Raw genomic sequence first — 144179 nt, 5'->3', positions numbered from 1 at the left:
TGCACTAAACACACCTTTTTACCCAAGCACCACCTTAATGCTCTCCCAGTTCTACTGCTCAGGTAGAAAATTGTACCAGTGAACCAATACATCCTCCCCAGCAAGGCAGTGGGGCAGGGGGTGGCTACCCTCTGGGTTCCAGGTGGAAGATACTCAGAAGCCAGTTAGGAAGCAATAAGGACTTAATCATCCAATGCCCTGCCTACAAGTCCCCTAGAAAGACAGGTAATTTTCCACCTAATTAATAAGCACTATATGTGTGTCTGGGGTTGTAGGAACTGCTTTCATAGGCACGAAGGCTGGGTAGTCAGGTCAGGGTTTGCAGTGAGTATGTTTATTGCCACTGTTCTGTTTCTGAGGTTTCTGGGTATCTGTGCTAATGCTGGATGCAGATTTCTGCAAGAGACACTAACCTCTTTCTAAAGCTTCTGTTCTCTGGGAGCATATGACTTTATTTTTTAATTTAAACAATAGTTGAGGTATTTTGTGAAGAAAATATTAAAAATAATAATAAAACCCCCCACCCTACATTTACCAGTAAATAACTGAAACTAATAACTTGGAGTGGCAGCCAACCTCTTCTGGCACTTTGTGAGGTAAACCTTTTCCAAACAAGGAAAAAAAGATCATAGAGGAACCCATTAGAGCATCCTTTATCTCCATACTGCCTTGCCAAAGTAAAGTTAAAATTTTCCAGAAGTGGTAAAAGGGAAATGAAATTATGTTTCCTGAGAATGAGTGGGATGTTTTAACAAGACTGTTTAAATTTAACTTTAATTACACTGAGAAAGATGGTGATAAAGCTTCTGGCAAAATGCATTGCTAAGAAATGTTACTAAAAGTATAGCAAAACATGGGGATAACTTGTCTGGTTGTTGTGGTGTGCCTGTTACCAATAGCTTTTAATGACACATCAGAGTTAGATAAATGTCTGTCATTTTTGTGGTAGTTCAATAAATCTTGCCTTCTTGTGTGCCTATATAACAAGTGGTACAGTGGGGACATGAAGACTCTTTCTGCCTTGCTACTTTTACCCTGGCAAAACCAGTGCAAACCTGCCCCCAGCAGTAGTCTGAGCCTCTGTTGTGGTGTGGAGTGAAAACTCTTGGCAACTCCTCAACAGGCAAGGGAGCTGGGAAGGCAGGAGTTTTGTGGGACACCTGTAGAAGCAGTTTCACAATGTTTGTTCTGTGGAAGAAAGCCACAGACTTGGGAGAATACATCTGCAGGTGTTACATCCTGCTGCACTACCTATTTATTTGGCTGGCAACACAGAAGTGTTCAGAGATTTAATTTATGTTTTAATTCATGGTGGAGTTGCCAGAAGGTCCAAGGAAATCTGTTCCTTTTCTTTTTTTTTTTTTTTTAAATCATTATCTGTGAAATATAAAACCATTGGAAAGAAAAGAATCCTTTAAATATTTAAAATGTTAACTAAGTTAGGTTTTCATAGGATGTTATTTTTTTTCCTATTCTAAATTTACTGATTTTTTCATTCACTATACATGTTGGATAGGCATATTAAAAGCTTCCTAAGCATATAAAATGTTTTACCTATATAATTTCTGAAATGAGGAATGGATAGATGCTGTTAACAGCTTATAAAGAAAATCGCACTTAAGATTCATTTCTGTTGTTTGGATCATCCCAACAAATTGCTTGGCATTTGCTTTAGAATTTGTACCAGAAGTAAAGCTAAGTACAAGTGTAGCAGTAATGGAAAATTGTTTTACTCTTGCATAAAACTTTGCATGACAAGGAATGTACAGCTGGATGGGCTCAAACTAGAAATTTCTTCATATGATTCTTTAAAATGGAACTTACTGCTGAAAGAAGTTGAATGAAACAAAAAAATCATCTTAAAAGTTGTGGGGTTTTTTAGTCTTTAAGATAAAATTCTAGGGTTCAAGATGATTTACCACATAAATAATCTGATTTAGCAAAAATTATATTAATTCCTTACATTTACATAGGGTTATTCATCTGGAAAAACATCCTATGCTGATTTACATCATATTCACTTTGCATATATACCAAACTCCTAATCTAAATAGCAGATCAAATGCTTTTCAGCACTGCAGGAGAGGATTAGAAAGGCAAAGAACTACCAGGAAAATAATTATAAGTACATGAAATTATCAGTGAAAATGTTTTCTTTAGTAGTCACTTAGTGTCTCGTTGTGCCCACTGCTTGAGGAGAGGTTAATCTCCCATTCCCCCTGCTGTTTAACTCTTGGACAGCTGCTCCAGTCAGTCTGGGACTCTCCATAGTGTACAAAGGACCAGGCATGTATTTGTGAAGTGATGCCCCTCAGCTGTTTGGGTTGCTGTCACAGGATGAGACATATTCCAGGAGAGCCACTTTTCCCTCCCCACAGATGGTCATTTATGACTAACTGAGACCAGACAACCAAGCTCTCCGAAACAGAGAGCTAAAACTTAGCTCTACCTGGACTGGTTCACAGGTAAATAAAACTTGTCCCTTTCTACACTCTTGTTCTCAACTCACAACTGGACAGGCTTTATCAAAGTGGGGTAAATCAGAGTGCGTGGAGTTCATGGAAGTATCTCCCAGAAGCTCATTCCAGGAGTAAGCACCAGAGGTTTACTAAAACCACAGGTATAGCATCCAGTCCCAATGGGCCAATTTTGAACAAGAAGGCTTTAGAGACAAAACTTTCTTTAGTGTTGGTCTTGGTTTAACTCTAAAAGTCTGCTACCAGACTCTGTCAGAAAAAGAATATTAAGGTATATTGCCTGATATGTGTGTATTTCCTGCTGATGTGGGTGAACCAAGCACAACCACAGCCAGCTATGCTGGCTCCTTTTCTGCCTTACAGAAACAGTCTCTGAAACCAGTCATTTGCTAGAATAGAAAAACAAGGAAATGATTGAGCTTTGAAGTCTCTGTCTGCTCTGCTTCCTTTTCTCTTTACCATTCTGCTACCTGCACATGTTGGAGAGTTCATACCCCCCGCAAAGAAATCCAGGAAGTATATTGATAACACTGGTGAGATAGCATCTCCAGGGGCATGAGGACCAGTGGAGGAGTGGAATCAACCACAAAGTGATGATAGAGAAGATAGGCTTTCTCTCTTTAAATTTTATTTTACTAGGTGCTGTAGCAAACATTGAACTTAAAGTATGAAATATCTCATTGAAACCAATGTAGAATCCCAAAATGGGACCTTTGTCAACAGAGCTATTTATGTGAGAAAGCTTTCCAGACAGTGCAAGTGAGATACCACATGCAATAAAACACATGAGCGCTGGTAGCCTCTGGCCCTCAGAGGGCAATAACTTACAATCACTGCATGAATCATGGAGACAGGCAGACACAAATATTCTTGTTAGCTCAAAGGAAAAAAAAGGGTTCTGCTCTGGGAGATCAGCATTCCCATCAGACCACCACCCTGCCACATCTTGTACACATTCTTAGCTCAAAGCAGATGAACAGGTCATTTGGGAAAAATGGACTCCAAAGAACTACAAAACTTCAGGAAAGGACATGCACTGCCACACTATTAATTTTTGTCATTACTTTCAAAGATACTGTTCAGAAGTTTGAGTCTAGATTTAAATATACTGTGTCTCTTTCAAAGCAGCAGGTAATATAATTGCAATCTAGTGAGGGGTTGCAGATCCTTCCACGGACAGCTGAGTGTAGAGAGCCATTCAGGAGAAGAATTGCTGGTCTTTTTTTGTTGTTCTCTGAAAGGAAGTCTTTTTGACTTCTCAGAGTGAAATCCAACATTCCTGCCAGGGTAGAGAAGGAATGGGGAAAGGCTGATAGAATATTCTTTTGTGAATTTGTCTCATTGTTTCTGCAATCTGCATGTACCTTTGACCTCATGAGCTTCCAAAGGCAGAGATTCCTACAATGCACTAGGAAGTTCTTCCTTTTTTGTGTTACCAAGAAAGAAAATTTCTTTTTAAGGTCTGTGTATATGTGTTTGCTTATGGTAATGTTCATGAAACTCTCCTGTTTCATGACTGTTGTTTAATGACGGATGGATTCAGCCATTTGGACATGGCAAATGATGAAGTATGACTCATTCTAGCTGTTTACCTGAGTTATGTATCTGTGAACAGTGGAAATATAATACACACAAAGAAGAGAAACTGATGTAAAGTGCAACAAGCAGGGGAATAGGAGAGAGAAATCAATAAAACAAAAGGAGTTATTTCTCCAGAGTTTTAGTTCCCAGAATTGTTTGTCCAAGTCTGGTTTAAAAACTGCTCAGAGGTTATTCCTGCTTGGTTTGACTGTCAGCAGAACTAGCCGGATGCTCCCACCTCCGCTCTGTTTGCAGGTTACAGGAGCACAGGGAAATGCTCCAGGCTAAAATCAGAAACATGGCAACAATAATAATAATCCCAGCACATACCTTCCAGGTGACTTTTATGGGAACCAGTAGTTCATGAATGAGAGTAGCACTCAAAATCTTTCCTTCCTTCACCTCTGCTTCTTCTGCCCCAGGACACACAGCTACTTTTTCCTGTTTAATGTAAAGGAATCACACCAACACCTCTTCTAAGATGAGAGATATAAGGCCACATTGAAGTAGCCACCATGGTGTCACCAGAGCTATAGGCTTGCTTGGAAGAAGTATCTGGCTCAGGTCACCGAAATACCTATTTACCACTTAATTTTTTATACACAGAATTCACATGCACACGTATGGCTTGTGAGATACTGCAGCACTTTTAAGTCAAGTTAAGAAGTACAAAAGAAATACTTCATAGTTTATTCTCTGAAGTTTGGTCTGACTACTTTGCAATTGCTGTAAGTAAAACTGTACAAATTACTAACAAGTTAAAGAAGGAACTTGAACTGAGATGTTGTCTTGCTCTTTTCAAGTTTCTCTTTTTCTTTGGTTGTTCACCTTTCTAGAACCTACAGATGGAAAATGATCTCTCTTTCAAGAAAAGCAGAGTGCTACCTCTTTTTTTCCAATTCCTCTGCTCTTCTGGGGCAGTAAACTGACTCTGCAATCAGTCAATACCTAACAAAATTAAAGTAGAGTAACATAATAGCAACAGTCTCTTGTGCTGTGCAATTTACTATTAAATCCCTCGAGTACCATGAAGAATATCTCAGATAGGTTGGCTTCCATTCCCACTCTTCCCATATATCATATTTGCCCTAGAAATGTTGTTCTGAGATTTACTGCTATAGCACTGATGATGAGAAATGAGCTTGACTTTTGCAGACTTAATATTGTTGATATTTTTCCCCTCTCTTCATAAAATTTATTTCTTTAAGGGATCTGCTTGACTTTTCACACTCCTCAGAAAATGTGTGGCTATTTTCTGAATGAAATAACCAGGGCTTCTGTGCCTAGTAATGGCAAAATCAAATTAAATAAAACAAAGCCTGGACTTCTAGCCATTCTCAATGAAAGCTTTATCTGTACCATTTTCATGTGTTATTCATGGAATGTAGTAGAGAAGTGGCAGTCAAAACCCACAGCATCCTTAAAAATCCTTGACTGCAGTTAAACTCCAGGGAAAGTTTCTCACTGACTTTCTCTGGACCAATAATCTTCCAATCTCATCAATGTTCATTTGTCTTTGCTGAACTGGCTGTAAGGAGGGGTGAATTTTCCACACTTGCCTCAGCCTGAGCCAGGCAGAAGTTACTGTCTCTTTGAAATACCTTCTGACAGACAGGAATTCTAATCAGGCATGGATGATTTTTCATTCATTGAAGACTTGAACCAAAAAGCAAAAGGTGACAAAGCTCAATCTTCTTAATCTTCTTTCCTCACTTTGCTAAACTTAATCAGCAATTGCTGGCACTGACATTTTTTTCCTTGATATCAAGAAGAGGATGCTCCTACTGCATTAATAATTTCCAGCCTGATGAGAAGGTCTACACTTCTAGTCAAGTGTAGGATGCAGATAAGGACATGAATTCCCTCTAAAGATCAAACATAGGTGACCCCATTGACACCATTTGTGAGGTGGACAAAAACAAGCAATTGAAAGGCTGAAGTAGAAAAAGTGATTTTTATACTTGTGTAGATCTTCTCTGCACCTCAGGGAAAGGGGAAAAAACTTTGCAGATGGATACAGGATGAAATTACATTCTGGACATTATGGGACTTCAATTTCTCAGGCACTTTTTAAAGCCTGAGTGGAATGTGTGCGTTTTTACAAATTGACTAATGCAGAGTTTGGCCCTTTCAAGTGTGATATAATGAATCCAGAAGAGCAGTGTACACTAACACATCACATGCTGGCGATATAAAGCCCTTCTGATCTGCAACCAGGAACTGCTGGTGATGGAAGAAAACTCTTGTGATGCATAGTTTGAAAATCTTATAATCTTATAACTGAAATTAGTGAATTCATTTGTGAAAATGAATTAGAACAACATATGACACCTGACATTTAGATATCCTCCTTTATTCACAAGAGATTCACTCTCAAATAAACATGAAGATACCTCATTACTCTTGCCTTGGATACTGGCAGCTTCCTAAAATACCACAAAATCTTATGATTAGGGAAGTTATAAGGGGAGAAAGAGTGCTGAAACACCTTTGAAATACATTTGCAATCAAAAGGAAGTGAAGAGCCCCTCAAAGGTGGAACTCTGACACTGGGATAGTATCTCTTTGAGGTGGTAACCTGGTCTCTTGCATGGACGTTGTATGTGAGTTCAGCACAGCTGCTCTCTCCATGCTCCTGCTCCATAAAAGATATAAAAACAAGCTGAAACAAGAGATTTAGCTATATTCTGAGTATGAGTTTTAGGTTTGTTTTCCTCCTTTAAATGTGTCTTAAGCTCTGCAGAGAAGAACGCTGATATTTTGACTTCATGGTGACAGCAGATCTAAATACAGGCTTGTTGCAGGGAAAAAGAAAAAAGATTTGAGAAGCTTAGCAAGCCAAGACATTTTTTCTTTTTATTATTATTCTAGCAATTAGAAGGCATTGCTCGTTAAACTCCAGCTTTTATTTTGGTAGCTGTTGTTGCTAGGATCCAAGAAAAGTCTTTCTGCAAAGTACTACTTGTAACCATGCCACCTAGAAGCAGGGGAGACAGTGCTGCCAATGACTGCAGGAGTAATCCTTATCAATGCATCATGTTTCTATCAGGCCCAGACATCTTTTGTGGGATTTCATTTAAGTTATTTACAGCATAGGCACTTATATCTGGGCTCTTTATCTAACCACCCTGTGAGGTTGAGAGAGAGAAAAAGACACTGACTAATTCACTTAAACTCAAGGGGACACTTAAGGAGATCAAGACTATCTGCCTGCTGAAAATATCAATTTCTGTCCAGCAAGCATAAAAAGAGTCCAGAGTGACTACATGGCAAGCATTTAGACCCAAGCAAAATTAATCCCACCCTTCACTTCAGCAGGTGTTGCATAAATTAATAGATCACAGACATGGGAATATCCAGGTCATGTCCCCCATATGCCTCCAAATATGCTCGTGTGACAAAACAGCAAAAAATATTATTCCATAGTTCTAGTAGCTCTCTACATTTATGCCCAAAAGCCTCCACCTGCTGATGCATCCATAAAACATACTGCTGCTGCAGAAGAGGAGGTCAACAGTTGCTGGATGTTTGCTGGCTGCTGTATTCTTTCTTTGTGGCAGCAAACCAAATGGAACACAGAAACCCAACAGGCTTTTTTGGCTTGAAGTCAGTCTGTGAAATGGTCCTATAAACTGGGCTGTAGCCAACACTGCTTCTCATGTCAGGTATCCAGGGAAGAAATCAGGCAGGCCTGCAATTTCTGTCTTACCTATTCCCATCCTCTCAGACTAAACCAGGCATTTTGCTTTCATCACTCTCCTTAGCTACCTTTCCTGCCCTGCTTGTGGTTTTTTTCCTCCTTGTCAAACATAGCAATCTGAGTATTATTACCATAGAAATTATATATGAAAAAGCCATTTCCCTTACCCTCTCCTTGTAATTATGGTCTAACTGCTTCAATAAACAAAATCATTCCTTGCACACATCATTACTATTGAAAAAGATTAAAATAGTTTGGCTATCATAAAGAAAGAAAAATAGCAACCCAGGCACAGAGGAGCAACTTCTGCATGTACCCATCCAACCTAAATTCCAGCACATGGTCCCTCCTTGCTAAGAAATGTCTCAGGATGCAGTTTCCCTCCCTCTATCCCAGCAGCCCTGGAGGTGCTGAAGAAAGAGGAAGGAAATGCAAAAAGAGGTCATTAAAAACGAACCAAACAAACAGCAGAGGGAAAGCATGCAACCTGCCTGTAGCCCAGGAAAATCAAGCAATCTCTAAACTGATTTCCAGAACAAGTGAAGAAGCTGGGAAGGGCAAATACTTCAGTGTCTGAGCCATTTTTTAGTTCAACTGTCCCTGTATTATTGCACATAAGAATCTGTTATGATTCACTCGAGAGTGCTTGTTTATTATCCCAAAGAATGTATTGGACAGCTTCATTACACAGACAATAGAGTCATTTAGCTGGTGTCTCCTTTTTGTGAGGTAAGTTTTAAGAGTAGTCTATTGCTTCCTGTACATTTGATGAAAATACATTTAGGCTGTTTTCTCTAAACACAGGTTTATTTGCTAGGTGCTATGTCCTAATTATAACATTTCACTGCACATAAAATTGAACTCAAGGAAGAGCTATTAGGAATGTTGCATTGTAACAATCCCTGGATTGTTCAGTGCCTGGTGCAGTCTGGTCACTTTTCTGATTGACGCCTCAGTACTCTATGACAATGCAAATTATGTTAGAATGAAAATAGGAAAAGTGTTTCTCATTGATTATGAAGTTTAAACTGTTTTATAAGCAATACACAATAGTTTGCATTGTGCCTTATGCAGCTATACAGTGTGCAGTTGCAACAGTACCAATCTTATCCATAACGCTATACATGAGGCACGTTGTTTTTCTTGAGGCTGTTGCATCTTTGTGTGCATCCACATTGCATTGGAAACACTCATTTGCTAAAATAATCCTAGGTGTGTCATCCAGAGCTATGTCCTTGGCAATCTCATATTACTGCTGAAAGCCTGGAGTCTGTTCTGGCCGTCTTTGATTTCGCTCTGTGTGTTCCTCGACTTGCAGGGAGGTTGCTGGCAAACCAGCTCCATCAGCACCAGCCAGAAACCCCAGGCTACACACAGAGGGCTCTTCAATTCTGCACATCAGACCTTTGCTGGCCAAAGTCAAAGCCACACAGTCCCCAGCTGTTGGGAGCCCTATGGTGTCTCCTTTTCTTCATTTCTTAAAAGCAGCACGATAATGCAAAGAGATGGAAATTTTCCCCTGACCTCATTTGGATATCAAGGCCAGCCCTCATATCCTCAGGGAATAGACAAGTATGTGGGCTGAATGTGCTGCTTGACACAATTTGTCTTCACAAAAACACTTGTCAAAAGTAAACACTTGCAAGAAACTGTGCTGGCTATAATTCCATCACTCAACTGGCCCTATTAAGTGCTTAATTTAAAAAAAATGTCTCCCATTATTGCACACAGCTTTGTTTTTATAACTTTTTTTCTTTCTTATGCTACTGTCCTAGTGTAGTCACAAAACCTGCAGTATCAGGAAACCCAACTCTTACTGTCTTGGGAAAGGCTAGGCAACATTAGGTGAGGCTGGAAGGGAAGTTACAAGGCCACTTGAATTAGTTTGTAGCTTCTTTTGACTTGAAGGTTTGAGAGCTTCTATTTTCAGCATGTTGTTAACTTGACACCTTTTTTTCTATTTCAAATGGTTTTGAGAAATGAAGATGAGCCACGAAGCTGAAGTTGGAGGCTTGGTTTCTCTGCCTAACTATTATGACCAGATTTGTTTACTCCCCTGTGATTACAGAGTCTCTTATTACGGGTGAGGTTGTGTATGTCAGGAAGGATGCGATTTAAATTTTATATCCCAGGGTAAATAGGGATTACTTCAAAGACAATAACTCCACAAACTCATGTTTTCATCGCTCTGCAAGTGTAATTATGTCAGACTGATATGACAAACAGGCACAAGAAATGGATCATTCAGAATGTAAGGTGATTGTTCATCACTAAAGTGGTGATAAACACCACTGACTATTATAAAAGAGGTTCAATATTTGTGCTTCCAGAGGAGATGAATATATTTTCCAAGAAGCTATTTCTGGGGCAGGGACAAATTTTCCCTCAATAATGCTTTTAATAATAGTACTTCTTTCTATACAGTTCTTTGTGTTAAAATTGTTTAAACTTCTTACCTTATATTTCTATATGAAAATTTGTTAACTTTTAAAATACAGCTTACATGCTGAACTTCTTGTGTCTAAAGAGAATGACAACAATAATACAATGATTTATTTCTCAGCTCTTGGGTACCAGCCTACATATTCAGTTCTAAATGAAATGTTCTTCCTTTACTTTTCTAAAAATCAAATGTCCATATTTGAGCACTTCCAAAAGCCTGGCAAGATGCATTTTATTTCTTAAATATGACAGACACCTGTCAGTATTTCTAAGGATTTTCTAATACTTAGGTTAATTTAGAAATCTCTCTTCTAAGAGAGGAAGCCCCTTTTTTGGGCAAAGTCAGTGGTATGTCGTGGCCAGTGAAGGTGAGTTCTGAGCAGCATTCCAGCATGTGAGGAGCACAGAGTGGTAATTTGCAGTTGCTTTATTGTCTGGGTAGGGTATGTGGTGAGGTGTGATAACAGTCATTTCAGGAGTAGCTGCAGAGCTGTGACTCCACCTGTATAATCTCCACATGAAGTTTCCTTCTCCTTCACAAAGAAGGTCTGTCTCTAATCTAATTCACTGCAGAGTCATTTGGGTTATGGCTTGTCCTTGCTAAGAATCTACCTGATATTACTCTGAAATGGAATAGGAGTCCTTGTGTGATCCTTCACAACATCTCATAATCTCCAGCCTTGTGATGCCTTAGACCATTCTATCTAGAACCAGAAAAACTCCATTAGTTAAGACTACTCTTTGTAAAGGAGGTCAAAAGAGCCCACATGCCAGAAAACTGTGCTTTAAAACCTTCCCTGTTCCTGCTATAGCTCTGACAGTTCTACCTTATGCAACCAAACACCAGTTACATGAAAAATTGTGATAATGTTGCAAAAGCTGCCAGAGCTCTGAGAAGAGCCTTTGTACCAGCAACAATGAACAACACTGACAATGAGCAACACTTTTTTTTTTCTGTTAGGGAAAAAACCAGCAACTCAGCATGGACAATTTTGGAAAGAACAAGCCTCCACTGCACTTCTCTCTTGGAGCAATTAAAGGTGCTTATGAGTTCTCTCTGTCCTAGTCTAGGAGATACATGCATCAAAGAAGTTAATGGTTCTCTCCTCCTACTTTCTTAGGGCCTCCCTGATTCTGTTCCACTTAGAAGACAGAGGGGAGACATGAGTACAAGTGGCTCTTTCCACCAGTTCCCTCTTCCCATTGGTCCCATGCAAGCATTTTGCTTCTGGGAAGTTGGGAATTTTCAGGGTGGAGAAAAGAATGAGTAAAGGCAAAGGAGAGTTGGAAGTCTCCTGGAGCTTCTCATCTTCCTGCTCTCCAATGCCCAGGATGAATCTTGAGCTGCTCTTCCTTTAGATCTCATGTGCCTACTTGCTGACCTTACCATATTGTTCCAGTCACCCAGACCCCTAAACACTTCCAATCTCTTTATAGGGAGTCTGACTGTCCCTCCAGTTTTCCCTCCACCTGCTGTCCCACTCCTCTGACATGCATTTTTTTGGACCCTGGGCCCTGCTACAAACTGGAGGTGAAAAGAAAAAAAAACAGTGAAAGAAGCATTAAAATAACAGAGTTTTGAACTCCTTCAAACTGTTTAACATGCAGAGGCCTCCCATTGTACAACTGACTCACAAGATAAATTCTGCAGAAATCCACTCAGGCTGCATCTCAGCAGACCAACCCAGTGCAGCACAGACTATGGCAGAGAGTATCACTGCATGCACAAGGCTGTCTGGATTTCTCTGCAGCTGCTCAATCCAGCAGACTCTGGTTTTGTTTACTGCAGAGTAGGATGACTGGACAGATTGCTGGACTGAAATGTATGACTGAGAAATGAATTAGCATCTCCTGACTACTCTTCTTCAAGGAGCAGGTATTGTACCTAACAGTGAGATATCCCTTTGGTGTTAAAATACACTCATGGTCTTCACTCTTTGTAAAAGAGGGAGTTTCCTTAAGCAGGCTTGGAAATGGGAAGTGCAATAAGGCAGTACTCTTTCACCCCCCAAAAGTAAGAAACAGAGAAAGACAGAGTTTTGATTGTACATCCTTCCCTTCTAATTTAAGCCCACTTTGTAAAATTGCCATAATGGCTTGGATATGCTGAGCTGTGTCTGCCAATTGTTCTCAATTCTACTGCCTTTAAGTAACTGTGCATTGGTCTGTGGCTCATCTGTGTGTACCTTTAGGTGTTTTGTTAGATCTGTGGAACAATTCATACCTACGTCAGCCTGTTCACAATTTTCTCTGTGTTTCTCAGAGCTGCCAGTATCATCTTCAGTTAATATTGATGCAGTAATGATTGCTGCAGCTCAAAGTCCTGTACACTTTTTCTCCTCTGTCAGTCAGTCTGTCACTCATTTTTTAGTCAAGACAGTAGCAGAGGTTAGAATCAAATTATTTTTAATGCGTACTGACAAGAGCCAGGTTGGATCCTATCTCCTTTTGGTAGTGGAAGCATAAAGGTTATACAATGAAATACTCCAGAAATATACAGAAAAACTCTTCCTTTGCTTTTGTAGTCCTAGTTCTGTGATTTCACCTACAAAATCTCAGCTCCATGACATGGGAACCTCCTCTGCTACACTGACTGAGATCTCACTGAAGCTATTCATTCTCATTTGTGGCTCTGCAGGGAGACATCACTCTCAGAGTCAGAAATCCTTATCTTTGTGAATAACAACATGTCAAGTAACTTGCATTTGATTTTCCTGCTGTCACTTTGCTGCAGGTCCTCATCCCAGCTTCTGCTTCTGCTTGTACTTCCTTGCAGTTCACTAGTTTGTCTCCACCAGTTCAGAGCTTGTACTTCACAGTCGGGCCAAGATGGAAAGCTTTGAGTAATCATTTCACAGCACCCTTAAATAATTTCAAATCATGTCAAATGGTGAAAAATAGTTTCAGATCATGCCAGACTTCTTCCAGTGCTTTCTTTCTGCAAGTAGTCTACCTAGCAAATTTTCTTGTAGAAGTATTTCTAGTCTCAACAGATTTTATGCATTTTTACATCATTTTCATCAGGGACAAACACAAATATTTTTCCTATGAGATATTTAAGTTATGTAAAATCAGTTCTGTCTGCAGATACCATTTCTATTAGCAGATGAATGTTGATAGTTGGTAGGGAAAAATGTAGTTTAAGCCAACCTACTAATTTCTGCAGTAATTATACATTGACTTATCTTCACCTTAACTTTTATCTCACGCTGCTTCCCACAGACTAGATTAGAAGGTTGTCTGGGCTTTGTTTTCTTCTCCTTCCTCCTGAAAAATAAGACCTTCCATTCTCTTTCTAGACTTATCTGAAGCCATTCAGTAGGTCGAAAGCAAAGTTAGAGGTTATTCTTCTTGATTTCCTCTGGATTATCCACCAGAATTGCTCAAAGCATGCAGAAACAGGAAGCCCCTCCTTTAAAAAGATCTTAATATAACCTGCTGGCAGTCAGCAAAGTGTCCTGTCAGCCTACACACTGTGAAGACGTGAATCTCGAATTCTTCAAATGCAGATTTTCTTACCTAGATTAACATTAATGAGTAAATATTTATACTGACTGAGCATCCAGGACCACCTAGCAGGATGCAGTGCTTTCACTATCTGCTGTGACAACAGATGCAATTCAGTTGCCTACACATGTTGCCATTTGAGGCTCCACAGGATGCCAGATGGCCTCCAGTGACACCTCCATAAGGGCACAGGTTTGTGCTCCCATGTCATACCTGCCACCCTCAGGAGGGTGTCTCCAGTACCCCAGAGCATCAAGAGCACACGTCTATTCTTAATGCCCGGATTTCCAACAAGCTTTCTGGGAAGCAGATCAGAAACTGCGCAAATAATCCATGCTTTCCAAAACCATAGAGCAAGTTGTATGTGCTAGAGAGTGATCAAGCCATCACTTGGTGGTACATGGCCTCCCTAATTCCTGAAACCGCAGTGACTGCTCTTTCATACAGTGCTCCCAGGCACTGCACTTGCTTCCCACTCTCTTCCCCTTCTATTTGCTTCCCTGGCACTCTTTTCTGAAGGCTTTTTCTGACTCCAAAAGAGCAGATGTTTCATGTGCAGAAGCAACATGCTTATTTCATGGAAATGGTGTCCATGCTGGAGGTAATGACTCCACTTAATGATTTTGCCAGATCAAGACTAAAATACTCAACACCTTTGAAATTGTCATTGTCCTTGTGTAACACATATGATTGCTGATTAAATCAAGGATATATTGCAATTATAATACAGAATAAAATCACTGATTTTGCACAAGGAAAGGTGGGAGCTGAGCAGGTATATAATAAGCAATGAGGAGTCAGGCATTTCCCCTGGGACTAATTGCTCAGTTCTAAGTATATCCTTGAAAATTCTGACTTTCAGTTCCAGATTATACATCTCCAAGACGTGTAAGTGTTGCCTGTCAACACCACAGAGCCAGGAGAAATCCTGTTTTCTCTCCTATCCTGTTACTCAGCACAGGGTTAGTCATAACTGCCCAAAATAAATGTAACTTAAGGCCTTCACTATGCCTTGCTATCCATCTCTCTGGATTATTTAATTATTTCCTTTTCTACCTTACTTGTCCTTCTTTCAGCTTACTGATTTTAAGGGAGTGTCTAGGGCTACATGCTTATGTAAATTAAAAAAATAAAACAAAGAAAAAGCAAACAAACAAACAAATCAAAAGCAAAGCAACAGAAAAACCCACTTCAGCTTCTTTTATTTTTTTTAAGTGAATCAGGAAATGCACAATTATCAAATTTAAAACAATCATCGGAAGAAAAAATCCTTACCAAGGCATAAACAAAAAAAACCCCACCCAAACTCAAACACTGCTAATTATCTCCTACTAACATTGCCATCAGTAATCTTTGACCATATTGGCAGAGGAAAGTAAGTGGTACAAAGCCTCATCAAGGAAACAGAACAGGAAAAATACAGTCCTGGAGGTTAAACCTTGACTTTTCAAGAAGGATGTCAAAGGCCCACTGCAGTAGCCAGTCTCTGCTCTAGTGTGTGCTCTGCAAGAGCGCACAGGGCTTGACTTCAATTCCATTTCAAAACAAACAAAAAACATTATTATTTCTCTGGAATTTAAAAGATGTTTCCTTTTCCAGAGGAAATATCATGATGTATTTCTTTTCATATGCAATTTAGTATGCTCAAAATTTTAAAATTATCATGAAAGAGAAATACATATTTTTACCATTATTAGTCATGAAAATGAAAGGGGTTTCATTCACAGACACAGAACAGACCTGAGTTTCAGAAATGAGAAATTTGAAGGTAGGACACTGATAGATTTTCCTATCCCACCTTACAGCAGCAGAGAGAGACAAATTGCTGCATTGTCTGTATATTTCTAACATAAAAAAGCACAAAGAGCAATAATTTAAAAGCCCAGAGAACTCTACCTTTTTCAGCACACGAGATATTCCCACTTTGATGAGATTTTCACCATAGTTTCTGTAATATTGCTAAAGTTTCCCCACTGGGACAGTACAAGTCTGGATTAGCATTTGGGCTGAGGTCTAGGCTACTACATTAGGGATGTTTCAATGCAAAGTATTTTCAGGTAAACTAACTCCCCCACCCTTTTTTTTCTTTCTTTTTGACTGGCTTGGTTCTAGAAAGGTAACTTGATAAAAAAAGCCAACAAAAACCCACAGATGTAATGTATTCTTGAATGTAAATTTAATTTAGTTTCACTATAATCCTGGTTAGAGCAGTTCTCAGAGTAAGCATCTGATGGGAACAATAAGAAGCTATATGGCAATGCATATTCCTCAGTCTATAGAGGGAAAGAAAAATCAGAGATATGTACTCTTTAAAGGTAAAATCCACAGAGACAAGTATTATCATTTACATTGCTTGAGTGCCCTTTAGTTGAGATCCAAATTTACCTTACTAAATTACCATCTTTAGGCAATCTATTCTCTCTGCAAATCTGAAAGTGCTGTTTTGTATGCCCAATACAAAGTTGTTTAGCCATTATTATTCACGACAATGTCAAAAAGGGATGACACAGTTACTATCTGACACAATTTTAGTCTTCTTCACAAAGTTGGAGTCACACACTGGAAAAATCAAAATGTCACTTGTGTGTGGTTTGTTTCACTCAGTATCCAAATGCCAAATAATAAATTTCGTATAATATCAACTTTAGGCAAGTCAGCTGAGCACAATTGGCTTTTGCAAAAATTTCTTGAAGGTACCAACACACTTTCCTTCAAGATCAACATAGCATTAATCATATTTAGCAACTATCAATGATGTAATATAGTGCTCTAAATGTGGATCAACATTTCAGTGCTACAATGACTTTTGATTTGCCTTTAAGTTGATATCATGGAACCAGAGCTCCTCCCTTGGGACCAGGGTTCCTGTGCTATCACCCATCCACTGCATCCATTCATCTTTTGCTACAGCATTGCCCAAGTATGCCTACAAATAATTTGTCTGAGTGAATGGTGCCTGCTCTGGAAAACTCAGATAAAATGAGGTTATCCAGTGAGGTCTTCCCAGTTGTAAAATGAAGTCATTAATTTAGTCACCACATTAGACGATGTTTTGCACTCTCTGAAATAGGGTTTCATACTCTTTTCTGCCTCAAATGTATTTAATTTAGTACTCTGGATGGTCTACCAAGTTGACAGTGCCAATGCATCATTCATGCTCCAGGACCTTCACTTGGGACTGCCTTATTTCCCCCGCTTGGTAAAGTCTAGTTGCTTCATTAAGTGCCTTTCAGATCTCAGCATAGACCTAATTCTCCATCCTGCAAACTGGCCTGAGGTCAAGAAACTGATCACTCTTCTTTGTATTTAAGCATTTTGTCTGTAAAATCCTATCACAAAGGGATTTCCTTATTGTGTTATTAAAAGCAGCAGGGTGATCTGGAGGTTGGCTTCCCCCAGCTGCAGGGAAATTACCAGGTCCAATGTCATAGATACAATTGATGGCTGCAAGAATTGAAGCCCCTGAACCCAACTACACTGTGTAGGATGAAAACCTACGACTCTATGTTTGGCATCCCTGAGGACAGATGTTAGTGGTTGCCCCTCCTCTGGAACTCTTTGGCTCTTTTATCCCATGGCTTCTCCCTCCCAGTGGAGCTGGCATCAGTGATTTGCTCCTAGTCCTGGTGGGAACCAGCCCAGGGAGCTGACACAGCCTTTTGGGTGGGGCTGAGGGGCTGCCTCTCAAAGTCACCCTGGATGGCCCAGGCTTCACAAGTAATGAGGGAAAAGGTGCTACAGAAAAGCATGTTTCTTCACAGCAATGAGTGCTGCCTACTGCAAAGTCTAGTCTTGCTGCTGGCCCTCCTGTAGTGTCATCTGTGTCCTACACAGTCTTTCTTTCCTTGGACTTGGATAGGTGCAGAAGGAAATGTGAAAGGAGACTGCAGTGCAGCAGCATGAGGAAATGACAAGGACTAGCATTGTGTGCAACACTGGAGTACAGGGGTTATGCAACACAGGGGCTTTCAATGTGCCTCACAAGTCCCTCATGAAAGAAAATCAAATTTTTCCTTATCCTTCCCCACCCTGAAAAGAATAACCTTGCTCAGGAGGAAACTCGCTGCTTGTGCTTGAGACACAGGAGACACGATATTGCAATCACATTCATTCTTTTATCTCTCCATGACTTGAATACATTTAAATCCCAAGTGATTAGAATGAAGAAGAACAGGAGGGAAAGATTGTTTAAGGTGACATAAAAAAGCCCCAAACCCAACAACCTCTCTTAAATTCTGACTTAAAAATTGTGTCTTATCTTTTCAACAGCCACTGTTCTTCTCAAGAGCTTGCTGGGAAAAATCATGTAGTAGCAGAAAGGTAACCAGTTGTGGTGGGTTTACCCTGTCTGTATGCCAGGTGCCCACCAAAGCCACTCTATCCCCTCCTCAAATGTACCTGGGTGGGGGAATATAATGAAAGGCTCGTGGGTTGACATAAGGATCACAGCCTGTAGGGAAATCTGCTTCTACACTTAGAGCACCTTCTTCCCCTCCTTCTTCACTGACCCCAGTGTTTGCAGAAGTTGTTCCTCTCATGTATCTCACTCCTTTCTTCGCTGCATTTGTGCAGGATTTCTCCCCCTCCTTTCTTTGTGTGTTATCCTAGAAATGCCACCACTGTTGCTGAAAGGCTCAGCCTTGGCCAGTGGTGGGTCTGTCTTGGAGCTGGCTGGCACTGGCTCTTTCAAACATAGAGGAAAGTTCTAGTAGCTTTTCACATAAGCCACCCCTGTTGTCCCTCTTGCTACCAAAACCTTGCCGTGGAAGCCCAATACACTACTAATCCACATGACCTTGCCACAGATGCACAGCAGGAGGTCATAAACTGTTTCACCGATGCCTGTATTAAAATTTATATCCCATTCTTTGTTTTCATTTCATTATTCAGAGAGGAAAATGTGTGTCCATAACTTCATATGCCCTTTTTCATAACATGTGACTGTTTACTGGCAAGCCTCTCTCTCTTAGGTCTAGTGAGAGGGTGAGATAGAAACGGTAGGTGAGGTATGAAAGTATTCCTGAAATGATGTGTACAGAAGTCAAAACACCTTCTGAGTGTCCTTTTTTAAAAAAACCCTCATAGCTAAAAGAAGTTTCAGATGGACTTTCTCTCATCCCCAGATCTCTCCATCTTGCCATGACTGGAAAAAGGAAGGAATTTGAGGTCTTTGACTTCAGAAGACCAGTTTCAAATACCTGGCTCTGAATAAGAGTCTCTTGGGACAGACAAGGACAAGGACAGAATCCTTGTCCTCTGCTTTTCCATATTGCATACAAGCTTGTTCACTCCCTGGTGGACAGGGTCAAATTATTTCCTTCAGCAGAAGGCCAGGATGCAGCTAGCAGGATCATTTGCCTCAGAACAAGTTTGGTTTCCTCCTCCAGCCTCTCTCTGTAGAAATGCCTCACATATGCCCTGTCATGAAAGAGGATACACGACACACCTTTAGCTGTGAAGAGAACTCACTGCTGGCTGCATCACCACCCTTTCATCACTCTGGACCCAGGATTGAAAACTTATGCAAACCAGGCCAACAGGGGCCCCAAAAAGAGGGGCCACGTACACCAAAGCTCAGACAGCATGCACATAGCTGGTGTGCTCTGTGCCAGGAGGCTGTGAACTGCTTGTCTTCAACAGCTTGGGTACAAGCCAGTCCAGAGTTGCTTCAGGTTCTGTGGTTGTCCTTGCCAATGAGGTGGGGGCGACAGGGCCCAGTTTGGGCAGACTAAGACTGTGAATCACAGTTTCCATTCCAAAGGAATTGATGATATGTTATCATTTTCTTTTTAAAATAATATCTTGGAAACTTGACATATTTTTTTCTAACATTTTTGACTGAAATAAACAGTGTTGATGTTCCCAAATTAGAATGTTTGTTTTATTGAACTCAGTTGAAATTTTATTTGAAGTCAATTCAAAATGAACATACCTCTGCCAGTGGCGCTGCAGGTCTCTGGCTTGTCACTTGCTTTGAGATGAAGCTGCACTGATCTAGAGGAAATACAGGGTGGGATAAAGAAGCTTGGCCTGTAATAGAGCATGAGAAATAAGTCATGTGAATTCCAACATAATAGGATTTGAAGGGTGCAAATAGAACACATTTCTGAATAGACCATTATGTCCTACAGTCATTCTGCCTGGGAGAAGGGATGCAATGGCATGACAGAGGCACAGGAATGGGACATTCCTACCCAAAGAGGAGCAGTGCTGAGTCTCTAACAGTGAAACTTGTTGCAGCAGGTCAGCATGTGTTTTCCAGAAAAAATCCATAGCAAACTTTAAGGAAGAGAAAAAAAGTTCATGGTGTGCAAGAAAAAAAGGAAAGCACTAATGGTGAACCTGCTTTTCAGTGCCTGTTATTAGGTCTGAGGGAGAAAAAAAGACTTACAGACAACAGGAGAGTAGTTGATTAGCTGCCTGCTTCTCCCAGGTCCTTCTCCTCCCGCTACTGATCTTATTGACTCAAATACTTAGGCACTGGGTAGGGTGCTGAAACATTAACTCTATCTGTCTTTCTCTCTCTCTTTCCACCTGATTTGATAACTATAATCCTATGTCACAATCAAATAGGCTTATTGATGTGTTTATGCTTCTGCAAGCATATGATGAAAAATATTTTGGCTAAGTTAATAAGGTAGGCTAGCAGCTTATTTTCTTATTATTTCTACAAAATTGATATCAGTGAGCTCTGTCTTTATTTTCTCTGAATAACAGAATGAAATTGTAGTGCTATTTGCCACATATTAAAAACAGAGACATATGTCCAAGACATGAGGAGTGTGTACAGTAGAAGCATACCTTGCATTATGTTTAATTACACAATATAGAGACAGAGCTATGCAGGAAAAAGAGGTCGAGACATGCTGCTTGGCCCCATCCACTACACAAAAAAACTAAAGAAGGTGACCAAACCAACTCTCCACCTAAACATCTTAAGACTTTTTTTAAATATTAAAATATCCTTTAAGACCTAAGAAAATTCCTTCTCACTTGATGTAATTGATTCTCTTTTCTTTTTTTCAGGGAAAATTAGGTTTTTCTTGAGACTAAAGGTGAGGAAAAATGGAATAAACTGTTTATGTGAGTAGAGGCATTGGGAGATGTAATATCTCGCTCTCTTGAATGTTGATGCTATTGCAGGGTTCTGTGTTTTCTGTGACAGGGCTACTCAATGTGAATGACTTCGGTTAATAACTTAACCAAAACTGTGTCAAAGGCTCACTATGCTATGAAATATTCTGACTATTTTTCTCTCATTCCAAAAGGAATTTATGTAGACATTTTCATGTCATAGCAAAATGCTAATTTTTGAAATTTTTTAAAACTAAACCAAGGCAGGCACTTCACACTGCAGATTTTCTTCCATGACCACAATCCCTAGGACATCTAAGGTATGTCACCCAGTCCGAAATTGTATGTCACCCAGTCCAAAATTGTACCCATGATGATACATCACAAGTTTTGTTCATGGGGTGGTTTGGAGTACTAACCCAGAAATAAACAACTCCAAGGAATGCTTCATAACAGAAATTAGAAGTAATTTCAAATCTATTTTTGTTCAAAGTTGAACATATCCCAAAAAAAAATTTCCAATTCTGTCACCAAACTGTACACAGATCATTGATAAAATATTGGATTCCAGTGCCTTCCTGTGCAGATTGCAACAACTTTGTCAGGAAGTCTGAAGTATGAAAAGTGTGTCACCACAGATGTGAAACAAGGGATAACTGATGGCACGTCTTGCACCAGAAAAACCCCACTTCACCCCCCCACCAGAAAAAAAAGAAAACACCAAAAAAACCCCAAACAACGACAACCAAAAAAAACCCACCAAAACTCACACAAAAAACTAACCCAAACAGAAAACAACTCCAAGTTTTCTAAACATCTTTTTTATGAGAAAAACACTTGTCTCTGCTCTTCTCCCTATGCTCAGCCTGGACCTTGAAGTATTCACCTCATTGAACACCAGAAATGGTTTGTCCTTTACCTACAAGATGAAGTGAACATCAAGCCAAAAAGGGCACAGTTCGCAAAAGTTGTCCTTTAAGAATCACACAGTGACATTCCAGCCTGTGGGAAGCTCACCTTGTCAAGGCATGGACACAGGTCCTCTGAGGACTGGGAGAGGAAGCGATGGGAGGAGAACAAGAAATTAAGAGAGAAGGCAAAATTCTCCAAGATAAATGGTCAGAGTAAATCAACTAATTATGAGTGAAATAAAGCAACTTCAGACTTCTATAGAGTGTGTTCATTTCATTTCTTGTATTACTGTCATACGCAGAAAGCTTTCCATATTTTAGCATGCACTGTTCATAAGAATATTGTGCCATCTTGTGGGAAAATGTGGAAAATATCAAACTATACCTTCACATACATTGTGCAAAATGAAGGGCAGGTGCCTGCATGATCAGATGCTTGAGAGAATATTCAGGAGGTCACCATACAAAGGCAAGTCCCCAGCCTGAACACTGAAGGACCAAAACTTTCAACAGACAAGTTCAACTTTCTGATCTAAAGACTTATGTGGGCTTTGTAGTTCTGTGATTGAGAAGATACATTCAGCCAGGAGATTTATTACTGAAAACTGCCAGTCTGGTAGATTTTTCCCAACCACAGCTGGCTAACTCTTACCCAAAGTAAAACAGTACAGCCCAGCTAACTAATACCATACTAAATGGGAGCTTTTTAAGAAAAGGGTATGCATGTTGATCAGAAGAGACATAAATGAAAATTAAGGGGGAAAAAAAAGAATATTAGAACTTGAAGAAGAAAACTTTTGTCACCAGGGCATCAGTCTGGTTCTTGGTAAAGAGCAAGCCCACAAGACTTCATATCCAAGAGAATTCAGTTATATTATCACTACAAAACAAAATCTAGATAATAGCAACTAATGGCTTGGTCAGAGATCAAATGCTCTACAGCACATCCTTGGTTTATTTATATAATTTGGAAGAGTGAAGCTGTTCAAACAGACATTTGGACATGAGTATTAGTGGGCTGCTGTTGCTCAGGAATCCTGCTGTGAGAGGCACCATGAGGCAGAGGAGATGAGAGAAAAGTGATGTGCAGCTGTGGGGTCAGGGCATGGAGTCAGAGGACAAAGGTGGGGGAAATTGTCCACTACCACAGAAAAGAACAGGTAGTATAAATCTGTGGGAGAAGAGGGCTGTGCTGTATCCTTTTCCTCCCCAGAGCCTGGAGCGAGTGTTTTCTCCACTGTTGGAGCCTGCCCATGGCCCTGGTCCTGTGGAGTGAGCTCAAAGCCACCTTTTAGCTCCTCTGCTCACAGCTGCTTCAATAATTGTGGCACACTGTTTCTAATGTATGAGGTTAATGAGCTCTGTACAGCCCAAGCTGCTCAAGCAGCTCAAGCTTCACAGCTGGGCTTACTCTTTGATAGGAAAAAGTGTCCGATGTGTCTTATTAGCTGCACTGCCTTCCCACAGCCACTTAAATAATGCAAAATATGGAAGAAAACTCCAGTGACTTCAATACAAAAGATGAAAACAAACAAAGAAGAACACAGGTTAGGACAAGATGCATTGCCATAAAATCATATTTGGGACACACATGTTTTAAATTTAAAAATGACTGAGAGATGCTAGACAGTGGAAGGAAAAAGGATATTAAAAAAATAAAAATAAAAGACTGTCGGAAGTCTTAATAAGCAACAAAAAAGGAAGTCTGAAATCTTTTGGGTTTTGCTGCTTGGAAAGCTTTCCTTGTTATTATAACAGTCCCTTCAGATATAAAAGTTCAATATTAGCAGGGAGATAATTTTTGGTCTGTTATTTTTATTTTGTTATTTTAGTTTGTTATTTTTACATTAAGAATAAGGACAATACAAAATAAGGTGAAGGTCAAGCATCAAAACAAACAAACCAGCAAGATCATGTGATATGTCCCGAATGTTAGCAGAACCTATTTTAAGTGAGAGTAGGCCCATGGAGTGGGGTCAACACTTACACCACTGAACTTTAAGCTAAGATGCTGAAGTATGGAGCTTGATTGCATTCTGTTTCCTGGAAGTCAATGAAGAGAGAGGGGCTCCAGAGAGAAGTTACGGATTTCTGTTCACTGGTTGAAGTTTGGCAGATTTAATCAGGACTTTGCTGTGGCCATATTCACATTGGGGATGTTTGATTCAGGACACAAGCTGGTGTGGGGCTGTGTTTTGGATTTGTGATGGAAATAGTGTTGATAATTCAGGAATGGTTTGGATACTGCTGAGCAGAGTTTATACAGAGTCAAGGACTTTTCTGCCTCTCACACCAACACATCAGTAAGTGGGCTGAGGTGCACAAGAATTTTGGAGGGGACACAGCTGGGACAGCTGATCCCAACTGACCAAAGGGATGTTCAGAATAAAAACTAGGGGGAAGAAGAAGGAAGGGGAGGGACATTCAGAATGATGGCGTTTGCCTTCCCACATAACTGTTACACAGGATGGAGCACTGTTGTCCTGTGGATGGCTAAACACTTCCCTACCCATGGAAGTGGTGAATGAATTCCTTGTTTTGGTTTGCTTGCATGCACAGCTTTTGTTTTACCTATTAGACTGCCTTTACCTCAATAGGAATGTGTTTGAATAAAGGTCTAATCAGGCCAGCAGCAACTACATATTCCCACTGCTGACAGGTCTCTGTCAATTCAGCACAGATGTTTGATTGTATGCTGGTTTCTTGGTTTCTTTTTTATGCATGGGCTAACTTGCGTGATAAAAAAAAATTGCAATAACATTCTTCTATATTTACTTTAAATTCCTCCCTGTTGCTTTTGACCTTTCTGAAAATATAACTTACATGTGAGTTTGGACTAAGGAACATTTTTAATTCCTGCATTGTCTGACTAGAACGGGACATTGTGATCGTTCACTGAATTTAGGGAGCCTTGACAAGTGCTGTGGAGGAGACAGAAAGGTCTTTGGAGGAAAAAGGATATTTACAGGTTGAGAACCCATACTTCTTCCCCTTAGCATAAGCTGTTATGGGCCACTAGCTGATGTGCAATGGCTACACCGCATACCTCTTGTTCTTTGTTTCTCCTGGCTATGACGTTCTACTGGCCCCTTTCCCAGTCCAAGCTATTCAACTTGAGACAGTGCCAAACCACTAAATTTGATCCAATTTTAATTTTCCAAAGCTTGGGACAGGGTTTTAGTCTCATATCTTTTTATAACAAAATCACTTCTTTCAAATATCTAGAATACACAAAATGTTGCTGACAAAACCACATATTACATTATTTCAATGATTTTTCTTTAGTTTTTCAGTGTAGCCCAGACTCCAAAAAAGAATTGACATATAACTGTGCTTATACTTGCCTTTTCTGACTTTCAGCTGGATTTATTGCTTCCTTTCCTCCAGAGCCTTGGAAACTTCCAGTCATATGATTTTTAACAAGCTGTCTTCTAAGGCAGACCGTCTCTTCTCCCAGCCCCATCTCCCTAGGAGAACTCCCCTATACTCTTTCTAGTGACAAGTTCTGCTTGAATACCAGGTAGTTTAAAACAAAACAAAACAACTACAGCTGTTTTACATGGGATTGACTATGTTTTCATCCTTGCACAGCCATGCAGGAAGGTGGAGGAGGGAGGATATGAGACTGTCCTCATAGACCATGCTCGCAACGCAAGGGAGCCATGAAGGTCCCAGAGAGTGGGTAAAGGTGTTTTACTAACTACCTTAGGCCATTATGAGCCTAAAGCAACCCCCAGCAGATGAAGGAAAGAAGTTATCAAATGGTTTAAAACCAGTTCCCGGAGGTTTTAAATCCAAACTCCAAAACCCTGGCTGGTAATTTTTCATAGCTTTTATTGTCTTCCAGAAAGAAAGAATAGGTGACCTTACTTCAGCTCCTAGAAGTTTTCACAAGCCCCAGTACATTGTGTAAGAAAGCTTTTCCCTGTTCTGCAGTGGTGACGGCATCTGTTTTCTGAACCTGGATCTCGTTGGTGCTAGAGGCTGTGTTATGGATGAATTGCACAGGCAGTTTTCTGTCTCTGTCCTTTAAACCACATCATTTTTAAGAAATAGCCCACAGTATTTTTTTTGGCTGGAGTTTCCCAGACTGTCTTGAGAATTTAGTCTTGCCAAATACTGCTATCATGATCACTGAAACTTTTCACAGCATTTATTTCCCTCTGCAAAGCAAGCAAGCTCAGGGCCGGTGTATTTCCAAAGACTGAATGTTATGTAGAATTTGTGCTGAAAAATCTGTGCTGGGTTTATATGTCAATGGACACTTCTGTGGCTCCACTTATTCACAATTAAACCTCTGTGCTCTTTAGTGCCGTTCTGTGCTGTTCCCCAGACCTCCTCAGACACTGTAGATTATAGTATTTCCTTTATATTCTCCAATTTTTTTGTTTGCTGATTACACTTTTCTTAATCTGGATCCATGGTTCTTCCGCATGCTGGTTCTTTGAGCCAAATCCATCTATAGATAAGTAGAGGAAACCAAAAAAGGGTGCACAGCAGTGTTGCTATTGTTTCCCTACAAGGCCCTAAGATGATTAAAGATGATGGTAGAACACTCTCCCTCTTTCTCTCATCACCCAGTGAAAGTGGATGCTCCCAAATTTCATTTTTCTGTTTCCACAGCCTTTGTTCCCATCACAAGCAATGATAAAGATTGTTTTGTTCATACAGAGATGACATTATATCTTCTCAACCTGAAGCAAGTGTCTTGATCTTGTGTTCTTCAATGTTTTCACATGTGTAATCCCTGAACTTCAGTTGCAATGCCAATGTGCTGTGTGCTCACCCCACAGGATCAAAAACTGAGACAGTCATGAGTTGTGTGATGAACAAGAAGGAGTAAACTGTTTACATTACTTCAGGCTGAACTTCTTAACTTATTTAGATATGTAAACACACAGAGGAAGACCAAAAATAAATTTTTGCCTTCTATTGGTTGGGAACAAGAACAGAAGATTTTAAAGGTCCAAGTCTGAAAAAGAATGTAGATGTGTGAAGTAAAAATTACATAAGTCCAGAACTTGTGGCCCAATATCTATTACCTGTTTGAAGAAGCTCCAACAGAGCTTCCTAACAAATAGTTGTTAAGGTACATACTGCACAGGAGGTTTAGTCAGTTTTTTCTGATGGAGGTGTGATTTTGCTTGGACTAACTGAACTATCCCAGGACTAGAAAAAGACAGCAAACATAATTCCTCCACTGAGTTAAAGAGGAAAGCGAATCAACTGAGTTAAAAATGGATTTCCTGCCTAAAAAGAGGGAATGCTGAATCCTTTTGGTTACTTTATAATGGAATAACTATCTCATCAAATTTACCTTAGGAACAGTGTGAAAATATATACCTTCAGCAAGAAGAGATGAGTCTCCAGTTCCTAACCCCAGAATTTTTCTTTTAACAGATTAAAATTATGATTCCCACCCTTCAGTATTTTGCTAGGTGAGCCAGGGCAATGCTTTTCTGCCCCTTTGAGGTGAGGGGCACATACCATCGTTCTGCCTGTGTCACTGCACTGCTGTTGTGCCTGGGACACGATGGGGTTTGCACCCAGTCCTGCAATAAGTGCCCAAATTATACACAATAGATCTGACTCTTCCCAGAAGTGTTGCTCTTTGACATGCAATAAATCGGTGGTCCTTGCTGTGAGGGTTTATTTATTACGTGTTAGCAAGCATATTTTTATTGGGTTTACAATTAATTATTTATTGGTTTTGATTTAGTTCTTGAGGAGGTGAAGTTGTTTATTTTATCATGGCTTAGTGTCACTGAGCAACTGCTATTTTTGAAAACCTTATTAAAAGTATTTTCATATCTTTTAGTCTTTATTTATAACAATTCTAACTGAGGCAGTTAATAAGCCAATACCTATTTAATGGTAAGGGCTCTTTATATTGTTGCTTTTTGAGCTAAGGCCAGGTTAGTAATCCACATTTAATATCAATTCTCTAGTGTTCTGGTCTCAGCAGGTAGAAAGAATGAAAAACACCTACCTCAGAGAACTCAGATCTTTCACATTATTTACAGACTTACACAGACTTGGTAATGAGTAGTTGTAGCAGTGAGGGGAAGCTGGGGGGGGTCTTGGTAATTGTTGGTGAGGTGCTATAAAGAAAGGAGCAAGACTTGTTATCAGTGAGCACTCACAAGGCAGGCTGCTTAGAAATGTGTGTGGGTTGGGGATTTTTTGGTTCTTTGTTTTTAAGAGGAAGCAGATGTAAGGTTCAAATATTAATTTCCAGCCTAATCCGTGCCTGGCAGAGAGGTTTCGGGCTCCTGGCCTGATTTATTGCCCTGCTATATGAAACCCCACTGTTGCTGCTGTTCCTGGGAGAAGTGTGGAGAGTCACCCTATGTGCTTCCCGGGAAGGGTGGAGCTACTGTCCTGCAACAGAGCTGTACCTGGCACCCAGTGTGACACTTTCAGAATGAGGAACTCTTGGGAGAGGGGTCCTTGGAAGTGGCACATTAAATCCTGTTAACACGGCTTCTTGAGGAGCAGAGTGAGCTAAGCCCTCCTGCTCTGCTGCAGTTCAGACCAGTAATTTTATGCTGCAGGTGGGAGGGGTTCTTTTGTGGTCATGTGAAGTCCCAACAATAGGAAGGGAAAATGTGACAAAGAATAATCCTCTGCTAAGGAGCCTGCAATTTAAATACAAGCCCATTGTTTCAGGATTTAAAGAGATTAGTGCAATGTAACCGGGACACTGGGCGGGCTATCTCTGGCCTGCCCAGCTCACCCCTCTTAGCCATCACCTCCTTTAAATGACCTTGTGTGGAGGGGAGGTACCACAATTGTCTTTTGCTCTCAAAGGGGTCTGTGCATTGCAGTCCTTGTACCATCAGGTGCAGTTATCTCAGCAGGTCCAGCACAGGATGAGCAATGCATTTCTCTTCCCTCCAACAGCACTGAGAGGGATTTTCAGAAGGTAAATGGCTTCCACAAACTATATGCTTAGCTGATACTCCAGGACTTGCAATTTCCTGCTTTTTGGAGAGCACAGCTCCTTCAGGCTACCTTTGGGTCACAGCAGACCACTGCATATCCTGTGCCCTCTTCACCCTCTCAAAAAGATTCTCCAGCTTCACAGCGTTTTTGCTGACTGATTTCAGTCCTGGCAGAGCAGATGTCTCTCTGTAGTTTGGTACTTGAAAATAGACTCATCCTGCAATTATCCACACACACTGCCACAGCCAAGTTGCTCAGAAGGAACTTTTCCATAGCACCACATTTTCCCAGCTTATGCCTTTCCCATCCTCTATTAAGGCAGAATGGCATATTCTCACAAAATTCTTTCAGTCTTTTGTAACTGTACCAACCAAAACCGATGCACAGTATTCAAAATTGTCACACTCAGGTTGTTCCATGTTTATCATGGTAAAAGCAGATATATTTGCTTTCATAAATAAAACACATCAACCTGTTGACTGCAATTATTTTCCTGTTTAGAGAGTGGCTCTGCTTCTGTCACTCATGCCATCCCAGAAACTATTCTTATGTAAAACATCACCTACCGTTTCATTGTGAAGCATAGAAGTATTCTATTCAGGATGTGAAAATGAGAACATTTTAATGTTAAACTACATTTACAACTCTATGGACAAAATCAAGTCTTGCAGGAGTTGCTCTGTTCTCCATCCCTCCCCTCCGTGTACATGTACATACTATTAAATTGCATCACTATATATTGCAGTTCAAGGCCAGGCTTGATAAGGCTTTAAGCAACCTGGTCTGGTGATAGGTGTCGGTTTGAACTAGATGATCTTTAAGGTCCCTTTGAACCCAAACCATTCTAGGATTCCGTGGTTGATTTGCTCACAAAACTAATCTTGTTAAGTTCTGGTTCAAGTGTCTGTCCAGCATTTTTTTATCCACACACTGGACGTTCAGGGTTTGTTTACTCTGTAACAGGTGGAGCCAGTGCTCTGTAATTAGCTTGCCATGAAATTACTTAGCTCGAGTGGGAGTGATCACCCAGGAAAATGCAGCAAGCAAAATAACAGTTTCAATTAAAAGAGGGACTAGGTTCACTGCTTTATGAGGTTTTGTAACTTAATTACCAGTGTGGGTATCAGCAGCACTTGAATGACAGCTCTTATCCTGAAGGAGGTAACAAAGTCCTAGGAAAAAGCCCCTCTGGGCTCAGATTCCCACCTGAGGTTCAGCGCAAATGAGTATTGCAGCAAAGATGAGCTCTCCAAGAGATGATGGTGCAATGAAGCTTGTCCAGCCCATTAGTTTCAGGGTATTTATCTGTGTCAAGCAACAAGACACTGATTATGACCTAATAAATAACTACTTAATAAATAACTACTTACATATATAGTAATTCATGCACACAAATATCCTAAGGGTGAGTGTCAGGACGATGAGGCCAGACTCTGTTCAATGGTGTCTATGACAGGGCAAGGGACAACAGGCACCAACTGAAACACAGGAAGCTCCATCTGAATATGGGGAAAAGCTGCTTTACTCTGCAGGTGACCGAGCACTGAAACAGGCTGCCCTGAGAGGCTATGGAGTTGCCTTCTCTAGAGATATTCAAAATCTCTGTAGACACCTGCTTTTACAGGAGGGTTGGACCAGATGATCTGCAGAGGTCTCTTCAACCTCAACCTATAATGATTCTGTGATATAGCAATATAGCAATTTATGTTACAATTAATTCAGTTAATTACTTCTATATGTATAAAATAAATTACTTACTTCAGTTCTTCCATGCATGAAATACAGATGCTATATTTAGTTTCATGTAAAAGTTTCACGTCGGACTTCCCAGTATAAAAGTCAAAAGGTAATTGCAGAATAGCATCGTGTGTATGTTTATATAGTTCCTTGTAAACAAGGACCTGTATAAACACATTTATTTCCAACTTTATACCACCCTTATTTTCAGTTCTATTTGAAGAGGACAAGTAGAACAAGTAAACACGATAACCACTTCAAGATCACAAGAAGTGCTCAGTATCATTATTGCAACAGGTCTTACAGATGCTTAACAGCACATAGCAGATATTAATATCTTCTTTCCTTTCATTGCTTCATTTAGAGAAACAACAGTTTTATGAGAATTTGATATTGCTGTCATTGACCTTTCCTCCTGAGAACATTTACTACCATGTTCACCATCACTATTCCTTTCAATAGCATCTATGTTTAAGGAAAAATAAATCTTTTATTTATGCTTTTCTATAATAATATTTTTTCCCCTGTTATATTTTGACTTTATTAAAAGGCTTTTTAAAATGATCAGTAAACCATGCCTGTGAAATGTACCATCTGGGAGCAGAAACAGACCTGGAATACAGATGAACCTTAAAAGAGAGGGGAAGAAAGGAAGTATTTTACAAAACAAAGCAGTCAAACAAAAAGAGATGTTTTTTCATTTTTTCATTCTACCACATCAAATATGAAAACAGCAGTCCTGGGGTAGCTGCTTTCCATGAAATGACAGAGAGGAGGGAGAACTAGAGAAGATACTACACTAGCGAAAGACAAATAACCACCTCCCTGTGACAGGAAAGGAATTTTCAGATTATTTGCCACACTGCACCTGTGGTTTTTTTCTAAATTTGTTGTGGAGTTTGTGTCAGCAAAATTTGCCCACTAAGATACTTCTTTAAGATGGCATTACCTGGGGACTCGAATCACTTCAAAAAGCAGTAAGATGTTTTTCAGCAAATGGCTTACAGGCTAAAATAAGAGTGGGTTTGAGGATAAAATTACACTTAACGCTTAAGATGATTCTATCACTGAGATGGAAAACTGTCCTTTTCCTCCCCCTGCCTCCTAAACTGCACCCCAAATCTCAGCTGTAGACTCACATCCCATGCCACACTGGGTGCCAGAGGTGGCTCTGGTGACAGAGGACCAGAGACCTCATTTGACTCAGCAAAGGGTCCAGTAAGCATCAGAAGGGGTAGAAGAAGGGGAACAAGGTCACTGACTCAGAAGCAGTGGAAATGTGAGTCATTGCTCCCCCGATTTCATCCTCGAGTGAACTCTTGGACTGACACAGCTTTTCATACCATGTAATTTATGGCTGGGGTTACAACACAGGAAATATTTAACCCTGCTGTGATTCAAGGTTCATATGAAAACAAGCAAGTCCTCTGATTTAAAAAGAAATAAATCACCTCAATGCCAGGTTATGAACTGTGGCAGTGACAGGAACATTCTTTCTTTGTTTTATTTTACATTGCCATAAAAGAGATGGTTGGCTATCAACATGAGAGTATGTGGAAGGCAGCAAAAATAATCTTGAAACACAGAAAGTTTATACGGAAAAGTGGCCTCACATGAGGCCTATTACATCTCACATGCCTATTACATCCCAGATTTCTATCCAATTCTTCGGCATCTGAGATACCCCTTAAGAGGATTCACATTTGAAGCATTATCATAACCTAGTTCTATTACAGCCTGAGCACTCTGAAAATGCTCTTCACCCCTGTGTTGAGCAATTACTGCTGTTGCTAAAAAGCAGCCATCCTTGACATGAGACACCAAGGCCATTTTGTGCTATAAAATAGCACATCTGTTAAGTGGTTGGAAAGAATAGTGAAGGTTTGCTGTCATAGAGTATTTCCACATGGTGCAGTCAGTCTAGGAATGACTGTAATTAAAAGCAACTAATTTACCCTGTTAAAAATTATTAAAAACTTCCATGCTTGCTATTGGACTTATGAGTGCTGTCATGCACTCTCATGAAAAGAATGCCTTTAAGTAGCTCATAAGATTTCCTGTGTTTGGGATATTCCCAGATGCCATGTTTCCCACGTTTCAGAAGTGTCCTTCTCAGAAACATAATGTGAATAATTAACCATTCTAGGGGTATCTTGATGAGTGTATCTTTCCATGCAGGAAATATTTATCTAGGAAATATATTTGTTTGTTCTTCTTTGAGCTCATGCAATTCCTCTACAATTACAAAAGTATGTACAATCAAAAGCTTTACCAACTACATCAACAGCTAAAAAGAAAAATGTAAGATGTGTAATCTGACAGTTTAGGCACTCTGAGTTGGGTCTCCCCACACAGTTCTGTGAGGTCATAGAATCATTCTAAAATTCAGGCTAGAAGGGACTTTGAGAGACCACCCAATCTAAACTCTTTCTCAAAACAGGGATACCTTCAAAATTAAGTCCAAGCTTTGAAGCCTTGCTAGTTAAGGTTTAAATTTCTCCACAGATGGAGACTTCCCAGCTTTTCTGGGCACCTCTTCCAGTACTGCACAAACCTCGAGGAGAAAATCTTTTTTCCTTGTTTCCTACCAGAATTTCCCTTGCTTCAGTGTGTGTCCATGGCTGCTTTGTGGACTCCCCTGAGCATCTCTAAGAGGTTGAGTCCATATTCCCCATAGACTCCCCCTAGGTGGAGGGAAGACTAATTCTGGTTTCTCTAGGTCCCCCTTTGGGTTTTTCTTCTGCAAGGTGAACAAGCCCAGTTTCTTCAACCTTTACTTACATGTCCTTCAGCCCTTTGACCCTCCTCTGGATTCTTTCCAGTTCACTGCTTTCTCTTGTAGCAGCATGCCTGGAAATTGGACACAGGTTAGATGTGGCCCCACTGGTACTGAGGACAAAATAACCACTTCCCTCTACTTGCTAGCTACTTCTGCTGAGGCAGAACAGTAGATGGTTCAAAGTGCATTTTATGATTTTCTTTCAAACCATCTAAATTGGGGATTTCTGGTTTGTGTTGATCGAAGGCTGGTGTTTCTGGCTGCTTTATACTGCCATGAAGACTGCAGAGGTGGTGTGAATTGCTTTTGTTTTATTTTCACATTAAGGGAAGCTGCATTCTCAGGAAAACATGAGGCATTGGCAGTTTGCAGATTGGGGGAAAGCATTAGGCATCTCAGATGTAACTTTTGGAGCTGGAACCAAGAGACACCTGCTGCTGTAGGCTTTATTAAAGGGAAGAACAAAAAACACTTTGGAAAGAAAGTGAAGTTATATATGGTGTTACTCATCCATTAGGGATGCCATTTGATTCAAACCAACATTCTCCCCTGGGATGCTGGCCAGTCAAGCTCTTCCATGCTGGGATGAGCCTCTGGATCCTGACACAAACTCCCTTGCTGTTAGACCAAAGAATGTAACAAACCCCTAGATGTTAAAATTTCTCTTCACCATTCTTTGACCCATAAATGATGTTTCTTATACTAGGAACTGCATCAGAATTCCAGTACTCACCCAGAAGAATGAACTAACAATGGAAAGAATAATATAAGGCTCACTTTTCAGCCTAGCATAACAAAAGCTCTTCTCTCATCAACACGATGTCCCTTTTTCCTAGCTCAGAAGTGAACCATACACAGGTGGGTTTACTGCTTCTTGCGAAGTTTTTTTGAGCCTCAAAGGCACTAATAGTGTAGCTTCACCATGACTCTTATGATGTAGATCAATACTGAATCATGTCCTGCCTTTACCTATCGACCTTTCCCATGCCCTTGCATACCTGCAAATCTTCATGCTGAGGTGGTATTCTACCATGTGGCTCTATTCATCCTGTCTTGACAAAGTGTCCCAGGATAATGTGTATTAAAGGCAGGGTAACATGTCTGAAGTCATGTCTACAGCCCCAGTCCAGAGTCTTGATCACCATGAAATAACTATTCCCCCAACTTGATAGGTAACATCAGTACAGTTTATCTGTGCTAAATGTACATCTTCTTCACCAAGGATAAATGGCTACTGTGTTTCCTTAGCAAATTTTTCATCTTCTAGATAAACGTTTTACTTGAGTCAAAACACAGACTAAATTGCCATGGAAGTCCCAGTGTGCCAGAAACACATGGTCAATTATCTGCCTAAACAGTGCTAATAATTTAAATGCAGTAAGTAAAAAGAAAATACAGGTTTTTTGGGTGTATACTACCCAATTATAAATCAGTTAATGAACCTGAGGGATTAAACATAAGACATTTACAAATTACAACAGTGTATGTGGAAGGTAGAAAAGCACCAAGTGCTTGCTGCCATTTCTCTACTGAACCATTTCTAAGCTTAACTTGCCAGTATTTGAGTCAGCACTCAAAGGAAACATTAAAATACTTGACAGCTTCATTACGTAATAAACCTACACAAATTCAGCCTTTTGCTTGCCTACAGGAGCTTGTCATTAAGACAAACCCCATAACAGTTTCTTCCTGGAACAGTCCTAGGAGTCTTCATTTAGACGTCTGTTTTCTGGGAACCCTTAGCAATCTTGCATTAAAGATAATGGGCAAAAATGAGAATGCTCTTTTTAAAGAAGTGTGCAATTGTTTATCATTTTATTCTTTCCTATGTGGCTTCAGATTAAAAGACTGCCATCTTGATAATGAGACACAGTTTTATGAGATAAATTAATCTCAGCTGCACTGTCTGAAAGTACAGTCATTGTGGTTAAAGCCTGGTTTGCTTTGCACAGCCACAAAAACAGTAAAAAGCTGGTGTAAGGGATTATCCAAATGCAGTGGCAGGGCCAAAGGCACAGAGTATGAATTCCTGTGAACTCAGCAGGTTTCTTTCACTGTACTACTCTGAAAGGTACTTCACCTGAGCCCATTTGCTCATATGACGGTGCTCTGTGTACTGGTGATCTCTTTAATCCTTCATTTCAGACTGACACCCATAGGGGTATGTAAGTTCCATTTAAGATGTGATTTTCCTAATTTTCAGAAACATTGAAAGTTTTTTCATCATAATACCTGTCTGGCATGTATGAGCTTAGGTATGGCCAGAGATATTGTGGTAGATGACGTATTCCTGTTATCTTTAGAATCATAGAATCATGGAATGCATTGGTTTGGAAGGGACTTTAGATATCATCTAGTCCTTGCCACAGGCAGGGGCACCTCTCAGTAGACCATGTTTCTCAAAGACCCATCCAACCTGGCCTTGAACACTTCCAGGGATGAGGCATCCACAGCTTCTCCGAGAAACCTGTTCCAGTGTCTCACCACTCTCATAGTGAAGAGATGCTTTAATGCCACTTCATTTTGTCAGGAACTTCTGTTTACCTGGAGGGTGTATAGGGCAGCTGTAACAATGAGGACAGTGAATTTTGGAACAAATTTAGAAAAGACTTGGCAAAGTCACCATAACTTTGCATAATTTACCGAGACGAGACAGTTTCCCAAAGGTGTAATTCAAGCACATATTTGCTCATTAGAGCAAACATGGAAATGATTGCATGCAAATTTCTGACTGGTGCTTTGCTATAGGCTCAGATTGTACAACTTGCACAGTTCCTTTTGATGTTTGATAAAATGGTTGAATTCCAAGCATGGACATGACCCTTGTAGCACTTTTACTTCTGGTCCTGACCCAAATACATCTTCTCCTGCCACTCAGTAGATTGTTCAGCATCTGTGGAGAGGAACAGGGAGCAGTGGGGAACACATATACAGCAGTAATGTGTGGCTGTGTCAGCAGTGCTCACACACTGATATTTTGCACACATAATACCTGGTTGCATGGCAGTGTGGAGGGCATCCTAAAATATGTAGCATTGCAGGAATAAGGATGTTTGGTCCAACTACAAAGCACCATGAGCCAGCTGGAAATGCAATAGTAGACAATTACGAATAGAAGCACTTCAGTATTATTTAAAGTTCCATTTTCTTTGTAATTACTTGCTTTTTCAGCTATTTTTTAGATTATGACTACTATTTACTTTTATTTCAGAACAGATTTAGGCCTCAAAAGCCTTAAAAAATCTCATCTGTATCCAAATCTACATTGTTTTTTTCTGTTTTCATCCAACCACATGGAATGTAAATTCTTGTTTCCTTTAAATGTTTAGAAAATAAACCATACGAATCAGCAATTTTAGCAGAACAGATTTTTTGTACTTCAAGTGTCCAGATTATAGATCATGTTTCATGACAAAGTAATACTAATTTCCCATTTTAGTTATGTTATTTTTTTAGAAATAATTTTTAAAATTTTTTTTCTGTTTTTGAGAAAGCATGCTTATGGTTGTATTCAAAACAATAATTCAAATCAATTTTCTTATTTTCTCTTTTTTTCCTCATGGATTCAAACTGATACCTCTAAGCTCACTTAAGCTTTGAAATAGGAGAACCAAAACTTGTTCCTCCTATTTCAAGAAGAAGCTAGAAAAATCTTGGTACAAAAACTGAAACAAACTTTAAGGAAATCTTAAAATGTGGCTCTATCAGAAAGTGGGAAATGCAGCTTTCAAACGAAACATGAACCTTGGCTCTATCTGTGCTCTAAATTTGAAGTCCAAATTATTTCTTCAATTTCATCAGGATTTGAAAATTTAAAAAAAAAAAAAAGGGATGAAATGGTCATTACTTTTTCCTCCATCTTTGGATAACTGGAAAGCAGATCTCGTTCTGTCAGAGCACAGATTTCACTGACCAAACCCTACTTTGGGTTGGTGGAGGCAGGAGAGGTCACAGCCCCACAGCCACTAGGCAGTCCCCAGGGCCAGCTGGGAGCTCTGCCCACCTGTGGGCAAGGTCCAGTCCCATGCCCCATATCATTCCTTGGATACAGGCAGCACAAATCCTAGGAGGAAGAGGAAGAGATTGCAAAGGTGGTGGGTTCCTGTGTGAGGTCTCCTCTTCCTCCAGTGTCACCAGATTCAGGACTCCACTGACCAAGGTCAGTCCCAAAATCACAGAAGCAGCTACTGAAGGGTGGCACTCAGGTAGCAACACCAGCATTTCACCCTCTCTTGGTTGCAGCCATCCATCATAGTGAGGCACACAACAAATACAATCCTAGCATGGTGCTTGCTCACTTGAGTTACATTATTTTCTTTCTACCACGCAATTTGAGATGTGTTTTTACAAATTTTTCACAGTACACTTTAATTTCTTATTTCTTAATCTTTTCCCGTGCTTCTCCAAATACTGCTCTGTACTCAGCAAATATTTTTGTTCATTTGATTATATGTAGCCCTCACATATTTACAGATACTCTTAGAAGGGCTTTTACCCTATAGGCAGAATTTCAGTCTTGCAATCAGTCATACACTGAAATTTGCCTTTCAGAAAACACAAATTCTTTGCATCTGTGCAACTGTGGGACAAGGCGTCTTAAATACAAAAACAGCTCCAGGCCCAGGCTAGTGGTCAGAAAGCTCTTAAGAATATGACATCAATTTTCTCAGACAATTTAAACGAAATGCAACAAGCATGCAACAAACAACAACATACCTTCCTAGCTAGCACAGACACCAAACATTCATGGTGTCTCATTTTCTCACCACAAACAGCTTCTTAAAAAAAAAATAAAAATCTATGTAATGTTTCCTTGTTAAGAACAAACAGTTCATTTAAATAGGATTCATAGCTTTCATGCCAAGTTTGAGAACCTGGAAAATTAATTTCTGTGTGGGAGGAAGAAGTGTGATTTTTTCCTTGATTAAACACAACTTTCCTCATTTTAAAAAAGGGGCCTCCAAATCACCATGGAACTTCTTTCTGTGGTCTCCCAGACAACCTACTGTGGCAGCAGTGGGGGCACATGCCATGTGTGTCCCTTTCCAGGTGTTACTGAGACTGCAGAGCACTTGTGCACAGAGAGCTTCTACAAAGAACTTGTTTCTGCAGAACAGGTTGTTTGTGCTGCTGAGAGATTACACCTCTTCTTCCACTGTTGTATACCCCAGTGGGCCATGGTGTACCAGGACACAGAAAACACTGGGTGGTCGGGTTTGGCTCTTGAGTGTGCAATTCCATGTTAGTCTGCTGCAGGTGTCAGTGCCCCTCACCACCACCCGTGGTCCCAACTCCATGTCTCTTACAGGGGGAGCTCTAGAGCACTTTCCCATCTGATTTCAGGAAAATTATTCTGCCCTTTGGATGGAGTGGAACATGAACTGCTGGGAAAGGGCCTAAGGGCCTGGAGATGTCCTGCTCTCAGATGTCCTGCTCTGTCCCCTCACAGCAAGGAGAGGGGATGCCAGCCCAAGCTCGGGCAGACCCCATAGTATGACATCCAGGCATGGAAATCTGCTAATCCAGGTCAGAGGCTGCTCCACATAGGATCTTGCTTTAACCGTGAAGATTCAGGCTAAGACACAGCCACAAGCAATATAAAACACATTTCTCCTTTCCCTGTCACAGTGGTGGAAACTAATTTTAAAAGTATGTGCTTGTTATGAGCCTGACAAATAGCCCTTTGGGCGTCTTCCTAATTACTTCAATAGTCTTGGGTGGGGTCGTGGACATTCTGGTTACCTTTTTGTGCCAATGGGGTCAGCTGCTTCTTTTCTGGTGGTGTGTGTACACATGGGAGAAAGAGACAACTTCGGGAAGGTTTTGGCATGTATGTCTCCTCTACTCTCCTGGAATTCAGTAATGCCTCAGCAGACTATTTAGCAAGCCACAGGCAGCCACAGAGAGATGGCACTTATTATAGTCAGAAGTAAACTAAGGAGAGCATTAGGGCAAAGAAGGAGGCAGAGTAAACCACCACAGGTAAACTGCAAAGCCACAAAGCTGGCATGCAGTGCTTGGTTCCCACCTTACCTCTGCTCCTACTGTTCCCCCAACCCCAGAAGGTGATACAGGAGGAGACTGTGGGACAGGGAGGTAGAGAGAGATAAGAACAGGTAGCTGCTGCAGAAAATGTAAATCCTCCCTAATTTGTGGTTGCTAGGGGGTCACTGGGTTACTCTGGGGGAAGCAACCTCTGCTTCAGCATCTGAATGTCCTTCCTCCTTTATGCCTGTCAAACACCAAACATAAAGTTCTTCCCCATTCAGCTATCCATAAAGACCTAGCAGCTCTGTTGCAAATATTATTCTGTGATTAAAATGGGACTCCTGAAATATGTATGGGCCCCTTGCTTGAGAGAGTTTCAGGACCAAGCCCTAGTTTATTAGGCAAAAATTAGAGTAACGTCAGAGCTATTATCTCCCTGGGACACATGCTTGAACCCATTTATCTGCTCAGTGTCTTTCTGCTTTCCAACTAAAGACAGCAGGTCATGCACATCCCCAGAGGGAGGGGGTGGAAGGAATAAAAGAGGTTATTGTCACAGAGGCAGTAACCTGCAAAATCTGCAAAGCTGTCTTCATCTTTTCCCTTTGCTGTCCAATGTTTCAACAACTTAGCTCAGCTGTTGGTGTTTTCCATTAGGCTTACTGTCAAAACAAAAATAAGAAAGGAAGATAGTGGCTGAAAGAGAGAGAGGAAGAGAAGGGATCAACCATCTTTATTTTAGAATTTCATAAGGGATTATGTTAAATTTCCTTTTTTTTCTTCTTCTTCAGTTTGTTAACATTTACATTTAATCTCTTTTTGATAGTTGCCAGAATCCGTTTCAGCTTAATCTGACTCCTTCCCTTATTCTCCCATTTTAACTAAAATGTGGCATAATCATTAGATCCAGCTCTTAAAAGCACAGAGTCAAGTTTGCTTTCCCTCAGTTGTGCTGTCAACAGCTGGCATTGTGTGAGGAGGCAGAAGAGACCTTTTGGAAGTGAAATGTACATAATTTAGAAACACTCCACTCATCTGGTCCTGTGGTTTTAGTTCAATGATCAAGGAATTATACAGGTCACAAAAGGAGGTTATCTAATACTGACCTTAATAGTGACATAGATCTACATTTAGAGAGCACTGGGGCATAGAGGTAGTCGCAAGAGGATTTTGTCTGGGCTTTTTTTCCTACTCTTTGTTTTCAGGTCTTCTTTGGTTCCTTAACAACCTGCTAGCACACACTGCACAAGAGTGGTGTCACTGTAGCTGTGCCAAACTGTTTTCAGATAAAATTTGCCACACATGCTTTCCATACCCAACCAGCCTTGCACCCCTTTTAACACAAGGCATGAGGGGAACCAGCTCCAGGCCAGTGAAGCCAAGCAGTTCCCAGTTGCACCAGCCAGACCAGCAAAATGGCCAGGAAGAGAGACCAGTTAGGGGCCCAGAGCTGTAATAAGGGTACAGGAGGGAATGAAGCCATGCTGGCTGGGGAACCTGTCCTCATCCCCCAACATAGAGCACAGGCTTCTGGCATTGAGGAGGGATAGGGATGCTGATGGCACAATAAGTGCCTCAGTAAATGAGCTTTCTGTAAAAATCAGTGGAAATGCCCAGTATCCTGAGCCTATAAAGCTCCTGAGTCATGTTGTAGCTAAATCCTCAAAAAATTCTGCTAAAATGGATTTTCTGTATTTTTTTTCCCATCTCCAGCCACGCTCTGCAGTTTGGCTCAAACCTTTTCTTCCATGCTACAATTGCATATGCATTTGTCAGGATTTTAACTCTTTCACATTTTTTCTCCTGTACTTTTTTTTTTCTGCCCTACAGCACTGCACCAGTGGAGTAGGTATCTCCCATTATGCATCCTGCATGCTCTCGTGACCACCTAATTCCTGCATGAGGGCACTGTAAGAGCTTTTCAGTGTCTGCTGCATTATGTCAATCCCACCATGCCAGTGGAGTTGCACAGCTGTCATACTGTGGGCTCCTACAAGTGGGGACCTAGTGCAAACAGCGGGATGGGTCTGGTGTGGTTCTGCCCACCTCCCATCAGACCTTCCTGTGACTCTGTTGATGGCACTCAGCCCTGCAGCCTGAGGCCAGATGCATTTGTCTTTCCTACGCTCTGGACAGCGATACCGATCCAACCCTTTTCAGATCCACATTATTAGAGATATAAATTCTGCTTGAGGAAATCTAGTATCTGAAGCCTGATTAAAAGACAGGATGTCACATTTGTGTGAACACAGGTGTATGAAAGAGAGACAGACAGATAGGCATCTTGTTTTGCACTAGGCATTTTCACATGTCTCCAAAGACGATAGTCATAAAACCTGTATCTGTAGATAAAACTACACTGCTTTCTGTGGAGCCTGGACATAATTTGGCTCCAGAGGAAGACAAACTGAAGCCATTTCTTCAACTGTTTGCATAATCCTTTTAAGCTTTGTGAGATCAACTAAGAGTACTAAATCCAAGCCATTATTGGTTTCGATTCTGGAACCCAAACCTCACTTAATGAGGTATATTAAGCCTAGTTCTGCTTGTCATATCTCCTGTTACAGGGGCATAATTAATGTTGAGTGGAAACCAGGTTTCCTGCCCTGCAAAAGATTTAACACTGTCAAAAATGTTAAGACAAATTTAACATCTTTCACAGAGAGTTTCCTTTTGTTAAAGTGGTTTCACTTTCTGTAAGTAGTTACTCATTAAGAAGAAGAGTGAGGAAGGTGTTCACTAGGTTTATAATCTCATGGAGGAGCCAAGCTGGGATCCCTGTCTCCGCTACTATGATTTGTTTGAAGGAAATGGAGTGCTTACAATGGAGAAGCCCGAAGGACTCTCTCTGCATATAGGCAATAGACAGATAAGGTTCTTCTCTCAAATGTGGGAGTTACAAGGACTCGAATCCAAGCTTTCCATACCTTGTAGCAATGCACTGTAAAGATTTCATACATTCACTGAGGACTGAATGCTCTCTCAAATTTGACCAACAGTTCCCTCTGGGGTTTAGGAATATTTCCTGCCAGAAATAGTACACACATTTTCCACTACCTTAAAAAATTTCAGTTTCATTTAATTGGTGTTTTCCAAGAAGAAAAGTACTAACCTGTCACCTCTAGATTTACCTGAATCTCATTGATTTTACTGGTTATAAAAGGGAGACAGTACTTCTCCTCTCCTTCCTGCAGTATGGCTATGTTATCTGTAAACACTTTTCTTGTTTTAGCCACAGGTGACATAAAAGAAACAGAGTCAGTCTGGCCTCCATGGCAGGTTTTTGCTAATGTGTACAACAGAAAGAGTTGGGAACAGTGATGGTTCAAGCCCCACTGAATTAAAGTAACTTAGCAATAGGGAATTGCTGAGCTGACAGATAGGATCTAGGTCTCAGTGCAGGCAGTACCATTAGTTCACTGGAGGTTTGGTGCAAGTTGAGCTAATTAGAGTGTTCTCTTTGTCTCTTGGCACTTGATAGCACAGCCCAGGACACAGGGAGAAGCTGATACGACCCCCGATGAATGACAAGTCCAGCCATCAGAGAGGTAAGGTTGCTGCAGTGCAATAGATTCTGTACCACTGGGCTTTGCAGGTATGAAAGACAACTTCTCTCCCTGAGGGAGCTGCTCTAAGCAGTGCAGTGTCTGCCTCCATGTGATTACATACAGACAGGCAGATATGCCTATATGTATAGTTCTTCAAGGGAAAAAAAAGGGGCTGAGAATTTGCTGTGTTTTCCATTATATCTGCTTTCAGGCTTTTGTGCCAAGCTGAGGAAGGGAGAAAGTGAGGAACCATCCCACACCCTTCTCAGCAACAAGAAAGGTATTTGGTTGTGCTGTCACCCCTGCACCACGCCATACACAATCAAGAAGTCTTGGCAGATAATAAGAACACTATCCTATTAATTTGGTTGGTTTGTGGGTGCTAGGCAGAGCAGAAGCAGCCTGTTCTGGAAGGTATCAGGGAAATGTATCAGGCAGCAGCAGTAAAAGCCCATTTTCCCCCCGAGGCAACATGTCTGACACAATTGGCAGCTCATTTCTCCTGCCCTTGGATGTGAGCTGCTTCTGAATGCCTCCCTTGTGCTAGGGCTGGTACTGAGCTAAATGTGGGCCTGATGCCAATGATTACAATTCCCATTAGCTGGAATATACATTAACTTCAGGGGTTGTGGACCTCTCCAGCAAGGGAATTGCCTGCTGTATGCATCCATTATTTTTCTGGAAGAGAAGGAACTCTGTTTCGCGCCTGTTATTCACTCACACAATCTGTTTGTTTTGGTTTATTTGGGGTATTTTTAGGAAGCTGGCACTGTTGAAAACAGTTTTATAAAGGCCCTCTGACAGTTTTGTCACCACATTGTAGCATTTTATGTTGTCAAGCTACGTGGCACTGGGTGGCTGCAGCCAGCTGGGGATGAGGACATGCCGCAGCAACAGGCAGCTCCTGGAGCCCAGCAGGATAGCTGGGAGCTTTGAATCTACCTCTGCCTCACCACCTATGTACACACAAGGCAAGAGGATGCCCTGTGAGCCTGAGCAGAGAGAGAGGGAAGAAAGAGAGAGCTTGGAAGAGAGTCTTTTGAAAGCCGCAGTGATTTAAAGCAGTTGTGAGTGCTCTTTTAAACCCAAGGTATTACCTGTGCTTTACACTCACCTTTACTCCTTTATCCTTGATCAAATCTGCCACCCAGGACAGATTTTAGCTATAAGCCTGAGTTGTTAAATCAATGAGCTGTCCCGTCTCCTGAAGCCTAAGATACAGTCTAAGGCTTTAAGATGCTATTCACTTTACAGCTCTTTATCAAGAAAAATCCTGGTTCATAGGTCTGAAAAAATGTGTTTTGAAGAACTATCCAACACTTAATGTGTTCAGATTATTGATTGTTACTTTAGTCTGTGCAGCCTAGGAGATTTAATTGGCTCTGACCTCCTTTTCCTTTCCAACCTCTGTCTTATTTTCTGTGCTGTCAGTTAAAACTCTGTGTCTCAGCTCTTATCATTACGATCAAGTTGCTGTTTCACTAAATGGAGCCAAAGAAAGTCCTGGAGAAGTGAGTAGCTAATATCTGCTGTTGCTCCTGTGTGTCCTCACACCTCCCTACAACTGAAACAGGTGTCTTCATTTTTAATTTGAAGGAGGTGTTCACTTTTTTCATTTCCTAAGGCTGCAAAACAAAGCCATATGCTAAATATCCCGGTTGGCTATGTCAGTCAGGAATGATTCAGGATGTGACCTGTATGAATAGAATTCTTTCCTCTCTTCCTTCCTCTCTGTGGCTCACTACAATCACAGGCACAGTATGGTGGGTTGATTGGACACCTAAAGCACCTGAGGGCTTCAGCAGAGGTGAAGGCTCATGTGTGCTTAGTATGGCAGAGACAGTCTCTGGCCAAGATTTTAGAGCCTAAAGAGATAAACAGATGAGGAACAAAGGCAGCATTGTCCTTCCTTTTCTGCACACAGCGAAACTAGGCAGGAAAAAAGTCAATGTTTTACTCAGTTTGCCTTTTTCCTGAAGAAAATGTTTGCCTGCATCACACAAAGAAAGAAATGGAAGGGTCCCTGAATTACTCTTGAAGACCTTTGCTGCAAAGTTTTTCTCATATTAAAACTTTGCTGCTTCAGAAAATGATAAATTGGTTCTATGTCAGCCAAGTATACTGGTAGCATGGAAAAGTAACTCTTACGTTTCTGAAGATCTGCACATTCTCAGTGTGTCTGAGGTGTCAGGCACACATCAGACCTCCATTCTTTTAAGGATGTTTTGACTCCCTGCATCCTACATACCTGCAAAGTGGCTTAAGTGGCTTATTTAGGCAACTAGGAACTACCAAGATTTAATTTTGCAGGAGAAATGCAATTGGTTTGTGAATCCTCAGTGTAAAAAAGCTTGATGGGTCAGGGAATGCTCATTTCTGCAGGGGGCAATGTTTAGTATCTGAAGGTTCAGGCTTTTCTTTGCAGGCCATCTGTTGCACCTCTGATTGCTTTGCTCACATGGCTGCCCAAGAAGAAAGGAAGAGCTGGATGACCCTTCTTCTTCTGTATCTGGAGGGAATTGGTTGAGTTGTCCTCTCATAACACTCCTGTGTTAAGTCACCCACACTCCTCTGAAGAGTCTCACCAGTGCTACACTGGAGCAAACAAGTGGGAATGTCAATGTGTTAACTGGCAGAAGCAGTAGATGGAAGTTTTCAAAACAGGAATCTGACTTTCACATTGCACTTCCCGTTGACTCAGGTTTTATCTCAGGTCTTTTACAAAAGAGCCTGGCTCTGTTCAGCTCCTATGTTTGTATGCTGATGTCACAACCTCACCTGCCTCTGGTGCTCATTCTTATCCCCACCCCTCCTCTGTCATCCTCTTTACATGGTCCAGTCTCATCCCACTCCCATTTGAGTCTTCACATAATGCCACTGCACTACACCCCACCTCTAACATTATCACCAAAAAAATCCATCTAATATTTTAATTTTATAATTATTAGCCAAAGGTTTTGCCTCTCTCTTAACCCCAGAACAATTTCATCCACAATTTCAACAAGCTGATGAACCTCTGTTTATACTCTAAACTAAAACTTAAAATCTGTAGAAAGATCTGATCTGGTTATTCTTGATAATGACTTGTGATGATGAGCTTATGTTTAGCATTTGGTGTTTCTATCTGCTTCAGAGGTGGAATCGTTTTTTCTTGATTTTGTATTGTTAAGCTCTGGTTTTGTTTTGTTTTGGATTTAACAATTCATAATATTTACTGAAGAGACTTTTTTTTTTCCTGCAGTTCTAAGGATTTAATCATAAAACTCCCTCTGTGAATGTTCAATGCTGTCATTACTGGCTTTCCAGACTGAAAAGCAGGAAATGCTCTGCATAGCTGACCTTGCTTTATGATATTAGCAGTGATTTGTGACAGATATTTCTTGTCTGCTTCATTTCAGACTTCGTTTTACAGTAGCACTGCTAATAGCAATTTCTGTTGCTTTACTGCAAGTCATGGCCTTGGTGTTTACATTGGCTTTGTGCCACTGGAGCTTACAGCAGCCAACAGGTCATAACAGAGCAGAACTGAGGGAATCTTTGGAAAGTTAAATTATCCAAAAGGGTCGTGCTGCGTTACCCAGCAGGGTCTACATGCTTATAAGCTGGTGCAAATTGGCAGACATTCTCTAAGGGAGGTGAAGCTGTAGTGATTTACATCAGCAAGTGCCCTAGAAGCCACAAGGAAAATTAACAGTCTGTATTTTATAAGTTGCAGCAAGAGAAAGAAATCAGCCTCCCATCACTGACTTTCCTGGGGTAGCTCCTGCTGCCTACTGACTGCATCTCCATGCTCCTTCCTCTGTGGATTGTTGTAGGCAGCAGCACCTTGACTGAACAAAAAAAGCCCTTATCTTGAAAATTTTTTGGGGAAAAAGTGGCATCCTGAATTTCTATGTAGTCTAACACGCATTTGACCAAAGCAGCCTTACTAGCACGTAATTTTTATGAAGTCTTGGCATAGGAAAGACCCTGGCTCAGCATTGCTGGGCTTAAAATGTGAACATGCTTAACTTCATTCTGAGTTGTATTCACAGCCTCTGTTTCAGTATCTGGGCTCTCTGTACAGTGCCTGGGGAGACAGACTGATTTCTGAGAATGGTTTACATAATCCGAGCTCAAACACAGAGACTATCTAAGCTAGTCAAGAGGAAATATCAAGGAGAAAGGGGCATATTAAATTTTGTGTCTCTTTAAAGCTTAAAGCTAGTGGGAGTTAATTTGTCTCTGCTCGGGTTTTCATTGTAAACATGAGTCCTCTCCTGATTTTTTTTATATAAAGCAGGAGAGGAAGCTCTTCTTAGATAACATACTCAACTAGGAACCAAGAACCTGGATTCAAATACCTCTTCTACTTGAGGCAACTTGAGCTTTCATCTTTTACATGATCTTGGTGATTAATGAAATATGAATGGAATGTATACTGCTTCCAAATAATAAAAGATGGGTAGGTAGTAAGACCTGCATCTTATATGTGAGTGCTGTGATCATGGCAAGAGTCATCCTCATATTCCTTCTCTCTACCACAATGAATATTTAATTACCTCCCCTAGATAGTAACAGATTCAGAAACAGAGTTGAAAAGCTCCATCCCAGAAGATCCTGTAACTCAGGTCTTAGGCTATCTCTTATGGTATGTATTCTCATCTCCTTGGGCTGAGAAAGGGTATGAGGCAGGACACCTTATAAAGCAGATGACTTCTCAAGCAAACAAGTCACATAGTAAAATATGTGTCCCATCTGCTTCCTGAATATGTGGAAAAAACCTGAAGTGTGCAACACGGGACTTGAGAAGGGGCATTTGCAGTTATATGTTTTTGTAAGTATTAAGGCAAGTCTCGATATTTTGTTTGAAATATGAAATAGGATGTGAGCAGCTCAATATTTTCAACGTAGATACAGTGATACAAGCATTTAAGGAGCCTCACAGGGGAAGCTTAGGCACACAAGGGATTCAGATATCTGCAAAGCTGCATGTGCAGAATTTAAATTTCAGTTATTTAAATGTAAACCTGTTAAGTATCAGCTCAGCATCTAAGCGCTCTTGTGAATGTGAGCTCAGGCAGCTGGGTGAAGGAGCAAGGGAACTCTGAGGCACAAGGACAAATAAAAGGTGCCTCAAGGTCCCTTCCAACTTACATATGGCTATGTAAGGTTCATCCTGGCTGGGGCTGCTCTGAGGCTTGGTGAGACTCTGGCATTCAGATTGTTGCTGCAGGAAATTGCAACCTCAGCTGAGGGGCCAGCAATAGTCATTATGGACTATGTAGCTGAAATGCCAGTAGTCTAGTTTCAAAGGAAGTTCTTTTCTTCTTCTAGGAGCTTGTGCACAGCTATTTCTTTTCCTCTCTGTGTTCCTAGGTATGAGGGTATTTCTTGGCCTCTTGTGGAAGCTACCTTCTCTTTTGGCTAGAAGGCACTGATGCTGTATGAGCTCTTGCAGTATCACATCATGTTCTGGGCAGAGGAATGGATCAGCTCTTGGTGTCTACCCTTAGCCCTGCCATTAGTTCATTCAGTGAATGAGTCACTTTGTGTGTATGTCTCCATTTATGCATCTCTATGGTGGGAAGGAGATCAATGTCTGTGTCAGGAATATTGTTCCACTGTGCTGGCACTAGCAGGCAGATGCTGCAATGCCTATGGTGCAGGGCAGGGCTCTAGCTGCAGAGCAGAGTTTCTTGTTCAGAGGAATTTCCCACACACACTCTGTTTCCAACTGAAACAGGGTAAGTCTAAAAAAAAAAACCTGTCTGTTTAATAGAATATTTGTAAAGGACTCTCACAGTGACTAAGGTGTCAGGTCAGACTGCAACCCTGGCTTGGGTTTGGTAGAAGATTATCAAAGCCACAGCTGAACTGATGTCGTGAGCTGGTATTCTCCAGTGAAAAAGATTATTTTTCTCAAAAGTTCCACAGGCTTCTATCTTGGATCACACATTGCCTTGTTTCCCCTACCATTCTCTTTTTAGTTTATGTTATTTCACACAATGAGCTACTAAAAAACCACAAAGGATACCTCACCTGATGCACTGGTCACTCCAGAGCATCCTCTGGGAAATACAGGATTTCTACCTATCCAGCCTGCTGAAGTTGTCCTTTCACCATGGCAGCATCTGTGATGAGAAGGAAGACAGTTTTGGTCCTTCTCTCACCCTGCCTGGGCTGCAAAAAAAACCCAACTGGCACTTCCCTGTTTGGTCTTCATGCACTTCTTTCCACTCTGCCCTATTTCCAGGTTCCTTATAAAAACTGTGTGGGAGTAGCAATATACAGAAAGTCACTGCCAGCATCAGGATGAGAATCAAATGGAAAAGCTGCTCCATTGAGAGTTGCATAAATGTCCATTTTCACCTCAAACAGCCTGCCAGAGGCAGCAGTCACACCTTTCCTGTGCCTGAGAGGTCTCACAGGTACTGGGAGCACTGGAGGACTTGCAGCTCCAACACCTAAATTTATGAGACTTGGTAAAACATAAACACTCACCTTTAACATGCATGTGTCAGTTAAGTCACAGTTAAGCACTACACTGATTTAAGATCTGAATATCGACCAGCTGGCAGACCAGCCTTCAGCCTCCTCACTTCAGCAGCATGGTACCCTCTCCTTCTGGATGCATCTTCAGGATGAGTTCTTCACTGTAAAGCTCCTTTGCTTGATACTTCCAAAGCAACGTAGGAAATGTTTAATATTTATAAATAGTGAGGATTTCTACCCTGCTTCAGCACTCATTACAGTTGCAGTGATTCAAACCTCCAGCATAGACAGAAACTGCCTTGAGCTGAAACTGAGCAACTATCTAATAAAATATAGTCATGAGATGAATAGAAGCTATACAGTTGAAGTGGCTTGAGCGTACTTGAAAGATTTATTTCCTGGCTTCCTCTGGAGGCCTTTTTAATAGGGAGAATTTGACTCTCATATGTATATATATACATCCTTAATTTCTGGGCAGATACACGAGTGAGCCCACGCCTGGCTTTAACCCTACATTCAGACCCATCCTTAAAATGTTATGGTAACAAGAGTATATATAGAGAGAGCTGGTTAGCCACCCTCTACTTGAATTGCACCTTTTGTCATCTCCTTGGCACTTAAAATACTGTCTTACATTCATGTGCTGTTCATGTGGGAGTAACCTGAGGCAGTTTGAGAGTAGGAAAATCTGTACATGTAGGAAAAGAAGGGGAGTTGCCTTCAGCAAGACAACCTTATTTGACCCTCCTCCTTCCTTTACAGCTGGTGTTTCAGCTGGGACAGGGAAGAATGAGGGGACTGAGGCTAAGGCCAGATGTTGGCATGAGGCATACAGGAGCTGAACAGATTTTCTCCATGCTGTCCTGCCAGTGCACATTAATCCTGAGCCACAGTGCCCTCTGTCTTTCCAGCTCCTGATCCTTTCCCTTAATCTTTCTATTTATACCTTCTGAGCTGGAGCCTCCTTTCTTATGTGGCAGTTTTACACCAGTGTAGATTCATGGCTGTCTGTGGATTTGTTCCTGGATTATTCTCACCTACAAAAGAAGAGAACTAGATGTATCACTTTTAGGTACCAAATGCAGTATTCCCTATCCCTTGGTTGTGTAAATAGTCCCTATATTCCTACTTTTCATCGGTTTGTTCCAACACACAGCAACCTGTTGTTATCCTGGTGCTATATTCCCACACAGCACTCCCTGATGCTGCTGCTGAAGCTGTGCCAGGCAGAGCACATATCTGCAGCTTCCTCCATACTGAGTCAGTCTGGGATAAACTCTGCCAGTGTTGTCTTCCTTGGCATCAGCATCAGCAAGGAGATGTCTACCAGTAGCCTTTTTTTTTCAGCATCACCCCCTCCACATTCAACCTGGCTATTGGAGATTGTCCTGAGGATAGTTAAATGTTCCTCTTAGTACCATTGAAGAGAGCCAGTTAAGGATTTGGACCTTCCTGTTCTCTGCACTGGCCAAATGGAGGAAAAGGCCAGAGCTTGTCTTGCAGAACTGAAGTCTAAGCGCGGCATGATATGTTCTTAATAAAGGAGTGATTATATGAATCACAGTAGCAAAATGTTCTTGCAGAGCACATGCCCCACTCCCTGACTTAAGCATCCAAAGGCAGCTGTACATCATTCCAGAGGAGGGATTCGCCTTAGACAGGGGTTAGCATACAGCCCCCTGTGTTACAGAGGAGTAGCTACGGAGCTAGAATTCAAGAGTGTCTTTTAATGAAGGTACTTGTGGCTGTTTTTTGGGCAAAAATAAATTCCAACTGGCCCATATAGCAAATGAAACTCAACTACAAAAATGTAATGATATTTATTCACCCAGCTGCCAGCAAACTCACATGCACTATGAGTCATTCCAGATGTGGATAAAAACAAAGTCTGTCTGTGAAAGTAAGTTTCCTGATCCCGAGGAGACTTGGTTTGGGAAAGGAGCTGCACACTGACTTCAGCTGTACTCAGAAGAACAGACAGGTTCTTCTTCAAAGGGGGAGGGGGAAAGGAAAAGCCATTATTTATTCCTGAAAAGAAAGGAGGTGGGAAATTGAAAAGCTACTATACAGATAGACACACGTATTTTAAAGAGAAGGATGCTTTGGAAGACTTTGCTGCTGCTGCTGTTCTATTACAGTGCCCATGCCACTGTGACCCCCAGATGGAGCAGAGGTAAGATTTAAACATGTAAAACTATTTAAGATAAAAATTTGACTTTGTAGCTTTGGTCTGAAATTATGCTGCATTATATCTGTGTATATATAGAGAGACATATAGATATATAGATATATATATAGTATATATATATACAATTTGTCCCTCCCAGCTCTGCTATTCTTTTTCTCCATTAAACAGGTCAGTTAAAAATTATACAGATAAATAAAAAAATACACATGAATAAGAGCAAAAAGTTAAAATTATATATGTATTCTATTATAATAAAACATCCCAAGAACCAAAATTACATTCTTGCACATTTTCCTTTCTGTCTTCCTTCTCATTTTTCTCCTGCATTAACAAAAATTAATAATGAAACCTTAAAGTAAAAGCCTTTGCAGTGACAGGTGGCATAATCTTCTGCTCTAGCAGGCAGATACCTGGTAACAGTAAAGACATGAATGTCTAGATTGTGTAAGGTGCCTGGGAATGCCTGTTACCCTATTCTGACAGACTAGCACACACAACATAAGGAAAGCCACTTCATGTGTTATCAGGCTTCAGCTGACAATATGACAATATATAGTTGTGACATATTTGTATTCCAGTGTGTGTGACAGTAACATATGGAATGTTTTGGGACTATTGGATTGCATAGAAGATGCTTGCTTAAAAGCTAGTGATGATGTCCTTTCCCTTTTTTGGTTTTATTCTCTCCTCTGGTATTTGGCATGCGTTCAGTAGCTGCTGGAACTGGAGAAAGGAAACACCTCCCAGAAGATTTCTTTGCTTCTGATGTTGAGATTCACAGATATTTAAAGGCACCAGAGTGTGCTAAAAAAATAGAGCATTCAGATTCTCCCCTCCCCACTCCAGTCTTCCCTGTCTTCCTCATTGCAGCTGGTACCTTTCTAGTCTGCTATTTGGGTTTGGTTTTGATTTTGTGAGAGAGAGAATGGCTGAGTGAATTCATGAAAAGCTACACAATTCTGCTCAGGTTATATGAATTAATTAATTGTTCCTTGCAGTTAGTAGGAGCTCACTGACAGAACAATGACCTGGGACTCACAATGGCGGGTTCTTTCCCCAGCTTTTCCACCAGCTTCTTGGATGATACTTCATGAGTCATTATAGCTTCATGCACCTTACTTTTCTCTTCCTATGTAATAGAGGAAATAACCCAAATTGTCATCATAAGATCCCTTAATTCTGTAGGTAAGAGTTTGTGTTCCAGGGATGACACATAAAAAGGTGAGGAAATCAGAACTAGATCTGTATATATTAAAAAACCCCACAACCCTACCTTTTGGAAGAATGATGTCACCTTACCTAAGAAATAGAAAAAAAAAAAAAGGGGTTATTTTCATGGAATAGTCACTGTGCAATTTAAGGATGTCCTTCACTTTTGCTAACACAGTTATTTTAATTAAACAACAACATCACAACCCTAAGAGGAATCCATGCAACTATTAAAGTCCAATTTTAATCACCATGAATATTTAAAGAAAAATATCAGAACTCTATTTTGCCTTTTGGGAAAGAAGATTGTTTTCAAGCTGGAAGCTCTGGAGCTTGTTTTTGGAGACTTCAGAGGACTGAGAAAATTCATTCTCTGTTGTGATAAGGAGTTTGGTTTTCAAAAATATTGTATGCAGATATTTGCTGAGGAGGAACCCAAATTTCTTTTCCACAGCTACTGGGACTATTCAGCACTAAAGATGTTTTAGAGGCATGACTCCTTCAGAGAACCTCCACTCCCCTGAACTATCTATGTGTCAGCCCAACCAATCCCAACCTAATGTGCAATATTTAGAGAGGGCCGAAACACTGTCCTAATTTTTGAATTGCTTAGAAACCTAAGATAAAATCTGAGTACTGAGATACAACACACCCTTCCACACACTTAGAGCTCTTCCCTCCCTCTACAAAGGGCAACTGAGTCTTGTTTAGGTTAAATCTCTGTCGTTTAAGTCTTATCCAACTCCTGATCTAAGTTTTGCAATGAAAAAACAAAGGCAGAACAACATCTGGACTGAAGGAAATGAAAGACAGATCTGTGTATCATCTTCATATTGACTAGTAGTCCAAATTGTTTACAAAACAATAGATAAAGAGTCTTGCTGTAATTACCAACAGTCGTTGTTTGCAATAGAAATGAACAGTCAATATTGGATACAACAAGGTCTAGCTTTAACTGTTTTTTCACTAGGAGGTACTGAGGGAGCTTTGGATCCCCAGCCCAATCATTTAAGCTTTGGCTTAAGAAAAAGTCAGACAAAAGAAAAGATGAATGTACTTGTGCTGACTAGTGACTAGGAACTCCAGACTGCCACCTCCCTTTTTCTCTTTGCTTAGAAGCATCAATGAATGGAAAAAAAACCCAACATTTCTGGCAGGAAAACAGAGAATGCTTTATTCTTTTCTTTCTTTTTTTTTTTTTCTTTTATTTATTCCTTCAGCCATTTGCATTAAAAATCTCACACACTCCTCAGCCTGTCTAGATTGAACTGTGGACATTGGTCCAGAAGTCACAGGCAAAGCCTGGTGTCTGGGATGGACATGTTCAGAATAAAAAAGAAAAGATCCGGAGCGATGATGAAATAATTTTCTTGTCATCATCTCTAGTTTCCTTGAGCCTCTTGTAGGTTTAGCTGTATAGAAATAGCCTCTTGTGTTTTATGAAGCACCTGTCTAGGGAGAAAAGGTAATATTAGATTTCTACTGTGTTATTCCCTATGCAATGGCAGAGGTGAGCTCATATTAATTTCTTACGGTTCCAAACAAGAATTCTAGATCTTAAGAGATGTTTTTGCTGGAGAAAAAAAGAAACAAATCTTGGTTTTTGACAACAAAAATAAACAAATAAAAAAACCCAAAGCAAACCCAAACCCAAATCCACACATTCAGCTGTGGTAACCCGAGACAATGTCACTGCTTCCCACCCAGTTGCTTTCATCGAACTTCTTTGATAAGTACCAGTCCATTGGAGAGTAGAACTTAGCTTTATGAGCATTATAAGAATTGTTTGTTCCCTGAGGAGAAACCTTAAGGTAATCCTTATTAGCACATTTTGTCTCAGCTGGCTGTAGTTTATTTGCTGTAAGGGCTGCCTGATTCTAATAAATGGCACACGAACAGTAACATGCTTGTTGTGTGGTTACTCAGGGAGTGAAGATGCAAATTTCTTATGGTTGTGGCTTTTAAACAGTGGAGAAACAGCTGCAAGGGTAAGTGGACCCTTCATTGGAGGCCAGAAACAGAGTTGTTGAAAAACGCAAAATAAGCAAGTAAAACGATTTTCACCCACCAGTGAGAAAAGGATATATTAGCATCACTGAGGTTTCACGTTTCTGGGGAGTGTCTATACTGTTCCTTCCAGACCTCAAAAGCAGAATTACAGTCCCATCCAGATCTTTATGGATTATTTTCCACCCAGTCTCTAGTGGCTGGTGGAAGTCAAATGGCTGTTCCATAGCACCAGGGGGAACAGTTTGTTCTCCTTAAAGGATTTCTGCAGAAGGAGTTACTTGGAAGAACAGAAGGTCCCTCCTCCTTAATTTACCCACAACAATGCAAACTTTTAATATTTGGTCTAGGTTTGTGGTAATTTAGTTTGAGAGTTTGATGGAGCAGCTACTACATGAGCAACTTTTGCCCACTGCTTCTGCCTGTGGGCTTTGCTACCGCAGGCTGGCAGCTCTCTGGTGCCAGGAGAGGGAAGACTATGTAGAAGAGAAAGAGAGACTGGTTGTTCCTAAAAAGTCAGACGGTATTTTCATAAGGAAGCAGTGTTTAGTATATTCTAATCTCTGTGATCATCTGCTGTGTACCAGATTGCTGATCTTTGCTGTGTGTGCAAAGATTGAGTGCCTTGGAGCTTAGGGCATGCACTGCATCCCCACAGCTTTCCATCTTATTTGTCTCTCTTCCCCACTACATCTCATGTTGCATCCTTACAGCCAGGCACTCCCTGCTCAAGCAACTTCTGGGATTCCACCACTGACAGTAACACATTTTTGGCTTGGACAGCATGAGCAAAGGAAATGTGGGCTGAACTCAGCGTGTAATTGCAACACAAATAATCAAACACACATACACATATGTGCCCAGCAGTCCCTAAGTATACCAGGTTATGGTCTGGGCTTATTTAGAACATGACAAGGTTTCCAGAGGTCTGATCCAAGCGTAAAACAAAGTTACACCAGCTGGACCAGCTACCAGAACTTTTTCAAATGCAACATCTATTCATCTTCCTTTAGTTTCTATAAAGTCATTGTTATCCAATTCTTAAAATATGTAGTACAAGTGAAAGATGTGAAATGCTATGAAACAGAGCCAATTCTGTCTAAGCCTGGCTGTGTAAAGAATGTTACTTCTTATGGAGAAAACGCAATATTTCCCTTTTCTCTGGCTCTCACGTGATCACTTGGAAAATTGTCTCAACTGCCCCAACTTCCCTGCTTATTGGGTCCATTCCAATGACCTCACTGAAGCTGCAAAATGATTGATCGAGCAGCAGCAGGGATTTTTCCCACACACCCCAAATCTGTTCCATTAAGTTATTCCAGTTCCTGGGAATGCAGGTTTGCAGGCTGGAGTCCTCTGATGCAAATTATTACTGCACCAAGTATCTCAACTGTACCTGTAAAGAAACGAAGGTACTTCCTGAAGGGCTGCCTGGGATTGAAATTCAGAGGAATTAGTTTTGCATCTGGATGACTTGAAGAAGACAAATTATATACCTATGCTTTTACTTCCTAAATTCTTTTGCAAAGGGTTGTGTAAGAGATGAGCATAATTTTAAGTCACAGACCGAAAATTAGATCCATAAAAGCCAAACCTTCCTACGCTGCAAGTAGTAGGAAGGAGGCATTAGAAGAATATTTTCTGCCTTTTAAAAAATTCGAAGAAATATGTTTTCAAGAAAGTATGGAAAATATTTTAGAATTAATGAGCTAAGGAGGCAACTAAGTTATCTCCATGGCACAGTGGTGCGTGGAGCAGAGATCACAGACCCAGAACTGAGGCAAGCTGCCTGTCATGCACTTCTCAGGGCAGTGCAGGGATTCTAGCTGGTGTGCCAGCAGGATGATAGCCACATGCATGGCATATGCCAAAGGGAATGAGCTCTTCCTTTCAGTGGGGATCACCTGGTTGGACCAAGTGCCACAGTGATATGATCATACTGCTTCTGGCTCTGATGTGTCTGCCCTGTGATTTGTTGTGCAGCACAGAGACTTTCCATTCCCTGTGGCAGGGCCTTGGGCATCAGCTATGGTGATGGTCTGGAACTATCAAAAAAAGTGATATTGGAGGAAGAGCAGAGAAAAGACTGAAGAAAGGCTTGAAAATAGGTTAGTTATTAGTGCCTAGTAAAGCTGCTTGGTGTTGCAAAAGGTAGATGGAATATAACAGTCTCTGAATGGATTTAATCTCTGTAGGATAAATATCCAATAGGGTAGGGATGCAACTGTAATCAAAGTCCTTTCTAGCATGTCCTGATTCCTCAAATACTCCTTTAGGGGCAGGATTAATTAATTTAACCCGCATGGAGGATGATCCCTGAATCAGAATTCACAGTGGGTACCTGAAAGACATACAAAGGATGCCTAAAAAAAATAAATCAAAGTTTCTAGTCTCTCCTAGGGCAATGATGCTAAACTGTGATGAGATCAGAGGGAGAATAGATTACGGAAGTTTCCACACTTTAGTTTAGATCATAGATGGATATTGTACTCTATAAAAGCAGTCATGCTGTTAGGAAGGAAGATCTAAGTGATTCTGAGACTTTATTCACCACAGGAAGCAGCGAAAAAATGGCTAAAGCTTACAGCTCATACAGTCATAAACTGGTTGGCAGAATCAAAATTTAAAAAGAGAGAGGAACTAGACAATTTTGAGGAAATCTGGGTAAGCAACAAGAGGAAGATTCTTTGATATGTACCAGGCTAAATGAGAATTATTTGCTGAAAGTAATGCCAGTAGAAACTTCTCAGTGATCCCAGTTCCATCCCAGTACTGAGGACTGGCAAGTCAGTAAGACATTTGCTGCAACTTTGGTAATTTTTGTTTAGAATTCCTGCATACTGTAACGTCACATCTATTTACCTCAGTCCCAGGTATTGAACTGTCATGGAATCTGGATTAGTTTTCACAAAGGTCCTAATGTCCCTGCTATAGTCCAGCTCAGAAGCACCTCCTGCCGTTCAAATCCCTCCCTACACTTTCACATGGAAATAGCTTCCTTCACCTTTCCTTTAACAACTGCCTCACTGCTGTTAGTGCATGCTGAGCAGCCAATGTTTTCTTCCAAAGGCAAAGCAGCTCTGTGATGAAAGAAATAACTCATGTACTCATTCACAGACTGAGTCCCCTCCTGATTGTCTTATACTGCTGGGCCTAGAGACCTCAGTAGTACCTGGCATTATGCAAACACACAGAATAAAAAATAATCTTTCCTTCTCCAAAGAACTTTCAGTGTAATTTCAGTGTAATTAAGGAGAGGAAATGTTAACATCCCTTTTCAATTGTGAGGCATGGAGTAATTCAATCACTCGCCCCAGATCTCTTCAGGATGACTGTGTGCATGTAGTCCTGTGTATTGTTAATACTTGTGATTATTTTTTCTTTTTTTAAATTCTGTTTCTGAAGCATAAAGTGCTTTTCTCAGAGTAGATTGTGCCAAATTCAACAGGAGTGTAATGACTTCTCAGGCAGAAAGAAATCCTGTCAGAAGCACTGAATAGTACAATCTAATTGAAAGGAAAGTCAGCAGGTCTTAATGAACATCATCAGCCTGCAGAGGCTCTGATTACCCAAATAGTGGCAGGCAAGATGTAAATTGCTGAGGTAAAACACTGAGTGTTGCAGCAATTAACTTTGCACGCAGTGCCTGTGCTCAGTTCAAGGCAGGGCAGGACCCATAGGGCCAGCATAGGGTGCTGGAGGCAAACATTGGTGCTTGCCCTCAGGCACAGTTTGAACTGAGGCTCTGTGAAACTCTCCCTCTGCACCCTGGTGGCTCTGCTGAGGGGAGCTGAGTCCACCCAAACTGAAGAGGAGGCAGCTGGGTTCATGGACCTGCCTGCGGCAAAACGGGGAGCTGTGAGAGTGTCTTGGTTTGAAGTGGGCAAACCAGCCTGTTCCTTCCTTTAACTTTAGAAGCACTTAAATGTGCAAACCAGCATGGCAAAAGTCAAAGGGAGCTTTTCTGCCCTCAGGAGTGAGGCCACAATCTCATTCATTACCTGGAATTTGGTTTCCTGCAGTAACCCCGATTGTTAAACTCTTTCAGCCCAAACAAGTTATTTGTTGACTAAAGGGTTTTTCAGCAAAACGGCACTGGCATGGGTGAAGCTGATGCAGGTTGTCTATATAGATAGCTGATGCAGGGAAGCAGAGGGAAACATATATCAAAGCATCATGAAAAGAAAAAGTAGCTTGAAGATATGCTGCAAGTAACACTTGTTATTTAACACAAACAAAAATCCCCAAGGAGACCATCATCTGTAGGATTTTTTCACCCACTGGAAGGAAAGAAAGCCAAGGAAGGGATCCTGTATGTCTCTATAGTCCCTGTGTCTCTCATTATACCAAAATCACGTTCAATCTGGCTGTTGCTATGGCTGCTCTGTGATATATCCCCCACAGCATATTTGCTCATTCAGACATTAAACTAGCCCAACTCTGTGCCACAAGTTGTGGGGCTGTCTTACCTACTTAGTGACCAACGCTCAGCCAATAATTCCTTTTATCCTTCCTGAGATGCTCCAGGCTGCAGCAATAACCTGTCTACCCTTGTCTATCTATCACAATGCTTGTGGCTGCAGGACCTCAGTGCTGGGCTTGAGACTAAGAAGAATGTGAGAAGAAAAGCAGAGTTAAATAAACTCCAGTACTCCCAGTTTCCACAAACATTCCTTTCCTGTGGTGAAAGAGTATGTGGGGCCTTTCCTGGCCCAGTTTGCTGGTTAGGTTTGGCAGTCTCCCAGTTCCCCTGAGAGCGGCACGCATACCGCTCCTCCTCTGGAAATTCCTCCCAAGCCACAGGGAAACAGGTCACCAGCCAGGAGCCAGGCTCCAAGCCACTGAGTCTCTCTCTGCTCAGGAGGAGCCAGGTGGATAGCTGAAAAAAAGTTGCTGAGAAAGGGAAAAATAAGTTGTTCGAAGGTGAGAGGTTATTTGGGAAGAAATGGGACAGCAGGGGTGCTGCAGTCTCATATTGGATAACCAAAAGCCTTCTGTGATGTCTGCAGACCCATCCACCACCTGGCATGGCATTAGGGAAGGAGAACATTTCAGTTAGGTTTTGCCTAATTGCAAAGAGAACAAACTGCACTGAACTGGATGTGGATATCTGCTCCAAGCCAGAACATCAGGATTTGATCTCCATCTATTTGGCAGGCAGTGGCATGCCACAAAAGGAGTGGATGCTTCTAATCTCTTCTCTGTCTTGGGAAGAATACAGACTTTCTAATCTAGGAAGGATAATTTGAGCCACAAGGAGGGAGACAGAGGCAAAGGCAAAAGACAAAGACGCTGAGAAATGATGAGAAAGCTGGAGGTAAAAATGGCCAATGGAAGAAAGTAGTATGAATGACAGGAAAAAGGAAGAGAAAGGAAGTGGAGAGAGAGAGAAAATGTGATAAATGTGAATGGGAAATATTAAACCACACATACTTTCTAGATTGGAGTAGCATTTGCTCCCTTGTTGGCATGATATGCATCCCCATTTGAACCCACCCTTCAGCAGATGTCCATCTGTCACAGCTGGTCTTCATCTGCCTCTCAGGCTCATGGAATGGATGCTTTTCTTTGGAGCTGCCATTGCCTTTTTCTCACATAAGCAGGACTTGAGTTTGCTTCTGGTCCCCACCAGCCTCTCAGCCCACCAGGATACTGAGAGACAGTAGTCTGGGCAATTCACCTCCAGTCACATTATAAAGTTAAAGCTACTGCTACTGAATCATCAGTATGTCACTTTCTCACTCCTCCCCTCCCTTTGGTCTTTTAAACTGTGTGGGTATGCAAAAAGACTCTTGCCACTGCCCAAGGAGCAGCCTGTTTTATTCCACGGAAGCTGCAAGAAACTTACTGTTTTACAGGACTGTGGAGCTGCAGCATTTCCTATTTACATCAATCATATTAAACAGTGCCATGGCTGCACAAGTCCCTGTTTCTCCCTATCAGTCCCTGGAGGAATGGAATGAGTTCTGAAAGCCCTCAGTTTCCTCTCTGGTTTTCATAATGCTCACAGCCACATTACATTTTTGTTTATGCCTGGCTCTGAAGAAATACGAAGTAAGTGTTTATTAAATTTATTTATTAAACACAGATTTTATGTCTGAAGGAACTGTTTGTGTCTTAAGCCCCCTCTTAAAATAAATGACACTTAAGGCATTCTTCATTTTTTATTTGCTGCAATTATTCATGGCTTGGCACTGAACAAACTCCATTTCCAGTTAGACACTACTTGTGTTTAATATAGTACAGCATGTGTTGAGTGAAACCATTCATTTGTCATAGTTGCAGCAACTTCTGGTTTTCTGGATTGCCATGTCAATTTGGCAGAAAGTTTTGGAAGGTAATCAATCTATTGATATAAATGTATACACTGCTTGTTCTGTTGCTTTCTACCACCAGGGTTTTCAATAAACAGAGTTCAAAAGGGACTAACCTACCTTTCGGTGTACTTCGCAAATGTAAAACTCGGTTGTGTCCTAACAAAGATACAAGGATAGAAAAGTATCCAAAGATTTTTCCACACTGGGCTTTCCCATAACAGGAATTAGATACAAGCAACAAAAATCAGATACAATCAGACACAGTTAGGCCCAAGTGGCAGAGGACCACATAGTGCATGACTGCTGTGTTGGGCTCTCCAGTAGAAGGAGGATGACACAGTGGTCCTGTTTACACACACTGGATGTCAGGGTGAAATGGATGGGCAAGAAGGTGTCCGAGCTCAGCTCAGAGGATCCCAGTTTTGATGAACAGACTACAGATATCAGGTGTCCTCTGTCAGCCATCAAAACCAGCCAAAACCTACTTTCAGACCCGGGCTTGGGGTTTTTAGCTGTGTTATCTAACCTTCCTGCCTTACAGTACCAGGTCACTGTCCCTCACTGTGCCCCTTCTCTCCCTAAAGCCAGTCCTACTGCACAGAGGGAAAGCAGCAGCCACTTGGCTGAAGCTTGGGCAATGCTGCATTCTGAGGAAGGAGGAAATCCTTCAGGAATGCAGAGAGCAGGATTGACATGTTTAGCAATGGGACTGAGAAAGACAGGGCAGTCACAAACTGGCAGTCACACAGAATGGGGACCAGTCTTGCTGTGGTGCTGTAGTTCCCACGTTCACAGCAGGGAAGTGCTGTGGGCTCCAGTTCATTTTTTAAAGACTCTGCCTGATATGTAGTTAAGTGTAAGGGATACCATAAGAAACTGTATTTCCCTAGAAAGGCACTCCTTTGCTAACCATAAATTGTATTTAGAGAGCAGGCTGCTGGTCATTTGCTGTGAATTTCTGGATGCCCTTCAAACCCTGAATGACTAACTGCATGTGCCGTAGATCATCCCTCCAGCACACACCCGATTATGTCAGCCTTAATCTCTGGGCATGCTGTTCACAGCCAGTGTGGTCCAGCCAAAGTGAACATCAAAGCTGAACAACGTGCACTTATATTCTCCAAAGGAACATATGGGGACTCTTAAGCAAAATATCACCACCAAGGCAAAGAGCTCAGTTTCTACTTGCACAGATTTGGCAGTGAGGTAAATGGAACCAACTCGTCACATGTCTTAAAGACTCCATAGCCCTCCCTTTCTATTTACATATTCAAAGATAGAAATGGGTATCATGTCCAGCTGGCTTTTCACACCTATCTATGATGTCTCCCAGGAGCTTTTCCCTCCTGGTTGAACTCATGCTGCCAACAAAGATGTAAACTGTCAGAGAAGCAAATTTATCACCCCTGATGCTTCTGTATATGAATGCTGCTGAACCCCAGGCTGGACCACAGCACCTCCATCTCATTGAGTCCTTCTCATTGCAATTCAGCTTGGGAATTCAGTTGGGAGCAACTACTTGAACATATTGTGAGTTCACCTGCCTGTTTTCAAAGCCCAGTGCATTTTCCCTTGGGTGCTTTTGCTGACAAAGTAGTCCATGCATTATTTAGACAAAGATATAAATCACCTTCTGTGTCCCTCTCACAACAAATTAGAGCACTCACACCAGCCTGTCTCTGTAAGCCAATGCAATGGTTAGCAGCTACTAATCCAAGGAACTCAGCCATGACAAGCTAGTTTACATTCTGCTTCATCCTTAATCCTCAGCACTCAGAGGTCAAAACAGAACGTAAAGATTACTTAGCATTTAGAAGTATAAATTGGGAGATAACTAGTCCCTTGCCATACTTTGTGGCCGTGTTAAACATCAATCTACTCCTAAGAATGATTAGTTTATTGTATTAATGTGTTCCAGTATCTCAGATAATGATTACCCTAATATGACAAAAGGAAGTCATATGAGGATGATGTAAGATGAATATCAACAACATTCATAACCAGGTGATTTCTGTAAGCTTACCTGGGATATCATCATCACTAACAAGCTGAGGAAGATCTGTCATGCAGAATTTTCCCATGATGAAGTCCAGTTTTTGCAAGGAGTGCTTCTGTAGGCACAACACAACAGACATCAGACTGACCAAAAAATTTTTCACTAGCAGCCTATACTGATAATCCATGCTGGTAAAAACTGGCAAAGCCCATTTCAGTATGCAAACTTCAGAGTGTTTGGATTAGTAAGAAGAAAACCCAAATCTAGAAAAAAAACAGGATAAAATTTACAATGACTATCACAGCATCTTATCTAAAATGCTTTTTCACAGTAACAGTGTCTTCTTTACCAATCCTCACGCAAAGAGGAGTTAAATCAAAGAATGAACTCCCCAGCTGGTTTCATTCAACAGCATGCTAGAGGATTTCACTGTAAATCAAGCCTTCCTCCCTATCTCCAAGTCTATTCTTCCTAGATTTAGAGCATGAGGTCGTTAACATTTTTTCCTTAAACATTTACTTAGACTATTTTCCCATAAGCCAAATTCTGTTTCACAAGTTCAGCTCAAACGACTCCAAAAGAAGAGAAGGTATGTTAAGGAAGAAGAGCATGGAATCAAATACATGGGACAAATTGGAAGGATCCTCTTGGGCTGGGAGCCACTGAGAGATGGCACCTGTAGAGGCAGGAACTGCAGCAGTGAAAGAGGTTGAGTTTTAAATTTCCATCAGTTTCAGGAGCAGCTGTCGGCATTTTGTGGCCTTCAGATCGCAGAAAACAGGATATTTGGGTTATTTTGTTAGCTGTAAGATTTCTGTAACCCTGAATCTAACTTTCTTCTCTTCCTGTGGTCCCAAGTGTGCTGCTTTCACAGCACAGGACTCTCTGTGACCTGGCTGCCTGCAGAGCAGCATCACAGGGCTGGTGGTGCCAGCTCAGGTCATCTGAGGACCTCATCTACAGTGTCCAGCAACCTTTAGCAATTTGCGACATTAAAAGTTTTGGCAAGGCTTTCTGCATTTAATGGTGAATCCAGTTGTACATCAGTCTCAGCTTTATTTCAGCAGACTGTGAAACCTGAAAGATCTAGGAATAGTCAGGTTTTAGAAGAGTATGAAGTAATAATGAACAGTGGAAAAATGTCTGTTTTGTAAAATGAAAATCCCATACATGTGTGTGTGGAGCGGGGAAGGCAGTTATAAATATAATCCATTTTACCATTCACCCTTCATATTTCTTTGCTATGTTTATGGCAATATCACAAAGACTTGTCTTGGTCCATCATTGCACCTGCACACATTGAAATCCACTGGTTAGATTCTGTGGATGATTATATTTGAGTTCCATTAATATTTAAGTATTATTTTCATAGAGATGTAGAAATTACCGTAATAGGGCCCAGACATTCATGCAAGTATTTTCTTGACAGAACACATGCCTTCTCATGCTGATCTTCCTTCTCCTCTCCAGGAGAAATGTGTGGTTCCCCTGATTATCACTCAGGGATGGAAAACTTTTCACCCTTCATGTTCTGTTCAGGTGGCAAAGCAACTGTACCAGCCCAGTTCAGAGACATATCCGAATCCATCTTCAGCTCTCAGTCACTTTCTCAGATTTTCTGTCTTTATCATGACTACTAGAAATCATAAAATGTTTTGAAAAGATATTGCCTCCAAAAGTAACACATTTCCTCGCAAAAAGGACTAAGTATCCCTATACTTTTTGTTTACTGGGTAAGGTTGATTTATATACTTTCTCATTTAGCACATATTCATGTTATTAAGAAAACCAGCTGCAGGTGCACTGACATTTGGAACTCTGAACAGCTGGAAATGCAGCTGGGGTTTCCTTGCTTTTGAAGAGCAAGTGAAATCCCAGAGGAGAGGAAGAATAAAACTGGGATTTATATATTCACTTCCTAACAGTTTATGTCAACTTGGATGGGGATTTGAAGAAAAAGGGAAGACATCCTGGTTGTTTCTAGAAGGGAAGGGAAAAGAAATGGCCAATATAATGTTTATTCCTCCTTAGTTTTGAGCTGTGATGTTCATATATAGTGAGTATGAGGAATAGCTCATTGTTTCATATGTGTGGGTTTCATTGTGTTTCATGTTTCATGTGGGTGAGCAGTTCATACATGAGTAAAATAATAATAGTCAGCTATCAGTTCAGTGGCTACTCCTAAATGCACCATCAGACACTTAAGTTAACTTGCTAATTGAAAGCATTCACAGATGGCATAAGGGAATGGGTCCCCATCATTTCTGAGCTGTCATGTGATAATGAAATAAATTTCTTACTGCTCCCTGATAGGTGTGTTCAAACTAGATCTTTGATTCCTTTCTCACCACCCAGTCTGGGAATAAAGTTTACATAATCTTTGTGCCAGTTGAATGTACTCAGGTAAAAGTTCAGTGAGATGTAATCACAGAAGGGAAAGAAGTGTTTGACAGCTAGTGTCCTGCAGATGACCCTCACTGCTAGCAGAAGCAATGACTACCCTAGTTGAGGTGGTCATGCACAGAAGGGAGCTTTTGAGCCTGGTGGTTAGATAAAGGATGTGTAGGCAGGAGGAGGGTCGTCTGCTTTTCCTAACCGTGGCTGATTTTTATCCTTATGTCATCTGAGAACTGGAATCATCACCAGATATGCTAAGAACAGTTAGACTGCACTTGCACTGTGAGTTTCTCACATGTAGAAGTGCTGCTGGCCTCACAGATGTGATGTGGAATGAGGCTGCTAAAATCTATCCCTCTTTTTTTGGTTTGCTTTTTCCCTGTATTAGTGACCAGACAGATTCCTGGCTTAGCTGACTGTGTGGCCACACAAAGCAAGTCAGCACAAAGGGAAGGAGGGAAAGCCTCCCTGCAGGCAGGCGTGCTGGACTGCCCCTTGCAGCTACAGCTGTGATTAGGTCAGACTCAGCAAAACCCTAGCTACGCAGTCACCTCTGCCTGCCAGGAAACACAACCATTCTTAACTACTGGACACCTCCTTTCTGTGCTCAGTGACTCAGCTCTGAGGAAATATGTACCTTGGAGATGGTGCAAGGCCCAAGCCTGCTCCTTTGGGATCTGTGTTGCTAATATAGAAAGGGCAGAGTACTGGAGAGAGTGATTTGGTTTTGAAGGACTTTCCTTTCAGAGCAGCAATAGCATGACGCAGAAACCTCTCGGAGCTGCTGTAGCTCTGTCTTTTCTCATGAAGCAGAGCTCAGATTTTCATTGCTCTTGCTCCCTTGTTCAACAGTAGAGTCATCCACTTCACTCAGCTCCTAGGGCCCTTTCCCACAGCTCAGAACCAAAACACAAGCACACTGCTGTATTCTTTCCTTCACTCACTCACTTCCTTCTCTGCTGCTTCCTGGGAGAAATGGAAGTAGATTGGATCACCGTTATATCCCTTCACTTGTTCACTTGTACAAAAAAATTTCAAATGCGTCTAATTAAGACTGCTTTGTGCCTTCACCTTGTGTAAGGGCTATTGTGAGCAGTACAGACAGGGAAGGAGAGGTGGTTCTACAATGAAGACAGGGATATAAAACACTGGTCCATTTCCCAACCCTGCCTGAAATTTACTGTGTTACCAAAATTATTTATAGCCTATGTGTTAAATCTGTGGAACAGAGTTGATATTTCCTTTCTTTATTGCTGCCTTTCACTTGTGCAGTTTTCATCATAGTCTATCCCCAGTTTGTGGTAATGTGGCAGCAAACTGAAGGACAGCAATATATTTCGCTTACTCCTTCTTTCCTTCAGTTTGTCTATGTGCATTTTTTTCTTTCCACACCTTCTGCAGCAGCTTTACTCCAGCATGTTAAAGGCCTCTCCTGGCTAACTGGAACATTTTTTTTATATGCATAAGTAATTCCAGGTAGAGACCCCTCCTTATGACCAAGGGAAGAATAAATAACACGGTACATATTGCTCCAAGCTGGAAACAGGTGAAAATGCTGCATAATGGAAATTCTAGATGAGGGAATAAATTCTCAGACCACTTTAGTTAGTTGATGCTAGTAATATCTTTGAAACCATTTTACTTAAATCATAAATGAAAATACCCTCTGCCTCTCATAAACACGGGCTCAGATACACCATTTTCATCTCTAGTAATATCCATTTCTGTAAACATAAGGAGTTTTTGGTCTTTTTAATACACCTTTACATTTCCACTTGTGCTAAGTAGCTAGAAAAGTTATTACCACTCTAGTTTTTTATATGGAAACTCTGTTGCACTTTAATCTAATCTCACAGATCTCAGGACATTTGTGAAGTCAGAAATGTATGTTGGAGTGGGTTCTGTTTTATGTGACTGAGACACTCTTTCAGAATATGTGTATTTCTTAAAAAAGAGAGAAATTAGTAAAAACTAAGTTTGAAAAAACGGATTATATATTGCACTATGGAATTGAATACAATATGCTATTAATTCTAGGTGTTTAAAACTGTTTTTTTTTTCTAAGAACAGTATTGCCAGTTGCCAACTTTTATAGGGAGATCTACTTCCTGCATCCTTATTGACAAAGCTTAGATTTTCAAGGCAGAGCTTTACTTTTCTTTTAAACATTTTTTTAATAACTTAAGAAGATGCTAATGTCTATAGTCACTTTTAGCCAGCAGTCAGGAATAAAGAGAGGCCATTGTCACTATTAGGTTTAATCTTAGGAGCTAAGATAGCAAGGATAGGAAGATGAAAGTAAAAAGGGGCAAATTTTCTTGGTAGCTACTTTTAAACATGTGCTTGTTCATGTTGGTTTGTAATTAAAACATTTTCTCCATCTCACTGCTGTGTTCTCCTAAGGGGCATTGGGATTTAATCTCCCAATAATGGAGATTTAAATGTATTAAAGTTGGAATGTACAAGTCTTTGCATTGCACTTGTTGTCATGGGAGCGACTTACGTGAGTAACCGCAATTCCAGATACGAGTTTCAGATGCCGGGCTATCTCACTGCAGTGCTTTTCCTCGCCCTTTTGTGTGTGTTTCTCCTATTTATTCCTGTTATTTTTCCCCCAGCTTCCCACTCTTCCAGTTTCCCCTGTGCTAGGGCAAAGTGTTCAATCATTTCTAATGATACAGAAGAGCAAAATCTGGTTCTGTCCCGGCAACAGTTGCAGGCCAGGACAGTATAAACACATTGCAGATGGTGAAGATGCACCCTCCTGGGGATGAGGCAAGTGCAGGGCAAGTAAAATGCATAAAACACATTATCATTTCATAATATGACCCTTCTTGTGATCTGCATTCCTACTTTCACTGCCCACCACACAGCTCTCACAGGTCAACATCCCTCCACCCTGGAGAAAGTGATGCTTTTGGTACCACTGCAGAATGGTAAGGACAGGTATTTCACAGTTAGCCTGCAACAGTAAATGGGGGAGAGTGAGTTGTTACTCTATCGATGAAGCAACTCAGCATGGACCCACCAAAGAGTCATCTGACAGAAATAAAACCCTCTATGTATAAAATACACTTCTGGTCTGAATGTAAGCCCTCAGAAGCAAGATTATTGAAGAAGAACATGAAACAAAAGATTTTGTCAGGTGTATGCAAATTATGACACTCATGTCCTCTTCTCTTCTGTGGTGCATGGTCAAGGAGAGTTCCAAACAATGCTTCCTGTACAGTGTTAAAGAATCACAGAATCACAGAGTGGGTCAGGTTGGAAGGGGAAGGGATCACAGTGGGTCAGCTGATCCAACTTCCCTGCTCAAGAATGGTCTTCTCAGAACACATTGCACAGATTTGCATCCAGAAGGTTCTTAAATATCTCCAGTGAGGGAGATTCCACAACCTCTCTAAGCAATCCGTTCCAGTGCACAGTCACCCACACAGTAAAGAATCCCTTTGTGAGAATTTCAGGCATTTACCCTAAGATCCAAACAAACAATGACTTCTAGGAACCGCCCAGCAGTTTCTGCAGGAAAATAGCTTCAGTCAGCCTAGATCACTCATAATTTTTGCATGGCATTAATTATAATGGCTGCTGTGTCTGCCTATACAATCGCTTTGTGGAGAGTGCTGAGTTTGTTTTCCTTGGCAAAAACTTGAATTCACCTTGAAGAATCATCTTCATCTTTCAAAGAAGTCAGTGCTACTGAGAAAATCACTAGCACCAAGTTATCAACAAATGTCTTTTTAGTGCAAATTCCAGGCAGATTAGAGAAAAATGTCGTGACACAAGGAAAATTTTCAGCTCATGAGTAGAACCAGGATATGCTCTAGGCTGACTAGCATCAAGCTTAAAATGGTTGTGCATATGGCCCAGGAGACGGATTTTTTCTTTTGTAGAAACCAACACAGAAAAAAAAAAAAAAGGGTAAGTATGGTCACGGATGTTTTATATTTACTTTTCTAGACATGTGATGTTTGGGCTAGGGAAAAAAAATCACACCACTGGAGTATAATTCAAATGCTGTTTTTCTGGGCTTGTTATAGGGCAGAACAAAACAATAGACAATGAATTTATACTAAAATATTTTACATGTCTTACCATGCCTTCATGAACAATAACCTTTAAAGTTTATGTTTTCCTTTCATTTAGGGCGAGTATGCATATTTGTTTTCATGCATAAATGCACTCACAGCATTGAAAGTAAACAATTTTATTCCCTGCTTTACCAGTAAGATAAAGCCAAACAGGGAGAAATTGCTTTTATTATAATTTTGGATTCATTAACTTCTTTCTGTTGAGGTCAAGGAGTCCTGTCTTCAAAAGGTTTGGGTGGGAAAGGAAAACTTTTGCTGTGATGGGCCAAGCTGGATATACTGCTAAGCTTGTAGCAGTTTCTCACTTCTAAGGGATGGTTGGGAGCTTGTAGTAAAAAGTCAGTTGTGATGGTCTGTAAGGACATGGTTTTGCAGACCCCTCTTAATTCCTGTAACAACTGCTGGAGAACACATAAAGGAGTTTCAGAGATCACTGGTCCTTTTTAGGTCCATCACTGAACAGGAACTTCTGCTGTTTGTGTGGCCACTCCCTTCTTGCACTCCCAGAAAAAGGGGACTGGTCCCAGAAAACCAGTGATGACCAAAGAAATTATTTTCAAGCTTGGTAATCTAAGACATGAGCTGCAACTGCAGCCTGCTGACTGAATTTGGCTTATAGGACAACTCCAACTGGACAACTGCCCTTCCCTATGCCTACAATGGACTCTCATTTTTTGGTTGCAGGGAATCAGAAGTTTTGGTCCACAAGTCCTTGTTCCTCTGCTCCTTCTGTCCTTCCTGAAAGGGGTCCCTCTGAAGCAATGAGATAGCCCTTTCCCATGCCCATGATGGGAATCAAAAAAATTCTTGCTGAGTCATAACCCCAGTTAAACTGTGTTCATGTCCGAGAGCCCCAGGGAGCTGTATGAGGTTTGGAGCAATGGTCTGTGTGGGGCCCAATTCACCCTTCATACTTTTTCAAAGGTTTCATACCTTTTCACAGGGGATGAAAAGGGCATTGATGATGCACAAATAACTGAGCACTCCTGCAGCTATGCTCTGTACTTATTGAGCAAACACATCACAGGCAGCAACTGGGAAATCATGAGCAGGTGCATGAACTGGAAAGCAAAACTAAACATCTGTACCCTTAGCAATGAAACTGCATGGAAAACCTGGGAGAGGATCACAAATATTTACCACATGGCCAATGACATACAGAAAATTCTGGCAGAGTTCTTAAGAAAGATGAAAACACCTCTAAAATAAAGCTACTGTCAGCCTCAAAGGTGATATTATATTTAAACCATACAGATGCATTAGCTTAATAGTTAGAAGCAAGTCAACAAGTTGGGAAACATGACTAGAGCTTTTGTTTAAAAACACAGATAGTCCTGAGGGAGAGTGGAATTGAGTCAACAGAGATGAAGGAGACTGGATGGGCTCCTGCAGTAAGTGGTTCAGAAAATAAGAACTTCTGAGCCATATTTTGACAGGTACTTTTAACTACCCTTAGGACTAGACTTGTAGGCTGCCCACCATCTTCAGGCAGAGGCAGTGCTGCACTCCAGGGCACAAGATGAGGCCATTCCAGGTCAGGCAGGTAGGCTTGGAGTTGGTGGTTGCCCTCAGCTCACTCTCTCATGATGGTTCACTCTCTCATCCACCTCCAGCCCTCAGCTGGGCAGCAAGGGAGGTCAGATCAAGGGCAACTCTCAAGGCCTCAGTGATGAAGGGATTTAGAAGACAATGAGCCTGGCAGTACACAGATATAGAATAGAAAATATTTTCAGTAAGGATAATCAAAACCTTACTTTTCCTACCTCATATCTGCGAATCATAAGCTTTTTGTTGCATGACTGATCAGCCCTGACAGAAGCATCTGCATTGGAGATGTCTTGACACATTTGTAAGAGAAGTATAAACAATAAATCAATAGGAGACTCTCCACTGACTTCAGAGATCACTGGGTTGGGTTTTCTCTATCAATATTAATTAGGGATCTCTGCTGCTTAGATGTTCATGACTACTGCCATTGAAACAAATGGCTGCAACATCAACATAAAATGATACATTACTCTGCATCTTCCTATGAAATAATTGTTTGATAGCGTCACAGGGAACTCCCTTGGGGAAGAAAATAGTAAATATTTGGTAAATACAGTAATACTCCCCTGCTGTTCTTTGATGCTGCCCAGACAACTCATGTCAGAGATGGAAATAAATGCAAGAAAAAGTAAAAGTCAGCAGAAACATCTCAAATGGAATTTGCAATCACTAAATGCAAATGAAAGTGACTGCAAATCTTTCTATTTCTCAGCTTTTGTGCTTAACTAACATTTGTGTTAAGTCAGTATCATGAAAATCAGAGAGTGCTTGCTCTAAATGTTCATGCAGTCTTTGAGGAACTCATGAATTCATGGAGACAACTGTGGAGGGGGTGACGGTGGAAGGATTCCTGTGGAGGAAGAGAGAGAGAGGGTATGTCTGAAATAAAATGCAGATCAGGAAAATTAAATTACCATGACAAATATAAATGAGTTCTGAAAGACTTTCTGAGCGGAGTCTCTAAGAACTGTAACAAAGTTTAATATGTTTTGGGAATAAGATAATGAGAAGAGGGAATCAGTGCTAGCCTGGCCCCTAGGCATGATTCTGATACGCATACAGAGTCCTTTCTCACAATAGAGAGGCTCAAACTCTTGTCTCTTTGAATCTCTCGACCTAATCCATGTTATCCTGGGGACAGTAGGGTAGGAAGACCCTGCTGCTTTCTAAGGCACTACCTGTGATTCAGCAAGTAGGCCAGTACTAAATTGATAATATGGCATTTGTTTTTGTGGGAGTCCTTCACTGAGGCTTTTCTGGGTGAGTGATGATGGGCTGAATCTAATGACTCCCAGCTCAGCTCCATGTGGAATTCCACATGGGAATCTGTGCTTGGACTGCAATTTAAAAGCAATCAATGTGATGACAATAAGCACAACAGCACCGAAGGAAGATGCCACACTTTTGCCAAGGCTCAGAGGATATCTGAGATGTAAACCATCTGCATATGTAGAGGTACTCTGTGCTCTGAGTCTGTTTTCACTGAAAGGGCATCTAAAAGAGATGAAAATGAATAGTCATCATTATAGAATGGATTTCTTCCAGCTGCTTAGTAATTAGAGTTTTAATTGCCCAGTAATAAAAGTTTTAATTACTCAGCAATTAGTGCTTGAAGTTTCAAGTGCTTCACATGCACTCAATTGCATTCATGAACTGTCAAGAGCAAAAGATGGAGCAGCTCCAACAAAGCTCTGAGCTCTGAGCAAGAGGGGTAAACGTCAGAGATGGAGCAGCAGCAGCAAGTGGGCATAGCCCCAGTGGCCAGTCAGGCAAACACTCTCACAGAGCAGAGCCTGCAGGCAGCTTGTGACCTTTCCCAAACGCACCCCTTCCTCGACTGGGTCAGACGAGGTTCTCGGATGCTAAAGGCATCCTGCTGGCTGGGGAAAGGATACTGCAGAGACCGAGTCCTTTATGTCTCTGTTCTTTCTCCTGGTGCATTCATTCCTTCAGGCTTTTAGTCACATACCCTGCAAGTACTATTCAGTTATCATAAATAAGTTTTAAGCTAAACTCACATGGATCGAATAGGAAGCAGTTAGCTCTGTAGGCGTCCTATCAAAATGCAGAGTCTAGAAAGAACTGCATATTTGTGATCTGCTTGGGTAACCAAAGAGGCAAATTGTCTGACAAACCAGGTAGTCAGGGAGCAGGGACAACCTTTCCATAAAATAATTACAGTTGCTCCAGCTTTCTTTTTCATGCCCAGCAGAGAGAGTTTTAAATGATGTTCAGGTTTTCTACAGGCAGCATGCAAAATCAATCACAAGAACTTTGGCAAAACAGAACTAAATTGATCCAGTAAAAATATTTCATGGAAAAAAAGCTGGTAGAGGAAGGGGGCTGTGAAACTTTTCAGAAATTCAAAGAAAGCTGCATGTTCTATTAGATGTTACTCATAATTGTAGAAATCTAATTTTTGAAGAGAGAATCATAATGTGTTTGAAAAGGTGGGAGTTTTCTTTCCTTGTTTCTTACACTGACTTCCAAATTTATCTATTGGTAAACAAGAGTTAAAGTGGAGATGTGAAGTTTATGGGGAAACATACCGATAGTCACATAAGCACAGATTTGAAAAAAACCCTTCCTATTCTTAAGCATTAGAAAAAATTGAACAAATTCAAATTATGATTACCTAAACATCAACATCTAAATAATATACACATAGCATGAAACAAAACAGAGTTTTCCCCCTCTGCTCTGAAATGAAGGAACTTTTAACAGCACCTGGTTACATGGTTAGCAACCTGGTTAGCAACTCAAAGCATTTAGGTCATCCCTAATGTAGCGTCAGATATTTTCTATGCTCCGGGCTATACAGGTGATTGATTCCACAAATGCTGTACTTCACTGGGGTGCTGATTTCAGGGACTATACATATGTTTGCTCTCTCATTTCCCTGAGACAGTATCTGTAGTACACTTCACAATGGTGAATAAACACCTGATCATAGCAGACTGTTTTTTCTAACAATAGAACACTGTGAAGTATTAAAGTCATAATAAACTGGGATTCCCCTTATTGAATGTAGCTGTCTTGTCTAAGCTGGTAACAGGTTCAGTAAATAGATGCAGATATCTGGGTGAATCACTCCTTCCAAATTTAAATGTCCAGGACAGATGAGGTGATTATTCTCTGGTGGAGTTTTCTCTATTAAATAAGGAAGGACAACTCTTAGACAATTGAAACTCAGAGCAATGTAGAGTCTCAGAAGGAGAATGGACTGAAGAAAATAGGCTTTGTTGAGTGTCAGTATTGATTTCCCCTTGCACATCCAGGAAAAGGACATGTATTTCAGATAATGTTTATGTTGTAGTTATCATTATTCCTTTCACCTCCGGGGCTGCAACTCAGAGTCCCAGGTTTGGATAATAAACCATTCTGTGTTAGACACCATATAGATATAGGACAAAGAGCTAAGCTCCATCTCTAGTAGGTTAGAGTCAAAGCAGTCCATGCCATGCATTTTATTTACAGTGAGAAGTCATATTGTACAGTAAGTCTTTGCAACAGGCAGTTCTTTGGTTGACTCCTATTGAAAAGTGCTTCCTCTTTTCAGTGTTTGGCACCTTATGGAACGTCTCTTTTCTGTTATTGTTTTCCAGCTATGCTTTTCCCAGCTGCTCAGCGAGTCAAGAGGTCCTCAGCTGCCTTCCTTAACCCAGTGTTACAAAACTCACTGGAAGATGTGGTCCTGCTTTATGAGGTTCAGTATGTGGGAGCAGATGGTACCTTAAGCCTTAACCAAGACCAGAGTTACTTTCCACACTGGGGTTACTTTCCATACTGGGGTTATCCATTATCTTGTCTTCATGTCACTTTTACTCATCCCAGAAGTGAACCCATTGCTGACTGTGTGATAGATCACCAGAAGGGAGAGAACAGACATATACATATGTGACAATCTCAGTTCTCTGAGTATTTAAGCAGGCAGCAGTTGCCTGCTGTACCTCAAATTTGATTTCTAGCTCACCAACAGGCAAAGTGACAACCAGAGCAAAAGGCTTTCCACTGAAATGTACTTTCTTCCAGAAGAGTTGCATATTAAAAACACAGTACATTTAAATTCTTTGGTCTAGGTCTCAGTCCCAAATTTTTAAGGCTACAAGTATCAGTAATTGCAAAGTAATCCCAAGGGCATGACTGTTTTCACTTCGAAACAATTCAGGTCCCCCCTTTGGCAGCAGTGGGGACTGCAATCTGTAAATGACAGTCTGGTCATATGGTTAGCTAAGGGAAAGTGGCCCACCTGAAGAAGGTGCACAGGTCAAATCTGTCTATCCCACACCTTGAGAAACTGGGATTGGATGTCCAAACAGGGGAGATGGGCTGGGAAGCTACTGATGTGCTTTCTCACACAGAACTAGGCACGGTGCCAGTAGCAACCCTTGCCTGTTTTGGACAACAGAAGAGGACCTGCTTTTTCCTTTTCCTCTTTCCTTTTCCCCATAGACTATCTCTAATTTTCCTAGGTAGGTAACACAAGAGTCCAGTTTTCACATAGACACTTTACGGTCTGCCCCACCTCCAGCCAGTGCAATTGTCTCCATTTGACATAAATTAAAGACCTAAGGACAGGTTGTTAATGCACATTTACTCTGCCTGGAGTTTCTTGGAGAAAATAAATAGCTTTCTGTGTTCTGATTTTGTACCAGTTTCTTTTAGCTGAGCTTGACATTGACAAAGGTCAGAGGATCTCCATCAAAGATGAGGAGCTCGCTTCACTGAGGAAGGCTGCTGAGTTTGACACCATCTGCAACGAGATTATCCCCAAGAGCATCACAGAGATCCGCAGGCTGAGTAGCATGCTGTCTTCCTACCCAAGAGTCCTCAAGAAAGAAGACTTTGAAAGGACAGTGCTGACCATGGTCTACACAGCCTACAGAGCTGCTCAGTCCCAGGGACACCAGAAAGACGTTTGGGCTCAGTCCTTTGTCAGTCTTTACAAAGCCCTGAAGCACGACTTGATGTTCCCATACAACAAGCAGCCATCATAGGGGGAGACTAGATGCAACAGCAACTCAGCCACCTCTTTTGGTTGATAATGGACACATGTAGCACGTCCACCACTTTATTCTGTAAAGAGTTTAATAGCCCGCTTTGTGAAAGATTATTTGTTTTCTAGCTCCCTCTTGTGGAATCCACCTTATAGTTCCATTTTAAATGGTGCAAAATGTCCAGTCCTTAGAATTCAATTTTTGTGCTGGCTTGGAGGCATATTCTGGGACAAGCAAAGACATGAGTCTGGGGTACACCCAGACAAACCCTTGCTTCATCCTTTAGATTTCCTAAAAACAATGTCTAAGTATACGGTGCTTATGCTCACATCCCTATGTGTAAGTGCTGGAGAGTATTGCTTTCCTAGCTAGGGAAACAAGTTCATGTTTTGACTGGCCAGTAAAAGAAAACTTTAAATAGATGCAAGGGCCCTCTGTAAAAAGAAGAGGTTTCATAACTGTCAGGCTTCAGAAGTTATGCCGTATATTATTCATTCCAAATGTTCTTGTAAATAAGCACTCTCTGATTCACTTCATTTGGCTGAGCCAGTTTTTAATTGCAATAACATTTGCAGAAGACAAAGGACATTGTGAACACCAGCAGCAAACAAAGCCTCTGAACGTATTCCCTGCTTCCTAGAGCTGCCCTCCCAAACAGTCTGCAATTATTCTTTCATTATTTGCACAGGGCTTTGCTTCTGCTGCTTGTTTGTTTTTTTTTTTTGAAAGGAATATATATTTGTTCGCGGTGGAATCAAAGGCAAGACAAAGACCCTATTTAATTTAATAAATGACACATTTTCCTGGTTCTGTTGCGTGAACGTAGATCATCTAAACCCATGCTTCAGAATCCTGCTGAGGCAAGGGAGGAAGGTACATTGAAACATATCTGGTGCTGAATTTAGCACTGTGGCTCGGTTTTGGGGTTTTATTTTAATAGTAAATTGTATATTCATTTGAGTATGTGTGTGTGCGTGTATTTCTGTGTATGTTCATGCATGTGTGTGCACGTAAGTGCTGAGTATGTAGAAGAATCCTAAATTGTTCAGTCAGGGAAAAATTGCATCTGACCACTTAGCAGAAATGTTATTTATCAATTCAGTGGTGTGAATTATGAGTTTGGGAGCAGCAAAAGCAAAAATTGTAGAAACAGTGCAACTGATTTCAATAAGCTCCCAATAAATCATGGACAGAAAATAGACAGAAAAATAACATGTATGTTGTCAGACAGATGGCTAGAGATCAAAAATCCAAACTCTTCTAAATCGAATCCCCTAATTTTCGTGCAGAAGTGATACAAACTCTGTTTTTCTATTGAAATTAATGATGCTTCTACTTCCAGACCATGGGAAAACCGCTAAACATTTATTTCATCCTTTCATACCATCCTTCTCTACTGGCAAAATGTTTTAAGAATACAGGCCCAAATCACAAATCTCTGAGGCTGTAGAAGAGACCTGAAGATTCCAGCCCAAGTTCTGAATCGTGTTTAACTGCTTTTGCATCACTTGAGCAAACAGAATTAATTCTACTGTGTCCCTTAAAAGGCATACTTCAAGGACTGGAGCCGAAAAATATCTATCCAGCACCACCTTGTTGCAGCAAACAGCAAATAGCACAGGCAGTCAGAGCACACCGGGTTTGGCAATCACATGTGGGAATGTGGAACCACAGCAGCCTTAGGGGCAGTCTGGCCATGGCATTAGCAGCTGGACAAAGGGCTTTTAAAAGACAGAGTCACTCTTGTTTCTCCCAGGAGTTTCTGTATTTGTGTGTATGGTTGTGCACATCTGCATTTAGACTCACATATGTGTAGGTGCACTTTTATACCTGAAGAATTTTGTTGGCTGTCTTCAAAGTCTGTCTGGCATATGGCAAAGGAAACCAAAAACCTCAACCATAAAACTATAGGCCACGAATGTCTCCATCTTCTCTGCTTGCACACACAGCCTGGCTCTCACAAAGCAGACTTGCACTACAGTCCTCATGCCCTTTAAGCCCTGAGCTTTAACACTGATGATCTGTTTTCTTCCCCCACCATGCTTTATAAACACATGGAGGGGAAATGGCTACTGCTTTTCCAGCTCTGCTTCTTGGCTCCCTGAAGCACCACTTGCCAGAAGAGCCTGGAAACAGGGCAATTTATAAATCCCTTACAGCCAATTACTCCAAGTCTGCAAAAATAATAAGAAAGAGAACTAAAGCAAATATTAATTGACCACACCCAGCCACTCTCCTCACCCCACAAAAGGACTGTCTAGCAGTCAGAGTTTACTCATCATACAAAATCCCATAGAAAAGAATTACAGATAATTTTTACTATCTTATAATTCCCTTTGGCATACATAGTAAGGTTACTGTACCTTACAAATTGGTAACTGAAAACCTTTATCTCCTCAATAGAAAATAAATGTTTTATGAGTTTATTTCCCTCCTCCCTTTACTGTGTGTAATGTAAGAAAAAGATTTATTCCTTGGGAATGTGCTTGGACTGCCCAGGTTAATTTAACAGAGACTCTCAATGTAATAATAAAAATATTCTACATAAAATACTTGTCTTTGCATTGTATTGATTTCAGCTACAGATTTACTTTTTAGCAACTTCAGCTTGATTAATTGTTTACCTTGGAATGGAAAACTCTTCATGGCAGCAACAGCAGAGTAGAGAAGAGGGAACAACCCTTCCCTCTGTGGAGCAGGAGTTGGTAATAAATAGGAACAAGATTGCCTTCTTTTCCAGAGTTCTGGTGGGAAGGAGCACTCTGCCTTCAGGGTAGCTCTTTGGGCTTAGGACAGTCCCCTCCCTCAGTATTCCTTAAGGTACAGGAGTAGGTTGCCTGCTCCCAGTCTTTTACATCTTATCACTTCAGATTGAATCTTCTTTATAGGCCATTCTTCCCTCACAGGCTAGAAAACCATTGCTCCTAAATGGCACCTTTTATCCACCTTTTGACCTTACAGATCATAAAAATGTGAAATAAAAGTTAGATTTTTTTTTGTTTAAAATAAAACTACTTGTAATTTTTTAAAGTATTTTAGATTTTTTTGTCTCTCTGAAACAACTGATTAAACAGATATTAATGCCCTGGCTGCATTGGCAAACCCAAAATCTTCACATTTACTATATTTTTACTTCCAGAACTAGTTGCTAAATTTGCCTGAAGGGTCTTAAAATTCTGTTGCTTGATGGAAGTTTCAAGGCATATAGAAGCATTTCACAGTCTGAGATACAATTACTAATTTCAGGAAGAATTCACCTTGCACATCAAACCCTCTGCATGTCTGCCTTTGCTAGTTCTCCAGGAATCATGGTCACAGAGGCATTACAATCCAGTCTGGGGAGCTCAGTTTGTTGTTGACTAGGAGAGGTGGGGAGAGGGTAGGCAAGCACCTTTTGAGGGCATGGAAATTCCCAGATGTGTGGCTTTCTATAGGATCCAGATCAAATGGAGGGATGTCTGCAGATTGTGCACGTAACCAGCCAATGGATTCAGCCCTAAATCTATGGTACTTTTGGCCCCATAAAAAGCATTAATTACAGAAGTGCTGGAGAAATGTTTTTGCACTAGAAGACTAGAGTGGAAAGTCTAAAAATTTCCAATTTGATTTTGAATCCTCTGGTTACTTAGGGCACATTAATCAGGATCGCCACGGAAGAAACAGGAAGACAAAAGATATTGTTTAGAAAACAATGATTATTTATTTATTTATCATCAGTACTGGGACCTTGAAACAATAACAAACTGTTCAGCAACTTAGAAAAGGTCTTTTTGTATATTTGTGTGAATGTCAGAATGAGGAGGTTGTTGATGTTCTCAAATGTTCTGACTGGGTTTTGGACAATGGGTGGAGCAACTTCTACCTTCTGCAGTCCTCATTGGTGCATTAGAGCTGCATGTAGCTTTTTAACAAATTTTTGTCTTGAGATCAAGTATAATCTGTGCTGGAATTGCTGCCCTTTGAATTCCAAGCTCAGGGCAAAAGTAGGGCAAAGGTAGATACAAAGCAGAAGCAAAGAAATAAAGTCCGAAGGAGTTGCAGATGGTTTTTTTGGGGTTGTTTTTTTTTTTTTTTTTAAAGAAGGAGTACCTGAACATTTACTTCTACGCACTGAACCATAAATTGTTGGGTTTAATAATTTTCCAGCAGAAAAGAAACTGTATTTGAGGCATTCAGACTATCAAACAGAAGGAAAAGCAGCAGCTCAAAACATATACCGCCTGGTTTATGAAAACAGGAGTCACATCTCTAGATGATGGAAAAAAAGTTTTATAAAACATGGGAATAAGGATACAACACAGCTACAAATGTGAGTCTGAATTAAAACTAAAAATTGTCAAAAGATCACTATGTTCCAACTTGCAAAACTCTGCATGTTACGGTGTGATAATAATTTGGATGTGCTGGTGAGCCCCACATAAACTGAATATTTTTTAATTGAAAACCTTTTCAAAACAAAAGACTGAAGAATAAATAAATTAAGAAAGGTATTTTAGGTGACTGTACGGGGATAGGAAATGAAGTTAGAGACCTTTTGGGGAAATTCAGGCACAGGTGAAGGAAAGTTGAAGTAGTGTGGAAGCTGGAGTATCTGAGGTTTGAAAGTTGGAAAAAGTGAAGGTGTGGAAGTCGAAGAATCTGAGGAACCGGAAAAGTATCTGAAGGAGAAGAAAGCCACCAGAAAATAGAAGAGTATGGCAGTGATGAAGGAGATTCTCCGATCCAGAAACCTCCTACTCGTTGTTCTCATTCCACTTCTGCTGCTTCCTCTGCCACTCATATACCCCAGCAGTGTAAGTACATTTTTAATTTTCTTTTTAGCAAAGCCTCTGAGTGCAGCAGTTAGTACTGCTGGATAAGTTTGCAGTGTGCAAAAACAAAGTCAAAGACCTAAAGAAGCATAGAGCTTAGAAAAATCTAAGACTCAAATTTGAAGGACTGTGAGGGTCACTGAGAAGTCATCACAGTAAGAACCAGAGCTACCTTGGGTCGCGTCACAAGCAGAGCTGAAGAGCAGCTAAAGCTAGTAAAGCAATACTTTAAAGCAAAAATGTCAAATCTCTTCATTTTCTAAAATAATGTCTATGTAGAAGAGGGACAGAAGAAACATATCCATGAAATGGATATCCTCAGAAGAGGTCTTTAAAAGGAGCACTTATAGTATTCCTTTATTAAAAAACTCTTTAATTTTTAAATAATAAGTATGCATGGAGGGACTTTCAATTTAATGTGGTTTTGTAAGATGGTAATTCAGGTGAGGCAGGGGCTAGGACACAGTGACAGACATGTAGGACCCTACATGGCACTGACTACTCCAGAGCAGGTGTAGGTATCTCTGCAGTCTGATGGTGGTTAATAAATGCTGGCTCAGAGACATAAACAGCAATGCAAAGGAGGGAATAGTCTGTGCTTAACACACAGACCAGAGAATGGGAATGAATTCAGCTGTGTTCCTGACACTGCTTTGGACCTACCGAATACCTTTGGCCGCGCGGTGAACTCCTCTCTATGCACGTCTCTGCCATTGTAACAGATAAAATAGCAATGATTCCCCACCTTATGGAGATGGTGATATTTAACTTATCAAAATTTACAATGTATTAAAAATTCTGCAGCTTGTCCTTCTACATAGTCCTAGACATAAATCTGGCCAAATGGTGCAGCAATTTCCATTCCGTCTTCTACGCTGCTGAAGATTAATTCTTCCTTACAGTATCAGAGGATTTTGCCATACTACTGCTTTATCAAATCAAAATGCATGGGATTAAAAATTATATGGCTGTTTTCAAAAATAAAACAGAAATATTTTTTTTGAAAGAAAGCCAGGATTCATAAAAAGGAAATGTTCCTGCACCACTGAACTGTATGTTGCACCTAGAGTTTTCCTGCTCTGAACTTCAATGTATATCTTGGCAGTTCTCTTGTAGTAGTTTTTCCCCTCTTCTATCTCGAGAGAGGCAGTGAATGACAGACAATTGTGGTCTTCTTCAGAGAACAGAAGGACTCACCCTTTCACAGAGTCTTGTTTTACAAAATGGCTTTATCTCCCCCCATGTCACTGGAAGTGTGACATAAAAAGATATACTCCCTGACATGCCCATATGGCACTGTAGCTGCAGCATGCTCTGTGTCCCTTGAGACCCTTCCCTAGGAAACATGAGACTCAATGCACTAAAATTTGTCACTCTTGTTTGCTCCTTACTGGATTCAGAGGCATAGGATGCAACAAGGAGGCTTTAATAACCAAGGGACTTGTAATAGCACCATATGGGTGCTGAAGCAGAAGTTCATAAGAAGGTATTGCTGCAAGAATTATTATTATACAGCACAAGCCCTTGTGACATTGCTTTACTGAAAAGTGACATGAAAATCCATCAGGTGATGTTTTACATCCTCTTTGTATATATGTGAATGACCACAGATGGTAAAGTACAGCTGAGAATCTGACTGAGTGTTGGACAGATGTTTATAACACTATTAAGAAAACATCTTCACCAAATAAACTCAGCTGACAGTACTCTATTCAAGTGCTTTTGTGTAGAATTTACTTTGCTGCAACCCATTGATTATGATTACTTCTTAAACCTGAAGATTAAATTTTATGCCTGCTCACTTATTTATATTTTTATTTATCAGACAAGTATACTAGTTTTCTGTCTTTCTTATAGAGATCAGAATTACCAGGTCACTTATATTGGCATTTCTGCAGGGAATCAGCGTGCAATTTCTTTGATGATATCAGCACATCTCTGGAAACGTCAAAGGAGCATTACATGTGTAGTGACAAGAGTGATCAAAGTGAGCACAAGGATTCAGAACTGTTTGTAGATATGGCTAATGGGAATAAAGTCCATGTTTTCTATTATTTTGTGACAAAAAATGGTTGGGTAAAAAATAAACTTGAGAAAATTTGCTTGCACTCTTTTTCCCTTTCCAGAGTTATAGCTGAACTTGTACCACAAGTTTGGATTCACATAAGTGCCTTTCAGGTCTGATACATTTGGGAAAAAACCATGCCTGCATGCAAGATATGCAATGCACACTTCCAAGTGGACCAATTTCCAAGACAGAGTTTATTCTTCCTTTTAGTCACTCTGAGATCCTTGTATATTTTAGTATATGAAAGTTTTATGCATGACCCTTAGTATGGATGTTTTAGCCATGGCTTCCTTACAGTTCCTCTTTTCTTTTCACCTAAGGAACTGACTGAAGGTAGATAATTAGATGATAGTCCCTCCAACGATCACATTTTCCTATTACCTGTTTCAAGCCCTGAGATGGGCTTAAGAGTAATTTTCAGCTGTAAAACTACAAGTGAGAGCAGTGAAACAGTTAAACTACACTGCCACTACTTCAGTCTAGTACTTAGTTGCTCTGGTAACCATTAATTAAATATATAGATTCAGTTCAATTAAATAGAAGAGATTAATATGGTTTCTCTTGGAAACAAGCTGGTTTAAAGCACTGAGAAAATAAATAAAGAAAGTTGCTAGACAAGCCGATTAAGTTTTTAGTGGAGATTATCAAGCTTGGCTTTCCTAGTACAGTTTTATACCATTTAAAAATGAGCTTTATTTTGGGTTGTTTTATTTTTGTAAAATGATTACAGCCTTGTGTATAAGAAACACAAAGACTCAGTGCCCATCCCAGTTAGGTTTTGGTAGAGATGCCATTTCCCTTTGTCCTATTTTGTCCTCACTATCAGCCTCCTTTTTTGCCAAATACAGAATAGTAACAGAAAATAACAAGAGAAATTAAAGAGAAGTATATTCTTGGAGTGAGAAAATCCAAGAATTTAGGATTCAGGTTAGGATAAAATTAATTTTATTAATTTTGGAAAACATATTCCTTTTAACTTACATGTGCACTTCTTTAAAACAAAAATCAATGCTTTTTCATTAGAAGTTATTTTTCTCCTTAGACAACTGCTGGATGTCATACAGAGCCCACACAAAGACAGTAGTTTTTGCAGCAGAAATTTTAAAAATTAAATAGTCAGTAGGTCACAAAAATCATCCTATGCTCTGCTCTCTGTGGAATATTAATCATGAGGTATAATGTAGTTAAAGGTGACTAAGCAGCAAGTTGGCTAATGTTTATGAGCCAATCCATCAGCTCCATGACTCATCTTGTCTTCCTAGTAGAGACTACCAAAAATCTGTAATGCCTATCATTTAACTTGTTAAACTTCCATTTTTAAGTCAAAATTATTTCTTTTGGTTTTTTTACTAAGTGGCCACTTGAAATTACTAGAAACTGAAGACTAAAGTTTGGAGTTTCAAACAGCATAGCAATTACATTTTATAAAATAATCATAACCCATGAATATTAACAAAAGTCCTCTGACCTCATCCATTCCAATCCAACCTTCTCTAGCTTCTCTTAGAATTTTTTCTTGGAAGCAATGAAGGTACAACTGCAAGACAATCTTTTCTTGTAATATACTGCTGAAGGACCTCACCATAGAGGACTAGTCAAACCTGTACTGCTAAAGCCTAAACCACTCTTCTAGGGTAGTTAAGGAAGAGAAACAAATATGCACATTTCTGTGTAGTTCAGAGTACTTATCCATCCATAAAGGAACAATCCAGAGATAAATTTCTCCAATAGCCTTTCAGATACCCTTTATAATCTCCAAAGTAATTAGAGTTTATCTGCTTCAAGGAAGTTGTTTTCTTATAAACTTATTTCAGTTATTTTGGCAGCCCTGCTTAATGGAATCATGGAATCATTAAGGCAGGAAATTCCTCTAAGGCCATTGAGTGAAAACCACTAACTCAGCACTGCCATATTCACCCCTAAACCATATTCCCAAGGGCCACATCCACACACTCTTTGAAAGGTTTCAGGGATGGTGGATCCACCACCTCCCCAAGCAGCCTATTCCAGTGCTCGGTCACTCAACCAGTGAAGAAATTTTCCCCAATATCCAATATAAACTTACCCTGGCTTAGATGAATTACAACTGTTTAATGTCACACTTTTCTAAAATAAGAATCAGAGCAAGATCTGGCAGCTAATTTAAACACAAGTTTCTGAGTAACCTTGGCTGAAATCCTTATGCAAATAAAGGAAATAGTACAAATCAATATATACTTTTCTCTGGTCTCCATTCTGCCTGTTATTACTATAAGATGTACTTAAAAAAAAGAGACAAACAACTGATTGTGGCTCTTTGTTAGAGATAATGTAAAAGTGACATGTATAAACACGAATTTAAATATAAGCTATTGATTTCACTGAACCCACATCCCTGTATAATTTCACTAGACTTCCCCACCTTGTTCACAAAAGTGACTGAAAAAAAAATGAAGTGTGTGTTAACTGATTGAAAAAAAATGAATGCTCATTGATTTACACAAAGATGTGTGAGACTTGTTTGTATGACTTCTTGAAAGCTGCTTTATTTAGAGGTCATCCAATCAGGAAATGAAAGCAATGGAATTATATTTTAAGACACTCAAATAGCATTTGTGAAGAGTGAATTTTCTAAACAATAGCCATTTGTGAGCTGTGAATCCATATGACTCAATGAGTTCATATGGAACATCCAGTGCATAATGAAGAACAGATGGATTCATAGATGTTGTAAATCAGTGCAGACCTACCAGCTTCTGTAGAACAGCAGGTTAATCCCAGTACAGGAACTGGCTTCAAAATTGAGAAAACAAAAGGAAAAACCTTTTCCTGAGAGTAGTTTCTGTAATTATTAGCAGGAGATATCCCTGGATTTCTAAGTATAGCAAACTGAGCCTAAGGAGAACTCAAATAAGTGCCATAAATAAAGCCCTATCTAGTTAAGAAATGGACCAGAAGAATTCATTGGGCTAGCTGTGTTTTTCTGTAGAAATATTCAGCAGGTAGCACCTTTCTCCATCATATCCCAGCTCCCCACGTATGCTCAGCATGATGTTGTCATGACTTTTCTACCAGAACCTTGGACAGCAGCAAATTTATTTGAATAGCTCCATTAACCCATTGCCTCTAAGCCTGCAGGTCTGTGATCTTCTTCTGAGGGCCTGTGTAAATTACCTGAGAAAATAAAATTAGATAACAAAAATGTTGGCACCTTGTTTAAAAAAGAATAAATTCCCGAACATTTCCAAAAATAACTACAAATTCACACAAATGTGAATGTTCACATCTGGTCCTGAAAACCACCAGTTCCTGCCCTTGTCCAGTATTAGAGAGAAAAACATGCAGAAATAACATGTCCACAGGTCCAATCTGAGGAGTCATGGTTGAATGCTTGGCAAATATTGGATTATGGAAATCAAACAAATTTGTAAATGCACTTGAAACCATTATTTTGCTGATACATAACGCTTATCACAATGTTTTGCCCTGGTTTAGGCGTGAAAACTTTCATTAGCATCATCCTTTGAAACTGATCTTTCAGATGGTAATCTAGATTTCACACTCAAACAGCTGCACTTTAGGAGGTCCTAATACAGTCCTTTTTGATTTTTTTTTTTTAAATCCAGGCACCTACAGTCTGATGAATCCTACAAACAAGTTCACAAAGCCTCCACAGTTGCTGGTGGGGCAGTAACATGTAACCTCTCTGCTCTGTCCCTGCAGGAAGCCTCATGTGCCTACGTGCTGATTGTGACAGCCATATACTGGGTCTCTGAAGCGGTACCTCTTGGTGCAGCAGCCTTAGTTCCTGCTTTCCTGTATCCACTTTTTGGAGTCATGAAGTCCAGTGAGGTCAGACCATTGTAAACTTTTTATTATCTGATGCTCTTACTCTCAGTTAATTATTTGAATAAGACTGATCTTAGTGCAGTAGCAAGACTTAGAGGTATGGGAGGAAGAAGTGTACATCTTGTAATGTGTAACTTGGTCTGAACATCTCTTTCTTCCACTGAAGACAGATATAGGATATAATATAGACTATATTAGATAGGAAGGATGACCATCCTTTATAGACTATATTAGATAGGAAGGATGACCATCCTTTCAGCTACTGCAGCATCAACAATTCCCAAAACACATTGCATTAAAAGATCCTACCTTCAAAACCATGTAAAGAGCAGTATGGGATACACTGTGAAGTTTCCCTCCAGTTACATTTATTATAGAAGACATATAAGGCAAGAGGCTACATATGCTAAAAATAGTTACCATTTAGTGTAAAAGTCTAGATAATTTTGTTGTCTGGGTGAATGTTTAATCCTTTTTCGAAGCTGTGACCTAGGGCTGCATTGTAGCCATGAGTTCTCAGGCAAAGGAGTAGCTGCACAAAAAAGTTTAAATGATCAGTTTTGAATGTGCTTACCTGAGTGTTTTCTTGAATGTCACTTTCTTTCATGATATGCCAAGAATTTATTTTATTTCACCTGCAACTTTTTTTCCACTGCTTTTTTCTCTCTCTTTTTTGGGGAGGGTAAGGGAGCCTCACACTTGATGAAAGGACTAAAAATACAGATAAGGACACAGAAGAATACATAGCAACCATAAATTTGTTGAATTTCTGTCACAGTATAGCGCTGGGAACACCAATAAATGGATAGAGAAAAGCATGAACCAAAAATTTTATGACCTGTTTTATTTGTCCCAGTGATATAATACAATCAGATACATTTCCATACTAACACAATTCAGTAGTTTCAAAATTTTTTTTCCTATCATAAAGGCAGTTAGGCATTTTCATTAAAAACTTGGAAGCACATTGAAAAGGAAAATTTAATGGCAGCCTGACAGAAATTCAATGTAATATCAAATAAAATGACAGTGGAACTACTGCAGAGAACATATTATTTGCTTTAGGAACAGAAATAAACCACTGTATTTATAAAATAAACAACTCTGATGATGCTGCAGTATTTCCAGTTTACTGTTCTAGAGTGACTGACCCAGGGCTCTTGTCTAGCACTTTAAGCTACAAATAACTCACAGGGACTTAAGAACATGAGTGTCATATATATGTACGTGGGTATTAACAAGACTATTAACATTCATTGGTTTCTCCAAAATGCATGTGAAAGGAATAAAGGAGAACAAGAGATTCTTTGTTCTGCTGGTTTGATGGATTTCTTTCATTCACCTCAAGATATTTTTATAACAAGGTAGCAGAAAAATAAAGAAAGTTAATGGGAAAAAAAACAGTGGAAGAAAAAGTGATATTTAAAAGTTCTGGCACACAACTCTGTTGGCCAAGTCTATTTAGGTCACTATGGGTATTTATTAAATAAATGTAATTAAATACATAACTTGTTTCAGATTTCACAGAATAACATTAGTGACATTCTTTCACTTTTATGGAGGAGTGTCAGTATTACTGAGGATAATGGAAAAACTACTGCTTCCTCTGATCTTAATTGTTTTAAAATGCTGGCACCTACATTTGGTTAGAAGAATAGTTTTAAACTGAAGAAATAATGTTTTTGGAAAAATATTCCAGCAACAGCTTAAGAAGGATTGCATCAGGATGAAATGAAAAATTTAGCTAGGCTCCAACTACCTGTTTGTAACTTTTATTTTCTCCCATTTTGATAGTTTTAGCTTGCTCTCTTAAATTGAAGTTCTGTTTCTTGAAACTTTTCCATATTTTCCTGATAAAATGGAGGTAGCTTTCCAATGTGAAAAGTTTTGGCACAGGATTTGTGAATCATCACAGCAATATGAAAACCTTTCTCAGCTGCATTCAAAGAGCATGTCCCACAGGACTCTTTTTCTGAAGCTGCAGGTTCAGATGAGGATGCCACATTTCACCCAAAAGTTGAACAAGACAGAATAAATATAAACAAGATAGATAACAATAGCTCCAGAATGAAAAAGCAGTTGAAGCACATGAATAAGCTGCCTTCAGTGAAGAGTTTTGTTGTTTCCATGTGAGCCTAGCTGAGTATGACAGATTAACTGCAGGCACTGAACATCCTGCTGAAAAAAGTAACATTTCTCTTGATCTCTTCAAAACTGAGAAGCCTACAAACAATTGAGTATAGAGCCTTGTTATTCATAAACACAACATGAAACAGATTAAAGAGAATACTTTGACTTATGAATTCTTCATGTTCTCCAGCTCCCTGTCATTCTTATCCTCTGGGGAGCAAAAGCGTGCGACACCACATTACTTTGCATTCAGCGCGCTTTCTGTGTAGGGCAGTTACTGCTTTTTTAACTGACTGCTTCCCCCTGGCCCTTGATGCAGGTGGCTGCTGAATATTTCAAGAACACAACTTTGCTCCTCATGGGTGTGATTTGTGTGGCAGCTTCTGTAGAAAAGTGGAATCTCCACAAGCGAATTGCCCTGCGCATGGTCATGATGGCTGGAGCCAAGCCAGGCATGTGAGTGAACTTTTGACTTTGGCATAATCTGAGCCTGGCAGCAGCAGCTCGAAACAACTCTGATTTTCCCATCCATGGGCACAAAATGGCTTGGTTTGGGGCTCATTTTCATATCCATCTTTCCTTTCAGATCTTGAAAGCTTACAAATCTTCTCATCCTCTTTCTGCCACCTCTAACTCTTTGGGTTTCCCTCTGTTGCACGCCAGGTTGCTTCTTTGCTTTATGTGTTGCACCACGGTGCTCTCCATGTGGCTTTCCAACACATCCACCACAGCCATGGTGATGCCAATTGTGGAGGCAGTGCTCCAGGAGCTAGTGAATGCTGAGGAGGAGTGTGAGGTCATCAGTACTGCAGGCAGCACCATTACTGAAGAAAAGAAGCCAATAGGTATTTGTCAATATTGGTCATTCTTTGCTCATTTGGTTAGCGGTGACCAGACTTGTTGATACATATTATTCAAATTCTATCAAGGTCAGATCTGTCTGATTTATACTGTCAAAGATACTGATCTGTACTCTTTCCTTTGGTACTCTGATATTCCTTTCAGAAAATGAAAGAAAGTTTTAAGATGAGATGGAAGAATTGGAGTTGCAAAACTATTTATACTGAATTAAGGCATCTACTGGAGGTTATGTGTCATAAACTTTTAGGTCATGTGATTTTACAGGGTTGGAAGGAAACCCATGAGAATAAAGTTCAGGAAATCTAGAAGAGGCCTAAAAGTGTGCTCTTTGACAAGCCCAAAACAAAAAATTGATAAGGGCTCTAAGGTTCATTTTGTTCATTCCTTCCCAGAAAGAAAGGATTTAGGTAGAAAAAAAAAATCTTTCTGTCAGTTTACAGTTTCCAGGCTGAAAATTATTTCATCCAACCTTGTCTATTATATGTAGGCATGATAGTCTTGTAATTGCCAGAGGCACATGATCAGTGCAACACAAAATAATAACTTGCTGCATAAAGAGAGCATTGGAGACAGCTCGGACAAACTTTTGTTTGCAGCATCCCCTCCAGGTCCAGTGGTGTGACCCAGGGGCTCAGCTCAGTTCTTACCCCAAGGGCTGCTTTCTCTTCCTTTGTTGCAGGTCTCAGCGAAAAGCATGGCCAACCTTCACTGGAGCTTATCTTCATCAATGAGGAGTAAGAATGAGCCCTGTACATCAGGACTGGAGATTTGAGCCCTACACAGGTTGCAATGAGAGGAACCCAGGAGTAGAGCCAGGAAGGGCAAGCAGAAGCTTACAAGTGAATGTTTCACATGTGACTGACAAGGAAAGCTTACATGATAAATGGGATTAATGTAATGGTCTGGATCTCACTGAAGCTTTGCAGTATTCATTAATTTTTTTAACACCATGAACACTTTAGGGAGAAGGAAAATGTTTCTCAGGATTTGAAAGCTCTTTTGAAGTCTGTGCTTATGCTGTGTAAGAGAGTGCTGTCCCAGACTTTTATTTCTGTTCCCCTTAACAAACAGTGATGGAGAGGATTCAAGTACATATGGAGTGCCCACAGGACATATCCAGAGGGAAATCACTTACAGAGCATTCCTGAAGAAAGTCTGAACTGTCCTCATTTAAGAGAGAGATGAGAGCAGGAGGGGAGGGAGGTGGGGGGATGGCAGGAGGGAGAACCAACAGAAAAACACCCCTCCTCCCCAAAAAATTTGTAAAAGATTTCTTTAAATATAGACAAATTTCTTCGGAGGTTTGAAACACTAACAGTTTCAACCAGGTCTCTATTTGAGGTAGAATCTAGTAAGATGAAAAGGGTAAATCAGGCAATGGACTAATTTCTTTGCCAAATTAGCAAATTAACCATCAGTTCAAGATACACAAGGGAATACACAAAGCTAATGTCCTAGAACTGTATTATAGGCTAAATCCTGAGGACCATCTTCTTATGAAGTGTGAGAATAAATTACACAGCCCCTTCTGGAGCTCCTTCTATATTGTTCACAGCTGTTTGTAATAAAAGAGAAGCAAGTTCTTGTTTCTTTTAATTTTAATTTCTTTTAAATTTTAATTTATTTTAAATTTTAATTTATTTTAAAATAAATATTATAATTCAAACAGCATAGGTTGAATACTTTAAGTTAACTTGCAAGATCTAAATATTTATCTCATTAGTCTAGAGACTATTGCGTTCTCCAGTATTCCCTCTGTTATCTCTTTTATACCCCAGCCACATTTTCTGTACAATATAGAACCAAATTTTCAGTTTGGCATTGTGCCATTAATCCCTTTAAGCCCTGTTGAAGAGTACATGTCAAATATTTCATACAGAACCATTGTTAAAACAGTATTACTTGAAAAAGAGCTCGAAATTTGGCAGGAAAAGTAGCACATCTTCTGGAATTAAGTTCAGTGGGTTTGTTTGCATGGTCCATGTGCTGAAAAATTGGCAGTGGAAGAACTTGACTAGAATAGACAGCAGTAGTGCTGGGTTGCCTGGTGATTAACTCCACTGTGAATGGAGTCCTCTCCTAGAATGGGGTATATACTACAAAGAACACAAGTATTTTCTTGCATGGAGGTGGAACCCCATTGCTACACAGCTAGAGATAGAGCTGTGAAACATAATGATGACTGATATTATCTGGTCAAGAGACCACATAAGAGGTTCTAATAAATGGTATTCACCGTTAAATAGGCATTAGTTCTGCAGAGGTTGCCCCTCCTACCCATGATGTGTGCCTTTTGAAGGAGCTGGGTGAACAGGCATTTATAAAGTATATTTTCCTTTCTTTGTTTTTAGTGCTACTACTACTGACTTCAGCTCCTTGATGCACTCAAAGGTATTGTGATGGGTAGTATCTTCTGAGCTACATTGTCTTCTAATGCAGGAACCATCAGAGCAGAATCCATACAGCTCTGAAAAAAACTACTGTTTCCTTTATTTCAAATAAGTGATGGTTATTGGCAGAGAGTACATGTTGCAGAATGTCCTGCTTTGTATGTTACCTATCAGCCTGCTTGCGCTAATCAAGTTGGGGAACATTAGCTCCATAGCAACAACAACATAAGTACATAAAAATGTAAGTTTGTCGTACTTACTGCTGGAGATCCTGAGATCCAGTCAGTAAACTAACAATTCCATATGTTTTCTAACAAATTCAGATATGATCTTTTATTGTCCAGGTGTTTCTAACTTTATCAGCTGAGACATCTCAGTTACTAGAACTGACTACATATATCAGAAAGTCATAGCCTCTAGCAAGGAACCTGTTAGATTCTCCTACATGACAGAGGAAGACCCAATCTCATTATAATCTGACTTTAAGATCATTTTAAAATAAAAAAAGGTTTAGGGTTTTTTTTGTTTTGGTTTGGGTTTTTTCCGGTGTAGAATTTACAGCTGATCTTTTAGTGGGTTGGATTTTGTTGTTGTAGTTTCGAATTATTTCTTTTTTTTTCCAAAGCCTACTCACCATGACCTTTAGGAAGCATCATAAATTCTTTTCTAAGTGCCCCAAGGAACATAAGAAAGGCTAATCCAAAGGTATTTGTCTCCTTACAGAGTATGAATGGTGTGCACATGATAGCCAACCCTATTGGAACAATGAATTCTCAGAGTAATGGGCAGCACCTACCCCAGGTAAGGCAGTGCTAGACCTGGGGTGTGAGGCAAAACCCAGATGTGATTATCTCCTGCTTCCCACTGCTTCATATTTATTCCTTGTAAATTGTGTTACATGGAATCATTCTCCATCATCTTTCCTCAGACCTGGCTTGGCCCTTTGCTAGTTCTTGCTCCCATTTAGATATGCTCTGCACAGATATGTTCAGAAGACTCTCCCCCAATAGCTGGGACAATTAATTTAACTTTACATTCAGTAATGTGATCCCAAGTTTCCCTTATTATTTGACTGTACTATCCACTTTGTTTCTGCAAATCCTCCTTGGAAAATAGCCAAACTCAAAAATAACAATTCCTGACACATAAAATTCTACTCAAAACAAAAACAGCAGCAGGAATGGACCGTTAATCTGTTCAGCCAGTTTGTAAGGTAGTCTTAGTATCCACCTCCTTTTTGTCTTCCAATAGATCCACCCTCAAAATCCTTCATTAAATCAGACCATTACAGTATTTCTACTTCTCTTGAGTGGATCCAAGAAGAGATTGCTGTTTGGATGCCAATTTGTATCTTAATCTTATCAGTATCTTAATGGCATAAATTGATGTCCATGAATGAATAGGCTAAAATCAACACATGGATTTGCATTCACAGTTCAAAAGAATCTGAGTGAATGTTTCCAAAAGAGACTAATGCACTCGTCCCAATATTTAATTTTCTCTTACACCCATATTAATAAACATTCAATGGTTATTTTTAACTAATATACTCACTTCACTCTTAACCTACAGGATTTTAGTCATTTTTATCCTCGTGATGAAGATGAACATATAGCATGACTGATTTTACTAGATAAGCCAAAATAAAAATCTATCTGAACCACTTTCTGCCTTCTTCCTCATCCCTAAATTACAGCCCTGGCTTGCATGTGAAGTACCTTGAAGTACTGTACCTTTCTTCCCAGTGCAACAACTTAATTTACCAACATAGATAGTTTCCTGTCACTGGTGAGACAGCTTTTTCTGGAGCAAAATTTTTTGGCATCTTTTTCTTCCACATTCTCATTACCCAGCCTTTTTCATGCCGTTGAGACCCCCAGCACTCCATTCCTAATTAGAAACCCTGAGATTGTAAGTGCAAAAAGTTCACCAAGCCTTTGTCTGGTGGCTCCTCATAAGCCTCAAGGATTATGGATTCCTACTCCTGCAGTGCTGGCATCCTGTCCCTGCAGCATTTAAAGGCTTTTTGTATCCCACTGATATTCCAGTCAGAGCTGGAGTTGGCCCAAACCTTAGCCAGAAGCCCGATTACTGTTTGTCCTACATTTCTGCCATAGACCAGGCAATTTCAGGCCCCTGGACATGTTTCCAGGTCTGATCCCACTTAATCCTTGTGAAGAAAAACCTGCCTTCTCTTATACAAACCTGTTGTTTCTCTGGGATCTGTATCATTATGGCATTAGCACAAGCTGTGCTGCTGCTCTGATCATCTACTATCTTTGTTGAATGTATCCCCTCACAGACTCAGATACTGGTCCTGCCTCCTGAGCCCTTGGATCTGGGCCTGACTACTAAGTACCGGTATCAAACCAGACATGACCACATGGTCTGTAAATGCCTCTCACTGAGCATTTCCTACGCAGCAACCATTGGGGGACTGACAACCATCATAGGGACCTCCACCAGCCTCATATTCTTAGAGCACTTCAACAAGTAAGTGATACTGTGATTTCGTGGGAATGGTGGGTGAGCCATTATCATCTCCGTGGCTTTCCGCATACCTCAAGGAACCCTCGCAAAACAGTCACCTGAAGGAAAATTTGCTACCTCCTCTACTGTAATGCTATTACTAATGGTTAATGTTTGAAAGGGGGAGTTTAATTTAACACATATCCGTGTCTTTCTCCCATGCAAAATAAAAATCCCTCAGCATGTGGTAACATTTAAGTTTTTCCTGCAACTTCTTTTGATTTGACAAACTGATTATCATGAAGGCAGCAGGCACTCTGGAAAAGTAAACACTAAAGTCATGAAGACAAAGCAAGGAAGATAAAGAAACACTCACAAAAGAAGAAATGTCATATAATCAGCTTTGAGTTGTTCTTTGGGTTCTCAGAAAGTGAGTTCTTACAGTGGTTCTAAAGGCATCACTAGTGATACTTGGGCTGCTCAACATGTAGTGCAAAACTAAAGCAACTCAGAAATTTGGACTTATGCATTTGCTTCAGAGAAGATGGGAAGCAGCTCTCTGAATATCTAAGTATTTCCCAGGACTCTCAAAGACATGAATGTTTCAATGTCAGAAACATGAATGTTTTTCTGTCAGAAGACTGGTGGTACTTCTATCCATGGACCAATCTGCATCCAAGCAGACTGATCAGACCTGATTCTGATCATCTGCTACTGCCTCTACTGCCATGATATCCTTCATTTCTCTCTCTGAAATGGTGATAACAAAGTTCAGAAGTCAGTTCAGAAGTCATGCTTAATGCAAGGATTTGGATTTTACAGAATTTCCAAAGATCTTACTTTTATGACAGTTGCATCAAATGCACACATCAAACATCTTTGCCAGAGCCCAGCAGAATGCAGTCACCATTTGTGTGGTCCATGATGGAATGCAGAGATTCTGGGTGTAATCATTCTAAAGTCTGCCAACACTAAAATGAGCTTTGATATAAACCATAGGTAGGGACAGAATTTCACTGCTGGTAGTAGTACAAGACAATCCAGACCATCTGGTATTAAAGGTTTGAAGTGCTCTATGGCTGATCTGTTGATCAGGGGAGGTCAATGACTGACATTTTTTGGCAATTGTTTTCACTATGCATATGCAATGCAGCTGTTGCAAATGCATACTGATGGAATCTTTCTATCATGCCATGACAAATATAAATACATATATGTGTGTGTGTGTAACTATGCACATTAGAGATTCTTTTAGTATTCTAACCTCTTATGCATCCTCTTTTCTTCTCTACAGTCAATACCCAAATGCTGAAGTGGTGAATTTTGGAACCTGGTTTTTGTTCAGTTTTCCTATCTCCCTCATCATGTTGGTGCTGACTTGGTTCTGGATGCATTGGCTGTTCTTGGGTTGCAAGTAAGTGAAGTTTGTTCAAGATGCAAGGACTATGAAAGTGGGACACCTGCAGCTCCTCTAGAACATATAAAGTTGCTTTGGCTGGCAAATGACAAAATTTAAGGCTCAATTTCTTTCTTCTTGCCAGAACAATTACCAGAGGAAATCTCACTGCTTAGCTGTGCTGCTTAGACAGCAGTGTAGAGTATTGCTGCTTGAGAGTGAAGTGCCTGGGTACTGCTGATAGAAATCCTTATTAAGCATTCAACTGGTGGTGGGTTTTTTTCACTCTTATGACAATGAGGATTCCCTTGTGGACCAAAAATCTTGTTAAGAGTCCTTTTGGAAAAGCACAGCTTAAAAGATGGATAGAAAAAAAACTGCAATTGAGCAAGCTACTTTTCAGATCTGTCCCCAGATCAATGAAATTAATGTAAGACCAGTTTAAATTAAATGTAAATATACTCCATATATGTTTCTCTTCAAAGCGGAAAGGACTCACAGCCTAAGAGACAAAAACGTATAATACTAGTAAGTCCCTCAGCCCCAGAAGAAGAAAAAGGCTCAGCCATCAAGTTCATTTGTACCACACATTGTCTTTACAGAGGTACTCAGCAAAGTTAATGAAAATTGCCTAAATGTGTGCATGTAAAGTGGATTAGTTAATCAGCATTAAATTGTGATGCAGACATACTTACTCAGAATTAAAGTGACCTTAATTTGATTTAGTTTACTCTTAAAAGTAAACTGAACTGACATCACTATTTCACCTAAGACAATGAATAAATTGATGATGACTTCTGCTTGTTGCTGACCTTGACTAGATTTAAGAAGTAATTTAGAGGTGAATGGCTCCATGCCCCTTTCAGTCAGTCTCCTGAGTCCTGTAGTTCCAAATTAAAAGGCTAATAATAGTCCTCCCCCCTTTTTTTAATCTTGAGAAGAAACAGGCCCTAACATGACCCTCAATTACTTTAGTTTTTTTTTTAAAAAAAGTATAATTGAAATTCCACATTGCATCCAAGACCTCATGCTGATTAATGTTGTTCTAAATAATACCAGAGACTGAAGTATTATCGACTTTTTGAGAAGTACTAGTTGATTCCAAGCCTCCTTAATCTCTGACTGCTATTCACTGCAGTTCATTAAAGAACATATTATGTTAGAAGCTGGGCTACAATACTCTGCCTTCACATCCTCCTAAGCCTGGAAACACTTGGAACATGTTGAAACAGCTGCCTAATGCTTGTGCATAAATGTTTAATCAATTCCTGTAATTTTCATGTTATTTTCCTAGGAAGCTCAGTGCTATCAATCTTACTTGGTCCAGCTGGAAAAACATGTCAGATTTGCTTTTAAAGATCTAGGCTAGGTCAAAAGTGAAAGAGAATGGACCCATTTGAACCAACAAAGCAGAGCTAAGGGTAAAATCATTGCTATAGATCTGGCCACTATAAACCAGCTCTTCTCTTTCAGTCACCGCATTACTGCTGATGGATTTTACTGGAGTCTAACAGCAAGGTTTGCAAGGAAATTTAAAGTACTTATAGGTACAGGGCACTGATAACTGAGCTTAAAAAAAGTGCCCATGTGAAACAAAAACCTTGGTTAAGTCTTTTTGTTAAACAGACAGGGCCTGTCTGGAGCTTGAGCTATGCAAATTCCTTTGAGAATCTGACCTTATCAGCTACGTGGAGAGAGATTGTAGTCCATGATTTGGCCACTGCTACAACTTGGGTCTCTAGTGGGGTACCAAAAAAGATATTAAAATAGCATGAACTATAAAAGCACCTATTAAGCATCTAAAAGAACTATAAAAGTTGTGTTCCCGTGGTACTTCAAACACTGAAGTACCTACTGCTGTTGTTTCTTTTAGACTGGTTTAGATCTCCCTCCAACTCTGTGTGATCAAAGATTTGTGGCTCAAAGCACAGCTAAGTAATGCTATTGGAATGAATAAAAGGACAGTGTTAAAGTGAGCTTGCAAGTATCTAAATTTCGATTAGGAATGTCCATGCTTTGTTATAGGATGAAGGCAAGCTGAATAAACTAACATTCATACAAATGTACAGCAGGATGAATATATCCAGTTATGAAATGTGCTTGTGTTTTTATGTCTCTGTCAGAACCACAGGCATTTTTTACCAGGACAAAACACCAGCCTGACTGCCTTAGCCTCTGTGGCAGAGGCAATATGATCCTTATCTGGCTGTGCCTGGTTTAGAAACAGCTAGTATTAGCTGAAGCAAACAGGTCATGGAAGGCAATGGAATCCTAAGCACAGCTTTCCCTCATTATTTTCTGTGAATCCTGAATATTCAAGTCAAATATGATGTCAAAAGCCAGACCAGACCCCAGATATGTCAGATACCCCTGATCCAACTGGAAAGCACAGTTACCCCGTGAAAAATTTCTGTTGATAGCTGGCCTCTGTCACAGTCTTTCCATGTGATGATAGAAATCAGCCATGGCTTGGAGGTTTCTGGCACCAGAAATATCTGGCCACCACCAGCTCTTTGAGGAAGCCTCAACAAAGGGAGTCCAGCCATGGCTCAAGAAGGCTCAGTGATACCAGCCAGTATTAGTCAGAGCCCTCTGGGGACCTTCCAACTATGTCTAGAATTGAATCTCAGAAGAACTTAAAACCAGAATAATCAAAGATCACATACAATAATTTTCCTTCACATTGGCATCAGGCCTTGCATCAGTCTTGACTCCCAACCATCTCTGGTGCCAGAATTTTCAGTTTACCTCATTGCTGCTTTTTTTTTAATTACATTTTTTTTTCCCCTTTATGCCCTTGTCTAATTTTATTGTGCAATGTGCTTCAGTTTTAAGGAGACATGTTCTGTGAGCAAAAAGAAGAAGACCAAACGGGAAGAAATGTCAGAGAGAAGAATTCAAGAAGAATATAAGAAACTGGGAAATGTTAGGTAAACTAGACCTGCCTTCCTCAGGAATTTGCCTCTCTAGGCAGAACCATCCTTAATTACTGCCCTCCATGTTGCATTTGGCTCATGTAGCTTATTCTAAAACTATCAACCAGTTTTCTTTACTTCCAGGAAAGGAGCTAAATGCAAAAATGAACCAAAATCAAAGACTTTGTTACAAGCATGAGTATATTTAATAGTTTATTTATTTCTGATGAAAAAGGAAATAAAAGGAAAGATTCAAGTTTATAGCAGGATTTAAAGGTCATCTCAGTCAAGGTTTGTCTCTACTTTTGAACTAAGTCATTAAAGGACCTCCCCTTCTCAATTTGGGCACATACTTATTTTGGTGCATAGAAGTTCAGCAAAGGCTTTACCCCATGCCATGAGTTGTCCAGCCCTCACATCTGCCCGTAATCTTTATGCATGATGGCAAGAAATGTCTCTTGAAAAGATTATTTCACAAGAGTTTCATTTTTTAAAAGGGATAATCCATCATAAAATCCCTTCTTCCCAAAACATTTCTGCCCTGTTCAAATGAAATATTGGCAGGTAAACTGGCTGAATACATCGACTCTGAAACCAGACAATTGTTCAGACTGTTCCTAAATATGAAATCATACTTCATTTAAATCTATGCTAAATTAAAAATCCTCACGTCACCTCAAGTATCCTCAAGCCACCTTGTGTGCACCATCTGTGCTAATTTACATTGTCATTTGCTCTTAGGCTTTCTACACTTGTAAAAAATGCAGAGAATGTGTTTACAGTGGAATGCTAATATGAGCTTTACCTTGTGAACACATTTAATCAGATAATAATGCAAATACAAAACAAGCATTTAGAAATATTTTCCTCCAGGTCTTGCCCATGAATGATGGAATTGCAAATATAGATGGATATTTTTAGCCTGTTTTTTACTGGGTTTAAATGATTCCCAGTTGGGAGCCAAATCTAGAATTATTTAATTCAAACTAATCTTCCTTACTATTTTCCATATTTTTTTTATCCTTTTTTTGAAGCCAGTTTCTGCTTTCCTACTTCTTCTGGAACTTGTCCTTGGGTTTTCAGACAGACCTTGGATTTAATTCCTTATTTGTTGTTTGTTTTTTTCTTTTATTTCTAGCTATCCTGAGATGGTGACTGGATTCTTCTTCATCCTGATGACCTTGCTTTGGTTTACTCGTGAGCCTGGCTTTGTACCAGGATGGTCATCTTTTTTTGAGAAGTGAGTAAAATTCCCTAAACAGCTGCACAGGAATATGGCTTTGCTTCTGACTATCTACAATAATTTTTTGGCCTTAAGACATCATCAGCCACTTTTAACAAGGTGGTGAAAAATAAAGTCTTTATTCAAAAATTAGGATTCTTGCTTTTTAAACTACATCTGTTCATATGGGGCAAATTGTATCCTTTCTTGCTATACAGAGTGAATTAAATAGAGGAAGTAAATTAAACACATTTCAAGTGTAAAAGAATAAGAGGGTTGGATTTCGAGCTTAAAACATTTTAGTGCATTCATAGAGAAGTTTCACTGGAATAGATTAAACTATAATTAAAATTAAAATATTTGACGAAAAGTGCTTATCAAGAAAATCTCCATGAAATTAAATAGTACAGAGAATGGTGACTAAGCAAATAATTTTTCTTTTATTTTAAATAATATTGAAACAATTTACATTAAAAGTTACTATAACACACATTGCATACAAAAGAACAAGTGATTTGAACTTAAATTTTCTTTATATTTTTACTGTATAAAATTAACTTCCCAATCTAATTTTGACAAAAACCCAATTTCTAATACTGAGATTTTCTGAAGTTCAGTAGAGATAGGCACTCCTCAAAATACTTTTTCAGAAAGAATTTTAGACATTTAATTTCAAATCCATCTACAGTCCATTTCTAAAAGATCACTTGGATTTGGCTTTTCCCTAGAATGTATTTCTTGCTTCTAGTAAGAACACTATTTTCTGCACCTCCAAGTTAATAGATTTGTAAACCAAAAGGAGTTTATTTTTTTCCTTTTCCCCACCTGAATGTCAAAAATTGTTGAGCAGTGATTGAAGTTGGCTACAAGAGTCAGTTTAATAAATGGGGAAAAAAATCCAATTTGTATCCTTGATATGCAGATATATTTTTCTTGTGGGCTGTTAGTATGACTTCAGATGTGGAAATGAAACTGCACCTGCAAAAATTTGCTTGGAGCTATGTATCTTGTTTAGAAATGTTTCTGTTAATGTGTTTTCACAATAACCTCACTGTTTCTTTCCTAGGAAAGGTTACCGGACTGACGCCACTGTCTCTCTATTTCTTGGTTTTCTCCTTTTCCTGATTCCAGCAAAAAAGCCGTGTTTTGGAAAGAGGGAAAAAGGTGAGGAGGATCCAGCAAGAAAGAAAGCTGGTACATTTTCCAGTGTCTTTAATGGCACTTTATGTTTTCTGTAAAGATTTCTAAGAAGAGACTTTTATATTGGTAAGTCAGGGTTCAGTTTCTCCTCTGACATCAGCCCTTCCTATGTCAGATCTCCTTTTCCTTTGCTATAATTCATATTATCTCACTCAGAGGATGACAAACAAGTTTTGTATCTGAGATTGCCACCTATTCTGTGCTAGTGGAATTATTAAAATTTAGGACTGAGCTTTAGGAATGGTTTAGATGGAGTTTTATATTAAAGAACTATAATGCAAAATCACCTGAAGATAAAGACCCAGTAAAAATATTGGTCATCACTTATACATCAGAAATCACTGATAATGCCATAAGATAAACATAAAAGAGGTCAGAAAGTGCCATACAATGTTCCAGTTTTGTCCAATGCTTCTCTCAGAGTCTTCTTGATAATAATAATGATTGTTATTTCACATTCACATTTGGGTAGCATTCTGGTATTGATCAGCTTGATGTGCCAGGTTTTCAGCAGCACTGAAGCACTATTTTTCTATGAAAATAGAATTGTCTGTTAGAGTCTTAGTAGACATTACAAATTATATTATATATAAATATATATTCTTTTATACTTTCATATATTATACAGGTTTTAGGAAAAAAATTACACTCTAACTCCTCCTTCAAGAAAATACGCAGGCATCTAAAAAAAATAATGTTCTCAGGTAAAATCTAGGGGCATAAATGCACTTTATCAGGCTTCATGACCTACTTCATAGCCCTTCTTTTATAATATAATTCCACTGTAACACCGCCTTTGTAGTCTACAGATATATATACATACATATGTACAATAGAGCCTAGAGCCCACAGTCCCTCAAAAATCTATGAAATGAAGCACAAGGGGTTATAACTATTCACATCAACAGAGTAGATGAGGAAGTCAGGACATTTGAAATTAATATGCTGTGTTTTCTGAGGCCAGGCTAATCAGAGAAATAGGCTATGCACTGCTGCTTTGCCTTTCTCTCAGATAGTTCTCAAGATAACTCCCATGCAAATTCAATTATTCCTACAAGTGTGAAAAATGTCAAGATCTTAGAAAAAGGGCAGTATAATACTGGTCACACATTTGCTTTATTTGATATAGGAGATGGTGAAAAGTCAACAGACATTAACACACTGGATCCCATCATTACCTGGAAGGACTTCCAGAAGACCATGCCCTGGGAGATTGTAGTGTTGGTTGGAGGAGGTTATGCCTTAGCAGCTGGATGCAAGGTACTGATTTAGATTTTTATCCTCCTTCCTAAAAGAATCATCAGCCTGGACTTTTATCCCTTTGCATGCTCCCTAGTTTGGATTTATGATGTGGATAATTCCAAGTTAATATTTATCCTAGTGCCTACTCCCTGCACGTAATGGACAGCTTATATCTAGCTAACAAAAAGCTGGTTAGAGCTCAAATCATTTGTGTAGGCATCCACCATTTCAGGTGCTTCAGAATATCTAGATATTCATGTCATGTCTGCAGGACCAGCAGGCATGACACAGGATCTGAGGAACACCTCACACTTTCTCAACTAGCAGCTAACCAGACAGAGGGGGAACATCTCAACTCTCACTGGGTGCTCCTCATTAGGCTACTGAGTGAAGCTCCTAGTGCCGAATGGACAAATCATACTTTAGGTCCTCCTGACTATATCTACACTGAGTATAATTCATAAATACACATTTAACTCTCCTATAGACTCCTACATGTAGACAACTACAAGTATGCATATTAATTTCAAAATTAATTCTACCCAGAATGTGCAATCCTTCATCACCAATTTTCTATACTCCAGTTCACATGCTGAAGAAAAAAGGAAGATCAGCCTTGGTACATTTTTATTGTTATTAATTGCCAAATGTATCTCTTTCTTACTATTTATTAGGTGCTGAAGTGAAATCCAGATTACTGAACAAAAGCAAATACAGAAAGCATTGACCTTAACTTGGTTTATTTGTTGGAGGGATTCTCTGATGTAAACTGCCACAAAGAGAAGAATCTGTTTTACAAACATACCAAGTATTCAGCAATTCTTGTGCCTCTGTCCTTTCCCCAGACCTCTGGCCTCTCTACGTGGATTGGACGTCAAATGCTCTCCCTGAGCAGCCTTCCCTACTGGGCTGTAACCCTGCTGGCTTGCATTTTGGTATCCCTGGTAACAGAGTTTGTTAGTAATCCAGCAACTATAACCATCTTTCTGCCTATTTTATGCAGCATGGTGAGTAAAAACAACGACACTTTAATCTGTTGCTCCTGAGAGGCTTGTGAGAATGTTTCAGGATGTCAGGGTGTCGACACTCTTTTCACATGAAACTCAGCCCCAGTTCCCAAGCCACTATCCTGTAGTCTTTGGATTAGGAAAAATAATAAACTTGGGCAGCCAAAAGCATATTTTAGCACCAAGGAATTTATTTAATACCTCTCAGAAAAAGCGAAAACTTAGCTCCTGCACTAAGGGGTTCACAAGAAAAGGTGATGATGCAATCAAGAAGATAGGTGAATTTCACATAAAACTTGAGATACTTTTATCAAGATTATTTTAAATGTCTTGTTCAAAAAAAGTCAGGATACTGTTGACAAAAGCAGAGGAAAGGGATATTAATTTCATTTTATACTGGAATAACAGTTACAGAAAACCATCTTATTTCTTTTCATTTATGTAATGTGAAGCTTTTCTTACAAAGAAGTCAGGTCATTAACCATCTTTCCATATCAGAACAAGTTTAGGAGACTGTTCCAAAGCATGTGAACAGCTCTGAGATAATATAAAGATATGGTCAGACGGAAATAAGTAATTATGTTTGTGTGGCTTAGGAGTTCAGATTTACTTCTGCTCCATGCAGAAAGAGACTCTCCTAAAGAAAAGTTTATACCAGTAATCTACTTATAGTAGTCTGAACTGCCATCTTATGGCAGTTTCTCTTTTTTGATTGCAAAAGTAACCTAGGAACACTTCCCTCCCAGAAATGGTGTTGGCTTTGCAAATATCCTTCCCTTTTCCTCTGACATAAAACTAGACCAAATCAGTGTAAACAAAAATGCAAAAGTTTCACCACTGCTGAAGACTGCAGCAGTAGAACAATTCTTTCAGCCCACTGTAAAGAACCTTCCATCATCACTGCCTTCACATCACACAAGTTTGGGCCATGAACAATTAGTTTTTCTAACCACCATTCAGGAGGACTTTACAGAATGGTCCCAGTATATTCAGCAACTGAAAGAAGTAAGTTCTTGATGTTAGATGAAGACTGAAGTGTTAGATCCATAAGACACAATACTGAATGACACAGAGAGCAAGTGGAAGAACAAAGGTTGCCTATTAGTAGCAAATTCCATCCTGTCTCAGTGTGAAGTGTTCCAAGAGAGATCCCTGGACCATGACCAGCTCCAAATTACAGCATTTCTCTAAAAAAAAAAGAAAAGCAACCAAGTAAAGATAGTTTCACACTTAAGTTTAGAAACTAGGGAGATGAGATTCATACAGTCTTGACAAAGAGGTTCCCTTCATCCTAGTTGTCTAGGGGCTTTTATTGATTAGGTGAAACACCTGTCTTTCTCTCTTCTTTCAGTCAGAAACCCTGCTTATCAACCCTTTATACACCCTGATTCCTGTCACCATGTGTATCTCATTTGCGGTGATGCTGCCAGTGGGTAATCCTCCAAATGCCATTGTCTTCAGTTATGGCCACTGCCAGATTAAAGATATGGTGAGTCTTGAGACTGGGTGTATCCTCCCATGCTTCATGCAACTTCAACACCAGCCAATAACAATAATGATTATGCTGGTGCTAATATAAAATAATATTGATCTGCAGTGCAACTGAGCTGCCAGGTTAAGTACATCCAAAAATCTGCTGTAGAATACATGTATTTATCATCTTTATTTTTTTAATGAATGTAATGGTCTAAAGAGCTTTAGGAATATGAGATCCTAAATTGCATTGACCTGTTAAGACAAGCAAAGTTGGAAAAATTAGATTATCACATAGTTCCGCAGTAAGTCATGTATCACCTTGCTACGTGTGGTATAACTCCCCACTCTGATTATCTGATTGAGAAGTTCAAGTGACAAACTGAGCAGTTTTCCAATGAACTTTCCAACAGTCCATCTCAGACAATCTATACCCTGATACATAGTGTTCATTGGGCTTTTTTTTGGCTCTAGATATCAGAACTTACCAGACTAGATATGTCAGTATAGACCCTACTGATTTTTTTTTCTGTGTTAACTGGTTTTGATTAAGTTGTCATTGTGCTCTGATGCATTTTGCTTTTGCAGGTGAAAGCTGGCCTGGGTGTAAATCTGATTGGCCTGGCTGTTGTCATGGTGGCAATCAATACCTGGGGAATTAGACTCTTCCAGTTGAATTCCTTTCCAGAATGGGCAGCGATCAGTAACATCACCAGCCAAACATAATCTTCAATTAAAAAAAAAAAAGAAAAAAGAAAAAACAAAAAGTGCAAGACCAAAGTGAGTTGGGACGAAATATTAAACCTACATTGCACATATGAAAGAAAGAAAAAACTTGTGTAAACATAGAACCGGGATCCATAGGAAAACCATGAAGAAAATCCACAGGGATGTCTTCTGCAAAAACTGCTCAGTTCTGAAAATCAGTGTGACTTAAAAGGAGAGATTAGCTTTGCTCTATCGTTGCTTTCCCTGGGATACCATAACTTGGAAAAAAAATCACCTCCTTCGAATTATCTGCCTACAGCTTTTTCATACCTTAGAACAATTATGCAGGACTTGTATACAGGACTCAAATGGTGGAAGACAAGTACACATACACTGGTGTACTCAGCAGTGGGATACTCAGTCCTACAATTGACTTCTACAGTGAATGCAGGGGAGGCCTTACTCCCAAACACAAGGTTTTATAAGCCTACTTCTTTAAAGGCAAATTATTCTTCTTCTTTTGAGGTGACCCATCACTGTGGTGTAAAAATCCATTTTCCCACCTAACTCATATGACCTGGACCAAAATATAATTACCAACTACCAGCTACAGCTCTTCAAAGGGATAACAGAAACCTCCAGAGAGGAAGGAGAATTCTCCTTAGAAGCAGATTTTTTTTTCCCACAGCACCAGTATAAATTTCCAATATTGCAGTACTTGCAATCTCTGCTTTGAAAGGAAGAGTTTCAGAAACAGAAAGCTTTGTTCAATGCCTTTTTTTATCATTGTTGAAGTGGGAGTTCTTTCAGCTGGAAAAGCTATAACCAGCAAAACCTTACCAGGCCAAGACATCCACAGCTCTCCTCTCTCTTTGGCTGCTGTTTCAACATGCAGTTACAATTCCCCTGACAGAGAAAGGACAGTCTCATCCGAGATGGCACTTGGTGCTGCTCCATGAGTAAGAAGGGAGAGGGCTGGAGTGGTGCTGGTGTATCTCCTCATCCTGTGCATTCACTTAAACATCATGCCCACCTGCTCTCTACCAGCCCAGAGAACAGAACTTCAAATGTAGGAAAATCTGACATAGAGCAGATAACTACCAAACCAAAAGCCCACTCTCTTTATCATCAGCAAAGTGAATGCCCTGCTTTTCTGACTGGATCCTTGTGATATTCAGAAAATTTCATGTATTATGTCCTGGTTTTCATAATTTCTTTAATGTCAATACATTTATGCTCTATATTAGGATGATTGGATCTCATGTAATCACACTCTTCAGACATACACTTTAATGAATGTTTATGCTTTCCACTTATAATCTAAGCTCTCCAGTTGATAGTGTGAATGTCTATTCTGCAAAAATAAAATGTCAATAAAATAAATTATTCACTACTGCACATTCAAGTGCTCCGTGAGAATATAAATAGGATATATTTCACCTCATAACCCACCAAGCCCTTAGGGAAGTAGTGTTGAGACAGCAAGAGGTGTTGGTTTACTGCTTCTGTCAAAACAGAGGGATCCCACAGACTTGTCTTGGAAATAAACAGATACACTGAGAGGTCATAGGATGGCAGAGGGGGAGCAAAGTGGGGAAATTACAAAAGCATGTCTTAGCCCTTCTACCAAAAGCAGCAGGCAGCATCTGTTAGCAAAACAACTGCTATTCCTAGTAGATTCTGTAAAATCATTTTGAAAAGCAAGGTGCTTGTGCATCAGTGGCTCAGTGCATCCCCATGCCCTCCTAATCCATGAAATAAAACTTTGGCCTCACTTTTTCAACTCTTCTTAACTCACCAGTTCCTGTGGTCCCTCTCTCCTGAGCCTGCTGCTCTGCTGCACTCCAGCATACAAAGCTCATGCCTGCCTCTGAGATCTGGATCCTCCCCACCACTTCAGCTCCACTCCCTTGGTATTTTCCTCATCCCCAGCAAGAGGCTGATCAACAGAGACCCCAATCCAGAGCTCAAAGTAGAGGCACTCTGGCCTCCCCCAGCACAAGCTCCACCCTGAAGCCACTGGAACAGGAGGTAGAGGGGTGCAATGCCTGTTCACCAACATGGGCATGTTTCTCTGTGAACAAGCACTTCAGCTTGAGCAATACCAGCAGTCCTGTCCCCACACACAACAAGCAGAACATCTCTCTGTTCACAGTGCCTAAAGTTACTTTCAACCCTTCTCCCCCTGCCAAGAAACTCTTTCTGGCTTGCTTTCTTCCTAAGGCTTTAGCTGCTCTGTACCTTTTACTCTGCACTCATCTTCTAATCCTTTTCACTTCACGCTTCATCCACCAGTACCTTCAAATTGCCTCACTGCTCAGCAACAAATCACTTTCTACCCTCCTAATACTAATTTCTTGGCTCTGCTCAGCTCCCATCACACCTTGCTATCCCAGACCTTTATCAGGGGATATGAACACAGGATATTCTCATTTGCAAGAGATGAGCAGCTGGCACACCAGTCAGCTTTAGGGAGATCTGGAATTACTCACAAATCAAACAGTGTCCTGCAACACTCTTCAGTAATAACAGCAATAACAGTAGGTAAATGGAAACTGCTTGGTGCTGTGTTGCACATCTCAAGCAATATTTCTTCAGAAACATTTCCATGAGGCACTGGTATAGTTTGTGTCTCGTGAGACTGGTGCAGAGAATTTGGCGTGGACTCAGGCAATGAATTTCCCCAACAGACTGTTTCTCCTCTTTTGGTGCTCTTGGCACATTTTCATGTTCACAGCTGCTGGCACTTGTCACTGCCATGTCCCACCAGGCAGTTGCAGGAAGGCAGTGTGATGTATTGGCCCTTTTTTCCATATCAGATCAGTCAGTGCATGCCCCAGTCAGTGCATGCCCACATCAGATCAGTCAGTGCATGCCCAGATGCCACCCTTAGACATATGAGTATACATAGCAGCAGGTGAAGAAGTTTAGGACTGGGCAAGCTGCATGGCTCATAGTGTGACAGCAATGGCTGCTGATTGCTGCTTTTTTTTTATTATTTTTTTTTTTAAATTATAATAAATGGCAAACAGACAAAGGAGTGGGAAATTTTCACAGGTAATTTATAGTGCACTGTCACTTGACTTCAAATTTGCCTTTGCCAATAACCAAAGCAGAAGTATTTTCTTAAGGGAGGCAAGCCTGATTTCAAACTAAGCAATTCCCAGATGCTTTCAAGATTCATTTTTCAAGATTCAGCACATACACTGAGCCTTAAAAACAAAAGTTCTGCTTTCAGCTCAGAATTTAAGATTCCTGTCCAAAGAGTAGAACCACATTGACTAGTAGCAGTAGGTTATTTTTATATTTTTATATTACCTTTTACTAGAATTTTATTAAGGCTACATATTTTTTTTTTTCACAGTAATATAAAACCTGAACATTTTAACTGAAGTAAATTGAGGTGATTTACAAAGAAGAATTATTCATTCTGTAGCTGATAATGTTTTATTTCTCAGAGAAAAAAGCAGAGCATGATAGCTGTACCTAATACTTATACATGGGCTGTTCAGTTCTCTCTGGATTGCAGAAAATGTGAATAATAGAATTTAAAACAGGCCCTTATATTGTTTTTTTTTTTAAATATATATGTTGATTAATATCTTATTCCTTAGATTGCATCTTTGGGCCCAAAAGGTGAAGATGACAGAGAAAGGCTCTAATCTGTGTAACTAAATGTTGCAGCATCCCTGTTTTCACAAAGAAAACCAACAGAATGTTCCACTTCAGCATTTGGGCTCACGGGGTAGGAAAGTTACTGGTGTAGTTATGGTTTGAGCCAGTGATTTACAGGACTGAGGTATTTAGGTACTTCCAGATGTATTAAAGGCAAGCCGGAATTGTCTTTGGAAGGCAATTTATGAAATTTGCTTTATTTTACAAGAAAATAAAATTGATCATCTGTGATTAATGCATGTATCAGGTAAAAAAGCAGATAACCTCCACAATTATTTTATGACAGTGCAAATTCAATAAAAATTACCTTGACTTGGGACTTTTTAAAATAAATGTTAACATATACCATCAAGAAATTTAACAAATAAAATTGTATATCTCTTTCTTTGTCCCTCTGAGGCAAAAATAAATAGAATTGTATAGGAAACTTCCTCTGGATTTTATCAGTAATATACACACTCCCATATCCACCATCACTTCTTAATATTCAAAGTAATTCTGCATCCCTTACAGAATATTGATATTGATTTTTACATACAAATATCAATGCACAATTTTATTTCTGCAATAACCTAGGCTTATGAAATCAACACCTTAGTAATACTGAAAATTCCAGTTTCTTTCTTTTCAATGTTTCAGTTTCACCAGGGATGAAGCACACATCAGGGCACAAGGGGCTGTGGTTCTGCATAAAACAGAACCACTGAACATCCATGTTACTGAAGTTCTGTGAGGTATATCCACCACCTTTACTTGAATTTTGGTACCCAGTAAGCTAATAATTAGCTTTGCTACCTGAAATGTTGTATATTTTCAGTACTGACCCTTTACTGTGTTCAATGGAAGATGATCTTAGAGGAGCCTTAGGGCAGCATTTTCCATCACAGGTCAATAGCCTCAATCCACAGTAAATATTTTAAAAGTCTGTTAGTAGCTCATATATTCCTTTCCTCCCATTTTGCCTTGAACTTTCAGCTCCTAGGACATGTCTCGAAAGAATCAATACAAAAAAATGAATACAATTGTTTTTAGCAAAGGAGGGAAGACTATATATTTTAGCTGGCAATCTCAGCTATCCACATAGGCATTTGAAATGGGCAGAAATTCACAGGACCCATGTTAAGTGGGAAACTTGCTCCTACCTATCTTCACAGCACATCCATCCTTTGCACCCTGCTATGACACCACTGCATCCAAAGCACTCTGAGCCCCCAGATGCAAGATCTGCATCAAGCAGTCATTATTTGTGCATATCCTCTGCCCTCTGAAAGATAAACTTTAGTATCACCTAGGGTAACCTCAGGTGAGGTAAAATGTTATATGGTAGTTGCAAAGTTGACAGGAACTGTGTTACAATGTTTTGCGGATTTGCAGCTTACTATGTGGGCAACAAAAACCCAGCTTGAGCTAAAATGGAAAGTGTTGAAAACAGTGTGAAACACTTCAGAAGTCCTGTCTTCAATATTAATGAGCATATATTGTTTCTACAGCATTACAGCTGTAGCTCATTCACTTCCTAATATGATAGGAAAACCCAAACAAACCCTAACATCTGCTTGGAATACTCAGCTCAAAAGAGCTCCAAATTACACTTTTGAGAGTAACACTGGCCTGTTTGGCAACAAATACAGATATTTTGAATATTATTTCCCTTCTCATTCTCATGTAAAGAAAGGGAAGAACATAAAGCATGTTTGAGGAAAGAAATAATGTAATTTTAAACAGTAACATGATTTTTTATGGTAAGCAAAGAAATACGAATGGGTTAGAGCCAGTATTTTTCAATGGTCTGCTCAAGAATAGGAAAGAAAGATGTGGGAGGGTGGGGAGGAAGTTTAGGGAAACTAAGTTCATCCTATCTATGAAAGCATCAGAACAGCTGTGCACTGCTATCTCACTCTACGGAAAAGCTTTTGTGCACGGAAAAAAATTCTTTCAGTCAGGTCTGAAGTCTATGAAAGGTAATGGAAACCTTGCTCAAGAACCAGAGTGTACAGTACTACTTCAGTAAATCTAAACCTCACTGTACTTTATTTGTGAACTGCCTTCACCAAGCACAATCTGGGTATCTTCAACACATACTACTACCACAAGGTTTCTGATAGCTAATGCTAGTTGGTAAAACCACTTCTCTCTGTTTAAGTTTTTTTGAGTGTTTACCCAAGGGAGAGTTGGTAGCATCATTACTAAGATTGTCTGACCTGAGGTGGCTTTTAAACCTGTCAAATAACTCTTTGCAAAGACTGAAAGCTTTTATGTGAGCTACATATTTCAGGGAAGAGGTGAAAGGAAGGATGGAAAATTGCAGGTGAAATATTCTTTATATATATTTATATTCCTTAAGGAGAATACTTACATGAGGAATACTTTCCTCTGTTGCATGATAGCATTGTGGAAGAACTCTGTCATCACCAAACTTTGGCAAAGATGCAGAAGTTTGGTGTATGGTATTCTGTAAATTTGTCTTTAATGATTAGCGAGAACTCTTGAACTTGGAATCCACTCATATATTCAAATTAAAGGCTTTGTGGTCAAGCCTGAAAATTACAATCGGTACATAGAGAGTCTTGTACTTAAAAGCTTTCATGCTATGTTTATACCAAACAGTGCACTCCACTGGGTCCACTAATAGAGCAAAACAGTCGCCAAACCTTGGGATATTTTCCTTCTGAATGTCTCCAGGCTTGTCTAATGGACTAAACACCCATTAGAGATCAAAGCACATCATCTGATTTAGTCTCTTCTAAGAAGAATCCAGTCCATGTGCCCTACAGATTTCCTGTGATGAGAATCAAAGCATGATAAAAGGACAATTCACTCAGAAGGCACAATCTTTATCCTAACTAAAACACTAATGGAGAAACACTCCAGGTATGCTTTAATCAAGAGCCTGAACTAACACAGGCCATTCACTATGCTTGTTCCTCCTACTTGTCCATACCAGCCTGTCACTAGGTATTCCTAATAAAAGCAAGGAGGATGTCTTTCTGGCACTTTTCTTTGTCCCTCATATCCTGCTAAAGACTGTCAAGTGGACTCAGTGATTTAAGCCACCTCACAGAGCTGATAGAACTCTTCTATTTTACAGGAAAAAATGAAATAAATTTTATTTGGCAGATTGTTGCATTAATAAGATTCACATCTATTCAAATTACTGCAAATTTTTGTTCAGAATTTACAACAGAATTTGTGCAAAGTTATGGTTTCAAACAGAAGTGCTACAATAAGATGTGTATTTTCTCACACACCAGGGTTTTTAGTGGCTGCAGTGGGTGAAAAGTAGCATACCAGACAAACAATAATGGGGACAGCAGATAACTAGTTCTAATCCTAAGAAAATACATGGTAGACAACTGAACCAAAGGCAATGGGCTAAAGACCATACACACAAATGAGGAATTAATGAGAATACCAGACATACCTGAGAGAAATACTGAGCTCTGGCCCTTGTTCCACACCAAGAAGCAGTAAAAAAAAGCATACTTAGAACAACTACACACAAACTGGACCATTAAGTACATAAAAGGAATGGTTTGGATTCACAGCATAACTGCTGATCTCCACCTGCCCACCATGTATGGAAGATAGTTCTTCTGTCTCCCATCCTCCACAGCAATCCAGAGACATCATCAAGCAACCAAGCAGGAAGAAAAGAAGGGGAGGAGACAGTATAAGAAACAAGAGATGGTGGAAGAAACAATGCAGTTGAAATGTAAGTTAAAGTCAAATGTGTGATGAACTGACTAAAGCTGCCATTTGCTGTCTCTCTAAACCACTCAGGGGCAGGAGGTAGAGAACTCAGGAAAGAAGGAGAGGGTAGGGGGAAGGTGTTTTAAGAGACAGTTTTATTTTTCATTATCCTACTCTGATTTCATTGGTAATAAACTCAATTAATTTCTCCAAGTCAAGCTAGTTTTGCCTGTGACAGTAATTGATGAGTGATCTTTCCCTGTCCTCATCTTGACCCACGAAGCTCTCCTTCTATTCTTTCCCCTATCCAGCTGAAGACTGGAGTGACAGAGCAGCTTTGGTGGGCACCTGGCGTTCTCCGCCCTGTAGGGGTGGAGAGTGCACTGGTGCTGGTGTTGGCTGGGGCAGAGTTAATCTTCTTCACAATAGCTGGCTGGTATGGGGCTGTGTTTTGGGTTTGTGCTGGGAACAGTGTGGATAATTCAGGGATGTCTTGGTTCTTGCTAAGCAGAGCTTACACAGAGTCGAGGCCTTTTCTGCATCTCACCTCACCCCAGCATCCAGGTCTGAGGAGGCTGGAGGGGCACAAGAAGTTGGGAAGGGACACAGCTGGGACAGCTGCTCCCAACTGACTCCAGTGATACTCCATGGTGACATGCTCAGCACCTAAAGCTGTGGAAGAAGGAAGGGGGAGACATTCAAAGTGATGGTGTTTTGTCTTCCCACATCACCATCACACGTGTTGGAGCCCTGCTTTTCCAGGCATAGCTGAACATCTGCCTGCCAATGGGAAGTGGTGAAGGAATTCCTTGTTTTGCTTTACTAGCATGTGGCTTTTGCTTTACCTGTTGAACTGTCTTTGTCTCAATCCGTGAGATTTCTTGCTTTTACTCTTCCAATTCTCTCCCCACCCCACGGGCAGCAGCGAGTCAGCAGCTGCATGGGGCTGAATTGCCAGCTGGGGTTAAGCCACGACAGCCCTGGGACTAACATAGAATGTGGGATCTGCAGTCTTCCCTCACCATGGGCTCCAATGCAGACCAGAGCTCAACAGCACATGGAAATGAGACTGGCACCACTTACACCAGGAAAGTGCTGGAGTCTGGCACTGAGACGCAAGGTGCGCTCTGTTTCCTTTACCTGGATAACAGAATACTCCTTGAAAGTATGACCCAGGTCTGTTCCCTCTGACATGACCCATAACCTGTGACCCAGATCTGTGACCTTTTACCAAGACCCACACTGGAGCAGGGAAAGAGTACAAGGAGCCCTCCCCCTGAGAAGGAAGGAGCAGCAGAGACAAAGGCCTTTTACACTTTTTGAAATCAGCTATGTTTGTACAAAGTCTGTGCTGCTGGAAGTGATCATTCAACATAAGGGGAAAAGCAGGAGCTCCCCCCCTTCCACAGATTCATACCTTGACAAATGAAGTTTGGCATCTCCAACAATGGAATTGGATCTTAAAGACAGTGAAGTACCGCTGCTCACAACAAACGACAAGAAACCTGAAAGTTCCTTCTTGATGCATTTAATTTCTTTTGTGAAGTTCTAAGGACTAGGGCACTACAAAGTGTGAGGTACACATAGTAACAGGGCTAACAACTCCAGTTGGATCAGGTAAAAATGGGTTACAAAATATTAGGAAAAGAAATAATGAAAAATACAAACTTATCCAGTCACACATCAGCTGCAAATTGAAATTCTGAAACCCTTGAAAATCAGTCCCAGGTAAAGTTCACGGTTGCTCTCTCAAAAGAAGGACATTCCAGTTCTAGGAGACTAAGAGTGGAGGAACCTCCCATGCCAACCCTCTACTTGACCCTTGTTGCCTGAAAGATAAATTGCATCCTTGATGCACACACAGAGGTGACCTGGGGAACACTGCTCTTTCAGGACTTGTCACTGGGAGGTTTCTTCTTAGCCTCCACATCCTTCTTAAAATCTTCAAGCTTCTTCGCAATGTTAGGAATCTTTAAAGACAAAAGAAAAAACATTCATCAAAACCTACACAAATTAACAAAATACTGAGCTACATAAGTCTTATCAGGAAAAACAATACCAAAAACACAGCAAGAAATTCTAGGATTTCTAAATTCTATGGTTTCTAGAAGATACTTCCAGTATCTGTTGCCTTGCACAGAGGTTAAAATCAAAGCAATATCAAGCAAAAAGCAGATGAAAGCACCTCACAGGAGGCTTCAGGAAATATTTTAGGTTGTTAAGGCTAGTAGTCAGCCAGTGGTGATGGGAAAAGGAGAAAGGAAAAAAGACCACTGTACAGGAAATTTAGTAAGACCAGTCTGGTTTCCTCACTGAGAGAGGAGGAACTGCCAAGAACAAGCAGATTTAAACACTGATACACAGACTTTTGAAGGGGAAATTAGACTGCACTATAGTGGTCACAACCTGAGACAAAAGAGATGTTTAAGAGCATCAATTATGTTCTCAAGAAATTTATTAAGAAATACTCCTGATTTGTCTTGTGGGAAACAAAATCCCACACTATGGGGAACAAAATCCCACAGTAGAACAAAATTCTACTGCATTGCAAATTGGCAACCTTTTGCAGTTTCACACTTGAATGAAAATTCAATTTACTGCTTGTAAGCTTCAAAACTTCAGCTTTCTTTTGCAAATAAGAGAATTTTGATCAAATAATCCAACAGTAAATTTTGGTAACTTGAAAAAAATGCTGCAACTTTTAAGGGCGAGGAATAGATTATCTCATGACTCTAGCTAAAACTGGGAAGTGACAATGTGGGATTTTACAAGCTAGCTGATTAAAATTAAATTTAAGACAAGTTTCCACAAGTAGTTGTGGAAAAAAAAAATCAAGGGCTTTTACTTCATATGTAACCTGACCACAGAGCAGAAGTTACTCCAAACAGACTGCAGTTCTCCTATTGGGTGATCTGAGGCTGACAGTACCAGTAACATAAGTTGCTCTTGCCTTCCTTTTCAAAAGTAAGCTCTGTTGGAGTAAACAAAATTAAGAGCCCAGCCTGACATTTAAACTAAACCAAGAGAACTCCAATGCTGTCACCAGAACCTCCCTGTGCTTACAACTGAGCACACGTGTGTGCAGCTGCAGAATTAGCACCTCGCTATGACAAGTTTATCTCAGATGTCATCAAAAACAAGCCATCTTCAATACCAGCAATAAAATTACCATGTTCATCCTGCAAGTCAATGTTACATTCCCAGGGAACCATTTCCTGCAAACTAAAAGCCTGAGTCCCCCTCTTGTGGCAATACCTTATTAGTGCTGCCAGAAAAGCACTATACCATGTTTATGATACATATTGATACATCCATATTCTTATGACTACATTTTTGTAACACTTTAAAGCACACACTAGAAAGAAACACTAGCCTTTCATTAGTACTCTCACTGGAGTGACTGACAGGAGACATCACGTGCATAAACAAGGAGCAAAATGTATCAATTTTTTTAAGCAAGATGACTTCAATACTGAAGATGAGAAGAAAGCAAAAGATAAATGCCATCAGAGCCTCAACAACTCGTTTTTGTTTTGATTTTTTTAAATTTTTTTTTTTATTAGGCTAATACAGATCGCATAAGAATTAAGAAAAAAGCATGTTAAACGTTATTAACTCCTCTAGCCTGTCAACTAAGTGGCGCTGCTCTTCCAAAGAATCCTCCTGACTCTACAGAAGTTTAAAAGCATATATTGAAGACTCAGCTTGAAATCTTCTGCCCCTTCACACTGAAAACTCTGTTAACTGTGAGAACTGAGGAAAGAAAATTCCTTTTCTTTTCTCACCATGAAAAAAGAAGGAAAGATAGATTGCAGGCCAATACACTTTTTGAAGTAGGAGCAGGTGCTGAATTTTCAAAAAAAGCTGGTAGAATTTATTTTCATTATTGGTACAGAAGACAGACATTTCGCATACTCTGAGGATTTTTAATTAACAAACAGACAGGCTATCAGAGTCAGGAAACCAGTATTTTAGTGCAGGTAAAACCCATGAACAATTGCTAAATCTTTTCCATTTCTCCTGTCTCTATCTATGTAGATACCTGAACAACAGTTAAGGCTTTAAGAATTACACTGTCACAGAGAAGATGCCAGAGAGGTAAATGTTTTGGTTCCACTTTTCTGTTTTGTTTTTTTTTGCTATTAAGGTTGGAAAAGACCTCCAAGATCACCAAGTCCAACCTTTGATCAAACATCACCTTGTCAACTAGACCAAAGCACTAAGTGCCACACCCAGTCATTTCTTGAACACCTGCAGGGATGGTGGTTCCACCACTTCTCTGGACAGCCCGTTCCCAAGCCTGACTACAGTGAAGAAATTCTTCCTGAAAAAGTTTGAGTTGCTCTTGTAACTGAAGTCAGTAAGATCTGCATTCTGTTTAAATAAAATAACCCAAAATAAAAACCGATTTAGTTCCAAATGAGGGAAGACAGTATTATATTTTCAGTTCAGAATAGGTTTAACTCTGAGAATACAAGGATACTCACATCATAGTTCTGAGCAATATACATCCCAACCACATTGCCAAGAGTAAAACCAAGCTAAAAAGGAAGAAAGGGAGAAGAGTTAACATTCTTTCATTAAAAGCATATTTGGTTAAAATAAAGAGAAAGGGATATTGCAAGTCATGTAAAGATTAAAGAGTTTCAACTCCACTCCTACTTAATTTCTCATCTTTCATCCAGAGGGGTCCAGTTTTACCCATCTCCCTCACCAGGAAAACCTTGCCATCATTTCCAAAACACTGTGCACAGTTGTTTTTTAATACACATCTCTAAGACCATTTGAATGAAGCTATGAACCCCTTTGTAAGGTTCTCTGCATACCCACAAAGGCACTACCTCCTACAAAAATGGAGGAGATAGCAACAGGGACTTACATACCACAAAACTTTTGGTCCGTGATGGAAAAGCCTAAAGCAACACCCCACTAAAATGATGCTCAGTGTTGGAAAAGGACATACATATATTACTGTGTTATGTCTTTGTATAAAGCAAAAAAAAGGTTCACAAGCTTGAAGGTCAGAACAGAGGCTCTGATTGCACAATGATCACAGTCTCAAAAGGTCTAAGGGTACATCAACTTAAACTGGTGTAAACCTGCTACTTCTCTTCTGCAATAACAGCTGCCCAGCTTCCAGACAGACCCTTCTGATCCTAAGCCTCTAGTTCTCAGCCAAATCCACTCTGATTGAGGGGCTCCTCTGAGGTAGGAAAATACTGTTGGTTGGAAGCACAACTTCTTTTGACAACTATGCAAACTTGTAGTTGATGAAGGTTGTCCATAAAATTGCACCTGGGAAGAGGGGCAAAAGCAAAAGAGAAGCAGTTTCTGGCCTAAACCCTGTTTGCCAGCTCAGGAAAATCCTCAAGCATAAGAACAGTTCTGCAGTGAAATTCCTCTCTTCAAAGACAGGTGATAAAATTTTCATTCACCAGTATCCTACATTTTTTATTGTTACATTCTAAAATAAGTATGTCCTATACTACAAAAGCTCATTTAACTGTTTTGAAAGGGGACACTACTAACACTGTGCTTTTGTTCACTGTCAGCAAACAAATCATTCCCTATGACAGCTGAGGCCAGTTCTACTTAAGAAAATTGTTATTGCTCATGGTCACTGCTGTCAAATTAAGACTATTTTGAGAAAAATAAACCCACTGTCCATAAAACAACTTGGCCATCTCATACTGACCAGACATTTTTTCCATGCCAGAAGCAGCATAGAGCACAGCTCATCTTCTCAGTGATTCAGACTCTGTAAACATCACTGGTGAAAATCTATCTATAGAAAACTAAAATTTGCTGAGAGGTGCCAAATGAATTATGACTGCAAGTTACCTCAGTATTTTCTTAAACAGATTTTTGGTCTTATTCCTTGTTTATTATTACTTTTTAAGGAGCTTGGCTTTAACAATTTAAGAACAAGTAGAGTCTTTTTAGTGTGTGTATACTGCACTGGTTATCAAATGCTCCTGTAGTTCCAATTATCAGCTAAAGAGGTACTCCAGGAGATACTAACAAATAGTGCACTGATGCAAACCAGACTTCTGATTTTTCTTAATGCAGAACATCACTCAGATGCAGAGGAGAATTTCTCGTATCCTTAGCAGTGCCTGGAAAGCCACTTGAAAACACAAACCAGGTCCTAGCCTTGTTTATCAGCAGTTTTCTAGGCTTTTACCCTAGAACATTTCCAATATATGTCTCATTCTGTTGTGAGATAAATCTTATCCAGTACAGACAGTTCTGAGATCAGTACTCCCTTTAAGTGTCTCCTTATTTGAAAAGTCTAGCACTGCACTGAAGAGCAATCCACCTGTAACATTTGTTTTTAGAGTCGACAATTCAAGCAATGGGAAAAAAAATCACTACTCAGACTTAAATTACATGGAAAGCAAAACATATAGCCAGTTAAAATGTGCATGTTGACTACAAACAACAGGGCTGATGAGAGTTTAGGGTCTTCCAATTTCTACCAAGCATTTCAAGTTGCATCACTGGCAAATGCTTCTTTAACGATTAACTCTGGACAGCAAAAACACAAGGTTTGTGAGATTATCCCTTTATCTCCCTGCTACAGCCCTTACAAGGGAGAGCAAGAGTCAAACACCCAATTTACACCCAAGTAGGGAAAAAAACTAGAATAAGTATATCTTTTTTCTAACTTTCACACACTAATCAAGAAGTCATATTTTTATCTAGCAACAAAAAACCATTAGCAGCAAGCAGCAGAGTTGCTAAACACAAAAACTTTGAGAGTGGCTAACCATATTCAGCCTTACTGTTTTCACTGGAGTGGAGAGGGATTATAAACAGCTACAGTAATGACTGAGGCTTTCATCTTTGTTATTATGAAGTTGGGATAAGAAATAGGCCTTATTTATTCATTATAAAAAACAGGCAAGGCTCTCCCAACTTACAACAGGCCATCTCTTCTTCCTCTGTATCAGTGCCTGGTATGAAACTTATGAGCCAGCTGAGTTATCTTCCCCCAACAAAAGATGAAAGAATATCATTTATTGTTTGTATTTATTGGGACATATCAGAACACAACTAAAACCCTAGGGCAGCCCTTACATCTCTAGAATGAAAAATAGGAAGCTGTTTCCATGCTTTGCAACAGCACAAACAAGAACGTTATTGGTCAGGGAATCTATTCCCACATCTGGCAGTAAATACCAGCATCGATCAAGTATTGAATGAGAGTAGTCTAACTTCAGGCATCTAACTTCAAGCACCCAGAGGAGTTTAGGGGATCAGGGGTGTTGAAATGAAAAAAAAATAAAAAAAACATTCGGTCTACTAATTCTGTTGTTCTTAAGGGGGTGTAATGAAAGGCAGCAATGAAATACGATCCCTCGCCCTAACTTCTATATATAAAAATCCTCATCTCCGGCGATAAATTTTTAAGGGTGCACAAAATGGCAAAGGGCCGACACTCCTGCTCTCATCAAAGGAGGGAGGTATTACGCTTACACAAAGAAATTTGAGCAGCAAGCGGAGCATCACCGTGAGCAAGCAGAATCTGCTGAATCTCCAAGGCAAATTAAGGGCACGGCTTTGGAGGAAAAACAAGGCAGGGACTCCCATTTTCAGAGCAGTTCTGCGAGAACAAGGGGGTCCGGTCGGGCTGCGCACGGCGGGTACCGAACAGCGGGACAGGGCGGGTGGAAAGGAGAAGGAGAAGGAAAAACGCCCAAGGGATGCTGCGCTGCCGGGAAGCTAAAATTGGGCGCGGCCGCCAGACTGACACGGAGCCGGGTCACACCACGGTGACCGAACACACGGTGACCGAACGCAGCGCTTCCCTCCCCTGCCCGGGCAGCGGCCCCGCCGCCGCCTCTCCTCGCCCCGCCCCGCCGCGCGCGAAATGGCGCGGCGCCGCCCGCCCGCGGAAGCCTTACCAAAGAACTGCAGCATGGCGCCCCCGCCTGCCCTGCTCCCTCCCCGCCCGACAGCGGGGGAAGTCAGCGGGCGGTTGGCGGCGGGCTCCCCTTCCGGGGGCGGCCGGCCGCCTCGCCGCCATGGCCGGGGAAGGGCCGCGCCGAGCACCGCCCGCCCGCGCCCCGGGGCGGCCCCGCCGCCTCCCCACAGGCGGGGGCCGGGACCGGGACCGGCCGGGGAGGGCGCGGCCGCCGCTGCCTGGCGCCGAAGGGATAGGGGACCGCGCAGGGCGGGGGCGGCCGTGTCCGCAGGGTGCCGAGCGCCGTGGGAACCGAGTTTTCACTCCACGTGTGATTTCAAGACGGGGTCCTCAAGGACCGGACGGAATCCCTTATAATCCTGTGTAATTTGAGTGCCCCTGCCTCGCTGCTTGGAAAATCTCAGCGCCCCCCCCCCATGCCGGAGAAGGCTGAAAGAAAGCTTTTGTTTTTATTTATTATTTTTGTTGTTGTCGTTCCTCCCTTACTCGGCGCTCGCTAGACCACATCCAGTGTAACACACGGCCCCAGGTTTGGGTCCCCAGGGCAGGAAGGACTTGGAGAAGCTGGAGCAAGCTCAGCAGAGGGCTCCAGGACGGATCATGCTGGAGACCTCCCTGCGAGGAGGGTGGAGGAGCGTGACAACTGCAGCCATGGCAGGGATAAAAGAACACCCTCGGGCTGCAAGGGATATTGGTCAGGTGGGACCATGGTCTCCGTTGCCGTGCACGGCTGGAGGGTGAGACGGCAGGGACAAGATGGAATGAGAGGACTGGACTGGGTTTACAGACTCTTTTGTCCCCTAGGGAGGCAGGCACAGATTGCCCAGAGAGATTGTGCCATCTCCACCTTCGGATGCTTTCAAAACTCATCTGGGTTAAACTCTGAGCAACCCACTCTAAGCTCAGAGCTGACCCAGCCCTGAGGAGGAGGTTGGACAAGGGACTTCCTGAGGTCCCCTCCTACCTGAATCATCCTCTGATTCCACAACAGCTTTTAAAAACCCTGTGCCCCCTGGTTTTTTTAACTTCTTCTTCTTCTTTTTTTTTTTTTTTTTTTTTTTTTTTTTTTTAATTTGTATGTTTAGAAAATAAAGAGTATTTGTTCTTTGTGAAACGCCCTGGGTTTAGCTTCTAGCTTCTTTTAAAGGTTACACTTAATTGAGATTTGGGCAGTAAATGTCAGTTACAAAGATTTCTCCTGCTGAAAGTGAGTAAGATACTGAGGACTCTATTGCAGATCTCTTTTTTTTTTTTTTTTCCACATAGCATTTCAGGTTAAAAAAGAAATAAATTAAGAAAACACAAGATGTGTCTATTGTGGAACAATTAGGCCACTCTCCCTTGAAAGCAAGTTAACTGAAATTAAGTCTCACTACCCAGGAAGCTCAAATGCTCCACCTAATAGAAAACATGTAGCTTCCTGCCTTTCTGGGGCAGGCACCTTGTGAGATAAAGAAGTATCTCCTACACGTTTTAGGAAAGGAAGCACAGAAAGATATTAAGTAACATCTTTTTTTTTTTTTCTGGTGATACTGTAGTAAGATCCCGACTTGAGACAACTTTCTCCTGATTTCAGGCGACCCCAGAGCTGCTGCATTGTGCTTCCCTCCCTGGACCAGAGCTGACATCTGAAAACAACACAGAAGTCTGGATGGGTGTGTCACAAGAGCCCGGGCTGTAGTTCCTTGCCTTCTGAAGTGACTGATTCTCCCAGGAGTTTCAGACATGAGCTTGGTTCTGCAAACAGGAACAAATCAGTTGCTAATAACTATTTTCCTGATGCTGAGGCCTTCTACATGTGTGCAGGATCAGAGCACTAAGATAATGTTACAGACCCCAACCTGAGCACATGTCAGAAATCAGAAGGAGGAAATAAGTCTTTCAGTAATAATAATATCTCCACATTCACAGGCAGATAAGGCTTTTCCTGCTTTCTGCTCATTTAAAATGCTGTTATTATGCTTAGACTATAATAAATACAACATGTGTTAGACAGTCCTGGCTCTACAGTACTGTACACAGTTATTTTCCTACATGCCATGGATTTCCTGTGACATTTAATGGACAGCCAAAATTTTTTTTTCCTTTAAAGTAAAACCATTCCATTTACATCAGCCAATGCTGAATCACTCTGGAATAGAGACTGTAGAGGGTGGGTATTATGGATGGCATGTGTTATTGGAAGGAAGAGCTCAGTCTGTTAGTTATAAATGCAACCACTGTGCTTTTATATTTGGGGGAGGAAGGGAAAAGCCAAACCAAGAAACCCCAAAACCTTCTTTTTTTGAGGTCCCTCAAATATGCCTTCACTTCAGACCAGACAGTCTCATTAGCAGGCAGCACTTACTCCACTCTGGGCATTGGCCATAACATGGTTGGAGGGCATTTACTTATTCTTGAAGAAGAGAAGGAATCAGGAAGAGGCCTCATCTCCAACATCACCAGTGCTGTTCTGAACAATGTTCAGGGTGTGTAGGAAGTCCATTGTGCTGCATGGCACCCATTTTGTTTTACCTGCTTGGGAAGGAGTTGGTTAAATGGCCTGCTTTTCATTTCCTTTACTTTTTTCATTCCCTGCTTGTGCTGCCACTCATAATCCTTCTCAGACCAGGGGTACAAGGCTGTCTGGGTCTTCTTTAAGGTAGCTCATGCAGCTTCTTCTTTTGTAGCTACCAGCTTTGGTGATAGAGATTGGTAACTGTGTGGGGAGTAAGGATGGGATGAGGAGCAGCAGCCCAAGCAGGAGTGCACTGTGCTCAGCTGACTACCTCAGGAAAACCTGTGCTCAGTGAGACTGACAGCTGACTTACAGCATTAGCTCCTTTCACCTTGCCATCACACAGACATATCTTAGGAAATAGAGGTTTTTTTCTTTGTGAGAAAACAGCATGTCTGAATTCAGAAGTGTGAATATCTTCAGTGTAAAGAAGAGTGCAAAAGTCACGGAGTGACACTGAGATCCCAGGAGCTACTGCATGCATTTAGTCAAAACCAAAGCTGAAATAACAAGTCCAGTGAGTTCTTCAGTCACTTGAAGATGAGACATAGAGATATTCTAATAATTTTGAACAATAAATATGTATAGGCAAGTTGTACTGGCCACAGTAATACTCATACATTCGATGAACAACATCTTTGAAAACAAATTTGTCCCTTGTAACCAAGAATCTAGAAGAGTAAGCTACTTAAAATGAGAAGGGTTGGAAAACTCATTTTTCTAACTGAGATAGGGACAAAAAAAATGTATAATTTTTAATACATTTGCTGCTGGTAAAGACTTTCTCAGTGTTACGTACTGTACTCTGGTGTTCTGCAGGTATAGTCAAGCCCGTGAGGTATGCAGAAAGCTTGTTTGTCAGGAAGTACTGGCTCTTCTACATTATTCTCATTTTCTAAATCATGTTTGAAAATGCATTCATGTTTATTTGATATTATTTTTATTGTGCATGTGCAGTATATATGTAGTCCACTTTAAGGAAAGTGAGAATCCTTTTTTTAAAGAATAGTATTTAATTTACCCAGTTTTTTACAATAAGTTTGATGGTTTATGAATGTACCATACCAAACCAGACAGTTTTGTATGTTGAGCCCAGTAGAAAAAGCAGGGTGTTATGCCACCATATTTTGAGAAATGCTAACAAAGAAGAGCTTATATTCTTATATCCACATAAGTCTATGGGCCTGGATGAATCCACCCCAGTATGAGAGAAGTGGCTGACATGACTGCAGGGCCACTGTCTATAATATCTGAAAAGTTATGGAGATCAAGGGATATCCCTAATGACTGGAAAAGAGCAGATACCATACACAAGGGCCCAAAGGAGGGCCCAGAAAACTAAAGACCCATTAGTCTTACGTCAATCCGTGAGGCAGTGATGGAAAAAGTCCTCATAGAAACTATTACAAACCACGTGAAGTGTGTGATTGGGAAAAGCCAGCAAGGATTTACTCATGCCTGACAAACCTGATCACATTCTACAACAGACCTGATCACATTCTACAACAGAATAAAATTTTCTGTCAACATGGAGAGAGCAGTGGATGCTGGACTTTAGCAAAGCATTTGATATATTTTCCCACATCCTTCTCCTGGACAAACTGGCAAGATACAGACTGGATGGGTGGGCTGTCATATGGGTAGGAAATTGGTTCACAGGCCTCACTCGGAGGGTGATGATCAATGGTTTTGCAGGAAAGACTGGACAAGTTAATTCTTTCCTCCTTGGAGAAAACAAGGCTTAGGGAGTACCTCATTGCAATATTCCAGCACTTAATGGGCAGTCACAAAGAGGACAGAGATTCTCTCTTCACCTGGAGCCACATAGAAAAGACAAGGGACAATGGGTACAAGTTGCACTGGGAGAGTTTTCATCTCACTATTTTATACATCTCACTCTATGTTTTATACAGTGAGAATAATCAGTACCCCTTCCCAGGGACGTGATAGAGGCCCTGTCACCAGAGGTTTTAAAAATCCATTTGGACAGGGTAATAGATAATCTCATAAGCTCCCTTTGCCACAAAATTTAGAACCAGATTATCTTTTGAGGTCCCTTCCAACCTTATTCTCTGGTTTTGTGATCCTAAAAGTGAAATATGTCCCAGACTGTATGTCTACAAATATTTGACCCAGTGAACAGTCAAGCAATGATCTTCTCACTCTTTCTTCCAACTTACTTTTTCTGTACAGTCAGTAAATATGTTATTCTCTGACTTGAAAGCAGCACCAATAAAAGGTTTGATGTGGAAACTTTTGGTATTTGTGTTGCAAATGTTTGAGGGTTAATTTGAATAAAACAGTAGTATTTGAATAAAGCAGTAGTAGTGATGATTTAGCCATCATGAAAATGTAAGCAAGGCAGGGTTAGTAGGGAGGAATAATATTTTACCATTCTAACTGATATCCTAAGGAAAATTGATAATTGATTCTTTGCCATAGAAGCCCTTTCTCAGATCTGAGTATGATTTAAGTCACAAGATATAAAAACTGATTTAAAAAAGTGTTCTTCTTTTAACTTCACAATAACTAATATACAACTTTGAATGTAAGTCCTCAGGATACATAAATTTAAACATCCTTTTAATACCAATCCTCATTTCCAATGTTTGGAAAGGGGAGTGGAAACTAGATTTCCCTAAGCTAGAAGTTCTGTAAAATAAACACCAGATGGAGCCAGAAAACCATATAGTAGGATTTCTGTTAAAGTTTTATTATGTTTAATCCATATGTTTTGGTTTTAGTTCTGCCCACTTTCTTTGCCTTGCTTTAGTAAAATGTCTTATATATAATCGGTGGTGTGGTTTCAAGGTTTCTGAGGAGTTGTAATTATCCAGGATTTTTTTGTCTTGGCATGGAGACATGCACTATTATAGTACACAATGGATACAGAATGTATTACACACATAATACATATTCAACAATATGTACTAAGAAATCAGAATTGCAGGGCAATCAGCTTATCAAAAAAATTAGCAGAACTTACTGCCTTTAAATGTACCAACTATAATTGCCCACCTGAAAAAAAACCTAATCTCAAATCTTTTCTGATGGAAGTGCAGTTTATTGTTATTTAAACCAGTTGAAAACATCTTCTCCAAAATAACTTCCACTCCCTTCTCTCTCCTCTTAGATGCTCTATCCCAAAGACTCCTTGGAGTTCTCAGATCAGTAGCCCAGTACATTTTTCACAGAAGAACAGATGGCGTCACTGACTCACCATGTGAGACTGAAGTTGTTTAAGGCCAGGTTTTCAAATGTAGTTATGAATAGAAGAGACAGTTGGTTTATAGTGTCCATATTAATTCTTTTCAAGTAAATTTTTTTGCACAGAGCAGTGAGAGCAAACATAATTCTTGACACCACAACACACAGGCAGTTTGCCTAGTTTAATGCAGGAAAAGAAAAAATGAAAAACTGGTGCTATTTATGTTATAAAAAAGGTGTTTGTTTGGCTTTGGTTTGGTTTGGTTTTTTTTTAGAAAAAAAGAAACTACATATTCCTCTTAAAGTATGTGAAAGTATTAAAGTCTCCCTTGTGTTAGCTGTACCCTTGAGTCTGCCCAGCTCTGTGTGAATGATTTGGCAGGGGCAGAGAGAGAAGCTTAGTTCTTCCTGCCAGCCCTCAGACAACCTGCAAGTGTGTGCTCCTCTCTGCTGCCCTGGCAGCAATGGATCTCTAGAGTGAAATCCAGAGCATTCCCTTCTCCTAGAAGTACTCTTTACCAGAAAGATGGAAACTTTAGAGCTCATGAGGAACATGAGCCCCTGGAGAAGCAGAACAGAGAACCTACAGAAGGTCTCTGAGCAGCAGGGCTGAAGGGCAGCATGAATCACAAGTTGGAGTTGAGGGCTCTGTCACAATCCTGGGGTGACACAACAATGCAGGAGCCTGGCCTACCTTCAGTGAAGATTGTTTCTGCATTTTCCAATAAAATGAGCAATTGGTCCTTATTCTCGTGACAGGGTCTGATGGTGGATGTCCTAATTCAATCTATAAATCTAAATATCTAAGTCTTGTTCCTCTTTAGAATAGCACCACAAGTTGTTTAGCACAAAGGGAGGGACTTACAGGGACTTGAGAAATAGCCCAAAAAACCAAAATACCAGCAGAATTCTCTTTATGTGCAAAATAATAATAATGGGATGCTTCTAAAAGAAACCAACCATGTGAATTTTAAATATTTTGCATGAAAAAAAGAAAACAGGTAATTCGACCACTGTTTTTTTACTATGGATGCATGAAACTACATTTCCTGACTCATTCCACCCTAGAATTGAAACTTAATTCTGCATTTCCACAAAAAGACATCTGCTATATCTATCTAATAATTTATCATATATGTAGCCTACAAATGGCTCTAACTTACCTGCTTAATATCTGACTATACACCTCAGTGCCTCTTGCTTCTTCCATGTAAATGGCTCTACTTTATTCTTTTCTCTCCATTCCTTCAGGATATTTATATTTATATGTATAGGCAAGTTATATTTAATGGGGACTCAGCTTTCAACTGTTTCACCATGAGGTCAGTCAGGCAGTGGTGCAAATTGGCCAGAGAGGCTGTGCCATCTCCATCTTTAGATATTTTCAAGACTCAGTTTCATAAAGCCCTGATCAACCTGGTCTAAGCTCAGAGCTGCTGCTTGGAAGTGGAGGATGGACTGGTGACCTTCTGAGGTCACTTCCAACTTGAATTATTCTTATTTATGATTTTACTATAATTTTTGTTTGTATCCGGTCATTCATTTCTTCTTTCTTTTGATGGAGGAAAGAAATTTTTTAGTCTTACCAATCCTTGCGTACAAATATAAGAAAATAACTGACTACCCTTCCAGGAGAAGTAGAAACCTGTCCAGTGAAAGTTCTAATGTATAAAGAAAGAAAAATCTGAAACCCAGAAGACTGATAATTTTATATGTAGGCAGGGTAATGGAGGATCTTAAACGCAAATGAGTCATGATTTTAAGCTTTTACTCTTGAAGCTACAAGATCTAGAAATGTTCTCTAAACAACATCTCCCCTAGCCAACTGAGATGTCCCTGTGATCATATGCCTCTGGGACAAGGAATTCAAGAACTGAAGGCTGAGTCAAGCAAGAAATTGTCGAGTAATGATACCTTTGAGCTCTAGCTGCTGGGCTGTGGCCTGACAAGGGCAGTATATGAGAAGGTCCTTAATTCTCCTGAGGTTCACAGAGAGGCATAATTGCATGAGGAGATAGCAGATGTGTAATGAATTCTGCTGAGCCACACCTGCAGAGGGCATGAGTGCCACTCATGGAGATTTAGCTGACAGCTTCGAGCTGTAGCTGTGCATGCAGCTGGGGGAGCTCCTGGTTCAGCTCCTCACGTTCTGGTTTAGAGACAGTAATCACAATCACATCAGATGTGAGACATTGGAAAAATAGTCTCATCACTCATAGGATGACAGCAATCACCAGCACACCAATTTTCTGAAATTGTTTTTCAGAGCAGCACTAGAACCTTTTAAGAATTCAAGTTCTATCAAATGTGCAGGGAAATGAGCAAAGAGAAAAACCTATTTATAGCTAAGCCTTCTTGTTGTTGTTAGGGCCCTGAATGCACCAGCAGGCTCCACAGTCTCAGCTGTCACACCTGGGTTGTGAGACAGAGATGGGAGAAACCTCACTGGGGTCATCTGTGAAGCTGCATGGGTGCTTCTCTCCTCGGTTTTGTCCAAAGCAAGGCTGCTTCTGTCCGGGTCCCTGTCACAGTCTGGCTGCCTTGTCAACCAGATCCCTGACCCTCTAGGGCCTGCTGGACCACCCACCCTCAGTGCCCAGCATCCTCCTCACACGTGCTGGATAGCTCACCCCGCTGCTCCTGGAGCACTTACTTTGTTCTCAGCAGCCAGAGTGCAGTCTCTTGCTCCTAAGAGAGCTGGAACATAAAAGAACTTGACTGAGCAACCTTTATGGAAGAAAAATCAGTGCCTTCAGAACAGCTGGAAAAAGACCTATGTGATATAATTAAAAGAATATAATTAGAATGTGACTGGCAGAACACCCGAGTAATGACCTGAGACTGCAGTATAGCTACATCTTCTGAGCGTGAGTGGGGAGGCTGTTTATGGCATTGGATGAATAGTGCTCTCTCTGGTGAATACTCCTTGGTGTAATGTTGTGTATCACAGCTGGGTCTCTGACAGAAAAGAAAGCTCAAAAAAGCTTTAGAGGTGAACTCAAGAACTTGCTTTAGTGCATGTTTTTTAAGACAATGTTAAACGGTGCTGTAATTTGGCATAAATCTGTGCTGGGATTGGAAAGGACAATCCTTGTCCTCTCTCCCTTAGGGGAGCTGAAAAACAGGTCCTACTTAAAAAAAACAAACCAACAACCTTTTCCATGCTTAGGTTAGTTCTTCACATGACTGAAAAGTGCTAGCAAGAAGCAGGCATCTGTAAAAAATAATCATATTAGGACAGCATATACCATCCTTTTAGTGATAATGTGGGTTTATTTAATATCACCATAGATCCTGAAGTTCTTGAGCGTGTTTTCTGCTGCCAAGCTGTTGTTGGGTACTAAAACAATAAAGTATCCCAGTGGTATTAGCTGATAGTTGAAGATATGTAAGCGTTCTTTCACATGTGTTTGAGAATCATCCAAAACTTCTGGAGTTAAGCTAATGATGTTGTGTACAAGTGAAACACATGTAAGTGAAACAACATACTGAAATTTCAGAGTGATGATCAGTAGATGGTGCTCTTTTCCCAAGTAAGAGTGTAAATTATCAAAAATATTATTAATCTCTTTCAATCTTTTTAGTCCAGAATCAGATGATATTTATTAAGAAATGTTTCAAACACCTTTTTGCTTTCAGAAGTCACTCCAGACTTTCATTATATTTCTTAAGAGACAGAGAGACACTGGTTTATCTGATCCACTTCGTTAAACTTGGTGGAATAATCTAATTGTGGTATTGCACTTTAACAAGTGGCCTTTCAAAAAGAATAAAATTATCTGTCCAGATTTTAATTAGCTCTCCTCTATCTATCATGATATTGTTCTGCTTTTTATGAAAACAAAACCAAAGTAAACCAACTCCCAAACCAAAAAACCTTTTACTGCCTGGTGTTATTTTCTTAGACATCATTTCTTCAGTTAATTAAAACAATCTGAATGAATGTAGAGATCAGAATATTTTACCACCTATTCTTCTTAGAGTAGTAATGTCAAAAATAAGAGATTTTTTTTGAAAAGTGCTCCACAATTCTTGCCTTGAAGAGACTTCCAGATTTGCACTGGGAGAAGTTCAGGTGACTTCATGGAACAAATCACAGAAGTCATGCCTTTGCAGGACTGTGGCTCTAAATATTCAATCAATCTCTGATACAAGAAGATCCACACTGATACTTTGTGCTGATCCCTGCTCATACTTCTTTTCAGTCTTTAGTGCAAATGATAAACCTTCACGTATCACAAAGAACTGAGAGACCCCACTTACTTGATTACAGTTATTTGATTTTCACTTACTTTCTGTTTTTCCTTGATGACTGTCATACTCACTGGCAAGTAGAGTTCAAATGTTCCCAGTTACCAAGTAATTTTGTGCTGGTGCTCCTCAAGTTTCCATCACTGCATGAGACAACCCATTAAACTAAATCTGGGAAGCACAACTTCTATGAATGCTCTTTGGCAGCCCTGCCCCTGTCTGCTGTGCCTGGGAATCTCAGAATCCTGCTACTAAGGATTTACAGACCCAGAGCATCTCAAGCCTTCTCCTGGCTTCAGGGTTTGGGCTAAGTAATTGTCCTAGTTAGAGTAGCCAGGTAGGTGTAACCCACTGTGTAGGTGTAACCCAAACTGTGTATTCTACACCCTATATGTCATTTCCCAGGAACTGTTAACAATAGACCATTTGCAGCAGCTGCCCAGAGCACACCTGACCCCTCAGGCTATAGGCTGGATGTTAAGAAGCCTGTGAGATAGGAGGATGTTTCTATCCTCACACCAATGACTCAGGTGTGATTGGTGCCTGCCTCTGGGCAGTCATCAGCACCTCCACACTCGGTCTGAGGGGTCATGTCTGCTAATGGGCCACCAAGGATTCCAAAAATATCTCACAACTCACAATCACCCATTGTGGAACTCCCCACCCCGGGGAGTGGGCATTCCCACTCGAACCTGAGTGTATATAATCTTGGGGTCTTGGGACTTCTGGGCCCACTCATTGGATCCAGAGGAGGACCAGAACCTTGACCGGACTGCGACCACCACTCTCGACCAGACTGCGACCAGCACTCTTGACCGGACAGCAATCACCACACTCAACCAGACTGCAGCCAGCACCCTCAACCAGACTGCAGCCAGCACCCTCACCATCAGGTCTTCCTTTCCTTTTGCTTTGGACTCAGGGAGACCACTTGGGGCTCAGCACGGGGGCCAACAAACACCGTTCTGTTCGTACCCCAGGGTGCTGGGTTATACGTCTGGGTTTTGTGAGTTAAAACTAATTGTTTGTCTGTATAATTGTATTTATTGTACTATTTTTATTAAATTGTAATTCTGATTTATAATCTCTTTTGAGTTGGGTTCATTTCTCCTGCCGGTTTACCTTTAAACCAGCACAGTAATTTAAAGGGCCCATTCAGGATTTAGAGTTTAAAATGCTAATAAAATCCAAAAGACTTCAGATGTCTTTCTGAGGTGCTGGCCTTAACTATAGAAAGGCTTGGGTTTTTAGTATAAGGGCTAATCTCATTCTTATCACTATAGTATCTGAGAGAGCCATCATCTGAGCCTAGCAAAAGGAAGAAAAATGAATGCCACTTCACGTGGAAAACTCAGACACTACAAAAATGCCTGTAAGAAATGCTTTTTTCCTCATAGATTTCAATGTTTGATTGATAATTATTATTTTTATCCCATAGGATCTTGAAAAGTATCCTAACTGTGAGGACATCCTGACCTCCTCTCTGTAGGTGTCCAGTGTGTACCAGATTTCATGTGACAGCTGCCCCTACAGAATGGAAAATTTACAAGAATTTAACAAAAGTGAAACCAAAAGTCTGGAATTCATACTATGTACATAGTTTTTCCTACAATGATTTTTTTAATCCTTTGAATGATTCTTCTGTTTAGGCCAATGTAGTATTATAGGGAGTATACAAATCACTGTGATTTCATACAGCTTAATTGAGGATATTATAGGATATGAGACTCTAGCTTAAGCAATTTTTTTTTCTAGATTGATGAATGTAGGATAAAATCTGTGCTCTGTACTTGTCTGCAATATGTCATTTAGAACAGGCAATTTAGTTCTGTTTCAGTAACTGAGTGCTCCCTCTTTCATAGACTCGTTTAGATGTGAAGAATAAGATCCTTCACTTCAGTAGCATAATTTTTTAAAATGAGCTGATAGATATGTCCCTGTTATGCTTGGGAGCATTGCAGCATAGGTTTTAAACTCTATGGATGATCAAATGTGATCAATTTAAAGGCCTGACTCCAAATTATGAAAAGCATTGGGCATTTAGGGCCAAATTTACTAAAGGACTAATGTAATGCCTTGCCTTCTGAAAGGTTATTGAAGTAACAAACTGAGATAATCCAGCTGACCCTAACTTATCTTTGGTAGTATTTCAAGAAAAAACAGGGCAAGTTCATGCTTTCCATGAACAGACAATGTTAATCAGACTGCCACATTTGTACACTAATTAAATAGCATGCTGTGTTATGTGTAAGTGTCATGTAAGCTTTGTATAATATTACATTTATATTAGCATGGTGTAAAAATCTAAATTAAATTAAATAACATGCTCTGATGATTCTGAATGAGAAGAATTTTCACTCTCGAGGAAGCATTTTGATTTATTATTTTTTTTTAGTTCAGATTGAGGCATCTGTTGCCATTGATATTTAATTTCTGAATGGGAGAGGTTTGAGTAAGCTTAGGGATGAACTGCTATGTGCATTTGATTCTGTGATCTTATGGAAGGCTACACAAAGGTGTCTTAAGAGCTTTGTGAAGTGCTATTGTGTTGTACAATGTGTACTAGTCCTTGTAAGTCCTTATCATAATGTTCCTGACCTCTGCAAACTGTCATAGGCTCAAACTAGCATATATTTCCTCATTCTCATAATATATTCCCAGAATGAACATATTATTCTTGTTTATCGCAGGAGAAAAAAGTAGGGAGACACAAGAGCTTCAGTTTTACCTAAAACACTCCATATTGGTCGTGGTCTTCAACAACACATACAGATAGATGTTCTTAATCTGCTCCTGCACGGCAGTTCTTGCTTCTTAGTGCTTAGTATCAGTGTGGGTATTTTAGTCCTTTTTTGTTTTTCTAGTTTTCCACTGCTTTTTTCAGGAGATCCTGATAGCTCCAGCTGTTTTTCAGTCAGAACTCCTTCAGAACTGTGTTTACAAATTTTTTTTAATTATTTTTTTTATTTTATTATTATTTTCATTTTTTATTACATGGAAGCAAAAGTTGTTCTTCAGATACAAAGATCTGTGCTTCCTGAGAAGCATACTAATATACTGATAGTGGTTGCAAGTTCTTTTCATATTAGTTCATGTCTTGCTACTTAGGTTGAAGTAAAGAGGTTCTGGCAACATCCATTTTAGAGTGAATATTAATAAAAAATGTGATAGCTAATGAGTATGAGCATACAGACTTGAATAACAGGTATTGAATGCATTCTCCTGTTGCCTTAGTAACCATTCATTCCCCACTGAGAATTCAATGTAAATTTAACCCTCAAATATTCAGATATTTCCCTATTATAGTAATGGGAAACATTTCCTAAAGCCTGAATAAAATTGCTGGAAGAAATAGTAGCTAATTTGTAACATTATAGCAAATTTTTGGCTCAATTCCCTGATGATCTGTTACGTAACCTAAGTACAGGACACTTTACCTTACCCTTTTTGTTTAAGAAACATGCACATAAGAGTCAAAACCCTCATAAAAATCCACTTTATATCTGAGGACATGCTTCTGTGGAAACCCACAGGTAAATAAATAAGGTTATTGATACCTCTTTAGCAAAATGGTTAGCAAACACAGGAAGATAATATTATTTTCCCCTTCCTGTCCCTCATTTCACAAGATATCTACTTGCACATAGAATCCACTTAATCATCAAGAAGAAAGATGGCTAAATAATGGCTAAATAATGGCTCTTTCACTTTTTAGCATCTTTCTTTGGTGTAATATTCAACATACCAGCTACCTGTAGAAGAGCACAGAACTGCAAGTAACTATTGGCAAAAAGCAAAGACAGTTTCAGTGTAACAGTGAGAAAGTAACTCATGGATCTCTTTCTCCTTTTTGATATTTCCATATGATGGCTCTGGAACCAGGAACAACTTTTCAATTTATGCAACAACCCTTTCTTCTTTTGTTGTTCTCAGAGGGATTTCAGGAGAAAGCAAAATCACAGCTTGCAGGTCAAAAGAGGTCAGGCCAGGTCTGGGAGACCAAGAGCTGCACCCTAGGGCACACCAGCCTCTATAGCAGGCACAGTCTAAGATAATGGCCCCTCTGTCCTCTGTCTGTACACAGGGTGCCTGGGCAATTATCCTTGCAGCTTGTTGCAGAAGCTGGCTTTAATTATTATGGTTACATCTGCTGAGGCATGAAAAGAATTAAGTCAAAGCTTAAAGTAAAAAAAAAACCAAACAAAAAAAAACCCAAACAACAACCAACCAACCAAACAAAACCAAACCAAATAAACAAACAAACAAAAAAAACACCAAAGAAAGAACCAAAGTGTTAAGCTGCAGTAGGAGCTGCTTCTATGCTCAGGGAATTTTGCACAATACACTGTAAGTCATATCTTAAAGATACAAAAGGAGAAAAGGAATTTAACTGCTCTCCCTTCGTGTCTTCCTGGATTAGCCGCTAAAAGACACGATATCAGATGAGCTCCATAGAAGTCAAACCTAAACTAAAAGTTTGTGCTGGCATTGCTCAGGGACATGAGAAGGTGTGATCCATGAGTGACAGACCTGTGCTAGCAGAGAAACCTTGGCAAGAAGCAGTTATAGAAAGGAAAAACACACTTCAATGTGTCCCAGGGTTCACTGCTTGAAGTGCATCTGCTGGAGCTGTGTTAGCAACCATAGCCCTTTGCATTTACTCTACCCTGGGGTCAGTGAAGCTTCACTAGACAATGTCCTCTTATTTAGATTTTGCCTGATGCACATATTTTTTTTTCTTTTCAGAATCTTACTTTGGTGTTTCAAAAGTTTCATTTTCCCTCTGCCTAAAACACTCAGAAGAGCACAGCTGTGTCATGCCACATGGCCCTGTTAAGGCTGTTGATGCACAGCAACATACAAAACAAGTTCATTTTGAAAGGTCTATTGAGTTGATGGCCTGGACCTCAGGCAGGAATGCTTAAACACAGTCTTCAGAGAGCCTTGAGACCTCTTTATAGGGAGAAGGGTGCCTGCTGAGAAAAAGAGCATGTAAGCATGAGATGAAAACCTACAGGATTATGCAGGAGCAGGATTGCACAAAGGGAAGAAGCAGAACTGAAAGGATCTCTTTAAACCTAGTAGTCCCTATTTATTTATTTTGTGTGTGTGTAATATATAATTATTTTGTATGCAGTATGTTCTTTATGATGTGAATACCTCAGGGTGAGCTAGATAATTTTCGAAGTCTCATTCCACCTCAAATCAAAGACCCATAGAAACAGCAGAAAAAGAAGTGAATTATGCAAGTACTCTTACTTGGAGAAACAATTTTGTTGCTGTTCTTAAATTATCTTGTCTTTTGTACCAGTTAGCACTTTTCTTGCCATCATCATCTCCATGCCCTCTGCCCAAGGATCCCAGACAGTTTGCTCTGACCTTTCGACCTCGGTGTTTCTACCTCCTTTACTCCTTTACACCTTGGCATGGGTTAAAGCCTAAAGCTCAGAAAACCTGAGAAGAGCCTTTGCTGCAAAAAACAGGCTGCAGAGAAAGTAAAATAACATTCTTCCCTGGTATTTGAATGTGTTTCTTCAAAGAAAGACAGTAAACTAGACAAAACAGGCAAGGTACCATTGCAATGCTTTCCTTGAAGAGATAGTAATCTCTGTGATGCCCTTTGTTCTTTTTTGTGGTCCCTCATTGCTTTCTTCCAATGAACTCATATAATATTGCACATAAAGTGGAAGCAGAAAAACCCATTCTGAAGAACCCACACAGTTGCAGTCATGAACTCAGCAGTCTAGCAAAGCTCATCAATGCATCTCTAAGTCCAAGACATGAGCTCAACGGCTTGCTGTGGTCAGAGACCACTTCCCAGTAGCCTAGGAGTATACAGAGAGAGCAGGGCAGCAAGATTTGAATATCTGGCTTTAGTAGCAGGGCTCTCATGCTATGGAAGTGCCATGGTTCAGGGTGATAAGGGTTGCTCAGCTCCTTTTAGAGTCAGGAACAGCATAGGGTGCTGAAGGGGCACTATACCTTGTTGTGGGCTTGTATTTGCACACTCTGCTTTTCAGTAGTGTCACCATCCACTTGGTCCTGCAGTGAACTGGTTCAAAAATTAAACCAGGCAAAACCAAATCAGGTTTTCCTTCTAGGCCTAATTTTCATTTGGTTTCAGTCCCTGAACAATTTTTTTTCATCTCCTGAGCCAGGTCATAGAATCAGAAAGGTGGGAGAATGCAGCATGCAGCAGGAAGAGGGAGATAGTGTCACATTAGAATGGTTTAAAAGTATTGCACTGCTACATATAGTGGCTCTCACCCTGAACAGAAAACCAATCTATGTCCTGCTTCTTTGATTCTCTGGTAAAATAATGGGATGGAGGGAGTGCAAAAGCTACAAAATCTTAATTTCTTAGAAAATTTGAGTATTGGAAAAAAGGTCCATTTCATGCACACGTTTTCCTCTCACTAATTTGCATTTCATATCTTGCAACAAAGAAAAGTTGTTGGCTGTTGCTATGTTGTTAGTAGCAGAATTTGAAAACATTTTTGTGTCTACAGACTGTGCATGTGTTGGCTCTCAGGTGTTACTCAGATTTTTTTTTACTTTGAGAGAAATGTATGGCAACACTGAGAAAAGTACCAAATAACCATCCTGCAATATAGTTTTTGGTGAGCATGAAGATCATGAGGCCAGACAGTCAGGTAGCTGTTCGGGACTCGCTAGGGTGAGAGCGTGAAAAGGAATCAGTGAATAGGCCCTAAAATCCAGAGGGAGAGTTTCTCTTTCTCTTCTTTCTCCTTGTATCTCTGAGACTCACAGGGAAAAACATTAACAGCATGAGAGCTAGCAATATTGGAAATTGTGGAGAAAGCAATGCTGAAGGGTACAAATGCAGCTGACACGAGTGCACTGAAAACTCCCATTATGGATCCCCGAGTTCTTTGGAGCAATGAAACCTTTCTGTGTTCCCTGTGCAAGTGCCGTGACCTAATAAGACTTCTAAATTGTAACACAATGCCAATGGAAAGAAAAGATAAGTGCAGTGAAAAGCAGCATGCTGACTAGGAGGTAAAAACACTGACACTGACACTGACACAGGCTTTTCTTTTGAAATCAAGCTCATGACTATTATTGTAACTAACTCATGCTAGTGAGAAAGAGCTGTAAGCGATTTTCAGTCCATTAATATGAAATATTTTTCATTGGCAGATGTCAATACAGTCCATGACAAAGTCAGTATGATTGGCATGATTTTGCAAATGGGGAAATTGAGGCATAGAAAAGTAAGAGAGTTTGATTCAAGGTCACTCATCTCTCTGACAGTATCACAGTCAGTACAATCCAGAAATCTGTAGCCTGAATCAAACATTTTCTGCAGTATTATCTTATTTAAAGTGTGAATGTGGGGAGGGTGGTACTTGACATGTATACACTTGAACTAGGAGATATTCTAGAAATATCTGAAGGCATAATTCTGTACCATTCCATACTAGTAATCACCTTGTCAGGAAGGCATTGAGCACATCTTATCAAAGAGAGTTCAGAATAATCTTACCTCTAATCACTTTCACCTTTGCAATCCATTAAAAGGCACATCTCTGTTGTGCCTTCCATCTAATTTTTTTTTAAAGAGATCCTACTGATCTGGCATTTATTGATCTGAGCTTGTCTTCCGAATTGCTGATTTGTTTATATGTTCCTAAATGACTCTAACCCTGTTTTTCTACTCGATTCTGTTAGAATCTGAAATAGACTCTTTTTGATAAACAAACATGCAACTTGTGTAGTTTTTAAAATAATATTTCATCATGTTTTTACAAAATACTTCAATATAGTAAAAGACAACACCAACCTTTGGGTACAATGGCTAGTTTTGTAAATGCTGTAACTTATCATTTCAGTAAACCCATTTAAGTAAGCCTAAGTTAGCCTGCCTAAAATTGTCCCAAGGGAACAATGGGATCTAATTTTTTTTTGTTTTGTGAAAGGTACCTTTTCATTATCACAGACTATGAAAATTTAGGTCATATTGGCTATTATAGAGACACAATAACTTAATAGTACAGAATGCAAGCCACTAAGAGAAAAAATTCAGATTTTGTTTTAATTCTTCCTCTTATAGTAGTCATGTACTTAATTTGTTGTGATGCTGTTCTGATCCTCTCTGATTTTAAGAGTCAGAACTGATTAGAAATTTGCTAGCAGTACTTCTACTCGAAATCCCTTTTTAATCCACTTTCTTTGGATATCTGTTTATGTTTTCATTAGAAATGGTAGTATAATGATTCCATATTATTGTGGCAGTCAATCTCAGTGTAACATCTCAGAAACTTCTTTCTTGAAGAGATCACTGTTAATCTTCAAGAGACTTTGCTAGATGACATGCTACAAAAAGATCAAAAAATCATAGAATGGCTTGGGTTGGAAGGTACCTTAATGGTCATCTAGTTCCAACACCCTGCCATGGACAGGGACACCTTTCACTGGACAACCTGGCCTAAACACTTCCAGGGATGGAACATCCACAACATCTCTGGGCAACCTGTTCCATTGTACTGAAATGAAATACTTGGAGAGTAAATTTGATCCTAACATCTTCTGAGGATATTACTAAGTTAGATCATCAGAAACTCTCATTTCTAAAGCCACTATTGGGCTATCAGGAGAAGACTGAGGACTTTCAGCCAAGTAAAGTCTGTAGGTTCCTGGTGGTGGAGGTGGTGCTCTTCCTTTTGCAGTAGATGGCTAAGTGAGTCTGGGGTAGGACAGGGGTGCAAACCAGACAGTAAGAGGCTAAGCCCACCTGAAGCCACACAGTTTGCCCTCCTTGGCAGGCTGTTTTCCTTAGGGATCTACTAAATTCCAGCTCAATTCATGGCACTTTACCTGTCTGTACTCTCAAGACAAAAACAACGTCTTCCTTTTCATTCTGAACCAGTAAGTTTTGCACACTCACTGGCTGTCTGCAATCCATCTCATCAGGCTTATTACAATCTAGCGACCAACACAAAGGATTTTGCATCTAAGTGTCATGTTTTCAAGTCAGAAAACCCAAGAGAAAAGGTCTAGCTCCAGAGAGAGTGTATTACCAGCAACTTAAATGGACCAGACTTTCCTCGCTTATCCATGCCATCTTTGGGTCTGTTTGATCACCTCTACATTTTATCTCTCTGTAATACCCTGTGATGTTCTTCCCTGGCATATGTTTTGGATGCTTCAAAAGCAGAGGGAAGAGATGGAAAATTTGTTAACCACATAAAAAATTCTTCTCTTACTATGGAAGCAGCAAGTCAGTCAACTTGAGAAGCTAAAACAACCGAGGAGCAGAAATGTTCTCCTCTTTCATGCATAGAGTAAGAGCTGCACTTCTAGGAACTGTAGAAGTACAAAGCCTCTATGCAGAGCCTGGGCACTGTAGCAAAAGTTCACAGGTGCCTCTATTCTACAGCATTAGCTTTGTGAAATTAAAGCACACAGTGTAAGTTGATACCTTAGATATTTATGGCATTTTTAAAATTACATTTATAAAATAATTTAAATGCTTTCTCTTCCACTGTAGTGTTGCAGTTCTTGATTATGAGCTAGAAAATTAATTTTGCACCTCTCAGCATGAAGAGAAATATGGAAACATGGATAAATCTGTGAAGCTTCTTCTCATTTGCTGGTAACTCATAATGTCCTCAGGAATTGTGATAATACAGAGGACAGCTTGGTCTCAGAAAACCAGAGGACATAAAGATATCATCTTCTGTGTACACAGTATTTATGAAGCCTTTGAATGTGAGAGACTGATGTTTTACCAAATTTCATTGTGGTCAAAATTTACATAGACAATGCTTCATTAGTTCTTATGGATAATCTCTGTATTTAGTGAGGCTCCTGAAGGTCCAGCTGAATGCAGATGTACTTGCCTACTACCTGCCAATAATGGTTCATCTGAACATGCACTGCCAGTAAATGGATAAAAACAACCAGAGGTCAAGAGCCTTGACCACTGAAGACTTCTCTTCATTATAACAAACTGGCTGAAGGCCCTGACAATTTCTTTCATTACAGGTCTTGCCCACGCAGACAGACTTCATTCTATCAATGATCCACTCAGAACAGGATCTGTGGAGTAGGATCTTGCACTTTTCATTTAGAGTTGTTTATCTTTCATGTTTTTCCTCTAGGTTTTCTCTTAAGACCAATTTAAAAGGCACATTTCGATCAAGCAGGCCGATATTGTCAAGCTCATGCACTGAATTCCCATGGGGAAAAAAAAACCAACAAAACTTTCTACTGAAAAGGGAAAACCAAAACTCTCCACTCCAGTTATGTTAATCAGGAATCTGTCTGCAGGAAGGTAACAGAGTTGATTGCTAGTAGACTCCTCGCTGGCTGCTTCTCAGAGAGGATTTCTGTGGCACTATCCCCCTTAGCCAGGAGGAAAGGACCATGAGGATTCTTCTCTGGATTCCAGTGGTGAAAAGTGACTTATTCAAAACTCCTGTGGGCTTTTAAGGTCTCTGGGGGAGGGTGCATCTGAAGTCAGATGCACCTGACATCTTGCACTCCAGGGGCTTTGCTTTCAATAAAAATATGCCACCAAATATTGTTAAAGAAACTGTACAGCAGCATATCCTCTTTTGTAGGAGGTGGGAATGTATTGAAATATACAACAGAATTATACAGTCATAGAAAATACAGCTGGAAGGGACCTCATTTAATCATCAGGCTTGTATTGGTACTTCATGCTTAAAACATATTTACAAGTGTCTGGAAAACCTTGAACAGTGGACATCCCAGAGCTTTTTGGACTAGCAATTCTCTGTCCTTAGTCTCTTGTGAGGAAGCACACATATTTCCCTGAAGCTATGTCCCAGTCTACCAAAACCCAGCCTTTTACAGTACAGGAGGAACATAAAATGAAGCTGAAAGAGGAGTAAATACACCACCTGTAAGACAGTATGGCCTAGTATTGGCTGGTTAAGTTCTGCCAATTTTTCTCTGAGTTGCATGACAGGACTAATGAGAAGTGATGGCAGGTGGTATGAGAGTAAATACAGCTGATCAAGACTGATAGAACATGAAGCTTTCAAGCACTGTTAATCAGAAATTTGGTTAAATTCAAGCAGTTGCCATCACGTGCCCTTGCCACTAGGAGGACAGGAACACCTCCTAGATGTAGACAGCTTCAGCTGTGCTCTGAGCAATTTGTTTTCAAACACAATCAGAAATACCTGCAATTGTGGGGTTTAGGTGGTTTTGGTTTCTGTTTTTTCTTTTTTTTGAATTCAGTTTTCCATTACCTGTCAAGCACCGTGTCAAGTAGCAGCACATGCTTCATAACACCTTGTTTCCTTCATTTCCTGGAAGCTTTTGACCTCGAGCTTTGTAGCTGTGTACTGCACAAATCCAGACACTCTCCTTGTGATGCTTGCCTTCATATCATCTACAAAAAAAGTTTTATTGAAGTTTAATGTCTAGCAGCATCTGCTATTTGAGTGTGATTTTCACAAAAAATGAAGTTTCTACCATAATTGCATTCTTGGCTCTTGAAAATGTATCTACTCCGTATTTTTAGCAGAAATTTACCTCCCAAAACCAGTCTAAAATATTTTACTGCTTAATTAGAATAATGATATGTTATATTTTTTAGCAGAAAGTGAACCTATTCGTAATTTAAATGTTGTAGACTTTTAGAAGAACTGATCTCCTCATTTTATGCTGGGAAAAGCTACCATTTTATGGAACAGAAAATTCAGCCACAACTGGTAAAATAATTAAGAATTCCATTTCTGCATAGTGTGCAGCAGGAAACAAGCGACTCCAACCAGTTTGTTTGCTTGACTGAGTAGACAGTTTTAAAAATTACATTGGCACCTATGAGCACAGAGCTCACACAATCTCTTCTCAGCAAACATGCCCCGTGATGGACCCATCTCATATCAAAATAGCCAGGCAAGTCACAGTGCATCCCTAGAATCGTGATAAGGACTCTGTTTTGTTCTCTTTGTTTATGCAAAATTTCCATGGGAGCAGAAGTGTTTTGATTGTGAGTGTTTTCTGTTCGCACAGTAGGTAGGTTTGCTGAGGGAGGAGAAGGGATTAAGCCTGCTGTGAGCTCTGTGCTGCTCTGTATAGGATGAAAGCAAAGAGTTTGGCTGTGCCCTTGTACATCACCCTCCTCCCTTCTGCCCCCACCCTCTACAGGCCAGCTGCAGCCAAGTTTTATTATCCAGTGAGGCTCATTGCCCAGGATGCTGATGCTAACACCATGAAAACAAGGCAATAATAGGCAAAATCAGCAGGCTGAGGGAGGGAGGATGTCCTCTTCCCTTTAAAGAGCATCCACAGCTCTCACCCTGTTCTCAGTCAACAGGAAAACATCTCCCCCCCTGTTTAAATGTACTTTTAAACACACTTTATCAGTCAGAGGGAGCTTGGTCTCTTTAAGGGACAAAGAATTGGCAGAGAAGTGCCCATTCCTGAATCAATGCTTCTCTGTCTGAGGGTGAAGGATGCGATCTGAGGCAAACTGGAGAGGCAGGAGGATGATTTTAGACAGCAGGCTCGCTGGGTAATATATTTATCTATTTATCATTTTAGGATTTGTTTATAAAGAAACATGCTGGCTTTATCTGTAAATATTTTAAATGCTTCAGTTGGTGGGAGGTGTAGGAAGGGGATCCAAACAGGGATTCTGGACATTTTCCTTGCTGTTCCTTCTGACATGTCAGTTCAGAGCAGTTGGTAACATAGCGACAGGCTGCAGCACTTCATTATCATCACAATCTGCTACCTTTTTAATATAGTATCTGACATTTCAGTCAGACAGCGATCTGTGTCCTTAAGCTGGCAGGAACTTTATGCCTTGCACTCAAGAACCTCATCTTGCTGAGTGTAGGGACCAGGCAGGGCACACGCTGCCAGGTCTTTATCTAGATATGTAAAAGTGTGGCATTCAGGGAAAGCAAAAACATATAAATGTTAATGGAAAATCTCAAACAAGGACCGAGCCATTCTCTGTGGTCTGGCAAAAACATTTCCCTGTTACGCAGTTACCAGCAAGAGCTTCCACAAGTGTCTTATTTGAGAGGAGAAAACCCAGAGGTTGCTTGAACTTTGGTGGCAGAGCTGAGGTACCCCCTGGGACAGGTGCTTGTGTTGCCTGTGCCGTGAGGTTGTGGGGGATGTGCTGACACCAAAAGCCATAGAGGGACACAGGGTTGTAACTGTGCCAGCCAGGCAGGAGGCATAGGCAGGACTGTATTTTTGGGATTGCAGTGCAGGGAAAAATTTGAGCTTCGAAAGTTCTGATTTAAAAGAAATAACCCCACACCTAAGTCTTTTCCTTAGGTATAT

The 144179-nt window shown here is 40.3% G+C and overlaps 3 protein-coding genes across 6 annotated transcripts; 2 read left to right on the top strand and 1 right to left on the bottom strand.

Moving 5' to 3' along the window:
* Positions 1–51085: 51085 nt before the first annotated feature.
* FAM180A (family with sequence similarity 180 member A) lies at positions 51086–76141 on the top strand. The gene is made up of 3 exons (XM_008923214.2): positions 51086–51336; positions 74522–74622; positions 75572–76141. The coding sequence occupies exons 1-3, from the start codon at positions 51261–51263 to the stop codon at positions 75911–75913; spliced, it is 519 nt and encodes a 172-aa protein (XP_008921462.1). The 5' UTR covers positions 51086–51260; the 3' UTR covers positions 75914–76141.
* A 3687-nt stretch (positions 76142–79828) lies between these two features.
* On the top strand, positions 79829–107018 carry SLC13A4 (solute carrier family 13 member 4). Of its 2 annotated transcripts, XM_018080862.2 has the most exons (16): positions 79829–80706; positions 86495–86623; positions 89070–89206; positions 89414–89595; positions 90291–90345; positions 91963–92002; positions 92725–92802; positions 94304–94494; positions 95765–95884; positions 98695–98796; positions 99920–100021; positions 101070–101167; positions 102333–102463; positions 103291–103452; positions 104804–104941; positions 105514–107018. In XM_018080862.2, exons 1-16 carry the CDS (start codon positions 80608–80610, stop codon positions 105649–105651), a joined length of 1902 nt encoding a protein of 633 aa, XP_017936351.1. In that variant the 5' UTR covers positions 79829–80607; the 3' UTR covers positions 105652–107018. The 2 variants fall into 2 exon arrangements, with proteins under 2 accessions (XP_017936351.1, XP_017936352.1); XM_018080863.2 differs by lacking the exon at positions 104804–104941.
* Positions 107019–114510: 7492 nt separating this feature from the next.
* STMP1 (short transmembrane mitochondrial protein 1) lies at positions 114511–120973 on the bottom strand. 3 transcript variants are annotated; one of them, XM_029963662.1, is made up of 3 exons: positions 120908–120973; positions 117486–117540; positions 114511–114968 (listed from the first exon to the last, which is right to left on the bottom strand). In XM_029963662.1, exons 1-3 carry the CDS (start codon positions 120919–120921, stop codon positions 114888–114890), a joined length of 150 nt encoding a protein of 49 aa, XP_029819522.1. In that variant the 5' UTR covers positions 120922–120973; the 3' UTR covers positions 114511–114887. The 3 variants fall into 3 exon arrangements, with proteins under 3 accessions (XP_029819522.1, XP_017936385.1, XP_017936384.1); XM_018080896.2 differs by lacking the exon at positions 120908–120973 and adding an exon at positions 120511–120822 and having other exon boundaries at positions 117486–117539; XM_018080895.2 differs by lacking the exon at positions 120908–120973 and adding an exon at positions 120478–120813 and having other exon boundaries at positions 117486–117539.
* Positions 120974–144179: the final 23206 nt, after the last annotated feature.

This window comes from Manacus vitellinus, unplaced genomic scaffold (assembly GCF_001715985.3).
Source record: "Manacus vitellinus isolate BGI_N305 unplaced genomic scaffold, ASM171598v3 scaffold_5_pilon, whole genome shotgun sequence".
Lineage (NCBI taxonomy): Eukaryota > Metazoa > Chordata > Aves > Passeriformes > Pipridae > Manacus > Manacus vitellinus.
This window is presented reverse-complemented; position numbering and strand designations above follow the sequence as displayed.

Excerpts from the sequence above, each read along its gene's own strand:
- FAM180A (XM_008923214.2), top strand. The coding sequence starts at position 51,261 with ATGCTTTGGAAGACTTTGCTGCTGCTGCTGTTCTATTACAGTGCCCAT. Across the intron at positions 51,337-74,521 it reads GACCCCCAGATGGAGCAGAG|CTATGCTTTTCCCAGCTGCT; the intron begins GTAAGATTTAAA and ends ATTGTTTTCCAG. Across the intron at positions 74,623-75,571 it reads ATGTGGTCCTGCTTTATGAG|TTTCTTTTAGCTGAGCTTGA; the intron begins GTTCAGTATGTG and ends ATTTTGTACCAG.
- SLC13A4 (XM_018080862.2), top strand. The coding sequence starts at position 80,608 with ATGGCAGTGATGAAGGAGATTCTCCGATCCAGAAACCTCCTACTCGTT. Across the intron at positions 86,624-89,069 it reads GAGTCATGAAGTCCAGTGAG|GTGGCTGCTGAATATTTCAA; the intron begins GTCAGACCATTG and ends CCCTTGATGCAG. Across the intron at positions 89,596-90,290 it reads TGAAGAAAAGAAGCCAATAG|GTCTCAGCGAAAAGCATGGC; the intron begins GTATTTGTCAAT and ends CCTTTGTTGCAG.
- STMP1 (XM_018080895.2), bottom strand. The coding sequence starts at position 120,591 with ATGGGAGTCCCTGCCTTGTTTTTCCTCCAAAGCCGTGCCCTTAATTTG. Across the intron at positions 117,540-120,477 it reads TGCTGCTCAAATTTCTTTGT|CTTGGTTTTACTCTTGGCAA; the intron begins GTAAGCGTAATA and ends CTTCCTTTTTAG. Across the intron at positions 114,969-117,485 it reads ATATTGCTCAGAACTATGAT|ATTCCTAACATTGCGAAGAA; the intron begins GTGAGTATCCTT and ends TTGTCTTTAAAG.